Source organism: Sminthopsis crassicaudata, chromosome 4 (genome assembly GCF_048593235.1).
Source record: "Sminthopsis crassicaudata isolate SCR6 chromosome 4, ASM4859323v1, whole genome shotgun sequence".
NCBI classification, from domain to species: Eukaryota; Metazoa; Chordata; class Mammalia; order Dasyuromorphia; family Dasyuridae; genus Sminthopsis; species Sminthopsis crassicaudata.
In genome coordinates, this window is record NC_133620.1 from 413,794,967 (window position 1) to 413,939,145 (window position 144,179).

Below are 144,179 nucleotides of genomic sequence, written 5' to 3' on the forward strand. Positions count from 1 at the left end.
TTCCAGGTGATGGAATAATATAATCCCTGAACAATCAGAATTTCAAGGAGACCAAAAATATAAAATAAAAATGGTGGACAAGTATCAGCAGTAAATAATTGACTACTAATAACTTCAATTGGCTGAAATATAGGTCAATAATGACTTATATATAAGAAATCATATTCAGGCAGGAAATTTTTTTATTAGAAATGGAGGTGGGGAAGTGATAAAACTTAAGTAATACTGGTGGCTGTAGTAGTTCACACCTATAATAACTTCTTTAAAATGTTTTATTTTCCCAATTACATGTAAAAATAGCTTTCAACATTCATTCAAGATTTTAAATTTGAAATTTTCTTTTCTTCCTCTCTCCCTCCCTTCCCTCACTCACAAGACATAAGATGTAGGTTATAAGTGAATGATCATTTTAAACATTTTTCATATTAGTCATGTTGTTAAAAAAAAAAAATCAGAGCAAAAGGGGTAAAACCATGAGAAAGAAAAAGCAAACAAATAAAAAAAGAAATATGGTATGCTTCAATCCTCATTAACTCTCCGTAGTTCTTTCTCTGGATGCAAATGACATTTTCCATCCCAAGTCTGTCTGAATTGTCTTGGATCAATGTATTGCTGTTGAGTTAAGTCCATCATAGTTGATTATCACAAAATATCACTGTTATTGTACTGGTTTTTCTCACTTCATTCAGCATCAGTTCATGTGAGTCTTTCCAGGTTTTTTTTTAAATCAGCCTGCTCATTATTTCTAACAGAACACTAATATTCCATTACATTCACATGCCATAATATATTCAGCCATTCACCAATTGATGAGCATCAATTCAATTTCCAATTCCTTGCCAATAAAAGAACTGCTACAAATATTTTCGCACATATAGATTTGTTCCTATTTTTATAATTTCTTTGGGCTACAGACCTAGTAATGACACTGTTGTATCAAAAGATATGCACAATTTTATAGCCTTTCGGGAATAGTTTCAAAGTGCTCTCCAAAAGCACTAGATCAGTTCACAATTCCACCAACAATGAATTAGTTTTCGTTTTCCCACAATCCTTCCAATGTTCACCATTATCTTTTCCTGTCATTTTAGCTAATCTGATAGATGTAAGGTAGTACCTCAGATTTTTTTAAATTTGCATTTCTCTAACCAATAGTGATTTAAAACATTTTTATGACTATAGATATATGCCTGTAATTTTTTTCTCTGAGGCAATTGGGGTTAAGTGACTTGTCCAGGGTCACACAGCTAGGAAGTGTTAAGTGTCTGAGATCATATTTGAACTCGGGTCATTGTGATTTCAGGGCTGATGCTCTATCCATTGTGCCACCTAACTGCCCCACATGACTATAATACTCTATAAAGAAGGCTGAGACTCATAGATCTTAAGCTCTGAAATTCTGACCTCCTTTATACTAAGTTAAATAGTGCTTGCACCAAAACTGCTACCAATATGAAGTAACAATGTGCTCTCAGAGGTAAGCCCTAAGGGAAAATAAACTGACCCTAGTGAAACACAGAGTAGAAATTGGGCTTATGAGTAGTCTCTACTTCCAGCCTAAGTGAAATAGGAAGATCTGATCTAGAAAAAGAAGAAAAGATGTATCGCCATGAATCCATAGTTACAGAACATTGCATATAATATCAAATTTAATAAAATTAGTTATTAATTTGATTGGATTTTTAAATTTTCTTTTTATTTTTCTTCTGTAGAAATTTTCTTTGTTATAAAAGATGGTTTTCTGGGTGTGAGAGGGGAAAGAGAGGAATGGAGAAGAAAATCTCTGAGATATAATTATCAAATATATCAACAAAATCTATTACTTAAAAAATTAACACAAATCAAGAACATCTAAAAAGTGGCATAAGATATGGAAAGATGTCAGTAATTCCAACTTTCTCTACTTATAAAAATAAATGGCACTAACCTTAATGAAAGTATGTGAATAACCAGTTTAAAAATAATTTTAAAGCTTATTCAAATGACTAGTTTTAAGGGACACAGCTGAGTTTTTACCTCTTTCAAGAAGCTCCCTTTGATTTCCCTAACTAGGCATGAACTCTAAGTCATATTTTTGGTAGCACTTTGTTCCTTTCTAAGTACTTTAGTTATTTACATACATTACATACATTTCTTCTCATACCATCATCACCATCAAACATATTTCTATGTGCTTTAAGGTTTAAAATGTATAAAATGCTTTACAAATATTATCCCACTTGATTCTCACAACAATCCTAGGAGATAGAGGCTATTTTTGTCATTCCCATTTTAAAGATGAAGAAACCAAGGCAAATAATGTATGTGACTTGCCCAGATTCAAAGAATTAGGAAATGTCTGAAGTCGGATTTGGACTCAGATCTTAGTGATTCTATATCCAGTGTGCTAATCCCTATGTCACTTAGCTGCTTTTAATCTGAGGTTCCTAGAGTTTAAAAAAATATATCCTGATAATTGTATCTCAATAACATAATTTCCCTCTATAATCCTATATTTTATTTTGTGCATTTAAAATATCATTGGGAGAAGGGATCCATAGGTTTAACAAGAATGTCAAGGGTTCTCCATTATAGGCCTCTTCAAAAATAAAGATTAGCAATCACTGACCTAGAGTATAAATTACTTTAAAACAGCGATAGTTTCATTGGTTTTCCTATTCAATCCAATCCAAATAATACTTATTTATAAAGGTCTTAACATTTTACTAGACATGGAGAATATGGTAAAATAATCTATGACCCTGAAGGCCTTACAATCTATAAAGCATTAGAGAATATTAAATTTCTTCCACGTTCCAGGCGCTGGAGACATAATGACAAGCGTAAAACTCCCTGCCTTCAAAAAGCTTATATTCTAATGGAGGTAGCAATATGTGCTTATATTGGTAGATACAAAACACATACTAACAAGTTTGAATGATACAAACTTGAAGGAGGATGAATTAATGCTAGGGGGACCAGGAAAGGCCTAGGTAACTAGCTCCTCCGCCTCAAAAGTGCCACTCTTGCCAAATATTTAACTTTTCAGTGACAACTCTCTAAGTCTTATTTGAAGAGCAGTTAATCATCTGTACTGTTAAAGGAGTTTTTAATATTGGGAGTTCCTTAGACCAATGAAATCACAAACTATCTCTTCTCCTCAAAAAATAGACAGAAAGAAGACATAACTAACAATATTCTGATAGCATCTAATAGGGCATTTTCCCTTGGGTTTTCCTCAATGTGAATATTTTTCAATTCAAAGACAGAAAAAATTGCAGTCACCTAGCATTTCAGTTGTCCATAAAGAGTTCATCTTTATCAGAGTCTGTGTCGTTCTTAATAAGATGTCAATTGTATATGTTAAAACAGCTCCAGGTGGATTCAGTTTTCCTATTTAATTTCTTTAAGCTGCTTGTTGCAATTTTCATTAAATCCATGTGCTTGTTTGATCTTTTTGTGTGTCCCAAATTTGCTTTATTTTAGTCTCTACTGTAGCAGCTATTCACTAAATATTCCCCATCAGCATCCTGAATACTGATTTTGTGCAAATGACAGGCAGAAAGTAACAGGTTTACTTTCCCATATGATTCTCCCAACATTTCCTCAGAGGAGTCAAAAGTCTTGCCCTTCATTTAGGATCAGTAATAACAGTTTAGCATCAAAAGAATTGTTTTGCTGATTTGGGGGGCCCAGGGTAGCATGAACACACTACAGATGCTCATTTTTCTTTAATAAGCTTAGAGGAAAGCATGTCATGAAGACATTTTCTGCCACTAGAATTTGCATTTCCTTTGTTTTAAACTATTCCATGAGCATTTTTTAAAGTTCACATTGAAAGAGACATGAAAAGAATTGTAAAGTGTAGAATCTTAATATTAATAGGATTTTCAATACAGCTGTACATTTAGAAAATGGTCATCTTCTCATCTCCCCTGAGTTTTATAAGAATTACCACCATAATACTTATCAGTTTGGCCAAGATGTAGCTAGATAATTTCAATCTTGCCTGAATATATTCTGAAAAGCAGGGCTTTGAATCCATAGAATGAAAAAAAGAATAAGATGCAAAAAATGAAATCGAATTCATAATATTCTGGTTTTATTTTCTTGCTTTCATCTCTATAAATATTGAGACACTGTGATATAGGACAGAGGGCTGGATATGGAATGGGGAAGGCCTTGATTCTAATCCCACCTTTAGCCCCTCATAGCAGTACAGCCATAGATAAGTTATTAACTTTTCTGAACCTTGGACAACTCTCCAAAACTTTAAGTGGCAGATATTTTGTGATGTATGCAGTGGACAAGAAAATATCCACACTGATGAGAAAATCAATGGTCACTGACATATTGACTTAACCCAGTGAATGGACAAGTTTCACTTTCAGACTGAGGAATTTGCAAGGCCATATATGGTTTCTATAATAAGCTGACTTTAAGATAGGGAATTAGAGCTGTTGTTTTTTTTTTCATTTAAAGCTGCAAAACTGTGCCCTCTGTCTGATTAAATCAAGAGGTATGACCTGTATTGGCAACATCAGATAGACTTTGCAAAGTATGGTTAAGGATGTTCTTACCAAATAAGAGGAGTAGACTCAGGTGTTCTTAGGGAGCAGATTAAAGTGATGTTGCTGTAAAAATGACATTTTCTGCAAATAGGATGGTTTTGATTGAGGCTATTTTGCTAATGAATAAGGGTAAAAGACCAAGTGTCATAATATGAGCCTAGTTTTAATGAAATATTAGATTGAACCTTGTGTTTAGGTAAGGGCAGAAACTGTGGTAAAGCTAGCAATCTTAGATTTGATTTATTCGTAATGTTTTGAAATTATAGTTTGAGTTTCAAAAAGTTCTGTGCAGGACTATTAGACCTTTGGTTTCCTAGTGTAAAGCAAACAAATTGAAGGCAAGGAATTGGCCATTTCTGTCTATAACAAAGTAGGTGCTTAATAAAGACAGCTAGATAGTACTATGGAAAGAGTGCAAGACTTGAGAAGATTTAAATGCTAGATTTGGAAGAGAACATTTGTACTGGAACCCTGCCTCAGACAATTGTATGACTGGGCAAGTCTATTAACCTCCATTTTATTCATTTTCCTCATCTGTAAAGTGAGGACAATAATAACATATCCCTCCCAGGATTATTGTGAGGATAACATGAAATATTTTAAAAGTTCTTTGTAAAAATTATACCTTAAATAAATGTTAATATTTATGGAATAAAATTTAATCAAGAAGCAATACAATTAGGTATTTCCTAAGTGCCTTTGTATATAAAACCATTTGAGAAAATAAGGGTTAATTCATCCAGAAAGGTAAGTAACAACTATTTGTTTTAGATATTACTTTATTATTTAATGAAATTAGTCAACTATTCTGTTTTGAAGTGTTTTCTTTTTTCTTTTAAAATTTTATTGTTGCCTTTTGTTTTTACATCACTCATTTTTATTTGATATTGCTCTTCCCCAGAAATTCAGAATAAGCCATAAATAGTTAAATAAAATTATTTAAGTAGAGCTGACATAGCAAACTCTACGATGTACATTCCACAATTTCTACCTCAATTCCAGGTTTTCTTTTTCTTTTCTCCTTTTCTCCCTATTTTATCTGTTTTCCATCTTTGAATGAATATTCCAGGGGGTAAAAAAAAAAAAACAGAAATGTGTGTAGAGTATGAATGATACAGGGAGAAGAAGCTATTAAATATGAAAGAAATTGTGTAAGTTTACACTTACCCAAGTGACACTGGTAGGCTTGTGTTGATTGGAGCCTCGAAATGGAGAAAAGAATAAATTAGGAGTCACAAAGAAGGAGAGAGAAATCTTTGAGTGGCCCTATGCAGTTCTTGCCGTGAGCAATGCTTACCAAGCCAGTGACCTTTATGAGATTATTGTTTATGATCACTCGGCGTGTGCCAGAAGTAAGAGAAAAGAATATTCCAATTTATTTCAAAGGTTACATATCAAAACTGAATATGCAGCACAATTACATTATCATTCTGTATCACTTTTACATGAGGAGCTGGATTTGGATCACTAACACTGCTGCTCTTCAAGTCTGTGTTTTGATTTCTGTTCTGCAAAGACACATCCCTTCTGATTCCCCAAATGGGATCCAGGACAGGATTGCAAATCAAAATCTGCCTGTTTGTTAGACTAGAAAACTGGGGAGGGGGGTCTATGGGAAAGATCTGCTGAATTATTTTCTTCTGCCCATTAGAAGTCCATCCCATCTGAAAGAATAATGAAATTTAATTACAACTGTTCCTTATTTTTTTCCCTTGCCAAGTTATCATTATCATTTAGAATGGTGTATTTAAGAGTCTTGAGCTAATAATCCAATTGAGGCTCATCAGCTGTAGCAACAGAGAATTCTGCTCCTAAGAGCAAATGGAAACAGATCCATTAGACACACCTCCCCCTTGCTTCCCATAAGTGGCCCTAATTCTCTGCTCCAGAGTATAGAAACTAGGGAAGAGGGTACAATGTATTTTTGCTTCTCTTGTACAAAGAAAGGTAACAGTTGGCATTAATAGGGTCTCTAATGACATACTATGATGCTTCATCTTTTTCCATAAAGAAAAAAGCAGAAACTAGGTGAGGCTATTTTCACATTTACTCTTTTTTCCTCAATAGTGAAACAAGGTTCTTAGAAACCTGTTTCTTTCCAATGCCCTGTAGAGAGAAATAAGGCATTGTTTCTTTTCTTTAATCAGATAATTCAAAAAATCAAAACCATAGCTTCAAAATGAGGGCTAGACCACTTAAGTGGCATAGTTAAAATAGTGCTGGACCTAGATTCAGGAAGACCTGAGTTCAAATTCAGTCTCAGACACTTACTAGATTAGGCAAATCACTTGATTACCCTTTGACTCAGTTTTCTCATCTGTAAAATATAAATAAGACAGAGACAGTGAGAAAGAAAGAGAAAAACAAAGAGAGATAAAGAGATAGGAATGGAGAGACAGAGAATTCTAGCTATTGTTATTAGGACCATAGTGGTTATTCTTTCCCTTCATTCACTCTTTTGACAAATGAATGCTGAGGAACTTGTTTTAAAAGCTGTGGAGGCAAAGAACAAAGGAACAGTAAATTTTGGTCTTTACCTTGAAAGAGTTTACAGTTGTTTAGGGAGACATAGACATGCACATGAAGAACAATTATACAAGATATATTATGAATGTACAATAAGGGAGTTAGGTATAAAATAAACTACTCTTGTCATTCAGAACAGGAGTAGAGGGGTGGAGAGAAGGCAATATATTGGATAGATAGTGAAGAAGTAGAAATGATGCAACTTGGACACTCATGCATGAAAACAGAATGGCACTTGATGTCTCTTGAGTGGCATAAGGAAGGAAAAACATTTATTTTATGTGAATTTACAGAGATTCTAGATTAGTTCTTTTCAATTTTAACCCTCCCTTCATATCCAATTCCAGTCTCTGAAAAAAATTTAAAGAGAGAGCTCAGTTTCTTGACATTAGAAATTCTTTAGAGAAAAAAGTGAAGATGGATATAGAAGCTTTTGCAATTTCCTTTTGTCTCCATCTTCTCTTGTTACATGAACTCATGTGTATTTCTGGGGATTCTTATAGTGCCCAGACATCTAGATGTCTAGTATTTCAAAATCTGATTTTGGTGGGAGGGATTTAAATTTTAAGAAAAGATAATAATGAAACATCCATATTTTCCAGAAACTGAATTCTGCATTAAATAAGCCTGAGAGACAAAACTTCAGCTCTGAAAAAGAAGGGGATGCCTATAAAGGTCACCTTTGTAGGAAGATGTTTGTCCCCTCTTCTGTGATCTAAGTAGTTGTGTCACTCATGCTACCCAAGCAGATACTGATCTCATAAATGACAATTGAGATGATGTGCTTCTATGTCTAGAGCTGAACAGCAGCATATAAGGATAAGCCACATTTCTCCTCTCTTCAAAGCTGAGCATAGCAGTTTTGTCCTTTCTCCTCAAAATGTTCCTGTTGGTGGTGATCACTCTCTATGTAGGCAGATGTCAACTAAAAGACAGATAACAAATTGCCAATCCCTTCAACCTTGCATGGACACAAAATTCATTTTCTGATTTGCAGTTGTAGTGATTATTTGCAAAGGTTCCTCTAAAGCACTGGATCATGCCTTTTTATCTTATCTTTACGAGAAAGACAGAGAAATATGGGCCAGACAATAATAAGTTAAGTTAAGTACTTTCAGAACTGGTTGAATGACAAAATGCAAAGAGTAGTCATTAATTTTGATGAATGCTAACCTGGAGAGAGTTGCTTGGAATGAAGTACACTAGGGACCGATTTTTGATCCTGTGATGTTCAACATTTTATCAGTAACTTGTATGTAAGTATAGCAGGTTTGGCATATTGCAACACAAAAATCTTGAAATGATAGTTACCTTCTAAACAAATGACATAATATTTGTAAAGTGCTTCCCATAATGTTTGGCATATAGTGGGAGCTCAATATCAGAGACTTGATCCAAAATGATTTTCAAAGGCTAGAGAAATAGACAAAAACAATTTAATTGGGACAAATGTAAAGTTCTACATTTGGGTACAAACAATAATTTTTTTGAAAATAGAATAAGAGAAAGAGCTAAATAATAGCGCCTATAAAATGGATATAACTGTAAGATTTGAATATTTACATATACATCTTGAATTTAACATGCAGAAAACAGAACTTATATTTATCTTAGCCTCTATTCACTTCCAAACTTCCTTTTTTCTGATGATGTCATCACTATTTCCATTCTCCAAGATTCATGGCCACCTGGTTAAAGGACTTTTTTTTTTTTTTTTTTAGTTTTGAATCAGAAGGATAATCATTTTAACTTATCATTATCTTTCAAATGCTTATTCCTCTCCTCCCCCAAAGTCCTCATCTGTAGTATTAAGCTGAGTTTTGGGAACCACAGTTAATTCAGGTGCCTTGGGGATCAAAGATCTTTGATAAGTTTTAGATAGTTTAGAGCAAATCTTCTTAAACTGTTGGTTGTGACCCAATGTGGGGTTATATAACTGAATGTACAGATTACAAAGTTAGGATTTATTATCAGTAAATGTCTGATTTGTATACCCATTTTATACACTTATATGTCCAGAGTTGCATAACATTTTCTTTTTTGTGGTAAGTTTATTTTTAATATACATAAAATTTTCTCTGGTAAAAGGTGTCACAAATAGAAAAAGTTTAAGAAGCCCTGGTTTAAAGAAAAGTAGCTATCAAGAATGATAAAGGGCCTTGAGATCATGCCATATAAAATTAGAAGAAGAAAAGGGGGTTTTAATCTGATGAATTTAATGATGAAGAATAGAATAGATGTCTTCAAGTATTTGAAAAGCTGCCACATGCAAGGAGGATTAAACATGTTCTATATAACTCCAGCTGGAAGAATAAGATATTATGGTAGAAAGTTATAAGAGGTTCAAGGGCCAGATAGATTTACAAGTGAATTCTACCAAACATTTAAAGAACAATTAATTCCAATGCTATGTAAATTATTTGGAAAAATAAGGGAAGAAATTTTAACAAATTCCTTTTATGACACAGATATGATGCTGATACTGGTTTAATCATCATGGGTCGAAAAGAGAGAAAGAAAATTAAAGACCAATTTTCCTAATGAATGCAAAGTCTTAAATAAAATTTAGCAAAGAAATTATAGCAATTTATTACCAGGAGTAGAATTTATACCAGGAATGCAGGGCTGGTTCAATGCCAAGAAAATATCACCATGAGTGATCATATCAATAACCAAACTAATAGAAATCATATCATTATCTCAATAGATGAATAAAAAGCATTTGAGAAAATGCAACATCAGTTCCTATTAAAAACACTAGAGAGCATAGGAATAAATGGAGTTTTCCTTAAAATGATAAGTAGCATCTAATCCAAAACCATCAGCAAGCATTATATACAATGAGAATAAGCTAGAAGCATTCTCAATGTGAGGAAGGGTGAAATAAGGTTATCCATTATCATGATTATTATTCAGCATTGTGCTGAAAATATTCTCTTTAGCAATGAGAAGAAAAAGGAAATGGAAGGAATTAGAATTGGAAATGAGGAAACAAAATTATTATGTTAAATGATATAATTGTATACAAACCCAGGAAGCATATGAATACAATTGCAAAACACTTTTCACACAAATAAAGTTAGATCCAAATACTTGGAAGAATATCAAGTGGTCATTGGTAGGCTGAGCTAATATAATAAAAATGAAAATTTAATCTAAATTAATCTAATTAATCACTACTATATCAATCAAACTTCTAAGAAATTATTTTATGGAACTAGAAAAATAGTAAGAAAATTCATCTGAAAGCACAAAAGGTCAAGAATTTCAAGGTAATTAATGAAAAAAGAAATGCAAAGGAAGGTGGCCTAACTACCAGACTTAAAATTACAATATAAAATGGTGGTCATCAAAACCATTTAATACTATCTAAAAAAAAAAAAGAGTAGTGACTCAATAGAATAGATTAAGTTCACAAGACATAATAGTCAATGACTAAAGTCTAGTGTTTGATAAACTTAAAGACTCCACTTTCTGGGATTAGAACTCACTAACAAAAATTTTGAGAAAACTAGAAAACAGTATGGCAGAAATTAAGCATTCACCAACATCTAACATCCTATACCAAGAGAAGGTCAAAATGGTTCCATGATTTAGACATAAAAAGTCATACTATAAGTAAATTAGGAGAACAAGAAATAGTCTACCTCTCAGATCTTTGGAGAAGGGAGGGATTCATGGTCAAGAAAGAAGTAGAGAACATTATGAAATGCAAAATGGACAACTTTGATTACATTAAATTAAAAAGGGGTACACAAACAAAACCAATGCAACCAAGATTAGAAGGAAAGCAGAAATTTGAGAAATTTATATAACCAGTGTTTCTGATAAAGGTCTCATTTCTAAAATCTATAGGGAAATCAATCAAATTTATAAGAATACAAGTCATTCTCCAATTGATAAATGGTCAAAGGATGTGAGTAGACAATTTTTAAATCAAGAAATTAAAACTATCTATAGTCATACGAATAAATGCTCTAAATCATTATTGATTTAGACATGCAAATTAATACAACTTTGAGATACCAGCTCACAACTCCCTTATTGGCTAGGATGATAGAAAAAGATAATGATAAATGTTGGAGGGGATGTGAGGAAACTGAAATACTAATGCATTGTTGGTGGAGTTATAAAATGACCTAACCCTTCTGGAGAGCAACTTGGAATTATGCCCAAAGAACTGTCAAACTGTGTATAACATTTGATCCACAATGTCTCCACTGGGTCTGTATCCCACAGCATAAAAGAGAGAAAAAGGAGCTTCATGTATCAAAAAAAAAATGTTTGTAGCAGTCCTTTTTGTAATGGCAAGAAACTGGAAAATGAGTGATTGCCCATCAGTTAGAGAATGGCTGAATAAGTTATGGTATGTGAATTTAATGGAATATTATTATTCCATAAGAAATGAAAAACAGGCTGATTTCAGAAAAGCCTGGAAAGACTTAATAAACTGATGCTGAGTGAAGTGAGCAGGACCAAGGGAACATTGTACATAGTAACAAGATTATGTGACAACTGTGATGATATCTCCTTTTAACAATGAGATGGTTCAAGACAATTCCAATAGACTTGTGATGGAACATGCCAGTTACATCCAGAGACAGAACTATGGAGACCAAATGTGGATCCTAACATAGTATTTTAACCTTTTTGTTGTTTGTTTCTTTGTTTAATTTTTTTCTTTCATGTTTTTCCCCTTTCATCTGATTTTTCCTGTTTTGCATGACAAATATGGAAATATATTTAGAAGAAATGCAATATTTAACCTATATTGGATTGCTTGTCTATGGGAAAGGGTTGGGGAAAGGAAGAAAGAAAAATTTGGAACACAAGATTTTGTAAAAGAGAATGATGAAAATGTCATGTATTGCAAGTGGGCCAATTCATATTTGGTATAAATACAGTACCCATGACAATTAGTTATTGAAAAATAGAAAGGTTATTGTATTATAAAAAAAAGAGAACTGATCATGGTGAATCCTGTCTCTGACATTTCCGATCCTTTTAATACCCAAGTTGATCTTGTTTGTCAGATCCCAGATGACTGTGTCTAATCACATTCTTTTCTATCATCTTCCATTGTTGAAATCTGTATGTAGCATATTTCTGCCCCTAGTGTTTTAATTTAATCCACTCAAACTTCCCTTTCAAATGTGACCAATATCCACTCACTTTATACTAGTCCTCCTTTTAACTGCTTCTCCTGCATGTTTGGTAACTAATAACCCAGCTGTTTATTTTTCCATTTGACTTTAATGGTACAGTTTTTGTTCTAGCAAAGGAGTAAATTGGAACTGACACAATCCACTTAAGGTTTTAGGTATTTGTCTCTGGACTATGTCAGAGCACTGTCTGTTGAGTATTGGAGCCTGAAATACAATAGATTGTATTTTGTTCTTATCTAGTGTCTTTCCTCAAAGAAGCTTTCAGGATTATCCTAGGTATCATTCATTAATTTTCCCACCATCCTTGTGGTGAGTTTGGTAGACAGATACTAGCTACTTACAATCTTATTTTCTTTTTTAAAATTTAACTCAGGCAGGAAAAGGCTAAATGACTTGCCCAAAATCATATAGTGAATCAGTCACTGAAGAATCAATAGTTTTTCCTGTGTATCTCCAAGAGGGTCCTGTGTTTGGGTTCTAGGGGAATTAAAAGTGACCCAGAATCCAGAGTTGGGAATTGATTTTTTTTCCATTTTTTCCTTTACTCCATGTCCAGTAAATCATACTGCTTTTCCTCAGAGACTAATGGATGAGACTTGCTCACAATCAACTCTCCAGGAATGTCATTTATAACCATCAGAAACAACAGATGATATAACGAATGATTCCAGGATAATTTGCATAATAAAGAAATAATTTCTCACTGTGTGAAGTGGAGTCTGTTGCACTTGTGAAAATCAATTTATTCTGATGCTGCATTTTTGTCCTCAAGACCTGACCATCAAGAGTACATGGGAATTTTATTCAAAACAATCATAAATTCTAACATTTAGCACTTGATTTAAGAATAAGCCTCTTCCATTTCAGCTTTATATTCAGCTAAATGCAGAGACTAGGTTGCTTAGTGGTTAGAATGCTGAACTTGGAGAGGCAACTCTCCAAGCTAGTACATTATAGAGGGGATGCCATCTGTGTCAGTGGAGGACATTCCCATACTGACAAAATTGCAAGTCCTTCGTGTATTGGTGTTAAACTAATGGCTGTATCAGCCAGAAAGTTCCACTGAATATTGAACATATGACCTATAGATGTACAAATGGCCTCCCACAGGAGCAATCAGAATTCCTGTTTATGTTACCCTTTTCTTCAGGTCTTGCTAGATGTTTAATTCAATCCCTGTTTCAAAGGCATATCTGGCTCAGTTCCATTGCTCTGGCCACTACAGATGAGCATTAGAGAGTCCCCTAGGCACACATAGTAAGGTTTCCAGTTTCCTGTCTAAATAACAAGCAGCCAGTTGGAAGAACCTTTAAATACTAGTAAGGTAGCAATTTTCTTTCTGTGTGATAGCCAGCCTTATCTGTTGTTTGGGTGCAGAGTGATCAATCTTTCAGCCACCAAAACTCCTGAGGTGTGTCTAATAAAGTCACAGGAAGTTGTGGGCTGTATCAAGAAAGGAAGGTGGATTGCAGAGGGGCATAGAATCCAAACGATCAAAATCACAGATTCTTGAAAAATTGAAGTAAAAGGGAAATGAATCAGAGGGAGGGTTATCCATTTAGCAAAGGAAAAGAGGTATAATAATAGAGTGTGCACTTTTAGCCCATTCCCTACTATCTTCCAAAGATAAATGTGAACATCAACTATTGCTATTGCCCATAAAATATAGACCTAAATCAATAAAAAAAATTCCTAATGCTGTAGTAGTAATGGTCAAAATGATCATAGTAATTGTATTTGGAGATCTTTTTAGTCTACTTAAGATACTCTCTATATTTTCCTAGAGAATCTTAGTTTTGACCTTTGAAGTCATTCATTCGTCCAACAAAATTTTGTTAAATGGTCCCTTCCTTATGGAAAATTGTATTCAACAGAGTTCAAATATTCAACACTGCTGATTATTCCTCCACTTAGGAATCCTCAATATTATGTTATTGACAGATAATATAATAATAATATTAACATTTATTCAGTATCTAATATGGGCTAGGCATTATGCTAAGCATATTATAATTATCATTTCATTTGATCCTCACAACCCTTGGAGGTAGTGGCTATTATTACCCCAATTTTACAGATGAATAAAAAGGGGGTTAAGTGATTTGCCTAGTGTTACATTCTAAGCATCTTAGGGTGGATTTGAGCTCAGGTCTTACCTGCCACCAAACCAAATGCTCTATTCCCTGCGCCACCTATAGGGCCTTCTAACTTTAATCTAATTGCTTTATTGTTAGATAGTTATCTATTTGACAGAAAGTCCAAAAACAGTCTCAGCTCCATTTTTGAAAAGCACCATTTCAGGATAGCAATATGCTAAAGAAAATCTGTGAAAGGTATGATAATCTATGAATTGTGACTTCCTTCACAATCCCTGTGCCCTCATACTCAATCACTTCAACCCACAGCAAATCCCTTTTACTAAGATTCTATTGTTCTGTGTCCTGTTGCAGTCTCATCCTATTATTAACAAATTGGCCTTCATATTAAAAATATATTCTCCCTCTGAAAATTATTTTTATATGAATATAACATGTATGTGTGTATAATTTATATTAGTGAATATTCTGTGTGTTGTTTCTCTTCTTCCTTGTAGAATGTAAATACTATTTCATTTTTATTTTTGTAACTTCAGCACAGTAGCTGCACATAACAGGTGCTTAATAAAAGTTCTTCAATTGAATTATATCAAACCAATGATCACAATGGACACTCATAAAGTGCTCTCCAATTTTCAAAGTGCATTATCTCAATCTAAGATCAAAACAATCCTTTGACCCAAGTGCCATAGGTATTATTTTTTCCCATTTCAACCATGAGAAAATTGAGGCTCAAATAAGTCAAATGACTTATCCTTCACCATGTATCTAGTAAATTTTGAAGGTAGGATTTATGCCCCTTTCTTACCAATTCTAAATCCAGCACTCTATCTACAATGTCACACTTTCTCTAAAGAATTCAATTGGCCTATGACAATTGGGAAAGATTTAATTTGAAATTAATCTTCTGCATATAAAGCTAGCATCTATTACTAATCACACATATATCTAAGAGTAAAGCAGAAGCCTGGGATTTGACTAAATCTCATCCTTTCCCTTCCACACACAGATATAAGAAAAATGACCTAGAAAATAACTAATATATAGCCTGTGAGTAGTTTTAGCCACTGTTCATTGGTGGGAATTTTTCATGGCCTTGCCGCCTTCCTTCACAATTTGTGTATTACTTTTTTTCTTGAAATGAGTCAGTTCTTTTCTTCTTCTCATCTACCAGTATCTACCAGTATCACTTTTTTGCAGCTGTGGTTTCATTGCAGTCTAGAACCATGCCTCAGGGCTTCGAGTCATGCTCCAGCAGATGTCTGTAAGTCAAATGCAGGGGAGATAGGAAAAGCCCATACATATTTTATACTGTTCATGCTGCTAAATCTGGTCCCCTTGGTCTTTTAGAGAACTGGTTACTACAAGTCTGCTGTTGAGGATCAGCCTACTCTGAGTGAGGTTGACTAAGAATAAAAGAGATGTTTGTGAAATCAATTTATAGTCCCACATGTCTTATTCAGTCAGTATCATAGAGAATTGGCTAAGCGTTTCTTTCATAAGAACAAAATGATCCTATTACCAGAGAAAAGCAATATGTATGTGTCTATGTATACATGATTGCAAGTGCATGTATGTAAAAAGCTTTGGGCTTTTTTTATTCTAAAGAGTGAATTATAGTTATTAAAAAAAATCCATGTATCCTATACATTGAGATAAATACATTGAGATGTCCATCTCACTACCTTTAGATAAGATTTTTAAAATCTTATTCTTTAAAATGTAAGAAATGAAATTCTATCCCCTCCCTCAGTAATAACTATTTCTGGAACTTCATATCCATAGCTGTCTAACATAAATTTCCTTCTATAGCTAAAGCCATTTATGTATATAGAAGGATCTCAATAAATCAGTTAATCAAAAATCAATTATTAAGTACTTAATATGTTCTAGGAGCTACTGGTATGCAGTCAGAAATTAAACAAACTCTATCTCAAGAAACTTACATTCAGTTGAGGCAGGTAATATGCACAAATATAAGCACATATAAATTATATAAAGAACAAATATAAACTTATTTTGACAAGTTGGCAGTAGTAGGTGACAAAGTAGGTAGTGGGATAAGGAAAACCTTATGTAGAAGTAAAGAAAAAAAGAAGGAAGAAATGAAAGAAGGAAGGAAGGAAGGAAAGAAGGAAGGGGAGGGAGGGAAGGAAGGAAGGAAGGAAAAAGGGAAGGAAGGAAGGAAGGAAAGAAGGAAGGGGAGGGAGGGAAGGAAGGAAGGAAGGAAAAATGGAAGGAAGGAAGGAATGAGGGAAGGAAGGAAGGAAGGAGGGAGGGAGGAATTATGTGCTTGGCACTGGGCTAAATGCTCAATAATTATTACCTTATTTGATCCTCCCAACAATCCTGGGAGATATGCTATTAGCCCCATTTTACAGATCAGGAAACTGAAGCAGAGACAGGTCACACAATGAGCAAATGTCTATGATCATTTTTGATCTCACATCTTCAGCTCTCTCTAGTCCAGGCATTCTATCTGTAGTGCAACCTAGCTGCCTCGCTAAGAAAAAAAAAAATCATCAATCATCAAGTTTACTACCCAGGCTCAAGGAGCAAAGAAAAAAAAAAAAAGAGTGAACCCCCAAAGGAAGAAGGCTTGGAGAATTTTTCATTATCTATATGTGTATATGTTTGTAATGGCAACTAATGAAAATGTGAATTAGCTGAAAGAAGAAAAAGAATGAATGAATTCTATCTGTGCAAAGAATGATAGAACAGGTATGTCCGTGGCATTGAAGGACACTCTTCTCTGTAAACTGGAAAGAAGTTGGGCCAGATAAGATCCATGGTTATTGGATCAAACACTTCACAGCACTGAATGCAATAGCTGCAAAGCATTTTACCAGTTTTCTCTCAGCCTCAAGCCCGATCTCATCTTTCTTAGCAGAAATAATTCCATATCAAGTACCAAAAGATAAGAACACCAGAATCCATCCACATATAGGACAAATCTATGTTTATTTATTTTACATGAAGCAATCAAAACTTGTATCACTAAAAAGTGGGGAGTGTAAAAGTGTAAGAAAATGATACATCTGTTATGTAAGAGCATTCAAAGCAATTTATTATCAATTAAGTAATTATTGAAGGAGTTAACTAAAAGTTCTGTGGATTTATTGTGCCTTTATTGATTATCATACAAACTTTGACTAAGTTTCTCACTTATGGTTAATTGTATATAAATAAAGTAGACCAAAGTATATTGAGAATTCTAGATCTAATGTGTACAAATAAAACTATTATCTGTTTAAAACATGCCACCAACATAATAATTTCAAAAACAATTGACATAAAGCATACCATTTGCAAGGAGATTTTTCAAACCCATTCTGGCTCTGTCTAGTCTCAAATCCATTAAATCTCTTCTAAATGGAATTAAATATGGCTTTCAGATTAAAGGGGGAGTCGAACCAAAACATAACATTAATCATTTGATGTTCATGAATGATATTGAGCTATGTGGCTCCACCAAAAATAATGTAGGAAATGACTACTTCATCTTGTGAAATTCTTTTTTTTTCTTTTTATACAATGGTAGTAATAAAATTTTATAAACAGATAATATATAAACATATAAAAATTTATTAACATAAATATTTCCCTACACAAAAAAACATGAAAATGAGAATTGTATATAAAACTCTGATCTCTATTAAAAATAACTTGTTTTTTTTAAAGTACTGATTAAATTTAACATATTAGTACCAACCCTTCTCTCCTTGTCTGTTTTTATGTCTAGATTTTCTTCTGAATTAAAAAAAACTTTTTTAATGTTTTGTTTATATTAAAAATATTTTCAGATTACTTTTACTTTGTATCTCTCTTGTAAGAATGTAGAAGTTAAATAAAAATAACACAGTGACCTCATATGAGAGTGCATACAACATTTTGTATCTATAGCACCTCTCACCACTTTTTAAAATGAACAGAAATCTATATTCTCCCACCCCATTAGAAAAAAATTTTTTTGAAAAAAATGCATAAAAAACAATTTCCTTGATGGTTGTACACACACACACACACACACACACACACACACACACACACACACTCACACATCATTCTGTATCCTGAATCTATCACCTCTCCATAATGGACATCAAATTTTAGCATCTATCCTTTGGATCATGAGTGATCATTGTATTGATTATGGTTCTTATAGCTTTTAAAGTATTTTAAAATATTCTATTAAAACTCATTTTTTTCTTACTTTATTTTTTGGGAGGTCACCATCTCTCTTCCTAAACCCAATCCCCACTAAATTAAACCCCAACTTTATAGGATCTTCCCCAACAATATAAAAAATCAAAACTATGTAAGTGTAAAATCATAACATATGCTTAAGGAAAAAGAGTGTGTAGAGACTTTGAACTTGAATCCTGACCAATGGGAAGACCATACTTACATAGATCTAGAATCCCTTCAATGAAAGTTTCAAAAAGTGTCAGAAAATATCAAGGAATTTTTTAACCAAATATTTCAAGAAAGTTAAGCTATATAATATACTGAAATCAAAACTATATAATAAAGATAGATTTAAAGTAAATGACACCTAGGTAATCTTAGTCATTTTAAAGCATACATTTAAAATTGTATAGTTTAAGAATTGTAGTTTCAGAGGTGTAAAATAGACCATAAAATATTGCAAGTATCCTCACAAAAACCCATTCATTACTAATGAATCACAGAATATATCAGAATAAGGAAGATTTAGAAAGCTTAATTCTCCCTGGATAATAAAGAGGAAGTGTATTGATAGACGTACTCAGAGCACATGATAAACAGGTCATCAACTGATACAAATAATTTTGGAATAAGAAGCCCATATCATCAAACAATAATAAAGTCTGATAGCAGGTAAACATCATTGGATTTGTTAAATGTACCTGAAAGTAGTTTAGCTCCAGATGGAAAGAAATGGCAAAGTTCCAAGAGTGGAATCAAAAGGCCCTCCACAGGCAAAATCCACATGAACTCAGCCAAGAATCTGCTGACAACTAAGAGTTGAACAAATGGTTGTCATGCTAATTTGCTTGTGAAATCAGGGTTTATAATAACAATTCAGGGCCAGATTATCATTATCAGAAATTAGAGAAGGGTTTATTTAAGGGACCTTAACAATGCTAAGTGCAGTTTATTCAAGGGAATGATAGAAATTTCACCAAGTCTCTCCAAGTAGGAAGAATTTAGTACTACCAAGTACCTAACAAGATATGTCACAATAGTTAGAATTATATATATATCACAATCTTGTTATCTTTCATAGACAGTCAAACAATAAACCCCCAACAACAAATACAGACTTCAAAATATCCCAGAAAGTTCAATATACAAACTATGTTGGAAAGTTATCATAGAATGACATCTATGTAAAGTAATATTTTTCCATTAAAACAACATTTTTTTGTAGATTTTTGCCTTACCACACATTCATAGTTTCCAAGCAGAATGGGACAAAAATATAGAAACTTGCAGAAGAAATCAAAATAATTTGAAGATATAATGGTACACATATCACTCTGCTGTTCTTTCTGTTATTAGAATTATGACAAGTTCACTTTTAGTGAGGATAAAAATGAAAATATTTCACACCATACTTTTGTACAGTAATAAAAAACAGTTGTGTAATTGTCCCCCAAAACATCAAATATAAAAATAATAGTAGCTTTGTCACAGAACTATTTTGTCTATGTGAACTTCCTCAGACAAGAAAAGATCTGATCTGGGAATAATAATAATTATATTAATAAATAATAACAATATCAATGACAATAATAATAAAATACAGAGAAGGTAAGGTAAGGTGAGATGAGGTAAGCTGACCATGGAGTCCATATTTACAGAACTACCTCTGACATTCGCTGGCTAATATATCATCCTCCAGCAATTATAAGATTGCAAGAGATAGAAGTATAAGATTGCAAGAGGTAGAAGTATTGCAGATCTTCATTGAGAGAGGGAATTCCTTTATGAGGAGTTATCTGCATTGATAGAAGTCTAGGTTAATAATAACAAATATTACCACTAATGATAACTTCCTTTTGCAAATCTGGTTACTATAGATTCTAACCTTAATAAAAATCTCAGTGATTTAATGCACAACCTGTTTCATTTGGGGAACTATATGATACAGTATGTGACTGTTTCTTAACCAAGTGAAAGGAATGTTAAAGACAAAAAACAAAAACAACCAAAAAACTGCCTCCCTTACTAAGGCTCTTCTGGCGTGGAGGGGAGAAAAAAAGCACTGTGACATGTCTGTCACTTCCCTGTGAGACATGTCACATGCCACTGAACACTTCCATCGTCTCTCCCAATTTATCAGAGTAATTTCAATGTAAAACTCGTCCCTCCTCCTAGATGGCCAGGTAAATAGGAGTCATAAATGAACCAGGCATTAGTTAACCAAGTCACATCAACCTCCAAATTGTGACCACAAGGAAAAGGCTAAATAGGACTGGGATATGAAGCTTTAATAGACAAATGGATGTGTGGGAGAGGACCTAGTTTTCTATATACCCTTACAAATCTATGCAATATCCCCAAATGCTGGATTTTACATTTCAATTTCTTCATGTGGAAAATATATACAATTTCAGGGAGTCTGATTTTCCTCAATTGGTTCCCTCAGTACAGGTGCAAAAAAAAAAAAAATATATATATATATATATATATTTGTCCAACCTCTTATGCTTTTAGAAGACTGAAGTTTCTTAGTTAAATAAGAATCTTGCGTAGAAGCTGTTAGCCTCTTAAACAAATTGATTATTCTTTTTTTGTTTTCTTTTTTTCCTTCTTTGGTACTACATTTTTGTGGCTCTTAGAAAAAATCAAGGATGATAGAAAAGAAACACAGAGGGATGGAAGGAGGTAAGAAGAGAGAAAACAGCTATTTTTGGACAAAAGTAGCATAATAAAAATGATTCTGGAAAACAAATATTACCAGTATGATCACCATTATTTCAATTTAAAGTATAATCTAAAATTCACAATCAGATCCATTTTGTTCTGTGAAATGTGCACAGTTTAAAAACAATATCTATTATAAAAATAATAAAATATAAGTATAATGAAACAGATATAAATACCCCCCCATATTTTTAACCCTAGGAAAGTAGCTTTACCTTAAACTATAGGATGTTGAGCTTACTAGATATGTCCAATTAGAAATGCTAAGCTTGTTTCATCTAAAAAGGGAGACATTGACAACATCTAATTATATACATATATACGCTTCTAAGATAAATTAGTTATTGTCAGAGGCAGGGCCCATAAGACTGTCCTTATACAACACTGGCATCTAGTGGACACTGGTCAGACTGGTTGGCAGCCCAGACTCGGGAGGTTCTCAGCTGCAAAGATGAGGGAGGGAAGAATGAAAATTTGCTTTGTCTTCTGTAATTTTATGAAACTAAAGCAATTTAAATAATCACTTCTAATACAGTCCATCATTTTAATTTCAATGGTTTATCAGAAAAAGTAAGGAATTGGGGAATTACCAGAAAAAAAAATGAGCTTGTGGAAAGAAGCAAAAATAATTTTAACTCCTCAGGGTTTTGATATAGAAAGGTAGTTAAGGGGAAAGAAAAGAAAGGCTAAATGTCTAATATGATGCCGAAGGCAGAACTGGTGCTATTAGAAGGAAGAAGGTGGAGCTAAAGGCGTGTTAAGCAGGAGAATATTTTAGCCTTGATTACTAAAGGAATAGGGAAAATAGCATCACCAATAGCAACAAAGAAAAGCCAAAAATGTGCCTGGGTCATAGTGGCTTCTCAGACAGAAAAAAAGGCAGTCCCATTTTCCCAAGGATCATTGCTCCAGATTTTTTTTTTCTGCATCAATTCTAAATGCAAAAATGCTAAGTGCATCTCTGCTGAAAAATGCACATTTACACCTTTGGAAACACATTTTTGCAGCTCAGAGCCGTTAGAATATTATATTTCCTTTAAATAAAGCAGTACTAGAGACACTGAGACAATGACAGGTGAACTCACCATCTCGTTAATTTCCTGGCTTTTAGCAGGACAATGTGGAAGTGCTTGCTACATTTGCCCTACTGGATTAAAAAGTTAGTTTTTGCAGCATCCTGGGAAATTCAAATCTGGCTATTGTTAGTGTGAGGGTCTCATAATAACATCATCAGAACTGGGGGCATTAAAATTGATACTGTTACTCATTGTTGACCTTCCTATTTGAAACTCTTCAAAGACAGAATACTGTTTTAAGACTTCTAAGTGTAGCTTGCTAAAAAAGAATTTCAAAGTGCAGGTTTCTATTTCCAAAGAATCCAGCTCTCATTTCATATTCTGGGTCCCCCAAATAAGTATTTGTGCTGATTTACTATACCAGCTGTATTAAATTTTCTGGTTTGGAAATATGTTAAATTGATGCTTGTAAAACAGATAATTTATCATTGATCATGCTTAGATTTCACACGTAGAATTTTTTTCTCATGTTTAAAATGCTTCAGAGAATACTAGAACTGAATAACTATCATGATACTATTGAGCATGCTACATAATTCCGACAGGAGGATTCCATATTAAAATCTTTCTCCTCAAGTGACCGTCACCTGTTAATTAGCTAATAAATAGGAATCTGCAGACCTGAACTTAAAAGCAATTGTCTTTGAAATTAGCAAGTAATTGTTCCCCTAAATAGAAATGCCTAGCCCTATAGAAAGTATATGTGATTTTACTTCTATCTTTGAGTACTATGGGAGAATTAGATTCAATAAAAACTCCAACTATCTTCTGGATGTAATTTTTTTTAAATCTAGCTCATAATTAGGGTCTGTCCATGTTTCAAGAGAAAAATTTTTATTTATTGGTTTATAATTCATATATAAACTTTCACTAATTCACTACAGGTTTGACAAAAGCTATGGAATAGATCTATTTTCCTGTGTTTAAAAAAGTCTACTTACGGTTGTGCTCATCTAATTTATTACTCTTTTTTACTGTAGCATTTATCAACTTTTAGAAGAAAAGTTTGCTAACTGCTCTAGTTAAAAGAGAAACTGGGATTTCTGATCTCACAAAGAGAAGACAATAACTTAGCAAAGAGTTCTATTTTGTCAAGGAAATAATTACTTTCTTATCATCCACATTGACATCGGCAAACTGCAAAAGAGGGCAACAAGTAAAGGTGAAAGGCAAAACACCAACATTCCCTGCTGAATGTTATTAAAGTACCTATTATGTTTAGAGTATTGAATGAGGCATCTGGGAAGCACAATGGATAAGACCTTGTGAATCATAAAGACCTTGCAATAGAGTTGGGAAAAAATACATTCACATTTGCACATTTAGCAATATAAAAATTTAATAATAATTAGAAATAGAGAGGGTATATGAATAGTACATAATTGTTAAAGTGAACAGTCCATATGTATAATGTATATACATATATGCAGCATTTATGTATGTATTTATGCATATAGGTGTCCATAAGTGGCATGTGTTTATATGTGTGTAGTTATATACACCCATTCATATATATTTCTATCTTTATCATCTTTGTTATTTTTATTATTTATTATTTTATTTATTATTATTACTACTTAATTACCTAGCAATTGATCCATTAGAATTAATAGATGGAGAAGTCTAGGATCCAAGTAAAATCTCTAGAGTGAAAATATACATGATGATACCTATCAATCAGATTTTCATATATCAATTTCTTTTGTATGACTGCTTCAAAAGGGAAAAAATAATAAAGATCATCATTTTATAGTAGTTTATAATTTGAAAGTTCACATACTTTCTCTCCATGGAAGATATCCTGCGAGATAGTTAATACAGATATCATTATCTCCCTTTTACAGATATGCAAGTTGAGGTTCCAAAAATGTTTTGATCAGACTTTTACATCTAGCATCACAAATAGGACTTAAATCCAATATATGCATACATTTATATATATATATATATTTATTTGCATGTTGTCTCCCCCCCCATTAGATTGTAAACTCTTTGAAGTCAGGGACTCTCATTAGCCTTTTTTGTATCCCTAGTGCTTAGATCAGGACCTAGCATAGTAGACATAGTAGATGATTAGTAAATTTAATTATAATAAATTCTATGTATTACTGTTGTTAATATAATTTAATCACAAGGTAGCTTAATTCTGGTAGATTTTTAATTGTTAGAATGTTCTTCACTTTTTTTGGAAAATACATTCTGTGTAATATTTGTGTAGCTAATTGGCACAAAATGCTAGATCTGGAGTTAAAGACTTGAGTCCAAATCTGGCTTCAAACACTTACTAGCTATATGACCTTGGGCAAGTCATATAACCTCTGCTTCATTCTCTTCAATTATAAAATGGTAACGATAATAATAGCATCTACTTCCTAAAGCTGTTGTTAGGATCAAAAGATATAATATTTGTAAAATACTTAATATAATCCTTGACATGTTGTTGAAGTAATCTTGGTCACTCCTTCTGTTCTTTACCTAGGAAGAGGGATCAAATCAATACAATCAAAACTAATTTAAGAAGTGAATGAAAACTGACTGCTCTGTGGATTCATTAAAAGTTGATGTTCCTTGATAAACTACCATTCCCTTTGCAAATCACAACTTTTTGTAGCTGAAATCCTCATTAGAATGTAAATGTATAAGCTCCTTAAGTATAGGGATCATCTTATTTTTATGTTATACATAATAAAGCTTAGATAGATAGATAGATAGATAGATAGATAGATAGATAGAGAGACAAACTTAATTTGTTCAGACATTATCAATGTCTCTTCTAAAGCGTGCTGACTAGAAATGAACATGTTATTATCTAAGGGCTGGTCTAATTAGTAAAGAGTTATTATAGCCATCCTTACCTTTCTTTATCTGGACATTATATTCTTATTAATTCAGCTAAGATGTGATTGGAAACTATATGAACAGCTCTTATTGATCTTGCAGCTCTTAAAATCATCAGCTCTTTTTTCACATAAATGACCCTTCTGCATTTGTCCCTTCCTTCTGCATTTGTTTCTTCTGTCATTTAAATGAAGAACTTTATAAGAATAGATTACCCAACATGTCAGAGAGAGAGAAAGCAGAACAGCCCAGTTCCCTCATCAACTACTTCAACAATGATCTAAGAAGAATGTCAAATGTAGAAGTGAGCAAGACATTAAAACAGTAGCCAGAATGAGTTATCTTTCAAGTTGAAGATCACACATTTCATCTACAGATAAATGATCAAGGCAGAAATAACATTGAGAGTGAGAAGTTAGAATGAGATAAGAAGCATAAAAATACCCAGACTCAGTGCCATTCTCCTTTTCCCATGGCACCCCTCTAATCCCAGTAACTCAGAACCTGGATGAAGGACTAAATACCCTATTTCTTCCCACAGAAAATCTCACACCAGGTCACTGCCCAGAAAAGCAATATAAGATGGTGAGGTGTCCCAGGAAATCTCCCAGATAGATTAGCTATGTCAAGTTTCTATAATTTATCATTAAATTATGTCATTGGAAAAATAATAAATAAAAATAAAACCAGGGACTAAAACATGAATCCAGAAAATAATTACTTCAAAATATCTATAAGCACTCAGAGAAAATCATAGCTTATTCACAAGATTAATTTGAATTCCTGGAAGGAAATGCTATAAACTATAAAAAAGTTTTTAAATGTTATGCTAAAAAATAAAATGAGAGTGACAGAAGAAAGAATTGAAAGAGAAATGGGAGCTGTTAAGGAGAAGCTTTAAATGAGAATTAATGTATTGACACAAAAAGGTACAAAATCTTACTTGCAACTCCCTAAACATTAGCATGGAACAAACATTGGTGGTTATTATTGTTCAATTATTTTTGAGTCATGCCTGACTCTTCATGAACCCATTTGGGATTTTCTTGGTAAAGATACTGGAGCTTTTTTTTTCTAGCTTATTTTACAGATGCTATTATTTTTAGTGCCTGAGGACAGATTTGAACTCAGGCAAATGAGTTGCTAACAGAGGTTACAAACTCCAAAAGATAAGAAAAAGTATTAAAAGTCAAAAAGGTTTTTAATGAGAGAAAATAGAAGGTATTTCATATTTTTTAAAAATAGCCTGGAAAAACAGATTAATAAGAAATATTTGAAGGGTTATAGGACTACTTGAAAATCAAGATTGAAAAAAAAATTTTAGATATCTAATTTAAATAAATCAGAAAGGAGAAATACTAAGCTTGTTTAGAACCAGAGGCCATAGTACAGTAAAAATAAATCTAAAAATTATTTTCTGAAAGAAAGATCAAAAATGAAAATTCCCAGGAAAATCAGTCAAAATCCAAGCTTCTAAGTTAAAAATAAATTACTGCAACTATCAGAAAGAATAAGTTTAGTACTAAGAAACAAGATTTAGTAGCTACTACTATAAAGGCAAAGAAAGAATGTGATGTGTCATTCCAAAACGCAAAAGATACTAAAAACCAAAAACAATTTATTCACCAAAGCTGATTATATTCCTTTAAATGAAAAACATGAATTCTTAATAAATAGAGGACTTTTAAGTATTTTTGATGAAGAGACTGCAATAATAGAAATGTTTAAATGAAAATATGGTACTAAAACAGAAACATAGAAAGAAAACAAGAAAAAAATCAGAAAATACTTTATAAATTTTAAGTGATTTTATTCTTTTGGAAGGGGATGATACAAGCATTTTTAGACACATCTCAGTAGGTGCCATAAGGAAATTGAATAAGATGGAGGAATTGAGAGTGATTTGGTATTAATTTTTAGTTATCTTTTAAAAAAAAAAAAGGAAAAGCAAAGGAGAAAGAGAAAATGTTATAACTGGAAAGGAAATGAAATAAATGGAAAGTTTATTATCATTTAATTTAACTAAAGGGCAAAATTAAAAGCCTATATAAATAAGATGCAGTGGAGGATGGGTTTTATTTAAACCCCACTTTTAACTGATGAAAAATGTTGAAAAACTTAAGAACTGTGATCAGTGTAATGATCACAGTTATAAAAGGTGATTTAAAATGCTATCCATCTCTTAATATAAAAGTTATCACCAAAACTCACAGAGTAAAATATACATTTTTGGATATAGTTAATGAATTTGAACAATATTTTTAGGTTTACTATGTTTTTTCCCAGTGGGAAGGAAGAGTAGGACGAAATAGAAAATGCTTCCTCGGGGCAGCTAGGTGGTGTAGCGGATAGCTCACCAGCCCTGAATTCAGGAGGACCAGAGTTCAAATCTGGTCTCAGACACTTAACACTTCCTAGCTGTGTGACCCTGGGCAAGTCAGTTAACCCCAGCCTCCAAAAAAAAAATGCTTCCTATATGAAAAATCTTATTTTTAAAAAAAAGGAAAAGAAGAATATACCAAAAAATATCATATCATAAATTTAGAACTAGAAGGGATCTTGAAAATTATCTGATCCAACACTGTCATTTTACTAATGAGGGAACTATATGTGGTTAAGCTATTTAACCAAGGATACACAGGTAGTAAAATGGCAAAAATGAATCTTAATTGGGATTCTCAGTCTCTTTATCTCATAACTCTTTCCATTATAATTTTAACTTAGCATATTCAGAGAATACCAGATCAGAACATGAACTTTCCGTCTCAGGGTTTTGATATATGGCTTTCAAGCTTTCTTGATCTGGCTTGGGTTTCTAAATGTCCCAGTGCATTTCTTCAGGGCCTTCTGCCATTCCTCTTCCTAATTATTCCCATCTGGAATGACAATAACTATCTCATACAAAATACATATGGTCTGGGATTTGCTGAGGCCCTAGTTCCCTAACTTTAAAATCCTGTCAGATTTATTAACAATGTCATATTATAGTCAATCAATAAGAGACAATTTTGAGTCAAGGAGCAGGGGGAAAAAAAAAGTTACTAGATTTGGAACTGTTTCTCAGAAGACCTGAGATAGAAAAGCTCATGACATTTATATTTGAATACATTCTGACCTGAATAGTACCAAGGTTATGCAAATTACCTTGGAGCTTCAATTTGCAAAATCGGAAATATTTGGTAGATATTAATAAACATGCTCCTGCTTTCCTGTATCTACCCTTAGATCACTGAGCTCCGTGCACAAATGTCTGGACTAATTGAGAAAATCACAACTTAGGTCCCTGTGATCTTTTGGCCTGATTCTGCTCTGGCACCACTTCTAATGATAACTGAATCATCAAGTAATATATCTTTCTTTCCCAAAGCTGGGATGCATCACAGAACATGTGAGTGTCATTGAAAGGCTAGCCAACTGGCAATAAAAAACCTTACCATAACAAAGACAATACATTTTTGATATTTTTGCAAACTGTAGTGCTCAAATCACCATATCTCAATGAAAGTTAAATAACTGATTTTTATCTAAAGTAGTGGATTGGAGAGAATGTTGGGTTTGCAGTCAAATCCAAAGCCAAATTTGAGTTCAAATTCTTTCACAGACACACATTGGCAACATGATCCTAGGTAAGTCATTTAATGTCTCCTTACTACTTCAGTTTGCTCATCTATAAAATGAGGATAATAATAATACCTAATTCACAGTCTTATTGTAAGCATCAGAGCAGATGGCACGTAAAGTGCTTTGCAAATATGAAAGTATGCAATTTGAGTTATTAATTCTATTATTAATTTAGGGAGGAGTTTTGATTTAGTTATCACCTTCATGCCCTCTTTTGGAGTTCTTATGGGTCACATTAAGCTACTGATCTACTCCATTTTCCAACCCCCCAAAATTTTGGAAAGTTGATTTATTAATGAAAATTAAAGTATGAACTCTTAAGTATTACTCCTTGCCATTGAACCAATTCATTGCATCTTGGCCTCTAATAAAGATTTTTATATAGTTTTAAATATGCACCTGGTATTTTTCATTCCAAATTATTCTTATTGTATTTTCTATACAAAAGTCTGTTGTGAATATCTCTTTTATCATCAGTGAAACTTTGTATCATTGCTTTGCTGGTCCTTAATTTAAGGCTAGACTTTGAGACTAAATGCAATAGCAGGTTTTGTTTTTTTGTTATACACTTTTCATCTAGAGTTATATCTGATTCCAAAAGACAGACTAATTTAATTTCATAGATGAAGTTTATCAGATCTAATTTCTAACTTCCACTCTTTTTTAATTTAATAATTCAATATTCCATATCTAACATTAAGAAATGATTCTATGCTTCATGGAACCATTATTATTATCCGATTCAAACTTATTATACTCAAGAAAACTTAATTCAATACATTTCAGGGAATTCCCTTTCTCTAACTTCTAGAAAAAGGTATAGTAATCTTTCATCCATTCAAAGTAGGTGATGCAAATGTCCAACTGCAAGTCAATAGTAATCAAGCTTTCCATGAGTCAACTAATATAGTAGAAATGTATTATTGAAGAAATCTAGGTTGGAATCCTGATGGGTATGATCTTAGGCAGAGATTGGACTAAATGGCCACAAAACCGCCTGCATATATGGAATTCTATGTCTTAGACAATATGGAAAGGTTTTCTTTGAGGTGCTATTGGAAGACTTACAGGGTTAGAAAGAATATTGTTCTCTTCTTCAGTGTCAAGGTGTTTTGAAGATACTTATCCTAGCCTTCCTATGATATGTTTAATTTCCATTTGAAAGCTTGTATCTGCCCACTGGTTGTTACTCCCTAATCTTGCCAGAATTTTTGCCTCTTTTATTGCTACATGTACATTCACTATTGCTACTGTAAATCTTTGAATTTCCCAAGGCTCAACTAGGAAACCCATTTATTTTAATATCACACCTCATGTCAGTTTTGGTCCTGGAAAAGTTTCCTGCTAATTGTTCCTCACTTTTCCCCAGTGCATTGATCCTTTTCTTCCTCTGACATGTTAGGCTATCAACACCATGAAATAACTTTGTTGATTATCTTACTCTTCTTACCTTCTTTATAGATTCAAAAAGGGTCATTTTGTCTCTGTGCTTTTTGAGTGATACAGGTCTATAATGCTGTATCATAAGCAGCTAAGTGCCATAGAGTTGGAGTCAGAAAAAAACTGAGTTCAAATCCAGCCTCAGATTTTAATGTGGTGTGTGACCTTAAAAGAAGTCAGTTTTCCTATCTATAAAATGGAGAAAAATAGATCCTACCTCTCAAGGTTTATTGTAAGGATAAAAATGAGGCAATATTTTTAGAATGTTTTGCAAGGCTTAAAGTACTTTATAAATTTGACTATTATCACAAGGTTAAGACATAGTAAGCCAATTACCTTGGATAAATCAGAAGGGATGTTTAGAGCACAAAGTATATATTTTCTAATTGGAGTGAGATGAATCTGAGGTCACAACTCAAGGGGAAAAAACCTCCAGTAGACCTGACTGAAGGAAGTCCCTATTAGCTATTGCTACATTCTAGAAAGAAATTCACTGCTCTTGGGTAGGTATCCACTAGGATAGGATGTTGTGATAAAAGAGAAGAAAATTGGATATTGTCTATTATGTACCCTAGATTGTAAGGGGAAATTTTTCAAAGTGTTAAAAGGGAAGGAAAGTAGAATCTTTGAAGTAATATTTTATAGTAGGACTAAATCAAGAAAGGACAAGAAATTCCTAAGAACAAAATTATAAAGACAATGGAAAATAAATCTAATAAGGAAAAAAATGGATTATCAGAGTTATTCTATATTAGTCACCATGTAGAGACATGATTTTAAAGACATATATATATATATATATACATGTATTTGAGGGAAAATAATTTTTAAAACATATACAAAAGATGTGTGTGTAGATGAATTAATTACATCTCCATTTGTGGTGGATTTCTCTGACATGGGGAAGCTACCTTTACTAATTCATATCAATATCTTCTCTGTATCTCCTCTCTCATTTAATTTTTGAGTTGCCTAGGAAATTGAGAGAATAAATGACTTGCCAATGGTGACAAAGTCAATAGGGTCAAAGTCAGGATTTGCATAACAGTCTTCCTTATTTGGAAGCTGGTTTTCTATCTAATGCCTATCTATTCAGCTAATCGAAAGTGCATGTAGAAATGTTACATAATCTTGTAAGAATGGTATCAGCAGTGTTAAAATTAATCTAACCTGATGAGGAAAGTTTAGGAAACTTGTCCTAAGTTCTGATGGGGGGGAAAGAAGAATCACCTTTTTAGCTCTGATGGAGAAAAGAGAAACATCAAAGAAAGGATTGAATTTCCATATAGGATGGATGGGATATTATTAACTGACTAGAGAGAGAAGGCAGAATGCATTGTTTTTTTTCTTCTGTTTTTTTTTCTATTATCAAAGATGAGTTTTGAACTATAAAGAACTATAGAAATACTAACAGAAATTGATGGCCAAAACAAATAAGGAGATAATAAGAGTACTTAGCTGCTCTTGGGGAATTCAAGTCATCATACATAAATGTATTACATCCTCAAGTTTCAAAAGATCTGGGGGATCTGACTGTACAAACAACCATTAAAAATCTGAAAGGCTGTAAGTGTTAGGAATGATCTCAGCTTCCCCAATATCAGGAAGCATATCTGATAAATTTAATATTAACAATAAAAAACTTCTTGAAAATCAGAATTCCCCAAAAGTAAAATGGCCTACTTTGTGAAATAATATGTTCAGTTAAACATATCAGATTGCTTGCTGTCTTGGAGAGGAGAATGGGAGGAAAACAGGGAGAAAATTTTGGAACACAAAGTTTTGCAAAAGTGAATATTGAAAACTATCTTTTCAAGTATTTGGAAAAATAAAATGCTATTAAAAAAAAGATAATATGTTCATCATACTCATCTCCAAACAAAGATTTGTTGTACACACCATAGAGGTTATTATTTTCAGCTTTCAGTTGAACTAGATAACCTACTGGTATACTTTCCAAATTTAAAATATTATGTTTCCAGGATCATTGGATTTAGAGCCAGAAAAAAACAAAAAATAATCTAACTTCCCCTTTCATTTAGTTGACAACAAAACTGAGAATCAGAAAGGAATATTTGAACAATTAAATGACAAAGCTGGAACTAGAACATGGGTCTTAATTGAGATAAGAATGTGCTCTCCTTGAGAGCAAGGATTATCTTACATATTTATTTGTATCCAAAGTTCTAAAGGAGCAATTTCCATATAGAAAGAATTTAATATGTTTTTCATTGATTATTTCATTCATTCATCCAGCTGTGTTTCCATTACATATCACTGTCTCATAGTGGGCTCAGTCTGCCTGGAAATTAACTAATAAGGATGTCTTAGTAATCTTGTGAGTCAGTAGTCTAATTGCTGAAAAGATTTTTTTACATATATTTGCCTTTTGATCACATATAATTTACTTCTGTTATTTCTGCCTCTCTAAATAAATGATTTTTCTAGAAAAACACCATTATAGCCTACAACATATGGTAATGAAGAGAAACAGAAATTGAATGCCAAAGAGGGATCAATGACTCCTTTGGGATGATCAGGGTTACTATCACAGTAGGTGAGAAAGAATTCTAACATTTGTAGGGATCACCTGTTTCATGCCAGAGATAGGGATTTCCACATGGATATTCATATCAAATAAGAAGGAAACACTATTGTGGAAGTTCTTTTCGTAATGGCTAGAAACTGGAAGTTGAATGGATGTCCATCAATTGGAGAATGGTTGGGTAAATTATGGTATATGAAGGTTATGGAATATTATTGCTCTGTAAGAAATGACCAGCAGGATGAATACAGAGAGGCTTGGAGAGACTTACATCAACTGATGCTGAGTGAAATGAGCAGAACCAGAAGATCACTATACACTTCAACAACAATGCTGTATGAAGATGTATTCTGATGGAAGTGGATATCTTCAACATAAAGAAGATCCAACTCACTTCCAGTTGATCAATGGTGGACAGAAACAACTACACCCAGAGAAGGAACACTGGGAATTGAATGTAAAATATTAGCACTACTGTCTATCTAACCAGGTTACTTATACCTTCAGAATCCAATTCTTAACGTGCAACAAGAAAATTGGATTTATACACATATATTGTGTCTAGGTTATATTGTAACACATGTAAAATGTATGGGATTGCCTGTCATCTAGGGGAGGGATTAGAGGAAGGGAGAGAAAAATTGGAAAAACGAATACAAGGGATAATGTTATAAAAAAAATTACTTATGCATATGTACTGTCAAAAAATTTTATAATTATAAAATTAATTTTAAAAAAAAGAAGGAAACACTAGAATAAAAATTCTGAGCTCTTGGTGTCAATTCAGGGGATGCATTAATATTCAAGAAACTAAGGTTCAAAGAGCTAAGTATATCATCTTCAGTCCTTTACTAGCCTGACCCTGTAATAGAAACCCTATTTTTCAAAGTAGCCTATAATACTAGCAATAATCAAAATCATAATTGCACACTGATAAAAATAATACTTTCTAGTGTACAAAAAATCTTAAATGTTAATTAATTTTATTCTTTATATTCTGTTAAAAATTTGTTATTATTTGATCTACTATCTTACCATCTTGATTAACTCCTGCCATCCATGCTTCAATTACTATGTACCTTTCAACCTCCCAACTCTTGTTCCTTTTCTGGATAAATTTATACCCTATTTGAATGGCAGGGTCATAATGGAATTGGTATTCAAATCTTAAAATGCCACTCAAATTATGCTTGACATCTTTCCTACTGTGTCACCTGAGCTTGACCTAATATAGGAAATCTCAAGAATCTAAGCATTTCCCTATAAATGAAGAAAGAAAATCTTCAGAAGCTCTCCTAGATTCAATTCCAGCTATTTTTTGAAAAGAAATTCAATGCTAATATGAAGATATTTATATTCACTCTATTACCTGGTAGGGGAAAAAAAACTTTACATTTCTACAAAAGCAAGTCTCCTTGGGGAACTCTATTATGAATCTCAAATTTTCTTCCCTTAAGCTTTCCCTCACCAACCTAGACAAATGCAATTTACCCTTCTCACACTTTGGAACAAATGGTGATTGTATTTTCCAAACAAATGATGGTTGTATTTTCTTTCTTTTGCAAAGGCTAATTAAAGGTATGCTTTCACTATTTAACTATTTAACTATTGAAACTATGTAATACAGGGTCACTATATCCTTTATTGTGTAAAAGAAAGAATTATTGATTACTTAGCATCCTAGATTACACATCTTAGAAGCTCAAACTGGTAGATCTCTGAGACTTAGTTCAGTGGGTTAAGTTAGATATCTGAGATAATAAGACATAGGTCTTAAAAATAAATTAGCAATTTGAAGTCAGAATCAGAGCTGTCATTTAATACATCTTTGACCTTGGGTAGGTGTCACTATATTCACCTATGAAATTAAGAAGTTGAGTTAGCATGTTTTCCTAATCCCTTCAAACACTGAAGTTCTGTGATTTTACTTAAAGGATTTATGAGCATTTTTCACACATGGCCTTATAGTATAGTTATTAGTATATATATTTTATACACCATAACATTAAGTCAAAGTGAAATTCTCTCTATTCCCTTCATGTGTCATACTCCATTGCTTTTCTCTGTGACTTTGCATTGGCCCTCTCCTGTGCCTGAAATTCTCTAAGCACTCATATCCAGCTCAAAAAAACCCCACTATTTCCTTCAAGACTCAAATAAAACCCCACCTTCTAAATGAAGCCATTCCTGATCCCTCCAAATTATTAACGTTCTCCCACTCCCGAAAACCTTTTACTTGTATTATTGAACAAATTGTATAGACTTAGATGATGTTTTGTTGTCAGTCCATTTTCAAAGTAGGTCAATGACATCATGAGGTGACATTTTGATTTGACCATGAATTGTATTTAAATGAGACAGAATTGAACAAAGTCAACTTCACTCTCTCTTCAAGAGTCATCAAAGCTCAGTAGCAAGACAAAAATTAATGACCTAGGAATCAGTGGATGACTTTGGTGAATTCAATGTTTGATGAAGCTCCTAGCATCCCACAGGGCCTGATTAAGACATCTTCATGGCCATTGGAAGAAATTTTTCTTATCTACCCATTCTGCCAGGGAGAGTCTTTATATGCTTGGGATAGACATTACCCTAATTCATCAACAGGTTTGAAACCTGTCAGTCACTCTCAAATTGGTTTAGTGCATGTGCCAAGATAATATGGCTGGTGTGGCTACGTAGCATGCTACTGCTTCTCCCCTTGATTGTGAACTCCTTGAATTGAGCCTCTTAATTTTTGTCTCCCTATCTCTAATGTTTAATAAAATGCCTGGCATATGAAGAAAAACCCTCATAATTGCTGATTTGTTGGTTTTAAAAAGACTGATCTTTGAATCAGAAAAAACAAACAAACAAAACAAAACAAAACAAAAAATTCCTTTGATACACAGTAGCTGTTTGACCATGGACAACTTAATTTCTTAAGCTCTAAATTACAACAGAGCTACTGATATGCATCAGTGAAGAGAGTTTCAATACTGGAAGTGCCCTATATAGAAATCATTGTTACATATTTTCAAAGTCCACTCTACATATAAATGTGTGTTTTGATATGTAGATGTATGTATGTATGTGTATGTATATATACTCATGGATATAGATATAGATAGTGTATTTTAAACTTCTGAGTAATGGATATTGGGTCACAGAGCTTAGCAGAATCTTTTGGTCATGGTAAATACTCCATAATATAGAATGAATGAAAGAATGAAAATGATAGGAACCAGACAGAGAAAGCAGGCAAAACATTTCCATCCATCCGTCTAATGAAAAAGATTCCAAAGCATTTGCTATCTCATCAATGTGGATACTCACCTTACTGTTACCAGTTGATAATCATTTTTTCAAAAGAGTCTTTTCAATGTTTTTCATTTGAGGGCAAAAATGCTTATACATGTAACTAGCAATAAAGATTACTCCTCCATGTAAATGTTTATCAGTTAAATTTTGTCAGATTGTATTTTTCTTTTCCTTTGTAATTCTCCTTGACCTGAAATACCGCTTTTCACAAAGGCAGTGTTCAGCAAATTGTTGGTAAAAAAAAACATTGTGATGTGTTAATTTCTTGTATCTTATTTTTGTCCAGAAATACGATTTTAATTAGCATATGGAACTTTCACTATTATAGAAATGCATTCTGATTATACTAAAAGGCAATTTATATGTAGTTGTAAAGTATTACCTGGGTGATTACAAGTATAAATGCCTTGCCTATGGTCATACATCAGACAGGAGTCAAATCAGCAATATTTGAACTCAGATTTTCCTAACTTCAAATCAGACTTCTATCCATTCTACCATCTTGTACCTATCTTGAACTTAGCAAGGACTTAATATCTGTTCAGTCACTGGAAATAATTTAGAATCTTGGAAACTAAAATTGCCTGAGCAATGCAGAAATCACAGGAAATAAATCTATAACTGCATGACCAAAAGCTTTCTTCTTTTACCAAGGTATTAAACTAATGTCCTTGAATTTCTACTACCTTATTTTAAGTAGATTCTATTTGATTATATAAGAATATATTATTAAAGGACCTCATAAAAAAAATTTTGTTCCTGAGAATTGAGCCTCTCCCCTTTGCTCAAAGATTTAAAGAAAAGGAAATTTCTAGTTCTCTTCTGTCCGCCTATAAACTTGATTGACATATTTCTAGTAGGAGTATATTTGATTCTGCTGGTTTGTACATATGCCACCATAAAATCTTATAAGACTGCTTTTATCCCAGTGGAATGTGCATCCCAAACCTAGAATTAGTTCAGTATCACAGGGAGAGTACTTGACCTAGAGTCAGGAATACTTAAATGAAAACCCCACCTTAGAAATTCAATTGTTCTGCCACTCTGGACAAATAACCAAAAGGAAAATCAGTTTCTTTCTCTATAAAATGGTATAATAATGACAACTACATCCCAGGGTTGTTATGCATATCAATAAGATAATCTAATAAAATCTTAAAATATATTTAAAATATAAGCTGTCATTATGTTACTTATTATCATAATCGCTGAATTAAAAAGATGTTGCTTTAAGAATTAGTTGTAACTGCTCCTAATTATATTTTACATTTTAGTATTGATCATTGCTCTCTTCTGTAACTATTCTGCCTACTGATTTAGGCATATCTTATATTTCTTTTTTAATGATCATCTTTCTATGATTATTTAGTTGTATTTATGTGAAGAGCGAGTTAGACAAGAGATATTTATGCTATAGGATTTTCAGGTTGCAAGGCACTTCCTAGAATCATCTAATCTAACCCATATCTGAGATGTAAATGCCAGCTATAAAAACTACAGGTGACCAATAAGAAATATTAAAAGGATGATTTAGAACAGGAATTCTTATATTGGGGTCCATGAATTTCTATTTTACTAATATATTGATACTGTAATAAATATGGGTTTCCTTTATATTCTTATATATTTTATTTGATATATTTGGAGCCTCCTTCTGAGAAGGGATCCCTATGTTCAAGGTGTCCATGACATTAAAAAGGTAAAAATGTTTGGTTTAGAGTAACAATAAAATGATTGAGGAGTACTCTCCTTGGAGGAGTTTCTTAACTATTATTCTGGGATAGATAAAAGATAGAGAGGTAGATATGTATATAGAGATGTGAGAATGTATTTATGGGGATTTTTATATGTATATATATATATGTGTGTGTGTGTGTGTGTCTGTGTGTGTATTTATAAATTGTGTTTGTAGATATATTTTATAGATACATATATGTATTGCCTATGTGTATGCATCTCTATATGCATGCATGTGGATATATATGTATTTATGTGTATGAATACACATAAATTTCCTTTTTTTGGTACCAGCATTTAAAAGATATTTTATTATCTAATCCCCAATTGTTAGCATTTGGAACCTAGGAACCTTGCAGCTTATTTTAGCCTGAATTCTCCAGCGGCCATGCAGGCAGTTACAAACAGGTATTGAAAAAGAAAGAAAGATATGCAAAGATTTCAGTCACTTCTTGGAATGGTACCTTACCTGACAACTCCTGCCTCCATTAGTGATGAATTAAAACTTAACAATATGTAACTTTCTTTGTGGAAAGAAAGATGAGGAGCCTTCTTTCTCCTTTACTGCCTGCATGTCTTTGCCACCACCATATCTTTTCAAATAATTCTTTTTTTAAAATGTAGTGTCAGAAAGAAGAGATACAGAGACAGACAGACAGACACAGAGGGACAGATAAAGACAAAAAGAGAGAGACAAAGACAGAGAGAAAGATAGACAGAGAGAGAGAGAGAGAGAGAGAGAGAGAGAGAGAGAGAGAGAGAGAGAGAGAGAGAGAGAGAAAGAGAGGAGAGGAGGAGTCCCAACAAATGGAATTGCCATAGCAACACCCTACATTTCTCTCATGTAAAGTTTGGTCCTGTATGGATCATCCCATTAGAGCTGGGGTTTCCGTTGGGTGAGAGCCACGGCCCTAATCTCCAGTGTGAAAATCTCTGCAGCCCATCCACAGAGTAAAAATAGAACAGAATAATTTAAATTATTTCATGAACACAAAAAAGTCTGCAATTGTAGCTCTTTCAAAAAGAAATTTAACTCTTTCAACACCAGTATATGGGGCCACTTGAATTCCCCCCCTACCAGTTTAAATTAGATTTGGTACTTATCATTATGATTTACTATTTCTTGAGAGCTAACTGAGGCTCAACTCTGAACAAGACAAAGAGTACAGTACAAATCTTCTCCACAGGAGAGAAGAGAGGAAGGCATAGAGTTAAACTAGAATTTGGGCATATGGATTTTTAAATAGTGATTTTTTTCAAAGCTGAAAAATGTCTGGCTAATAAATACAACATTTTAAGAATTTTGCATTTGAAAATTTCATTTAGGATAAATGAAAGATCCTTTATCCTCCAAAATGATCATTTTATAATTATAAAAAGGTTCCATTTTTTAAAGTGAGTGGGTACTTACAGATGGGGAATAGTAATGTGTATGATTTTTTAGAGATTATTATTCACATTAATTTTCCTGCATCTAACTTTGAAACATTGATTGTGCAAATGTAAGATACATCTTTGAATATCATGTTAGAGAATCATAGATTAACATTACAGGAGACCTTAGATAACAATCCTGTCATTTTAGAGATGAAGAAGTGAGAGACACACGCACACAGAGTGATTTGCCTGTAATCACAAAGATAGGAAGTGATGGAGACAGCATTCAAATCTGGGTCCTTTGACTGAATCCAGTATTCTTTCTACTAAGCCATCCAAAGCCAAATAAATAGTTGATTGCATGTTGCAAAAAGATCTGAAATTAGCTATATTGGAATCCTCCTTCCAACAAAACCTGTAACAGACCTGTAAAGTTGAGTATTATACAGGCAGAAAGAAATGTGGCTCCTGATTGTCTGAGAGACTGCTGTGCTCCTGATATGCATACCTCCTTAAGTTGAGAAGAGTCATGTTCATATTCAAGAATCATCCAGGGGAAGCAGAGAGGAAGTCTTCAGTTTCTTAAACAAGGAGTCACTTCTTCTTCCTATGCAGCAGACAACATTACAGAGTTATTCTTCAGGAAAATCATCTCAGGCTTGGGTGAGAATGAGATTATGATAAAAGTTTACTGTCATGATAATATTTCATAATCAACCCCCTGTCCTTATATCCATTGCCCCAATATTATAAGTCCCATTTTCAATTATGGACACACAACATATGGACATTTTGACTAGCATGTATCCTCATAACAAGAAATGGTATAAGGCTTTTATCCCAATTACAAAAACCATGAACTATAGCTGTCCAACTATCTTATTAAAACACAACAGCAGCAATTTAAAGCCATAAAGCTCTTCCATATACCTTATAGATGGCACAAAAAATGAGTTAGTTAAACCTTAGGAAATTACAGACACATTACATAGAGCAAAGTTTATGTTTGTAACAAGTGGTTATAAAGACAGAAAAATTAGTCATCAACCTTTTGCTGTTAAGTAAACAATCATCCCACAAGGCCAGGTGATGAAATCCAAACTTGTTTTTCTATTAGAGCACTTCAGTGAAAGTAGTTTCATTATGAAGACTACATTTGGTCTAATATAAGATATATTAAAATTTTTATATTTCCTTTTTTTGCCCCAATAACTAACAGGCATGAAATTGGCATGTTTTTACAGCCTATGGTGATGATACATGCAATTTTAATCACGGATATTAATTATCTTATTTAAGCCATTGAATCATTCATTTAATTCCTCAATTGACACTGATGTTTATTTCACTTCCATAATGATGGAAATGGAAATTTAACCAGAGACATTAATTATTGGGCTACTTTTGCCCCATTATGTAAAATCTTAACATGTATATTGTTAGAGGGTAAAAGTTTCATCATTGTAAGCACTGGAGTATAATAATGTTATCTCCACTCTACTGCTGATTAAATATTATGAGAGGCTGACATGAAGTTATCAGCCACCAAGGTAGAGCTGAAGTAGCCAGAGACATGAGAGACAGCTTTGCAACTCTGACAGCTGTGAAATATAACCCATGATCTTTAGAAAAAGTCAGCATGTTCAACTGTAACCCTAACTATCACTTTTGAAAAGTGAAGTTTCACAATGAAAATACCAGGAATTCAATTGTTTTCAAATGACACCTTGGGTGACAATATTTTTGTCAGCAATTACTTGGCACAAAATCTTTTTCCCCTTCCTTCTTGTGTTAGTGTTATGGACTCAAGACTTTCCCAAAATAACCTTTAATTACAGTTTTTGATCTTGACACTCTTGGAAAATACCTTACCTGTTAGCTTAGTGTGGATACCATCTGTAAGGTTTGATCTTAAAGTAACTGGTTCTAGAATGTGCCTGGTTAAAAAAAAAGTGTTATGAATCTTTTTTTGAAAAAGTCAAACATATTCAGTTCTTACAATCTTGGAACTTAAAATCATTTCCTTACAGCTTTTGGGGGTAGGTGGAGGGAAATCTTTTCTGGCATGAGATTTTGTGTTAAATTTTTCAAATAAAAATAGATGGGCAGAGTGAGAGGATGGGAGGAGATACTTACAATGGAAATTTTGACTATATTAGAAACTGCATTTGTCAAGAAAGTAGGAAAGCAATTTGCAACTATATTGTCATAGGTCTAATTACTTTCACCGAAAATACTATGTAGTGATACTTATGTAGCAAAAAAAATGATAGGAGAAAATATAGAGAAGATATATTAAAACAGTAAATTCTGAAGGAAGATTTTCTGGTGCCTTTGAACCCATTAACTCTTCAGTAGCAGTAAAAGACAAATTGGCCTAAGAGGAAAACCAAAGGAATTAAAATATAACCCTACAATAGTGGCTCTATCACATTAAGACCAATCAAAGATTCCTTGCTTGCTCATCATTATTGGTCTACAAATGTAAGAAATGAGAATGTGACACAAAAGACTTTATAGAGAGAGAGATGAAATTCTATCATTTCACTGGAAAATCCCAAGAGACTAAATATAAATTACATTTTGATAAAAGTACTTCTTGGGAAGAGTTGATGGTCTTTATCAAAAGAGTCATTTGTGAGAAAATTGCTATTGGTATCATCTGGCTAAAATTATTTTTATAGCTTCCTCTATTAGTTGTATGTTCCCTGAATTATGAAATCCTAGATACTGAGTATTACTTATATGGAAAGCCTTCATTTTCTTGCTGATGACAAACAAAAGCAGGTCCCCAAAGAACTCCTGGGTTTTATCCAGGGTGAAACTAGCACAGAGAGTGATTGGGCATTTGCACTTTGTGTAATTTTCCACTGGGTCAGAAGGAAAGACACAATAATGACTACTTCCAATGACACAGTATGATGAGGATTTGAGAGTGAGTTCAGCCCTGCTTTTACAAATGACCCCATTTTATTTTAATAACAACTATCAAATAAGGTTATTTCATGCACCCAAAAAGTTTCACTGAATGTTAAAGTTGGAAGAGACCTCAGATAACATCTAGCTGAATGTATATTACAGATAAAAACCAGAATGGGGAATAGACTCAAAAATCTCACACAATTAGTAAGGTTTTCAGGAAAGAGGTAACATTAGCAAAGAAAAAAGTTAAGACCCTTTCTTCTAAATCCAATACCTTATCTTTTTTTAATATTTTGCACACTGGTGCAAAATCCCATCATTCACAGTATGTACAATTAGAAAAGATATTGGGCTAGTCATGTAGTGAGTGAGGAATAACAGGCAGACAAGCTGAGTGTTTTACTAATATCAACAAAATTTGAAAGACCTCCAGTGTTCTGGAAAGATCCTTTACAGAAAAATTATAGAAGTATATAATCAAGAATTCTACCAAATGAGAAGAGATTAATGTATTGCAAACTTTACTAACAGAAGTGTAAACACACCAAGGCAATAATAGATTCATTAATGCACTGAAAGATAAATAAAATAAATTCATTTAAAAGACACAGTTTTATTTACATTTTGATAGGGTAATATGAAATATCCACTAATTGTTGAAACACATAATGTAACATTGGCAAAATGTTATGTGATTACTCAGAAGGAAATCATTTCTGACTAGGGGAATCTAGTAAGCCCTCATGGAAGAGTGTCATGTGAACTATATTTTGAAAGATGAATATGATTACAACAGCAGACCCATAGAGCCCTTGAAAAAGGCATGAGGAAAGACACAGAGGTGAAAGCAAAAACTCAAAGTCCAATTTAGCAAGTGTTAGAGCATAGGTCTAGATGATGAAGCCCCAAAAGTAGTTGGACCTTTTCAAAGAAATTTGGAATTTATTCAGCAGGCAATAGGGAAGAGTCTTCTGAGCATGAACAAATTTATCTGAGGTATTTGTTAATCAAATTCTGCTACAATTGTTTGACTTGAAAATACATGTCTTAGAATTGAAGAGCAGTGTGGAAATCATAGGATTCTTCATAACTACTTATTTTTGGCTCTATATCTTTATTCTCCCCCCCACCCCCCGCCTCCCTATTTCCCTATCCTTGAAACTTTGTTTTGTCTGGGGGTAGGGAGAGGGAAGCAGTGACAGGAAATGAAAGAGAAACAAACATGGTAGAAAGAAAACAAGCTCAAGTTCAACAATGGAAAGAAAGGGATATAATAATTACAATGATTGGTAACTAAGTCTTCTTGCCTTACTCTGTAATTGTCTAGCTGAGGCTATTGGGATTTATCAGCCCCTCAAATGGCTATAAAACTGTGCATAGCCTTTGATCCAGCAGGGTCATTCCTGAGTCTGTACCCCAAAGAGATCATAAAAAGGGAAAAGGAACCACTTATGGAAAAATGTTTGCAGCAGCTCTATTGTACTTATAAGGAACTGGAAATCGAGTGGATGCCCATTAGTTGGAAATGGTTGAATAAAGTACGATATATGAATGTAATGGAATATTATTATTCTATAAGAAATGATGAGCATGCTGATTTCAGAAAAACCTTGAAATATCTACATGAATTGATTCTGAGTGAAGTGAGCAGAACCAGGAGAACAGTGCACACAAAAATTATATGATGATCAACTATAATGGATTTAGCTGTTCTCAGCATTATGGCGATTCAAGATAATTCCAATATACTTGGGATAAAAAATGCCATCTGCATTCAGAGAGAATTCCCCCAAGATCCTCCAGTTCTTAGCCTGTTCTCCAATGTTCTAATCTTCTGACCCTCTTTTCTATAGACCCTCAGTTCCTAGCCTATTTTTCAGTATCCCCAAATTTCTGTCCCTCTCTCTCAAGGTCCCTGAGTCCCTAGCCTATCCTCCAAAGAAACGTAATAAGAAAAAGAAAAACAGAAAAGGAATACAAAACAAAAGAGAACATTGTCATGCGTCCAGCAGAATATCAGGGAAAATTCAAAATATATAACAAATACCAGTTCAAGAAAGTGTATGTGTGTGTGTGTGTGTGTGTATATATATATATACACACACACACATACACCATCTTTTCTTTACTTCCTTGTAAATTGTTCTTTTGTTCTCTGCTGCAAACTTTTTTTTACTTTATTCTTTTTTCCCTCTTTCATCTCCCCACCACTGCCAAGAAGACTATAGTTAAGAAAGGATATATTTATATGTACATATGCATATATATATATATATATATATACACATACACTCACATATACCCACTCACATCTTCCCTATCCCTGCTGACCCTTTGCTTTAATTATCCTCCTAACTTGCCTTGCTACTGCTTAACCTCCTCCCACTCATTGATCCCCCCTTTGTCTTCTTCCCTCACCCTTTGATTCTCACCACCCATTCTTCACCCCCCCATTTCTTTATAAATTTTGGAGAGTATAGGTTTTCTCATACCTTTCATTGTATATATGTGGTATTGCCTTTTTAACCTATTTCCAGATTTTTAGAATTACAAGCACTCCTCCCTGCCCTGTCTGTGTCTATTCTTCCTCTGCATCTCATTTGTATGATAAACTTAATATTTTTTTACCTTAACTCTGCCTCGATCTTTGTTTTGAGCTGTTGTATTGTTTATATCAATTTTAAATTAAACATAACCTACAAATTTCCCATTAAAAATATAAACAATTTGTCTATGTTGAGTTCCTTGAAATTGTTATTTGATATTGAGTTTTATATATTAAATTTTCTATTAAGTTTGGGTTTGATTGATAGAAAGTCCTGAAAATCTAGTTCATTGAATGTTCATTTTTTCTTGTTCAACTTCATAGATAATTTTTCAGGATATGACATATTTGACCACAGTTCTAGTTTTGATTGTTGGTAAATATGATTCCAGGACCTTCAGATTTTTTATTCTGGCTGCTGACAAGTCCTATATAATTCTAAATGCAGCTCCAGTGCATTTGAATCTTTTCCTTGTTTCTTGAAAAATGTTCTCTTTGATCTAGGGAAATTTTGAAATTTGACAATAAAGTTCCTATGTGTTTTCCACAATGGATCTTGGTGAGGTGGTGATCAGTGGATGTTTTCTTTTTCTACTTTCCCCTCATGTTCTATCACTCCAAAATGATTTTCTGGGATTATTTCTTGCATCCTTGTATTAAGATACCGTTTTTGGTCACAGCTTTCAGGCAGTCCAATTATTCTTATATTCTCTCTTCTCAATTTGTCCTCAAATCTGTTTTTCTTATAAGATATTTCACATTCTATTATATTTTTTTCATTCTTTATTATATGTTTTGTTATTTCTTGGTTTCTCATAGCTACCCTTGACTTCCCTTTGCCTAATTCTAATTTTCAAAGGGTTATTTTCATCCTCGAGACTCTATATCTCGTTTTCTAATTGTTTTTCTTGTATTTTTTTTAGTTTTTCCTCAATGCCTCTCATTTGATTTTTAAATTCTTTCTTTATTTTTGAGTTCTATAAATTACTTCTGGGTAGGGACATATTTTACATTACTCTTTGGGGTAGAAGCTTTTTTTACTTCAGTGTCCTTCTCTGAAGATGAATCCCAGTCTTCCCTGTTCTCATAGTATGTTTCTATGGTGGGATTCTTTCTTCTTTGCTTGTTTGTATTTGTTTAAATAATTTAACTTATTTAAAATTTAATAATTATTATAATATTTTAATAATTATTATTGCACTTCTAGTTGTGGGTAGAGGGAATAGTGTCTCTGGCTTCTCCTCATCTCTTCCCTCTAACTAGGTTCCCCAAACCAAGAGCTCTACCCTCTAGCAAGTGCCCACAACCAGCAACATCTCTGCCCTTCTGCTCCAGGTGCTGACTCCAAGCTGGCAGCACAGCTGGGCCTGGCATTCCTAATCAGCCGAAGTTCCCTCAGTTTCCCTTCTTAGGGTTCCTCAGATCCCCATATTCCACATACAGTCCAGGAGATGAAAGTTTCTGTTTGTCCCGGGACTCTCTTTTTAGTGTTTGTGGAGAGCTAGTTTGGAGATGTCTGCCCCTTCTCGGGGTTAATCCAGGTCAGGTCTTTTTTCAGATCTTCTCAGGTTGTATCAGGAGGACCCCTCTTCTACCCCAAGTCATCTTGATTTTTCACCAGTCTATGTTTACCCAGAGGTGCCTATTTGTTCTATTAGTGGAGGAAATTGGAAGAATTTGAAATTTACCAAACTACAGCACCACTTTCCCAGTATTGTTCATATACTTTTGTATGCTCAACAGAGAGCAGGGCTGTGGAGAATTGAACAAATTCAAACAATGCATGGCCCATGACTCCTGAATCAAAATCAGTTCTTTGTTTGAGGTAAATTTCTTGCTTTAAAAGAATATTAGATTCAGAGCCATTTGGTAGATGTTTGATTATTAATTTTGTTCATATTATTATGTGATTAGTTCTGTAGCTATTGATTCTACGTTGAATAGTGACCAAAATCCAAACACATTTGTCTGCTTCTGTGGAAAGCAAATTCTACTATGCCAAGGTCATGTGGCTAATACTCACTGAAGTTAGTTCAAAACGGAGAACTGGTTCACCAGGGATTGGTGGTCAGAGTTAATTAGTAATTGAGCAAACAAACAAATCCACACAATCCTTTACATCAAGGTCGACTTTGTATAGATGAGGAAAGTCAATGATTCTTTGAGAAACACATACTCAGCATATCAAGCAATACACATATTTTCAGGATGAATAGGAGCCGCTCATTTAATTATTAAATGCTTAAATCACTTAATTATTAAATATATATGTACAAACTACTTATATGTACCAGTGAACAATTTTTGCATTGAAGCTTGTTTTGAAATTTTTGTACCACTAATTTGTGGTTAAAGGCATATTAAGTTGTTTCCTCATAAATTGTGATTCATGCCAGGTAGATTGTCTTCCATGGGGTAGAGAGACATATACGTAGAAATAACTAGAGTTACTGATAGATCCAAGAAGGCAGTATGCCCACCTGCTACTATTTTTAAAGATGTGAGTTTTATATTTTTCCTCCAGAACCCAGCATGGTGCCTTTCATGTAATAAATAATTAATAAACAATTGGATAACTGGATTAGACTGCACTGTGCTGGATTTATGCATTTGAAAAGGCCCCAGATATCATGACTTTTTAGAGTAGTAAAAGAGGAATATGCTAATTCTAACCCCTGCTCTTTCTTAAATTTAATTTGGATTCTAGATAAGATAACTTGGATTCCAGATTTAATTTGAATTTCCTGAACCTAGTGTATGTGCTGTTTTTATTCCAAGGAACTAGAGTAGGAAGAGAAAATGGAAGGTTGGACTCACACAATTGGCACATATATCCTTGATTGCTTTTTTGTGTATGCCATTCATGGTTGCTATATAACTTTAAAGATTCTTTATGGAGTTATATTTATGTAGTATATAGCTATAATTCTATTCCTTGAGATCTAGAACTTGACAAATTTAGTTTCCATATCTCTGAGCCAGATAAATTGATAAGCTTCTGGGAACATTTTATTATTAAGTCTCAATGCAGGAAATCTTTCCATGATGGGAGGTGGAAGAACAGAGGTAGCATGAAAAACAACCTCACATTTGTAAGAGAAATGGACTCAACTTCTAGTTACAAACCTAGTTCCTATCAAAGCCACAATGTCTAGTTTAAGGAAAGAAAAAAAAAATTCACCATTTTCATAGTTTAATCTCTGTTTAGATTTAGAATGGAGATGAGAAAGATATCTCTCCTGACACAGCTGGCAATTGTCTAAGGAATAATAAATATGACTCCAGAGTGTCTAGACCAGAGTGGAAAGGTTAGGAAGACAAAGAAACATGCATCTAAATAAGGCTATCTCTTTCTTGTTCCTAAAATCCACTACATTTGGAAAAGAAACTGGAAATAAACCCCTACATTTACCACAATTAGTGCTGGTTGAATTCAGTTTAGAGAGAGTGGGAAAAGAAGCAGGAAATTAGAAATCTCCTATGTCTTGAAAATGGTGTGGGTATACCAGGTACAATTGCTGAAATTTGATTAAAATAAGGCAATAAAAAGAACAACCATTCCCAGTTTTAAAATTATAGATATTTTAATAAAGTAAACCAAATGATGGTCCCACAGCATCAGGAAACCTCATAGAGGTAGGAACACTAGAAATGGTCATTATAAATTGAATTGTTAATTATGAAACCAAAGATATATGTTTTTTTAAGTATATTTAAGTTGGGTTTGCAATTTATGCTAATTTTGCAACAATGTTCTCAATGGCTATTGCAAAGTTTATAACAAAATAGGAATAAATAATAATGCTAGTAAATATGAAGAGCAACAAAAGATTAATAAATATTTCATATAATATAAATAATGAAATCAAATATGCCTTCACTGGATTGAATATTAATGAGTATATTAAAAGTTCTTGTTCATCAGAAAAAGCTAACAGACAATACTGGATACAGTGTCTATCCACTTTATATATGTAACAAAGAGGTAACTGAGAATAAAAAGTCTATATTAACACTATAAGCAACATCCCTTGTTTTGGGAAGTACAGAAATGTTCAATCCTTCAATTCAATTTAATTTGAAAATATTTATAAATTATGCATTTTGCTAGACACTAGTGTTAAATAAGAGTCTTTGTTCTCAACAAACTTACATTCCCCTGCAGTGAGAGTAGGGCTTGAAGGGCATATGTTTACACAGAAAAGTAAATGGGGGGGAGAGAGAGAGAGAGGGAAAGACAAAGGCAGAGAGAAACAGAGAGAGAGAGAGAGAGAGAGAGAGAGAGAGAGAGAGAGAGAGAGAGAGAGAGAGAGAGAGAGACAGAGAGACAGAGAGAGACAGAGAGAGACAAAGACAGAGACAGAGAGAGAGAGAGACAGAGAGAGACAGAGAGAGACAGAGAGAGACAGAGAGAGACAGAGAGACAGAGACAGAGACAAAGATGGACAGAGATAGAGAGAGACAGAGAGGGAAAGGGAGAGGGAGAAGGAAGGAAGGAAGGAAGGAAGGAAGGAAGGAAGGAAGGAAGGAAGGAAGGAAGGAAGGAAGGAAGGAAGGAAGGAAGGAAGGAAGGAAGGAAGGGAAGTAGAAAACTAATAAGGAGGGGGCTGGGGAAATTTTCCATATAGGAGGTAGCACCTAATTTGAGACTTAGAAGAAGTTCTTCTTCAAGATGGAGATGAGCAGAATTATACTGCCAGAAATTGGGTAGGGAAAGGGGATGGCATATAAAAACCTGGGAGAGTTGAAATGAAATCCTAAATTCAAGGATGAAAAGGGAATGAGAATTAGCATTTATTAGTCACCTACTATGTGTCAAGCACATAGTAAGTACTTTACAAATATCTTGCTTGAACTTTACAATAACTCTGTGAAGTCGGTATTATTTTAATTCCCATTTTACAGTTGAGGAAATTAAGGCAAATAGGAGTTAAATGACTAGCTGCCAATGGAATAGCTAGTTTGGCTAGAATATAGACAGTTTGAAGTAGAAGACATGAAATAAATCTGTCAAGGTAAATAAAAATCAGTTTCTGATATATATGCCACAAAGAATGTAACAAGAGGTATTGTAGGGGTAACTAAATAGAAGCAAGAACAGGCATCTCTAAAATCTCCTACTCATACCCTTTACCAGAAGAAATTTAAATTCTGACCAGGGCAAGGGGAGAAGAGGGAATATTAGAGATATTAGGGTAAAATTATATCTTTCTGTTCCCTCAAATAATATTAGTCTAAAAAGCATAACTTTAAGAATCAAGCTAAATTCTTATCAATATTATTTAATAGGGAAAGGAGAAGTCCAAGAGTTATAGCAGAGACTTAACTCCCTTCCCACAAAATAACAATTTTATGATGAAATTCATAGCAAATAGCAAATAACCATTTATCCAAGTCAACAGCAAAACAAAATCAGAAAATGTATAGATGAGAATACATACCAGACAATACAGATGGAAGAGCTCTTCTATTGGGAGCAAGTTACCAAGAGAACATATCATTATGTATACAGTATGTGGAATATAGTACTAGGCTTATTTCAGGAGACCTATAAATCAATAAATACCTCAACCAAGAGAAAAATGGAGAATCCCAAATTTTACCCAAATATCGCTAGTGTAGTAAGCTGGGAATAAGAAGTTCTACATGTCAGTTTCTTCCCAGAGTTTTTTTTTGCTTAATCTACCTGAACGAATAAAGTATGGTTGCTATCACATATATTTTCTGTATTAATGTTAGAAGTTAGCTGACCTTGAAAAGCTTTCTCTTCTTTATCACTCTTTCCAATTCTGCCTTGTCCCTCACATAGGTCAAAAGCATTAATCTACTGAGGAGAGATTCCTACACTAGTGGGTTTTAGGGTTTGGGTCACAAGAATAATTTGTATTTTATTCCGGAAGGCATAAAAGAACCAAAAAAAATCAATAAGACCTGGCAATTGATTTGATAGAGGATGAAGAAGACATAAAGTTAAAAATTATTCTAAATTTTCAAATCTAGGGAAAAAAAGGATAATAATAATAAAAATAACTTTTATTGAACATTGTAACATTTGTAAAGCCTCTACATATATTATCTCAATATATTCTTACAACAGGAGTTAATGTAGTCTTTAAGTATATGATCAGTCACATCTTCCTGCCTCCCCCCTCAGGTGCAGTACTCTATAACACCTATTTGTAAGAAGTAAGAATATAATAACAATGATCAGGAGTAGAACTTATTAGAAGAAAAAGCAGGACAAGTAATCAATGATCTCAGACAAAGTTAAAGCTAAAAACATTTAAACAAAAGAAAAATGGGGAAATCATACTATCTGCTAGTCATATTAATCAATATCATTTTAGATTATTTAAAATAACTAGACTGTATATTGTTGGAATATTACCATGCAATAGGAAATGATAAGTTGGTGGCTTTAGAAAAATTAAAAGAACTTAAACTTATTAAACATAGTATTATCTATCTTCAAAGAAACAGAGGACAAATAATCATAGTGTGGCCTTATGGAAATGAAAATAAATGCACATGTGTTATGTACATATGTATATGATTATAGATATCTATATAAATGAATGTATATATATATATGTGTGTGTGTGTATATAGATAAATATATCTGCACTTAATTATAGTCCTCTTGAGGGAGGAGAGGAGTGAAAAAAAAAAAGAATAAAATTAGAAGTACACAGCAGAGAACAAAAGAAAACTTACAAGGAAACAAAGAAAAGATGGACAGCTCCAAACACAATGTGTGATATTTATTATATAGTCTTTCTTGAAATGGAAATCTATTGTAAATAAATTAAAGAGGAAAAAGTAGAAACATTTGGAGGAAGTGATCACAAATATTATGGGATCTGCTTTAGCTATGTTGAGATTGAAAAGGCAGTAAGACAGCAATAATCATATCTATCCAGTAAGTAATTGAAGATGTGAACCTATATTTCAAAAGAATTTTTATAAACTAGCTATATAGATTAGGGAGTTATTTGCTTTAAAATGATCACTGAGATCATGATACTTTAAGGATCACCAAAAGATAGACTGTAGGAAAAAAATGAGGGCTAGGGAAGAATGTTGAAAAGTCCCTATGCCTAGGAAGTAGGAGGTAAATAATTTTAGGAAAGGAAAATTGGAAGAAATGTTGTGACACAAATGATGGCATTTCTAGGTTCATTAACTATAGAAACCTATATATATAGTATAGAATACTATATTACAGTAGCAAAGGTAGCAGAAGTAGGATTAACAGGAATGGATTTTGTCTCATCCTAGTTTTCTTTTATACATAATAGTTGTTAAAACATATTATTAATAATAACAACAATTTTTAGCATACTCAAGTGCAATGTTATTTTCAACTACATCTATTAATCAGTCAACAAGCATTTATTTGTGTTCCTCCTTTGGGGTTAAAAAGTTTGTTTGTTATTCTTTTTCTTTTAAAAAGAATACCACAGTTTTACAAATGATAAGCTAATATTCAGAAAAATGAAGTAATTTCCCCAAAGATACAGAGATAGTATGTAGTAACGCCAGGGTCCTTCCCAATACAGATAGGAGAAAAGCTATATGAATCCATAAATTTTGTGGGAAAATGGAGGAAGTGACTACTCATATGTCACAGTGTTTACATTATTTAAAATTGATTTTGCTGTGAGAGCTTGATTCTATATGTAGACTTAAGTGGTAATTATCAAATTTTCTCCAATAGGCTTATAGAATAACGTAGAATTGCTGGCTACTTGAGGATCATTTTCTCAACCACAGATAAAGTTATAAGACAAGAAATTGTGTGTCTAATAGGTGAATCTGATTATCATATACACAATATGGTATATATAATACTAGACTTAAGTCAGGAGACAGGCAAATCAATAAACATTTATTAAGCACTCACTGTGGGTCAGGCACTATATCAAGTGTTAAGGATATAACACAGTCTCTGTGTTCAATAAGATACAAGTTTTGGAGTTAATTTTATCTAGAGATGATGAAGTCCAGAAAAGCAATCAGTGGAAAATTATCAGGAGAATTCACTGGGTGTTTCTTTTAAATTCTGGAGATAACGGTCAGCCAGGTGGCACAGTGGATAAAGCACCAGCCCTGAAGTGAGGAGGATCTGAGTTCAAATGTGGTCTCAGAAACTTAACACTTCCTAGCTGTGTGATCCTGGGCAAGTAAGTCACTTAATCCCAATTGCCTCAGCCAAAAAAAAAAACAAACTGGAGATAAGGGAAAAAGATAGGGAAGCTGAAGATCAGTGGAATAGTCAATACATATATAACATTTATCAATTAAGTTCACTGTCTTATATGGACTTGTTTCATGGTACTCCAAAACAATAACAATAATAACATCCGAGATAACAGATCATGGATCACCATAATATATAATAATGAAAAAGTTTGAAATAATACAAGAATTACATTATATTAAATATGATATATATACATGATATGATGTGACCAAATGGGAAAATATTGGGAAAATGATGCCTATAGACTTACTTAACACAGAGTTGCCAGAAACCTTCAATTTGTAAATAAAATAAAATAAATTCAATATCTGGGAAGTACAATAAAGCAAAGCACAATAAACCTAGGTCTGCCTGTATTTATAGGAGCAATGCCTCACTCCCTTAACACCCCAAACTAGAGTTAACAAGGTATTCTATTCCCTGTTGCTCTTATAAGATGAGAAGGCCTCCTATATTATGTTACATAATCAATCAATACAAAGTGTAAACTAAGTGTGAAAAAATCATTGACACCACTCTTGAATCACTAAAAGCTATAAACTGGGTTCAAACAAGTTTTAATCAATATGGGAAGAAAGCAATATGACAGAAAACACTCTTAGATCCTTGCTTCGTGAAGAGATGCTTCTTAAAATGACATCTATGGTGTCCAGTTTTGAAAATCTACAGGTGGTCTGGGAATTAGGGAGCTGTAATTCGCATGAATTTAGTACTTACATGCCTGTCAGTTGTAAAGCATGAAGAATTAGTATAGTTGGTGGTAGGGAAGATGAATCAGTAATCATTCCAGACAATGAGGGCAGTGGTATTTGAACTAAAAGCAGGATAGGAGTGGGTATATTCTAATGCCAAGGCTCTTTGACTCAAGGTCCTGAGATAATTCTTTTAGATGCCGAAGGATAGTGAAAGTGGAGGTAATGATGTAGTCTGCCTGTCTTGTCACATGCCATCTCCTATGTCTCCCTCATATTGTATTACTGTTTTAGCCATGCAGGCTTGTCTGGCAGGGATGTGAAAGTTAGCAGGTAGTAAAAAAAAAAAAACCTCACTCCTCCAATAATGGTGGATGGCTATAGGTACTAGCCTAAAGAAGGTGGATCCTTAACACCAGCAGGTAGAAGACAGCAAAAGTGGAGGTGATGAGAATAAGTTCTCTACTCCTTGCCCTTGGTAAGAGGATAATCTTGTGTGTTCAGAAAGGTCAGAAAATTTAGACTTGCCATTGATTGCTAGTTTTGTTGTTGTTGTTGTTGTTGTTGTGTATTAGGATCTGAGAGAAGATTCTTTGGAAAGATAGTATCAGGATAATACATGGGTATCAACCTTCAGAATCCAGCAAAAAAGATAGGAACTTCAAGAGAGAAGGCCACAAAGAGAGAAAAGAACTTCCATCCAACCAACAGCTATGATTCAATGTTTTGCCAATCTAAGAGGTGCAATAATATACCTCCTCATAATGTGATGTCTTCTCCTACTCTTTAGAATTATCTGCCTTCAAAGCTCTGGTTCTCCTTGACTCTTTTCCTCATATGTCTAGTGAGTACCCTAGCCTCCTCAAATTAATTTGCATTGATTTATAAGTTTGTAGTTTGTGTGCTAAAAGTAGAATATGAGATCTTTAAGGACAAGCACTATTTTTTATTATGGACTTTGAAATTTCTATACTTTGTACAAATAGGTGCTCAACAAATATTTATTGATTTGGATCATAGGCAAATTACTTAAACTCTCAAAACTGTAGTTTCCCCTTAAATGAAATGTAGAAAAAGGAGTGTGTGTGTGTGTGTGTGTGTGTGTGTGTGTGTGTGTGTGTGTGTGTATACTGCCTACTCTGTGCCAGGTACCGTGCCAAATGCTTCTTACAAATATCATATCATTTGATTCTTATAGAAACATTTAGAGGTAGGTTCTATTATCATCCTCATTATATAGTTGATGAAACTTAGATTAAGTAACTTGACTATTATAACATAGTTAGTGCCCAAGGCCATATTTGAAATCAGATCTTCTTGTCTCTAAACCCAGTGTTCTATCCATTGTCCCACCAGCTACTTTCAAAATAAGGATAATTTAATTTACACTACCTCCTCATAAGGTTGCTGTGAGGAATCTGCCTTGTAAAACATAAAACTTTGTTGAAATGTGACATTATTATTATGTAGAAAAGTCTAGCAAGGAATTTGGATGGGGGGGAGTTATTGTAGCCGTAGGGATTTAGCTAAATAAAAAATTTACATGACAAAAGCTTGGAACCTATATTGGCTTAGGACTGCCAAGAAAAGTATGAGTTGAAAATGTTTTAGATAGAAATAAATATATTTAGAAATATTCTAAAATTTGCCTGACATAAAATATTGGGAAAATTTTGAGCTTCTGCAGTAGAAAATATTTTAAAAGATTTCAGACTAGAGTTTAACTTGAATAATATCCATAAAAACATATAACCTAATGCCTCCTATCCTAAGTTTTAATCCTTTTAAGTCATATCCATTCTTTCCATTTAGTCTGTGGTCTCTAGATTTCTATGGGTCTCTCCCAGGGTTAAAAACTAGGAGTAGATCTGCCACGAGCTTTTACAAGAATTCCCCACAGTAATTGGTGAGAAAATGAGGGAGCAAAGCTAATAAGACTGGGAAAGGTGGGATGGAAAAACACATAATAATTTAGAAAAATTAATGAGAATCCAAATACAAGACTCGAAATGTCATATGCAGCAAGAGGTCAGTTACCAGATTAGTGATAGCAAAATAAAAAGCAAAACATAAAAAGCACATGAGAAAATTACATAGAAAGGACAATGATAGGAAGAGAACAAACTACATTTTTAAGAACGCATTTACCCAAAGTAGTTTAGGGCTTAACAAAGAATTCACGGAAAAGTTGTGAAGCTCTTCATGGAGAAAATAACTATATCCATGAAAACTTTCATATGTCATGCATATATGTCCTTTCTGTTTCTCAAAGCTATTTTTGGCTGTGAACAATTTCCCAGCTTCTACCAGGATTTCCTACATAATATCCCTCATGTCTGAACATCAGTAGATACTTTGAGACTTGATCTTAAAGGTAATTTGGGCTAGAAATATATAAATTTGTATGTTCTGAGGGAGGTGCTGACTTTTGAAGGAAGTCAAGAAAGTTCAGTGACAGAAATGAAGAGGAAGAAAATTATAGTCATTGTGGACAGAAAATGCAAAGGTGGGGTCAACAGTTGAAGTGTCCTATAGGAAGAACTCTGAACCATAAAATATATAAACAAATAAAATTTAAGAAAACTATAAAAAGTAGTAAAAGACCACATTGAAAGAGGATCTAAATATTAGAGGATTTTATCTTTAATCTTGTAAGTAATAGGGAGCAATTGAAGTTTATTGAATTAAAGGTGTGATATAGACAGAGTTGTGCTGTAGGAAAGCATCATTGGCAGCTGACTGGAGGATGGATTAGAAGGGGAGAAAATTGAAACAGGGAGAACAAGCAGAAAGCAATTATAAAATATAGAGAAGAGATAATGAGAATAAGGACAATGGCTATAAAAATGAAGAGGAAAATACATTAGAGATGTTGTAAAGGTAGAAATGGTAAGATTTTATAATATATATGTGGGATAAGAACAAATGAGAGCCTGGGTGACTGAATGATGGTGCTACTAATGGCGTGTGTGTGTGTGTGTGTGTGTGTGTGTTGTGTGTGTGTGTGTGTTATTTGAGATGGACAGAGAATATTCAGAAATTAGAGGTCTCAAATAAGCATTTAAAATGACAAAAATAGTTCACTGAATTTAGGGTATATCATGTAGAATCTCATCAAAGAAACAGAGGCTCTGAATAAAAATAAAGTGAAATATTTGGAACTCAAACTTGTAAACATGAAAGAAAAGTTGGAAGAAGGGAGTAAAAGATACCCAATTAAAAAATATGCATGGGGGCAGCTAGGTGGTGCAGTGGATAGAGCACCAGCCTTGAATTCAGGAGGACCAGAGTTCAAATTTGATCTCAGATACTTAACACTTCCTAGCTGTGTGACCCTGGGCAAGTCACTTAACCCCAGCCTCAAAATAAATAAATAAATAAACAAACAAATAAATAAATAAATAAATAAATAGATAAATATATAAATAGATAGATAGATAGATAGATAGATAGATAGATAGATAGATAGATAATAAAAAATATGCATGAAGGGAGGAGTAAAGGTAAGGAAGGAGTGCATATAGAAGCAGAAATAGGATTATTTGGCTTTAAGAATAGTGAGTGACTAGGGGCAGCTAGTTGATGGGGTGGATAGGACACCAACCCTGAAGTCAGAAGGACCTGAGTTCAAATCTGACCTCAGACACTTAACACTTTGGGCATGTTACTTAACCCCAATTGCCTCAAAAATGAAAAAGAATAGTGAGTAACCATGGTAAGGTTAAAGAAACATTTTAGCTTCATGATTGAAATATATAATGACTATCATTAAACCACACTGCTTCCATTCAACATTACTTTTTAATGAGTTGCTATTTCTATGAGTGAAGCATTATAGAAAATAGTCCCACCAAAACCAAAAGAAATAAAATAAAAGATATTAATAAGTAACTAGAGAAAAGAAAGATGTAGTGAGAGGTACAAATATACTAAGAAAGAAATTGTATAGAGGAGGGAACTCAAATATAGAAATCCAGAAGCTCTACCTTCAATATAGAGATACAATAAAGGCCATAGGGTCATAGCCCAGGAGTGAGGGACTACAATTTAAATATTAGATGGGAAGAGAAATAAGAATATATACATATATATATATATCATATTAATAAAAAGTCAGGGAAAATTATACTTAAAAATAGGACATTTTAGCTATACTGATGTCTGGATGACTGGGAAAAGAATACATTAGAGTTCAATCTTAAAAGAAACCAGGAGGGAGGGCATTCTAGCTGTGGGAAATAACCAATACAAAGGAATGGACCTGGGAGCTAGAGTGTTATATATAAAGAAAACTAAGTAAGGCAGTATATTGGATCATTCAGTATGAGCTAATCAGCTGTATAGTAGAAATGGAGAAGCAAGAGTCTTTAGACTGAGAGACAAATTGGAACACTTTCAATCTTCCAGAGGAGAGATTATGAGGGACTGAACTAGGATAATCCCTGTATGCAGAGAGAAGATATATAGATGATTTGGAAACTGCCTGAGCAATTGAACTGAACAAGAAATAACAGTGATGTATGCCATTAACACTGAAAATCTGGGTGACTAGAAGGTGATTATATGTTTAATTATTATTAATATAATATAAATAAAAATGCATAATATAATACATAATAATTATTAAGATATTCAATTATTAAACTGGGGAGGGAGGAGGACTTGGATGAGAATATAAGGAGTTCTGTTTTGGATATTTTCAGTTTGAGATGCTTATGAGACATCCAGTTTGAAAGATTCAATAGGTCATTGATGGTAGAGCTTAGGAGACAGGCTAGGACTAGACAAATAAATTTAGGAATAATACCTATGGAGATGATGCTTTAACCTATGAGAGTAGGAAAAAATCCCAAAAATAAGGTAATCTAAAAATCTAAAAAGAGAGAAGAGATAATAAAGCCTTGGGGAATACCACTGTAAGTGGTTATGACATAGATAAAGATGTAGCAAAAGAGAATGAGAAGGTAAAGTAGAAAAAAGTAGGTTATAGTCATGACATCACATACAGAAGAGATGTGTGTGTCTCTGTGTGTGTGTGTGTGTGTGTGTATGTGTGTGTGTGTGAGAGAGAGAGAGAGAGAGAGAGAGAGAGAGAGAGAGAGAGAGAGAGAGAGAGAGCTCATCTCTCCAGGATCATGTCCTTATCACAAAATATTTATACATATATATATGGAGGTGGGAGGGATATGAGGGGTGGTTATTGGGTCAAATACTGCAGAGAGTTCATAGATGAATATTGAGAAAAGGCTATTTGATTTAGCAATTTAGAATAATTTGTTACTTTGGAAAGAGCAATTTCAATTCAATGGTAAGACTAGAAGGCATATTGCAGAAGGTTTATAAGAAAGTGAAAATATAAAAAAATAAAATCAATAAACAGAAAGACAGAAAAGTTGAAATAATATTAAATAGCTATTTAACTAAACTACAGGAACTTAATTATACTAATGCATTCACTATCTTTGAAGGCATATTCAAAATTCCATACTTCTGTCCTCCCATCTCTTCAACATTAGGAAAAGATGTATATTTTTCCAGATATTTAGGCCCAAGCTTTGTTATTATTGCTATATAATGCTTACTAACTATTTAATTGCTATATGAGGTTACAGGCTTTAGTTATTTCAAACACCACTGAGGAAGGTTTGGTGTGGGTGATTATGCATAAGCATTTGAAGGATTGTTATGTTGAGAAGGGATTGACTTGGACTATAGACAATAGGATATATCCAGACTGAGAAGAACTTAATTTTCTCCATTCCTCCATTATTTATTCACATTTCATTGTTTTATAAAGTTTTAAATAAAAAAAAACCTCTACTTTTGTGTCTCTATATCTAATCCAGGAAAATATTGTTGTTTGTTGTTGTTTGTTGTTGTTGTTGTTGTTGTTGTTGTTGTTGTTGTTGTTGTTGTTGTTGTTGTTAATATAAACTTGGAAACAGAGAATGTGGGATCAAATTCTGGTTGTGCATTATCCAAGTCACATTCCTTTCTTGGCTCAGTTTCCTTGTCTATAAAATGAAAGGATTAGAATAAATGATCTGAATATTATGACGATTATGGATCCCCAAATCTTTGAGACAAAAAGTAAAAAGAAAAGGGTAAAAAAAAATTCCAAGATCATTGGACAAAGAGAAACATGCAGAAAAACACACAGAAACAAGATACATAGAGTCAGAGACAGAGACTAATAGGGCAAAAGAGAGAACAAGGTAGAGAGAAGAAAGATCAGGTGTTTTACCCAAAACTTTTTAACTGTGGTTGTGATCCCATATGTGATCAAAATAACTGAATGTGGGAGTCATGAAATTATGATTTATTATCAATTAATGTTTGATTTGCATACATATTTTATATTACCCACGCATGTGGTTGTGTAAAATTTGCTCAGGCAAAGAGATGTCATGAATGGAAGCCCTGCTTTATGTCATATAAGGAATTGTTACTATTTTGTGTTTTAGATAATTGCTAATGAATAATATCTTAACAGATTTAGTCCTTTGTACTTAATTTAGCAAATTCTAAAGTACTTTCTCCATGGAGGGAAAAAAAAGTAACATCTAATTTATTTATTTAAAAAATACATTAAAGCCTACCTTCTTGAAAGGAAAAACAATTAGTAATTTGATCATTTAATTTAGCCTTCAAAGCATCTTCACAATAATTGAACCAAAACAAAAGGGCCCCTCAATTTTTGAAGAAATAAACTTTTCCCCCTAAAATCCATTACTAGCTCCAGTTTGTACATTGGACTCCAGAGCTACTGTAATGCATTCTTAAACCATTAAGCTAAAAGTACTAATATGTGTGTAGAGACAATGATGGTTGTTCACCTGATTCACTTTACCATTATTTCTGCTTTCACTGATGCTATCAAATCATATTCTAAAGTCTTTAGAACATTCTTGATTTAAAACCAAGGAATAGTTGATGAGCTTCAGACAAATACAAAAACAAATCACACCAAACTATTCTTTTCTCTAGTGGTGGGCTTTTATTTTTTGGTCACTGAGGGAAATGTAATAATACTGCAGATAATAAAAGTCTTAGCCACAGTGAGGAGCCCTACCATCACTAGACATAAGGGACTAGCTTTAATATTGCCACTATATATAATTTTAGACCTTTAAGTGCCTGTTTCTGGGCCAAATTCTGCCTGACACTTCTTAATTGGGCACAATCCTATGTTGACCCAGGGGGAATAGAATGTTCTTGGAGTAAACTATTTACCTGTTAATTTTTTTTCAGGACAATGAGGTATCACTTAGTGCCCTTAAAGAGGTAATTTACCATCTGGTTCTTTGAAAGAGTTACTGACTGAGCAGTTTACTGCTGGAAGGTATTTAACACCCCAGTTTCCCTTTACCCTAGAAATAGTTTTCTGTTATAATCAAGATGATTATCTTCCTTTTACTCCCTTTTCTATCTGAATTTCCTTGTCACAGCCAGGGGTCTCATTTATAGGCAACCTGTGTGGAAAGATGGCCATGATGCTCACAGTATGAGTGCACAGGAGCACCATTTATCCTCAAGTGTATTATTGTTTTATTATTATTTTATGTGGTGCATTTTCTCCAGGGAGTTAAAGGGACATCATAAGCTTTAAATGCCCAACGAATAGAATTATGCAACAACAAAAAAAACTAAAAGATGAAAAAAATTCTTATTAATCAGAAACCTGCAGGCTGAATTTGACACTGTTGCTATAAATTTAACATCAGGGGGGTTTGGATGAGGAAGGATATTTCACTAATTATAGAGAAAGCTAAGATAATATATGTATATCTCCCATCATTTCTCCTTTCCCTTACTGAAATTAAGCCCACTGTGTTCAAGTCATCTAGTGCAGTGGTCTCTAAAATGTTGTCAACTGACCACTGAAAGTATGTTTTAATTTAAATTCCATCAAATATGCATGAGGAAAAGCATACGCCTGAATGCCTTATGCTTAAGTCTAAATGCAAAGAATTCTGGCCTTGACTCTCAAGAGATTTTACTACAAGCAGCAGATCTGATACCAAAACAATACTGATTGTAATATTTGGATAGAATAGTCAGATACTGCTAGGAAGAAACTTGATAGAGTGTGACTAGAAGGGGCCGGCAGCATAGATTCTTCCTTCCACCTTTTGATCCCTGTTATTAACATCTTTCTTCATGTAAGAATGTCACAGATGGAGGCTGAAAAGCAAAATTTTTGTGAGTGCTATTTTTGGCTCTAATTCTCCTGAAGAAATCTTAAATTATATTGACTTTATGTGCTTCTTTTAATTGGTGATTTTCCATAGAACTTGACAGAGAATTGGCACTTCAGAATATTGATATCCTTTGCCATTGATTGATTCACTTTGTGAACTTGAGTTTAAAAAATTCCAAGTTCAAATTTTCATTTCTGTTTTTCTCTATGAGAAGTCAGGAGCCATAAAGAGAAAAGATAAGCTGAAAAACAAAAGAATTAGAAATTATAGTGACTGCCATTAATTAGCCACATAGACTGTACAAGTTTCAGTCTCTGTGGATTTGGTTTCTTGACCTAATTCAAAAAAAGGGTCAAAAATAGGTCTGTTCTTATTTTCATTCAAGAAGTGAGAAGGAGGAAGAGAAGGAGAAATCTTTACTAAAAATCAAAAGGTATTATTAAACACTCAAAAAATTAGCTGTCTTGGCCAGCTTGACATGAGATATCATTTCTCAATCCATACCTTTGCACTGGCTGTCCTAAATGCTTGAAATAACTACCTCTTCATGTCTATCTCTTAGAATCCATAGCATACCAACTTATGCAGGAATATTTCCCTAGTCTCCCCAACAGCTAGTATCTCCCCCCTTTATAACTATATTGTATGTATTTTATAGAGGTCTATGTACAGATTGTGATCTACATTTGGATCTAAGCTTCCTGAGGTCGGAAACTGCTTTTTTGTTTTTTCTTTGTACCTCTATTAATTAACTTTGTGTATGTCCTCTGATAAGTGAATGCTTCTGGACTGATTAATTATGTGTCAAGCACTGTACTAGGCACTGATGAAATAAAGATTAAATGAAATAAATCTCCCTCTGTGGAAGAGCATTAGCAACTAAAGGGTAGGGGGGAAAAAAAGGTTTTCTGTAGAAAACAGCACATGAAATGAATTTTCTCACCATTAAACATATCCATTTTTAAGCCTGACATTTTCTTAAATGCTGGTTCATATATTCATATAACACTTAGAAGGAAAAGGGAAGTTGCTTAGGTTAATAAAAAGTCCATAGATTAAAAGTCAGGAAACCTAGGATTTAAGCTGGATTCTGCTACTCTCAAGTAAGATCAAGATCTTAAGTCAATTACTAGTTTTCTTAATTTCCGCTTCCTTTTTGTCAATCACAACTAAAAATCTATAATAGGGTTTTTTAATATCATATTATTATTCCATTTTTCTCTAAGCATTGGCTTGGCTTAGACTCCACAAAGCACCGTTTCCTCCCAAGGATATGTTGAATACCAGAAATCTCACCACTATGAAGAATGATTCGTGTTTAGGAAACTCTATACCTTATCAATTCACTCTTAGTTTGCCTTTCAGCTAAAAAGTGGAGAACTGAACCACCCAAAGCCTTCCCTTATAGGAAGCTCACAAACTTCCTGGTAACTTCATTTTCCATCCCCAGCTCCATGGAACAACATCCCTTAGGGGATGTAAAAACTTTTCTAAATAGTTGACCTGGAATTTGTCAGAGAACTAAATAAATGTATAGAGAATTGACTAAAATTTATAAAAAGGCAAGTCATTCTCCAATTGATAAATGGACAAAGGATGAGAACAGACAATTTTCAGATGAAGAAATTAAAATCATTTCTAGTCATATAAAAATGCTCTAAATCACTGTTGTTCAGATAAATACAAATTAATAGAATTCTGAAGTACCACTACACACCTCTTAAATTGGCTAAAATTACATAAAACAATAATGATAAATTTTGAAGGGAATGTGGGAAAACTGGGACACGAATACATTATTGGTGGAATTGTGAACAAATCCAACCATTCTGGATAGCAACGTGAAACTATGCCCAAAGGGCTATCAAACTTTGCATACCCTTTTGATCCAGCAGTGTCTCTTCCAGATCTGTATCCCAAAGAAACAATAAAAAAAGAAAGGAACTCACATGTGCAAAAATGTTTGTAGCAGCCCTTTTCATAATAGCAAGAAACTAGAAATTGAGTGAATGCCCATAAGTAGGGTAATGGCTGAATAATTTATGGTATATGAATGTTATGTAATATTATTGTTCCATATGAAATAATCAGCAGGATGATTTCAGAAATGCTTAGAGAGATTTACATGAACTGATGCTAAGTGAAATGAGTAGAACCAAGAGAACATTGTACATAGCAACAATAAGATTATTTGATGATTAACTATGATGGACTTGGTTCTTTTCAACAATGAGGTGATTCAGGCCAATTCTAATAGACTTATGATGGAAAGACTTCTGCTCCCAGAAAGAAAACTATCAGGGCTGAATGTGGATCACAACAAAGGTTTTTGACCTTTGTTGTTATTTGCTTGCTTTTTGTTTACTTTCTCATTTTTTTTCCTTTTTGATCTGATTTTTCTTGTGCAGAGTGATGTGTGGAAATATATGTAGAAGAATTGCATATTTAACATATTACTTAACAGATTACTTAACCAACTAGGGGAGGAAATGGAGGGAAGGGAAGAGATTTTAAAAAATTGGACCATAAGTTTTTGCCAGGGTTAATGTTGAAAACTATCTTTGCATATATTTTGAAAATAAAAGCTATTATCCAAAAAAAGAAAAATATCTAATGACATGCATTCAGTATTTAATTGACTATTGTGTTGCCTTTGTGTTTACTATGAAGAATGCTACAGAATTGTGTTTACTATGAAGAATGTTACAGAATTTTCTTTTTATCCTTACATTGCTTACTTTAAAGAAACACTATATTTGCTTGTAAAGGCATTTAAAAATCATCTGTTAGACAAGAAGTTATATATGTTCTGCTTTCACATATAACTTCTCCACAAGTAAATGTTGAATGGATAGCCTTTGTTATGCTCAGATGCTTTGACATATTACTTTCAATATACAAAGGGAGAGAGATGAAATCATTCTTCACCAAAAGATAAATAATGATTCTAAATAAAAAATAGTATTCTTTAGGGAGCACAAACTCAAGGAATTTGGGAAATAAACAGGTTGAAATGGAAGACTTTCATCAACAGGAAATAATGAACTAGTAAGAAAACCTGAAATACAAAAAAAAGATGTTTTTTTTTTTTCATAAAGGAAGTTCAAAATAGATAAGACATTGACATTTTTAATATTACAAAAGTTTTATTATTTTCTTAGTGAGAATAAATATTTTATCCATTGTTGTAGTTTATATCTCTTTTATAATTCAGTAGAGGGATTTCATAATTATGTGTCCATTATTCTGATGATATTGAGTTTCACATAGCAAGGGTAAGGGGAGGAATTAGGCACTTATTAAGTACCTTCTATGTTCCAGGAACTATGCAAAGTGCTTTTAAAATATCTCGTGTGTTCCTCATGATAACTCTGTGAGGCAGACACTATTAATTTTCACATTTTAGAGTTGAGGAAACTGAATACAGAGGTTAAATAACTTACCCAGTGTCATATAGCTAGGAAGTATTTGAAGAAAGACCACAGATCCAGTGCTCTATCCACTTTGTCACTCAACTCCCTCAATGATGATTCTTCAATATGCCCATTCCAAAGTGACAATACTTTAGTCTTTTAGAATCTAAGACTGCATTCTGGTAATGATGACATCAAATAGGATTTTAGTAGAGACTGTGGAAAATTGAACAAAATGAGAAGGAGGACAAAGACAGAGGAATAGAGAGAATACATATGCAAAAAATGTTAATGGCTACCATATTAGGTACTTTAAATAGTTCAATTAGTTTGAATATCTTTTTTTTAAAACAGGGTTGGGAAAAAATTAAGTGAAAGAAGAAGAGGCTGTAATATGAAGATTATTAACATTTCACAGTACTAAGAATGATTCTTGGAAGTATCTAAAATAATCAAGTGCCTGCTAAGTCAAGGAATACTTCTATCTTAAAGAGTTGCTACAGTGAGAAGAATCCTGGATTTGGAGTCAAATGACCTAGGATTAAGTTCAAGCTATTATGGTCAAGTTACCTAATTAATATAGATCTCATTTTCCTCCCCTAATAAGGAAATTTAAATGGATGATTTCTAGTGTCTTATCCAATTCTAAAACCTACTCAAATTGTTGTCTTTGGTTTGTCAATACAGATAAGCTGAACACAGTAATATACAGTTTCTCTCTTTCTAAGTAGGTGACTATTTTGTATGGATAATACATAAAGTATATATGTATATGTGTGTATATATATATACATGCATATATACATATACATATCAAAATGTAGATAACCACATGTCAGGATTTTCATAGAAAACTTTATTATATCTATATGTCTATAGTTATATAGACATATGCCATAAATACTTATATATTTATGTGATATGATTTATACACAACAAAATGTATATATATGTTATAGACATATATGTGAATATGTGTGTATATTTTTTTCTCTTTGAACACATCCAGTTAAACAGAAAACTGAATAAATCATATGGAAGTCCTTTAGACTGAATAGTCATTCATTAGGGCATTCTGATGTATATTGAGCCAAAGTTTTTTCCTTGTATTTTTGATATATTTGTTCTGATTCTACCTGCTCTATTTGATGAGTTAAGCTTGTGTGTTAAAACTCTGACCATTTGAGGAACAGATATTCTGATGCCAGTTTCCCAATTCTAACCTTGCCAAACATTTAGCTCTTGAAGAATGAAAATCCACTTGTACCTTCCATGTTGTTTAATCAGCAAAGTATGGTAAGCAAGGAGACAGAAAGGTTATGTTGACTTACCTAGGGGGTGAATAATGAAAGAATATCAGGTTCATTGTTATGTATTGGATGGATATACCTGTCCAATGGTTGCTTCATTCCATCATAGAAGTGATTCTTCAACATTAGCAAAGCATTTCTGAAGCCATAATCATGATTTAAATGCAGCTAAGAAGTTGTTTTCTGCTAGCCCCAATAGGAATATGACACAACTCAAAAATGTCACCTGGCTCCATGGCCATTTGTCTCCTTCTCCTTCCCTTTTGCTTCCTTGGTTGAGGGAGGTTTAACACATTCTATTTATCTCTTAAAGCCTCAATGTACCCTTTTGATCAATTGTCCTATAATATACCACTCCAATGAGAAATCCAGTTTGTGCTACTTAAATGATGCAAGCATCACATCAAGTCACAAAACATCAAATATACCAGATGCATCCATTGGTGGAAGGAATATATTATATCATGTATTGAACATAATGGAAATGAAATATTATTTAGAAGAAGAAAAGTACAAAAAAAATTTTCTAATTCATATAAAAAAATAGAAGATTACCCATTTTATGAGTTCTTGAAACCAGGGACTAAACATATATTTCTCCTTATTTTTCATAGCAAATAACACAATAATACATGCATATTTAGTTTTATCCAATGCAGACTATATAGACATAATCCTGATCAGATACTATATGAATCAAGAATTATATTAAAAGTAATTATTAAAATGATAAATTCCTATTCAAAAAACAGTATTGATTTCATTGAATTGTGAAAACAGAATTGAGTATTATAAATAATGAAAATTTCTTATGTTTTAGCTGACATTCATTTTCTTTTTTTAATTTCTTTGTTTCTTTTTCTTTTTTTATTAATTTTTATAATTATAACATTTTTTGACAGTACATATGCATAGGTAATTTTTTTTACAACATTATCCCTTGTACTCCCTTCTTTTCCAAATTTTTCCCCTCCTTCCCTCCACCCCCTCCCCTAGATGGCAGGCATTCCATACATATTAAATATCTTATAGTATATCCTAGGTACAATATATATGTGCAGAACCGAATTTTGTTGTTGTTGCAAAGGAAGAATTGGATTCAGAAGGTAATAATAATCTGGGAAGAAAAAAAAATGCTCACAGTTTACACTCATTTCCCAGTGTTTCTTTTCTGGATGTAGCTGATTCTGTCCATCATTGATCAATTGGAATTGGATTAGCTCTTCTCTATGTTGAAGATATCCACTTCCATCAGCATACATCCTCGTACAGTATCATTGTTGAAGTGCATAATGATCTTCTGGTTCTGTTCGTTTCACTCAGCATCAGTTGATGTAAGTCTCTCCAAGCCTCTCTGTATTCATCCTGTTGGTCATTTCTTACAGAACAATAATATTCCATAACATTCATATACCACAATTTATCCAACCATTCTCCAATTGATGGATATCCATTCATCTTCCAGCTTCTAGCCACTACAAAAAGAGCTGCCACAAACATTTTGGCACACACAGGTCCCTTTCCCTTCTTTAGTATTTCCTTGGGATATAAGCCCAGTAGTAGCACTGCTGGATCAAAGGGTATGCACATTTTGATAACTTTTGGGGCATGATTCCAGATTGCTCTCCAGAATGGTTGGATTCTTTCACAACTCCACCAACAATGCATCAGTGTCCCAGTTTTCCCATATCCCCTCCAACATTCATCGTTATTTGTTCCTGTCATCTTAGCCAATCTGACAGGTGTGTAATGATATCTCAGAGTTGACTGACATTCATTTTCAAAGCAAAAGTTAAACATTTTCATTCTAAGAGTTAAGAAAAAAATTTGTTAAGTCATCAGAAAAGTTGAAGTATTGTGACTGAAATAAAGGATTTAGAATTTGTAATGCGTTCCCAGATGAAGTTTATGAAGACAAAAAGAAAGATAAATAAATGTCTATCTTGAAGTCATACTTTTTTATTCATAGCTTGATGATTCTTAGATGATTTTGATGCTATTTAAAACATATTGGTCCTAATTTTCTGCATGGGTGTAATGGTAAAACTTGTGTCACAATACGCCTTCAGGATTGTGTTTTGATTTCTATAAATATAACTACCTTTGTTAATATAATTTAAGGCAGGGAGAGTTTGAGTCATTCTCACTGTAAACTATATCCTTTGGTTTATAGTGATAACTTTAAGGCACCCATTGCTATGGTTTTCTATGTTATTTTTAAAGGCATCATTGAAAAAGTACAAGATTTTATGCAGCTATTGGTTGATGTGCAAGGTACTGTATATACAATAAATATAATATTGATCAGCTGCTATGATTCTTTCCTTAATTAGGAAGAAAATGGAGGATAATAGAAAGCAATTCCTCTTCCTTCCACCAGCACAAAGAGTAGAAAACAGATTTGATCTGGTGAGCAGAGCCAGTCAAAATAGGAAAAACACATCATAAATTATAAAAAGAGGTAGCCCTCACTTCTCCTTGTAACAGTGTTCTCACTACTCATTTTTCCCCAGTTTTCAACCAGATCTATAAGTTCACAGGCAAGAATAGAGTGGTCCAGGGTGTTAATATTGCTAATAAAACTAATATTAGTATAGCTATAATTGCACCATATTGACTTAAATAGATTTTAAAATTAGAGAATGCAGTAGCTAAGAAAAAGTTATAACCATTGTTTAAAAAATAGCAATATGTTAGCTTCAGGGTGATAGATTTGTTGTTGGCCAATACAACTCTCAAATACATCTCTTGGAATTCATTCTAACAAATCCAAAAATGCTTAAAATGTTAAAATTTGCTCTGTATCCAATTCTGATCATAACCATGCAGAAGTCAAAGAATTTTTGCACAGAAGTTTGGGCTAGATAACCTCTAAATTTCCATCAACTTTAAATTCTTTAATACTGATCTGTTATAAGAGCAGGACAATGACTTTTCTTCTTTATTTGATTTCTACATTTTAAATTTGCTAAAACATAATCCACACTATGCTCAAAGGGTTTTAAACTGTGCATCACCTTTGATCCAGAAGTCTCTCTACTGGGTCTGTATCCCAAAGAGATCATAAAAAAGAGTAAAGAACCTACATGTGTAAATATATTTGTAGCAACCCTTTTTGTAGTGGCAAGGAACTGGAAATTGAGTGGATTTTGGGAAATGGCTGAACAAGTTATGGTATATGGATGCAATGGAATATTATTATTCTATAAGAAGTGAAGAGCAGGCTGATTTCAGAAAAAAGCCTGAAAAATTTTACATGAACTGATTCTAAGTGAAGTGAGTAGAACCAAAAGAATATTGTACACAGGAGCAACAAGATTATGTAATAATAAACTATGGTGGACTTGGTCCTTTTTCAATATTGAGGTGATTGCAAGGTAATTCCAATAGACATTCAGAGATAGAACTATGGAGATCTAATGTGAATCAAAGCACAGTGTTTTCACCTTTATTATTATTGTTTGTTCTCTTGGATTTTTTTTTCTTTCTCATGTTTTTGCCCCTTTTGATCTGATTTTTCTTGTGCATCATAACAAATTTGGAAATATGTCAGAAGAATTGTACATGTTTAACCTCTATTAGATTACTTGGTTCTAGGAGAAGGAGGAAGAGGAGAGGGAGGAAGGTTTGGAACACAAGATTTTGCAAGGATAAATGTTGAAAACTATCTTTGCATGTATTTTGAAAAATAAAAAACTATTAGTATAAAAAGATACAATCCACTTAAACATTATTTACTGTTAAACTTTTTTACTATAATAGCAATAGAATCAGATATGGTTTAATATTGTTCATACTAATATTAGAAACAAAATGGACCTTTGAGATCATGTAAGCCAAGTCTTCCATTTTAAAGATGAAGAAAATAAATTGCTTAAGAAAGTCAAATTGTTAGTAAATAGCAGAAAAAAAGGCATAGAATCCATCATTTCTTACTTCTAGAACAATATCACTTTTGATGTTCATTAATTTCTGTCATGTATAACTCTTAATATTCCCATTTGGGGTCTTTCTTGGCAAAGGTATTGAAGTGGTTTCCCATTCCAACTCATTTTACAGAGAAGGAAACTGAGGCAAGCAAGTGTAAAGGCCTTCCGCAGGGTCACACAGCTAATCAGTTTCTGAGGTGATAGTTGAACTTGGGCAGATGAGTCTTCCTGACTTCCAACCCAGTGCTCTATAGACTACACCATTTAGTTCTCTCAATGTCTCTATACCATTTTTAAAAGCCTCCAAAATTTGTCATACTAAAATTCCTTAGTATTAAAATAAAAATTTAATATCAAATTTAACCGAAAGCCAACTTAGTTCATCACAGTACCTTTGTTAAAGATTGTTAGATTCTGTTTTCTAAGGTTCAAAGTGTTTTATTTTACTTTTGTGGGAGAGAACAGGTCACAGCTTCTAAAAGTAATATATCTTCTTTGTAGAAAACTTCATAGTACATTTTCCAAACATGTTTTCACAAATATTTTACCAGTGGAAGTTAAATGTGGCATTTATATCCTATACCCTAGCATTTCAAAGTAGCAGTCTTTATTTCAGAGGAATATATATCTATATTAAAAATATTCAACTTAATATATCCATAACAATCTGTAATAAGAGTGCAATGTATTTGAAATATCAGCTCTTCTGAAATGAAAATAATCACAGTTTAAATTAAACCAACCATTTTCGAGCAATAAATTTTGATTTTCCAAAGGCTATATAAACATTATGTTCCCTAAATGCTAAATTTATGTGCCTTAAATATCAAATAAAAACAAAATCATTCATTTAAAAAATCACAGAGAAAAGAATTAAATGTAGGGAAAAGAAACATTTAAAATAGTGATAGTGAATAAAATGTTAAATAACTTAGCAACTAAACATAGTTCAATATGCCTACAGATTAAAAAGCTTGTCATTTATTTCCCCCAATAACCTGGAGTCATGATTGAAGTTTTCATTTCCATTATATTGTGGGCAGTATTCTATTTCTTCAAGCAGGAAAATGAGCCCATACATCAGAGAGCAAATTAAAATTTAAGGAAAAAATGGCCCCCATAGTATACTCTGGTGAAAGCTAAGGAAGGGGAAAAAATATTAGGAAACGTAAATCAGCATGCCTTGTTAGTCAGATCTCAACTACTGCTAAAAGATGCTACCTGAGGGAAATGAGCCCTTTGTGCACTTAGTTATGGTCCCTTCCTATTGTTTTCCAGCACATTATTTACAGGGAAAGAAAAAAACTCAATGTTCTCCAACTCTAAACTGGGTCCCCAATCCCAGACTTGTACTAATTTTTTAATAAACATCTATTCAATTAACCAAACTTGTTTCCATACTGTTAAAGGCCTCTCTAAGACAGATTTCTTGAATTTTTTTGTTATTAAATAGTAAAGTATTTTCCCAGGTTAATAAATAGGATGCTATACCATATGGGGTTGCTTTTAATGTCACATGGCATCACAGAATGTCATTCTCAGCTAAATTTCAGATTTATAGGATTTGATTTTTGCTAGATAAAAGTATTTATAGAGGAAAATGCTGAAGAAAGTGATCTCAAATAAAAATAATTATATCTAGCTCCTAGTATAATGCTCATATTCATATAAGAGCTGCTGAAGTTCATTTTTCACTTGACTGTAAGGATATGACATTCTTCCTAAGTGTAAAATTATTTTAGGTTGGATTTCAAGGAAAACAAGGACATTAGATCAAGCTGGGCCTAAACTTGTGTGTCTGTGCCTGCATTATCATTGTATGTTACAGTGAAACAGAATTTTTCTTCAGTAATCTATGGACTGCATAAAAAGCTTGTACAAAGAGGTCATATACCTCACTGTGGCTCTGAATAAAAAATTCATATCTACATGCTTTTTTCTGTAGCAGCAAATATGCAGTCATATTCAGATCTTAAACAGTGTCTTTTTATCTTGTTCTCTGTGTTTTCTTATCTTTATCTTCCTTTATCAACAAGAAAATTCTAACATACTGGAATGGATCTAATGCAGTCATATTTCAATATAATACATCAAATAGTTTAAGGTGTCAAAGAAGAAGTTATATTTGCTATAAAGTATGCAGAAGAATTATGAGAATTTAGTTTAAATATTGGTGATATAAATTTTGTTACCAAAACTTTAGCCCTTGTTGAAGGACAACATAAGATGGCTGAAAAATATGAAAATGTCAAATGCTTCAATAAGAACATCCATAATTTTCTAATATTCTCTAACATAAGTAAATAATAAATTATCATTTTGTTCACTTTGTAGAAATTAAGTATATGGGAAAGTATATACACTCCAATATTCTAGAGAATTTGTGATTTTCCTGATTCAGATATTCTCTTCAATGATACATATTGCAATATAACAGCATACCTACTTAACCTATGTAATGCTTACCTGTGTCCTTCTATAATCTTGCCACATGGGTCCACTCAGTAAATGAAAAGCCTTCCTCAAATTATCTTACCATGGTGAGGACAGGGTTATCATAAGATCTTTGGATCATAGTTCTAGAGTTAGAAAGAATCTTGATGGCCATTTTGTCCAACTTGCTAATCTTACAGCTGATTAAACTAAGACCAGAGATGTTAAATGTCTTCCCCAAGATTACATGCTCTCTGACTCTAGAGATAATGTTCTTTCCCTTATACTATGTTGCCTCTAAATATAAATAAATAATTCATAATTATTTAATATCCATAGGAATGTGACATTAATAATAATAAATATATAGTATCAATTATATTTCTAATTCCTATTGTTTTTTCTTGGAATTTGTCCACAAAGAAAATTTATTTCCTTTAATAAGTGCTTTGATTCTATTATAATATCAACTTTTTGAAGACAGGTTTACCAACTGCCCTTTTTTTTCCTTTTTTTAAGAATGATCAGGAGAAGAAAGTCCCTTTATGCACTAAATTATTTATAGCAATACTTTTTTAATATCTAAGAAATGGAAATGGCATAGATGTCCATCAATCAGGGATGATTGAATAAATTTTGATTCCTGAATATGAATATAATGTATTATTACTATGTTATAATAAATGATATGTGAGGAAAACAGAGAAGCTTAGAAGGCCAACATGAACTGATGAAAATTAAATAAGGAAAACCAAGAAAATAACATAATGATAATAACAATGTGAGTGGAAAAAACAACCATACAAAAAAATCAAGAATGTATGTAGAATGATGATAAAAATAATTAACTTGATTGAAATTATATGGGAGAACATTCTCATGTATTGGGCTTGAGAAAACTTAGAAACATTGCATATTTCACATATTTTTGGAAGATTTCAGTGTAATTTATTGGTTATGATTTTCTCTTCTTTTTTTTTTTTATTTTGTGTTACAAGGAATGCCTTTCTGGGAGGGGGCCTGGGAAGGATACAGGTGTAAATAATGATGATGTAAAAAAACAAAAGATATCAATAGAAACATAAAAAGCACAATCTGGGTTCATTTATTCATTCATTGAATTCATTCAGCTGCACTTGTTAACCAACTACTATATATCAGAAATATATCAAGCACTGGAGATATCAAGACAAAAATAAAGTTTTCCCTGTCCTCAAATGGCTTTCATTCAATTAGAATATACCATACTCAGAAACTAGTAATATAGGAAATAGATACAATAAATACAAAGTGATTCCAGGTTGAATCAGGAAATGTCTATTGAAAGAAGTAGCAAAATTTGAATGAGTCTTGAAGAGAAGAAAAGATAAGCAAAGAAAGAGGTGAAAAAGAAGAGCATTCTGGGTATGAGGAACAAACCAGACAATGGTCAGCTTGGAGAGATGGAGTGTCATGTATAAAGTATAACAAATAGATCAGTTTAGCTTGAGTATTAAGTTATAATGGGGAATAATGTATAATCTTTTAAAATTCAATTTTAATTTGTTTTCATATCTATATTTTCTCTCTCTCATCTTTTCTTACACAATCATAATGATAAATTAAGAAAATCCAAACCCATTATAAACATGCATAGTCAAGCAAAATACTTTTTCACACAATGGCCGCGTCAAAAAAAGCCTCACTCTTCACTTTGGGTGATCACCTCTATATCTGGAGGCTTTATCATGAATCCTCTGGAATTATGATTAGACATTGTGTTGCTCAGAATATCTAAATCTTCTAAAGCTGTTTGTCTTTATAATATTATTGTTATATAAATTGTTATCCCAGCTTTGCTCATTACATTCTGTATCAGTTCATACAAGTTTTCCCAGGTTTCTCTGAAACTATTGTGTTCCTCATTTCTACGTTCATATGCGATTGCTTATTAAACCATTAGCCAATTGATGGACACCCCACCCCTAGTTAATATTCTTTTTCACCACAAAAAAAAAAGCTCTAATAAATACTTTTATACATGTGGGTCATTTACCTTTATTTTATCATTGTGAGCTATAAATCCAGTTGCAGTTTTGCTGGGTCAAAGAGTATACAAAGTTTTATAGCTTTGGGGGAATATTTCCAAACTGCTTTTCAGAATGACTGAACTAGTTCACAGTTATACCAACAGTTAATTAATATTCCTTTTCCTGCATTGCAATCTGATATTTGTCAGTTTTCTTTTTATCATCTTTGTCAATATAATGAACATGAGTGATATGTCAGAGGTTTGGATTTTTAAATTTACATTTCTCTATTAGTGATTTAGAATATTTTTTTCCATTGGATTATTGATAGCTTGGATTTCTTTCTCTGAAAATATCTATATCACTTGATTATTTATCAGTTGAGCAGTGACTCTTAATTGTGATGGGTTTAAATGTCAAGTAGTGGGATTTGTGTTTCATTATAGAGATGATAGGGAACCCTTGGAGTTTAGTGAGTAAGTTATGACATGGTCTGTTTTATTAGTCCAAGTAAGTTGATATGCAGACTTAAATTAAGGTGTTTGTAGTGTGAGTAGAGAAAGGAGAATAGTTGCATGAGATCTGAGGAGGCAGAATTGGCAAGATTTCTAAGTTTTTTATAATTGGTGATTGAGAGTGAAGAATTGAAGAAAACTAATAGGTTGTGAAAATACTTGTTTGGAAGAATGGCAGTGATTTTGAAAGAAATAGGACATTTAAGTGGAGAAAATTGGGGATTTCATGGGAAATAGAATGAGTTTTGGTTTGGGTGTGTAGATTTTAAGAATCTATGGAAAAATCACTATAAAATATTCAACAGGCAGTTGCTAATGTGGGACTGATTCTCAACAATCATAGGTCTGAATATAGGACTTGGAATTCATCTGCAAAGAGAAATTGTTCACACTATATATTTGAAGAATTAGATAAAGATTGAAATGAAAATAATGTTAGAATAGAATAAAAGGAATGGGATGATGAATAGACTAGAAAATGTGATAGAAGTATTACCTAATAATTAACAAATACTATAGGACACCACATCAGAAATACTCCATTACTCACTTTTTTATCACTATCATAACCTGGGAAATTCAGGGTCAAGTTAAAGTTATCAAGAGTAAGTTCTCCCTGACTTGTCCTTCCTGCATATAAGAGTGCCAATTCCTCTTAGCATGATTTAGGGCACTCCCTTATTTTTTTTCTTAAATATCTAGGGCTTTCCCCCATGAATGTTATTCCTTTTCTCAAACCACTTTCTCAGATTCACAAGTATCCACAACAACTACATGAATTATGTCTGGATCCTGGAAAACACTCAAGTGGTTCTTGGGCTTTTACAAGTGTGTCCATTCAGAAAAATTCAGAATAGATCAAGAAAATGATGTTCTTCAGACAATTCTCAGATGATGAAATTGAAACTATATCCACTCATATGAAAGAGTGTTCCAAATCACTACTGATCAGAGAAATGCAAATTAAGACAACTCTGAGATATCACTACACACCTGTCAGATTGGCTAAAATGACAGGAACAAATAACGATGAATGTTGGAGGGGATGTGGGAAAACTGGGACATTGATACATTGTTGGTGGAGTTGTGAAAGAATCCAACCATTCTGGAGAGCAATCTGGAATTATGCCCAAAATATTATCAAACTGTGCATACCCTTTGATCCAGCAGTGCTACTCCTGGGCTTATATTCCAAAGAAATACTAAAGAAGGGAAAGGGACCTGTATGTGCCAAAATGTTTGTGGCAGCTCTTTTTGTTGTAGCTAGAAACTGGAAGATGAATGGATGTCCATCAGTTGGAGAATGGTTGGGTAAATTATGGTATATGAAGGTTATGGAATATTATTGCTCTGTAAGAAATGACCAGCAGGACGAATATAGAAGTTTGGAGAGACTTACATGAACTGATGCTGAATGAAATGAGAAAAACCAGAAGATCTCTGTACACTTCAATGTTGTATGAAGATGTATTCTGATGGAAGTGGATATCTTCAACATAAAGAAGATCCAACTCACTTCCAGTTGATCAGTGATGGACAGAAACAACTACACCCAGAGAAGGAACACTGGGAAGTGAATGTAAATTGTTAGCCCTACTGTCTATCTACCCAGGTTACTTACAGCTTCAGAATCTAATACTTAATGTGCAACAAGAAAATGGTATTTACACACATATATTGTATCTAGGTTATACTGTAGCACATGTAAAATATATGGGATTATTTGTCATCTAGGGGAGGGAGTAGAGGGAGAGAGGGGAAAATTTGGAAAAATGAATACAAGGGATAATGTTATAAAAAATATTCATGCATATATATTGTCAAAAAAATTTATAATTATAAAATTAAAAAAAAGAACATGATGTTCTTGAGGATTAAAGAAAGACTTTCATCACATGATAATCAAACTCCCAAAGGCAGAGATAGATTTTGGAAGTGAACACCTGGTAAAGGACAGATTGCTTCTATCAATGGCAATAAGATACTGTTTACCATGTAAATCTAATTTTTAAAAGTACTTTCTATTTTAAAGGAAAAAGTCAACTATATTATAAATTCATGAATTTGATACCACAAACTCTACATTCTTCTCTAATCAATTCAAATCTGAATTATTGTGTTCTATTCTGAGTACCATATTTTAGGAAGAAGATATGACAGTGAATAGTGACCCTTTATTAAAGCCAGGAATACCTGATTCAAGTTCTGTTTCTGATATATACTGGCTTTGACCCTAGGTAAATCAATTAATCACCCAGGTAACTTTCCAAAATTAATAAACTGAAAAGAAGCTGCTGACCTGTATTAATATAGAGACTTTTCAATCTAAATTCCCTATACTAATGAAATCACAGGTTGAGACCTTATCTTATCCATAAGAGGTTAAGCAATTGAGATGGTTAGCTTAGAAACCAGAAAATTTAGAAAGAAACATAAAGGCTCTTTTCAAGTATTTGAAGAGCTGTCATGGAGAAGAAGGATTACATTTATTCTACTTGACTCTGTAGGGCGTAATTAATAGAAGTTACAAAAGAGCAAATTTCCTAAGCATTAGAGTCATCCAAGAGAAAAATGATCTAATCTTGGGGACTTAGATTAATGCTTACTTGAGGTTTGCAAACAGATATTGGATACAAAATTTCAAGTATGTTCTATATAACAGATTTTTGTGCAGCTATAGATTGGACCAGATGACCTTTGAGATCACATTTAACCCTGAGGCTCTCTAATGACAGGCAGTGATGTCAGAATATGACCTTGCCATGCCAAAATATCAAAAAAGAAAAATAATCAGTTGGTCATGCAAACATCTTCTCTTACAAAAGAATTCTTCTGAAAACACATTTAGATATGCACGTTCACTATGAAAGAAGTCTATTCACATAAACTTGCAGCAAAAGGTGCCGAATGTGCCCTAAGAAGAACAAGTCATATATATCTTACTAATGAAGTTTTTACTATATTACTAAATCTGTGGTCAAAGTCATCATGTCAAAATTATGTTCTCAGGAAGGCTCCAACTTACAAAAAGGGCATAATTTGGTCCTTGTGAATTTGGATCACATTTCTATCAATAAAGGAAATATAATTTCCATCAATTTTCCACAGTAGATGATAGATTCAAAATCCAGCACATACAGACCTATTTAACCAATAGGTTAAATTCTGCTAGTTTTAAATTTAATTACATTAAAATCTGCTAGTATTATTTTTTTTCAATTCTGCTAGTATTTTCATAGTAATTAACTTTTTCTAATATTGTTTTGTATTAAAAATGTATTTCAAGTTATTATTTGGGAGCCTAAGAGCACATGCATGCCCTTGAGAAGATGGTGACAGCTTCTTCCATTATTATATTGAAGGCAGTATAATGGGATTTGGCTTCCTTATGAAAAGGAACCATAAATTTCTAATTGGCATAGTAAATTCTCTGCATAGATCATAGAGAAGACCAGATCCCTGTTCATTTGGTGAATATATAATATTGCCAAAGTGGATGCTTTTTTCCATCTTTGCAAAAAGTTTTCAAAAACCATTCTCACCCCTTCCTACCTATTCTCTTAAATTGCCCACTTGGTTCCTAAAATGTATATTAGCCAATCCCCCGTTGAGCCATGTCACTCATTCCTGTCCTTTCTTTTACTACTACTTTACATGAATGAGCGAATTAAAATGAATGTATGAACTAAATTGTCAGTAGGCAGCTTGCAAATATAACTCTTCTGATGTGAGAAAAATCCAATTAACAATCCCCTGAGCCACCCATCTATGTGATTACAACTTCCTTTCAGCTGACATAATACTGATTCAACATATATGCTGTTGAACAGATCTTCCTGCCTCTCTCTTCCTTCTCCCTTCTTCTTAGTTAGTGTTTAAGTATCTACCATCAGCAAATATACTCAGAACTGCTCTATATTTCCCTAATACTGAGTCAAAGAAAATTGGAGAATGGAGATAGCAAAATATATTTAATTTTTCATGAAGTCCACTATCTAGTTTCCTTTATACTCATTCTGGTTTCTGCATTTTTTTAGGATGTGGGCTTAGCATATTGTCATGGTTGCCTGAATTTGCTTATTAATGGAAAGTAAAATTCAATTCAATTAAAAAGATAATGTTTTCCTAAGCAATCAGCTTTCATTTGTAACATAAAATGGAAGACTCTTTATTATTACAGTCATTTGTAGGATGTTAAATGATAATAGTACTAAGATTTAACTGGACACTTTACAGAATTTTTTTTAAAAAGAAACCCTTTACTCAGTGAATTTAGGAAAAGAATATTATATAGTGGAATAAAGAATATTCAAAGACATTGGTAGAAAGGGCATTAAAAAGTCCAAGAAAACAGAGTAAATATTGAAGATGTGGAGTCAGAATACCTGGATTTTTATCCAGGACAAAAATATTTCTGATACACAAGTAACCTGTATCATGGTCATTCTAGTCATTTCATTTTTCTTAATGAAGAAGTTTTTATAGTATTTATACACATAATTCTTAGAACAAATAAAATCTGGGTTTAAGTCCTGTACTGAGGCTGATTAGCTCTGTGACTCTAGTCAAAGTCTTTCACTTCCCTTAGATTAAGATCTTATCTTTCATATACCTCATAAAAAGGGAATAATGAAAGTACATTCTATAAAAGGTTTTCCTAAAGACTGAATTAGAAAAAAAAAGTATTCAGAGTGCCTTACAAACCTCATAGCACTATATGTCAGCGCATATTTTAAAACTACACCCTACAGTCAAACTGATTAAGTTGAGCATTTATTGCAATAGTCTTAGAACCAAGTAAGTCATGGAAGTTTGCTTATTTCACATTTACAGCCCCAGTCTCATTGTGTGATGAGGACCAAAAGACAATGTCTAAATATTTTAATTTGTCTCATCGTTTATTGAGAATAATAATGATAGCAAAAATTTATGTGGTGCATAATTTAATTCTAGGCACTGTGCTAAGTGCTTAATAAATATTATTTCATATAATTCCCACAACAACCCTAGACAGTAAGTAATATTATGATCTTCTTTTTACAGATAAAGAAACTGAAGTGAAGTGATTTCAACATGGTCACATAGCCAGAAACTATATGACTGGATTTAAGTATTCTGACTCCAGTCTCAGAAACTTATTCACTAAACCACCAACTTCTCCCATGTGAATACTAACTAGTAGTTATGAGCTAACTTACATCAATTGCTCAATAAGGAAATAGGTTTTTTAATTTGGATTCTGTTTTTGCTTTTTTACATATGGTAGCTTTTATTATCAAGAATACTATGTTAGGATATGAGATCTGAATTCACACCTTGATGCTGCCATTACTCTTATTACCTTGAGTAAATCATTCTAATTCATCATTTTTTTTCTTCTGTAAAAAAAAAATGGGTTGTATATGATAATTTCTAAGTTCCATCTCTAACTTTCTATGAATCTATGATTCTAAATGTTATAAGCAATTATCATTTTAAATAGAGTAGATTAAAATCAAAATGTATTCATTTCTATAGTTTCTGCTCTGGATAAAATTTCACTGAAGACCAAAAATGCAGACTTACCCTTCAAAAAGTTGGAGTAGCTGCCACACTGTGTGTGATATATGTTCACATATATCATGATACCCATTAGTAATGTTTTAAATTTAATCAAAATAAGTAAGCTCCTTTGAGTACTATCATAAAGAAGTAGGCAGGCAAAGAAATTGGAAATATCCAACATTTCATTTTTTAATAAACATTTATAAAGTGTCAAGACACTACCACCTACATAATTCTCTGTAATGTGGCAAGGAAAAGTGAGAAGATAAATAAAAAGCTCTTTAGAGGAAAACTGCTTAAGACATTCAAATAGCTATTGAATGAAGGAAGTGAGACCTTTATTTCACTTTTTAATATTGTTCTATTTTTTCCATAATTATTTTAAATATTGACTGATTTTTGCCTTAAGCTGACATGGGACTCAAAATTCCCTGGGTTTTCCTTAATAGGATATCTCTATATATAGGAAAAAGTACAGGTTATTGGTACTTTCTTGTAGCAGAAAAATTAATCCAGAAATATTAACTCAATGGAAAACCAACTATATTCCACTTTGCTTTAGCAGTGTGGTTCTTAAATTATAGACTTTGCATTGAATTGCTTAATTCAAGGACATTTCTGACTCCCTGGTTCTCTTTTCATAATCTGCTCTCTTCTGCACCCCAATATTCCACATTAGTCACTATCACAGGACAAAGATACCCCAAAATAACATTGAAATTGTTTTGCAAAGCCCACATCTCAACATTATGGAATTCAAGGTGAATGTGAATAATTCCTGAAGCTCTAATCTCATTGTGATATCAATCTTACATGCATTCACATTTTCTGCTGTTCATTAAATTATTAGTGTAAGTGAGTATTATTCTGTTAAATCAATGGAAAAACAATTAAAAGGTATCGTGGTACTTCTGAATTTTGACTTTGGGGCTAATCTGTTAGATTAAAACAAAAATGTCAATAAATTTTATAAATTTCTGCATTGAAATCTCATGGAATTAAATGATTGAAATTTACATGCCACAGAATCACTGGATATTGGGATACAACAAATTAATATTCTATTGGCAAATGAATGAGTTATTTGTTCATGGGCAATAACTGCAGTTGTTTCAGAAAATTAATGTGTTTAATTCTTTATTGGATCACTCAGTCCTGAAGTCAAATTCAAAAAAGACAATATTTTGTAATAATAGTTCTTGAAGTAAAATTTCTGTTCTTTGGGACAGATAATATTTCTATTTAAAAAATTTGTGTTGTAAACTCATTTCAGCACTTACAAGGTATGTATATATAGTATGTATATAAAGATGTTTCTTATACCAGGAAGAAAAGTTAGATTGAAAACAAACAAAAAATGAATAGACTATAAGCTCCAGAGAAGCAAGGAAATTGTTTTATCTAAACTATGTATCTTTCCTGATACATAGCATAATGCTCTGCACATGGTAGACTTTAATGTATGTATAACAGAATTGAAAATAAATAACTATTTTGGTTCTCAGATTCATTATCTCCCTTTTGAAAAATTACCTTGAAATTGATATCAGCCTTTAATAACAAGCTGTCTAATGATGCATTCTTCCAATTCAGGGAAACTATACCAAGTGTGAGAGGCAAAAAAAATAGTTTTCATGTCTTTTATTTTGTCCCTTTTCTTTTATACTTCTTTTTTGGTTTTGTATTTGTTTCATTTTTGTTTATTTGAAAAAAACACCATTCTATTGTGATAGATTGACAATTCAGGCCTCATGCTGTATTGGAATCCTTGTAATATCAACAGAACTAAATATTGTCAGCGCAATGGGTTGGCCCCTAAGGAGGATTTCTAGTAAAACGCTGAGAAAAGTTGCCAAAACAAAATAATATTTATCACTTTATCACTTATAGACACAATGAATCAGTGGTGAATAAATCACACCATCCTTAAAGTATTAAAAATCTTATTTTTATTCATTCTATAATTAAAAATAAACCTAAATGTATTGCTATTAAAGCATGATATTACTCCTGGGAGTAATAATGTTTAAATCAATGTATAGGCAAAGCTTTTATTTATAAGCCTAAAGATTTCTAAGACATTGTATTATATTACAAGATTATTTTTAAATATCAGGTCTATTTTAATTTTATTCAACGTTTAAGTGCCATACTACTTGCACATTTCCAAAACCTATATGTTCATATGAGTATTCCATATAATCTGAAAGCCAAAATTCATCCATCGATCCATCCGTTTATCCTAGAAGAAATATTTATTAAGACATACCTACTGCCATCCTTACAATTCAAGAGTTAATACATATTTTTTAAATTATAGAACAAAATGTTTCTCTCGAACTTCTTCTAAGTCATATATAAATCCTCCAAACTTATGGCATTTTTATAAACATTTTTGGAATGGGCAGGTTTTTTATTCTTTTTATTAAACTACATGTTTTGACAAATATCTGAACTTTAAGGAGCGTGTAAAATAATTCTTTCAGATTAAAAAAAAGAGGCACAACTTAGGTCTTTGTAAGATAAAAATTTCTTCATCATGTCAGCACATTACAATATTGCCTTTTGTGACAATCTCTTTATTTCAGCATATCTCCTATTTATCATTATATATGATATATCCTAGAATTCATTTGATAATCCCTAAAATGGCTGCAAGACTATATTGACCAAAAATAAATCATGTGTGATTAGTAGAATTTGTTGGTGCAGTCTGGCCTAAGGAGTATGCCATCAGGCACAGATCAGTGAGAAATGCATTTGTTGTGTGATGCATTTCTTTTTTGTATTGTTGATTAATTCACAGACTAGGAAAGGGAATATAGACCAAGGTGAACACTAATATGGTTCAGGGGAGAAAAATTGAAAATTCATGTTTATACTTTCTAGAACAGTGCTATCTGAGGAAATGAAAATTCAAAGAGATTAACACAGACAAGATGATTTATGAGCTCTTTTTAATTAAAGTGACAGGAACAAAGGAAATTTAATAATTTTCCTTATTTTCTTTAATAGATGACATTTATATAAGGTTTACAAAGTATTTCATGCATGTATAAATGTATTCGAAACTATATTCAGGGGAAGTTAGGCGGTGCCTAACAGAGCACCAGCTCTGAAGTCCAGAGGAATGGAGTTCAAATTTGGACTAAGACACTTGACACTTCCTAGCTGTGTGACACTGGACAAATCACTTAACCCCAATTGTCTCAGCAAAAAAAAAAAAGAAAAGAAAAAGAAAAGAAAGACACTGTGTACATATGTATATATCTATCCAAATAATGAAAGATATCTAAATAGGTAATTTTGCAAATATGTATGTATCTGTGCACATAAGTGTATATATATATATATATATATATATATATATATATATATATATAATCTATACCTCTTTTTGTCTTTATAAATATATATATGTGTGTGTATGTATAATATCATATATATATATATATATATATATATATATATAAAATGTTCTGTGTGTGTATTCATTTCATTCTCATAAACACCTGCTGAGATAGACGCTATTAAAAAATCCATTTCAAAACTGAGAAAACCTGAGAAATTTAATGACATGCTGACATTTGATTCATTGTTGTCCTTTGTATTCAAAGACCAAAGTGGCATTCCTATGTTGATGTCAAGGTAGAGTGTGCCTGATGCAGCTGATTAGACCAGTGAGAGCTAGGAAACCTCTATCACAGGTCAGACACAAATAGTCCATATAAATATTGGGAGAGATGCCTCTAAATTTGCACATCTCACATTTCTTTTGAGTTATTATAGTTCTACTTTGCTCATAGAGCACAGTACCTTCTTTGATGTGCATATGCCATTCCAAGCAGTCCTTTGCCAGCATCCCCTATATTTCACAATCAATGCCAAAGTTTTTCAGAATTTGAGAATGCCCTTTTATCAATTACATAGCTACTAAATGTCAGAGGCAGAATTTGGACCAAAGTCTTTTCGGATTCCAATCAAATACTCTTACCTTTCTTACATGGTAAAATACCTTCAGAGGATAATAACCAAATATAGGTTTTATTGTTTATTACATGTATCATATTATAGGAAGACTTAAAAACATCTGTCCTCAAATGCTAAAATGAATTTATTTCATTAATTTTGATGTTCCTTCCAGCAATGCAGATACCAATTTATTGATTTTTGCCTATGCATCTCTGCTCCATGTTCTCCCCTATAATTACTCAATGGAATCATCTATTCTACAGCTTTCATCACTTACCATATAATCCACTCTCCAGCTTTTATGTTTATGTATTTTTGACAAGATGGTCTCCAAGATCCCTTCGAAACATAAAACTGTCCTAAGTTTAAGTAAAGAATTCTCTAAGTTCCTCATGACATTCTCTTCTTGTTTCCTTTGAAACTTTTTTTTGTTAAATGTCTTTGCCTGCTCATACTCAGCATGTATTTCTTCATTGCATTTTATGTTTACATTTGAACTCTTTCAAGACAATTATCATCCATATGTCATAGCTATATAGTAACACCAAAGAGAATATTGGTATTGAAAAGACTGCCGTTTTCATTTAAAAGAATACTGAGGTCAGTAAAAAAAAAGTTTTTCAACCTCCTGAAGGTTATCTATATTGTTCTCCTACTGCATTAACCTGAGCCTATTTATGGTCCATGAAGAATGTCCTGTCCCAGAACTATATGCTAATATGCAAGCTTAATAAGTTATGTAGCCATCTACCTTCCATAACCTGAGCAACAGATATTCTTCCTCTTCTTGTTCATTTGGTTTTTTCCCCCTGTGTGAACATTTATATCAAACTCTTTTGAGCAGTTATGAAATTTCCAGTAGGCTTTCCAATGTTTCAAAGCTTGATGAATCAATCATGATGTCAATCACAAATAGAAGCTTCTGAAGGATTTCACCATGCATAAGGATTATGTCTTCAATTCGATTTGTTCACAGTGGTGAACACAGTAAACATGTTTTATAATTCTCATCTTAAATCAGGTCATTGAACAATATCGTTGTGTTTCTCTCTTTGAAGTAGTTGATTTATGAATAGGAGATACCTTTTTAATTAGCTTTTTAAAATTTCATTGTTTACATTATCAACCATTTTTCTCTCCTTCCTCTTCTTTATCCATATTTAAAAAAAACTAGCAACAGATATTCAAAGTCAAACAAAACAAATTCTCACATTGGCAAGCTCTAGAAATGTGTGCCTCATTTTACACATTTAGTCCATTATTTCTCTGCCAAAGTATGGATAGAATTCTTTATCCACAGTGTTCTGAAAATTTGATTCTTTATTACATTTCTCAGACTTCTAAAGTCTTCCAAAGTTGTTCATTTCTCTGATGTTGCTGTTATAGTATAACTTATTCACTGGTATTGCTTCTTCACTCACCTTCAGCTCATCCCTAATTTCTCTGAAATCATTCCCTTTATATCTTATGACAAAATAGAATTCCATTACATGCACAAGCCATAATTTGTTTAGGCATTTCTGAATTAATGGACATCCCCTTAGTTTCCAAGTTTTTTTCTAATACAAAATATGGGCCTTTTAATGTTTTTCATACATGAACATTTTTCCTCTTTTATCGATCTTTTCAAAATGTAAGCCAAATAGTATTGCGGAAATTATCTTTTAATGCTATAGTATTCTCTATTGAATCAAATGCTATTTTTATAAGAAAAAAAGCACAGTGGTAGCTTTTATTATCTAAATCTTTTAAGCAATTATGTAATGATAAAAAATTTGACATACAATGAAGTATTAATTTTGAAGTTATACCTATTCTCTACTAAGATATCATTGATTATGCTCTTGATATATATATAATATTCATTAAAATTGAAATAAATAGCAAAGTTGATATATGTATGTGTCAGTTAGTAACATTGTCCTGATCACATTTTTTTAATTTCATAAAGACTGAAAATTTTTCAATATCTTTCATATATTGTTTGTTCACTACTTTTTTTCTCTATTCCCACTCTCCCTCCTCCCAAATATCCAATCCATTGTTAAGTCCTACCATTGCTACCTTAAAACAAAACAAAACAAATCCTTCACAACTAGAAGTAGCAAGGTGCAGTGAATAGAATGCTGGACCTTGAGTGGACTAGAGTTAAAAACTAGCCCCAGATATTTATTAATTGGGTTACCCTGGGCAAGTTATTTAATTAATGTCTGTATCAGTGTCCTCAATTGTAAAATGGAGTCAATAATAATACCTGTTTTACGGTGTTGTTGTAAAGATAAAGTAAGATAATATTTCCAATATGCTAAACACAAGCCCTGGTATACAGTAAGAACATAATAAATGCTGCTTCTTTCTTTCCTTCTCATATTTGATTGCTCTTTACTTATGTAACAACCACTTTGCTTTAAGGCTCTCCTAATTTCTCTTCTAGACTACTATGGTGGCCTTCTATTTGCTTTCTCTGCCTTGATTATATTCATGCTAATACCTACTCCACAAATTTGTCAAAGTAATTTTCTTCAAATTCAAATCTATCATTTCCTTCCTCAATTTAAATTTCAATAGCAGCCTTTTGTCTCTAAGAAAAAATCCTCTATTTATCTTTTAAAGCACCATCTTGGCAGTCAAGTCTAGTGTTTCCTGACTTTTTTAATCTTGTCATTTATATCAGTTAATCTTTATAAAATTGTTTTAATCAGTATTAATAGTCTTTCTTCCATTGATTATTTGCACTGTTATCAATAAGTTCTTTTATATTTCTGAACTGACTTGTTTCAGTTATACACTGAATTTTTTCCCATGTTTATTCTTTTTTCTAGCAAATTTTTATCTTTGCTCTAACAAATTGATAGTGGGATTCTACAGCCAGATGATTCTGAAATGTCTCCCATATCAGTAACAAATCATTTTCTGCCTGTTAAAATATAACCAATTTCATTTTTGCTATGCTATTTGGTGCTTACTATCCCACTGCATGCTGGCTATTTTATCAAAGAAAGTAATCATTCATTATAATGGGAAATGTATATCTGCACATGTATAGTTATAAATTTTTTGACCTCTTCATTCCTTATTTCCTTCCAATGTTTTCTAATATTTTTCACTATCTTCATATTTGTTATGTAGTCACTGAGCATCATAATACATGTAGCTTTAATTTGTAAGACATTAGCAGATCTTTCATAGAATTTGTCAACCTTTTCATAATATGTACTTGATATTGGTTCATAAGCTACAATTAATTTTATGGAGGACCTTCTGCAAACACTTCAATATTAAATGAACAAATGTCCCATGAAATGATAATTCTTTTTTGGCATTTTAGCATCTTATAAAACTAACTGTCCTATTTCTTCCTGCTAGTGTCTAGGAGCCATTTTCCAGGCAAATCCAACTTCAGATGCTAACTAGCAATGTAAATCTGAATTCTGCAGCTTCCTTCTTTCTTCTGTTTTTATTTTTAGTGAGAATATCAATATTTATATGATTCAGTTCCTGCAGATAGATGTCCATTTGTCATGTATCTCATTTTTAGAGTACCAAAAGAACTTAACATTTTAAATGGTTTAAGTCTGTGGTCCTTAAACTTTTTGTATCATGGACCTCTTTAATAAGTTGATGAAGTGTATGTATTTCTTCTCAGAATGATTTTAAGTATATTAAAAGACATGATTATAAAGAAATGAATTATATTGAATGGTTTCTCCATTCCACCATCATTGCTACTATTAAAACATATGAGTTAATAGTGATCAACTTCTCTATACATAGGTTAATCCTTAGAAGGCAGCTCAATTTATTGCTTAGATTTAATGCAAAACCTTTCCAGTATAGCAGAACCTGATAAAACATATTCTACTTACAAAGCTTACATTCTACTGACATAATATAGAGTAACTTCCTTTTCATCGTGAATCATTTTGGTAATATTTTGTGAATTTCCATTGTGATTTCTATAATACCATATAAATTCCCCTTATTGAATAAGGTAGGATAAGGATCACTGTGTTAAAAACATATTTTTGATTGCTTAAGTTGATATTCTTAATTACAAATTGATATTTCAACACATTATAACTAATTAAAACTGAGTGAATAAAAACTGGCTCCTCCTCAATTTACTTCAACTCACAAAAATGGTGGACAAAGCAATAGCAATAAGCAGTATTCCTCTCTCTCTCTCTCTCTCTCTCTCTCTGTGTGTGTGTGTGTGTGTGTGTGTGTGTGTGTGTGTGTGTGATTTCTCTCTTTGTCTCTCTCTCTCTCTCTCTCTCTCTCTCTCTCTCTCTCTCTCTCTCTCTCTCTCTCTCTCTGTGTGTGTGTGTGTGTGTGTCTATCTCTTTCTCTCTCTGTCCCTCCCTATTCCCCACCTCTCTCTCTTTCCTCTCCCTCCTTCTCTTTCTCCTTCTTCATCTCTCTTCTCCAGTCCTTCCATCCCTCCCACAATTTCTCTACCTTTCTGTTTATTTGGAGCTCCAAAGCCTGCACATCTAAACTGCAATAATGCTGTTCAGTACTCTACTCATATTTACTCCATGAATACACAGTGAAAGAAAACAATGTTTGGCATCTTATACTGCAAAACACCTTGATGGCCATTCATAAAGTCTTCCATTCAATTATGCCATCTCATGATTTTGCATGGCCAATAGAGACTTTTAAAAAGGTTGCTTTTCTTTTGAGAATAACTTTATTTTTGTTTTTGTTTCTCTTTTGCACTCTAATGACATCTGTGCACTGTGATTGAATATTTATTGAAACTGAGCAATATTTGATCACCTCCCACTTTTATAATTTCTGTATTAGTGAAATTATGTTTTTAACAAATGCAAATAGAAGGAAATTCCACTCCAAAGAGTACTTTGTTTTCATGTTTCCCTTATATATTTGTCAAGAATTTATATTTTACTCTTTTTTATGCCAGGCAAATTTGAGCTGTATGCCAAACTATTGATAAACCTCGTATCTCACTCTGGGCTCCTTATGAAAAAATATATTTTCAGGATGATTTCTTCCAGAGGGAAAAGTTAAACTTTTAAAATTCAGAGCTGTAAGAATTCATGTTAGTCCCTTTAGACAAAATTATATAAATCTATTTTTGACACAAATGTTCCTCTTGCTGGTTCACCTATTAATTTATGGATGCTCTAAGGCATTAATTAGAAATTATGTTATCACATTTACTGCTAATTAAAGACAATGTCAAAGAAACAGATCCCATAGCAATAAAAAATGTTGCACTCAGAAAATCATTCTGTTAAATTGAAATAAGAAAGATTACCCAATGTTTTACCATAGTCAATTCAATTCAGTAAGCCTTTATTGAATGACTATTATAAGTCCATCATCTTATTGGGTTCTGAAGACACTTCTTCATCAGTAAAATAAGTAAGCTAAACTATATGACTTCTCATATCACATCTAGTTCTGTTATCTTATTTAATTAATTAGTTTATTATCATCATCATTAAATTATTTATTTAATATTTAATTTACTTATTAGTTACTTAATAACTAATTTAATAATTAACTTATTTAAAAACTGCACATACATGCACACATGTATATGGGTATCAGCATGTATACAATTATTGATAACTGTCTAATGACCACTTTTCTTCTTAGTCTTTACTCTTTTATGTCTAACATGCCAACTTGTTTCATTATTCTACTTTTGTTGCTAAAATGGGATTTTTGATTCATGATTTAATCATGCATTTAATAAATTATTTTATTGTATTAGACAAAGACAAAAGCAGAACAGACCCTTATGTAAAGAAACAAATGTTTTAACAGGAGAGGTAAAATGTACATATATAGGTCTCTTTAGAATATGTTTTAAAAAAAAGATACAAGAACTCTTTATCAGTATAGACATTGATAATTAAAAGACAGTGGCAGAACATAGTGTCCTGTTTGATGAACAGTGAGAAGGTACGTTTAACTAAATCACAAAGTATGTGAAGGTGAATTGTATAAAGTAAGGCTAGAAAAGTAATTTCATGTCAGGGTATGGAAAGCTTTAAATATAAAATAGATGAGTTTATGTTTTATCCTAGAAGAGAGAAAGAGTCTTTGCTGTTTATCGAATAGGGTAAAAACATGGTCTTTTGGACCAAGTTGGACCATGACTTTGCCATTTGGAAAATGACTTTGGCAATTGTGTGAAAGATAGATTGGAGAACCTGAGCTAAATTGATAACTATGCAAGTAGTAAAAATGAATCAGATATTAGAGATATGGGAATAGCAGAGTTTAGAGACTGATAAGAATGTTGAGTATAAGAAAATGAGGAATCAAGTATAAGGCAATGGTTACAAGCCTAGAGACTAGAATGATGGAAGTATCCTTGAAAAAAATAAAGAAACTCAGAAGAAGGAGGTTTGAGGCAGAAAAGATCATAAGTTTTGAATATATACATATATATATGTATTTCATTTTGATACATCTATAGATACTTTACAATGATATATACATAAACATAGTTATATAAATTTATTATCATCCCCAGAAATCATCCTATATATTTCTCCATTTCTCACATTTCTCCAAAATTAAACTATACTTCCAGTTTTCATAGTTGAATCCAATGAAGAAATACATGGGAGATTACATGTCAGAGGAAAGTCTTATGTTTAAATGATAAAAACCTTTATCTTCTAGAACTAAGTCCTTATATGGTTCTGTTCATAGAATACAAAGCATAAAGGATGATAATGATAATTTTAAAAATAATTATTCTTCTTTTTAAAATGTTATGTCAGACTATTTGTGACTTTCCCATTATTAATTAGGGATGAAATTTCCTTGATATAACTTAAAATGTAACTGATTTATGAAAGCCTGATTAGCTTTGAACTCTAAATATAAGAACCATACTCATATAAAGTCATATTTGCACAACTCACTTTCAAGAACCATGTCTAATGTTTCTTAATTTCATGACTTCACTGAAAATAAGCTGAATCATATTTAAAAGGGCCAGTAGAGGTATTGGAAAATGAAGAACTCATTCACTTTTCAGAATTAACTTTTATCCCTCCTGTCCTTCATAGAGGGGGGAAAAAATATGATCTCAAGATGAGTTTCTGGATTCATGAAAACCATAAAGAAAGATGCTTTTAAACTGTTCATTTAGTTACTTTAAGTAGCTAAGAAAAGCAGCTTCAGGTTTTAAAAGAACACCATCCCTGAAGATAAAAGAATACAGAATTTAATGACATTTTATTTTAATGATTCATTATTGTTATTTTTAATTTAATAAAGATTTTAATTATTTTTCCTCCCACACTCTTCCCATCACCATCATCATCCCCATTGAGCAAATTTTTCAAATTAAAATAAAGGCCTCATTAAATATCTTAGCAAAGCAAATTTCATATATTAAACATGTTTTTTAAATGCATTTTAATTGCATTTCAAGTTCTCTTCTCTATTAGGATATGAATGGCAGGTTTCATTTTCCTTCTTTTGGTCTTGTGATTTACCATCACATTAATCAGCATTATAACTTTTTTAGATTTTTTTTCTATAATGTTATTATTATACAAATTGTCCTCTTAATTCTTCTCAGCTTATTGTACTTAAATTAAAAGAGGTCTTCCTAGTTTCCTCAGAAAATGATCCAATTATAATTTTGTGGCACAATTATATTATGCAACATTCATATGCCATAATTTGTTTAGCCATTACCCAATATGAAGATATGTCTTTAATTTCAAATTTGGGGGAACAATGAAAATAACTGTAATAAATATTTTAGCACATACAGACTCTTTTGTTCTCTTTTATTCCTTTGTAATATGGACCTAGAAATGGTATAGTTGGGTCAAGAGATATAAACAATTTAGCAATTTTCTGGGAATAATTCCAAATTTCTTTCCAAATGGTTGGATAAATTCATTCCTCCACAAACAGTGCCTATTTTTCTAAAGTGCCTCCCACATTTGTCATTTTCCTTTCTCTAAAAGATTTGGTGAATTGTTTTATGATTTTTTGAAAGCTTGGATTTCTTTGAAAACTGCCTGTGACTGAGGACTTCCGGCTAAGATGGCGGCGTGGAGGCAGACAGCTGCTTGAGCTCCTCGCTTTCTCTCAGAACTTACTTCATGACAAGCCTCTGACTTAATGCTTGACCCAGAAAGAAATCCACAAATTATCACCAAGAGAAGACATCCTTGAAAGTCACCAGAAAAGGTCTGTGTTTGTTCGGGGGAGGGTCAATCAGACTGGGCGCAGACTGAGGGCAGACAGCCAGAGCAAGACAGGCAGCTCACACAGCTCAGACCGGAGGGGGAGGGGTGTGATCTCTGCAGTTTCTGCGAAAGGGCTTTTGCCCCAGTGTGGATGCTCCGTCTTGGCAGCAAGCCAGGAGCAGCAGAGAGGGTGTAAACACCGGAGGTGAAGATTAAAACCCCAGAAAGCCAGTGTCTCTCAGAGCCCGGCCACCCCCAACCCCCACCTGGACTGACTCGGTGCGTTCTCGGAGCCTCAGAGCGCAGACTCGGTACAGTCATTGCTGTTCTGTTAGTGGCTCTCTGCTGCCCTATCCCCAGTCTGTAGAGGAAGCCCATTAATAACATCCAGCCCTATCCCCCGCAAAACAGACCAATTGCTTCTCTTGTCAGTTTGTTTTCTTTGATTCTGACAAAATGAATAAAAAATTCAAAAGGGCTCTAACCATTGACAGCTTTTGTGTGGAGAGGGAGCAGACTTCAAATGCTGAGGAGACTAGGAACAGAATGTCCCCAGATGTATCCCCTGGGAGGGATATAAGCTGCTCCTCAATACAAAAGAACCTCATAGAGGAAATAAAAAAGGCTCTCACAAGAGAGCTGGAAGAGAAATGGGAAAAGGAAAGGGAAGCTTGGCAAGAGAGCCTAGAGAAGTCATCCCATGCATTCAAAGACAGAATGGATAAAGAAATCAAATCATTGAGAAACAAGATTAGTGAGCTGGAAAAGGTAAACAACTCCAAGGAAAACAGGATTAGTGAGCTGGAAAAAGAAATCAGCTCTCTAAAAAATAAAATGGATAAAATGGAAAAAAATTCCATAGAAGATAAAAACTCAATTGGACAATTACAAAGAGATATAAAAAAAGTGAGTGAAGAAAATACATCATTGAAAATTAGACTGGAACAAGTAGAAATGAATGACTCAAGGAGAAACCAAGAGGGAGTCAAGCAAAACCAGAGAAATGAGACAATTGAAAAGACTGTCAAGTACCTTACCAGAAAGACAACAGACCTGGAAAACAGATCCAGGAGAGACAATTTGAGAATAATCGGACTCCCTGAAAAATGGGAGGAAAAAAAGAGCTTGGACACCATTTTCAAGGAAATTATCAAAGAGAACTGCCCAGACGTTTTGGAAACAGAGGGTAAAATAGACATTGAGAAAATTCATCGATCACCTACTGAAAGGGACCCTAAAATCAAAACGCCAAGAAATATAGTGGCCAAGTTCAAGAACCATCAGACAAAGGAAAAGATATTGGAAGCTGCTAGAAAAAAACAATTCAGATATGGAGGATCCACAATAAGGATAACACAGGATCTAGCAGCGTCCACATTAAAAGAACGCAGGGCCTGGAACATGATATTCCGAAAGGCTAAGGAACTTGGTATGCAGCCAAGAATAACTTACCCAGCAAGAATGAGCATCGTTTTCCAGGGAAGAAGATGGACATTTAACGAAATAAATGAATTCCATCTATTTTTGATGAAAAAACCAGACCTACATAAGAGGTTTGATCTTCAAATACAGAACTCAAGAGACTTCTAAAAAAGGTAAAAAGAAATCTTGAGAACTATACTTCTGTCAAAAAAATATGTAAAGAACATATGTACAATTTGTCTTAGAAAATAGAGGTGGAAAGGAGATCATATCATAAAAAAGTACAAAGTGGTGGTACTACATCTCATGAAGAGGCAAAGGTAACCTATTATATCTGAGAGAAAGAAAGGAGGGAGATGAACATAGCGTGTATCAATAGACATATTCGATTTATGGTGAAACTTCTTCCACTTCATTGAAAAGTGAAAGGGAAGGAGTAAGCTAAGGGGAAGGGAATACAGTAATTTCGAGGAAAAGGGGTAAAATAAGGGGAGGATCTTTAAGGTGGGGGAGGGATCCTAAAAAGGGAGGGCTGTGAAAAGCAAGTGGTGTTTACCAGTTTAATACTGGATAGGAGGGTAAAAGGGAAGGAAAGGGGAAAAGCATAAGCAGGGGTTAATAGGATGGCAAGCAATATAGAATTAGTCCTTCTAACCATAAATGTGAATGGGGCAAACTGCCTCATAAAGAGGAAGCAGTTAGCAGACTGGATTAAAAGTCAGAATCCTACTATATGTTGTTTACAGGAAACACACCTGAAACAGGATGAGACATTCAAACTAAAAGTAAAAGGGTGGAGCAGAATCTATTATGCTTCAGGCAAAACCAAAAAAGCAGGAGTAGCCATCCTCATCTCAGATCAAGCAAAAACAAAAATTGATCTAATTAAAAGAGATAAGGAAGGGCATTATATCCTGCTAAAGGGAAGCATCAATAGTGAAGCAGTATCAATATTAAACATGTATGCACCAAGTGGTGCAGCATCTAAATTCTTAAAAGAGAAATTAAGAGAGCTGCAAGAGGAAATAGATAGCAAAACTATAATAGCGGGAGATCTCAACCTTGCACTCTCAGAATTAGATAAATCAAACCACAAAATAAATAAGAAAGAAGTCAAAGAGGTAAATAGAATACTAGAAAAGTTTGATATGATAGATCTTTGGCGAAAGCTAAATGGAGACAGAAAGGAATATACTTTCTTCTCAGCAGTTCATGGAACCTATACAAAAATTGATCATATACTAGGGCATAAAAACCTCAAAATCAAATGCAGTAAGGCAGAAATAGTAAATGCATCCTTTTCAGACCATAATGCAATCAAAATAACATTTAATAAAAAGCCAGGGGAAAATAGACCAAAAAATAATTGGAAACTAAATAATCTTATACTAAAGAATGATTGGGTAAAACAGCAAATCATAGACATAATTAATAACTTCACCCAAGAAAATGACAATAATGAGACATCATACCAAAATGTGTGGGATACAGCCAAAGCAGTAATTAGGGGAAGTTTTATATCTCTACAGGCCTACCTGCATAAAATAGAGAAAGAGAGGGCCAACGAATTGGGTTTACAACTAAAATTGCTAGAAAAGGAACAAATTAAAAACCCCCAGACAAACACAAAACTTGAAATTCAAAAAATAAAAGGTGAGATTAATAAAATTGAAAGTAAAAAAACTATTGAATTAATTAATAAAACTAAGAGTTGGTTTTATGAAAAAACCAACAAAATAGACAAACCCTTAGTAAACCTGATTAAAAAAAGGAAAGAGAAAAAGCAAATTGATAGTCTTGAAAATGAAAAGGGTGAACTCACCACTAATGAAGAGGAAATTAGAACAATAGTTAGGAGCTACTTTGCTCAACTTTATGCCGATAAATTCGATAACTTAAATGAAATGGAAGAATACCTTCAAAAATATAGCTTGCCCAGATTAACAGAGGAAGAAGTAAGTAGTTTAAATAGTCCCATCTCAGGAAAAGAAATAGACCAAGCTATTAACCAACTTCCTAAGAAAAAGTCCCCAGGACCAGATGGATTTACAGGTGAATTCTACCAAACATTTAAAGAACAACTAACTCCAATGCTATGTAAACTATTTGAAAAAATAGGGATTGAAGGAGTCCTACCAAATTCCTTCTATGACACAGACATGGTACTGATACCTAAACCAGGTAGATCGAAAACTGAGAAAGAAAACTATAGACCAATTTCCTTAATGAATATTGATGCTAAAATCTTAAATAAGATATTAGCAAATAGACTTCAGAAAATCATCCCCAGGATAATACACTATGACCAAGTGGGATTTATACCAGGAATGCAGGGATGGTTTAATATTAGGAAAACTATTAGTATAATTGACCATATTAATAATCAAATTAATAAAAACCATATGATCATCTCAATAGATGCAGAAAAGGCATTTGATAAAATCCAACATCCATTCCTACTAAAAACGCTTGAGAGTATAGGAATAAATGGACTATTCCTTAAAATAATAAGGAGCATATATTTAAAACCTTCAGTAAACATCATATGTAATGGTGATAAACTAGAACCTTTCCCTGTAAGATCAGGAGTGAAACAAGGTTGCCCACTATCACCATTACTATTCAATATAGTACTAGAAACTCTAGCCTTGGCAATAAGAGCCGAGAAAGAGATCCAAGGAATTAGAGTAAGAAATGAAGAAATCAAATTGTCACTTTTCGCAGATGACATGATGGTATACTTAGAGAACCCCAAAGACTCTGCTAAAAAGCTATTAGAAATAATTCAGAATTTTAGCAAAGTCGCAGGATACAAAATAAATCCACATAAATCCTCAGGATTTTTATACATTACCAACACAATCCAACAGCAAGAGATACAAAGAGAAATTCCATTCAAAATAACAGTCGATAGTATCAAATATTTGGGAATATATCTACCAAAGGAGAGTCAGGAATTATATGAGCAAAATTACAAAACACTTGCCACAAAAATAAAGTCAGATTTAAATAATTGGAAAGACATTCAATGTTCTTGGATAGGCCGAGCGAATATAATAAAGATGACAATACTCCCCAAACTAATCTATTTATTTAGTGCTATACCAATCAGACTCCCAAGAAACTATTTTAATGACCTAGAAAAAATAACAACAAAATTCATATGGAAGAATAAAAGGTCGAGAATTGCAAGGGAACTAATGAAAAAAAAGTCAGAGGAAGGTGGTCTAAGTGTACCTGATTTAAAGCTATATTATAAAGCAACAGTCACCAAAACCATTTGGTATTGGCTAAGAAATAGACTAGTCGATCAGTGGCATAGGTTAGGTTCACAGGGCAAGATAGTGAATAAAAATAGCAATCTAATCTTTGACAAACCCAAAGATCCCAAATTTTGGGATAAGAATTCATTATTTGACAAAAACTGCTGGGAAAACTGGAAATTAGTATGGCAGAAACTAGGCATGGACCCACATTTAACACCACATACTAAGATTAGATCAAAATGGGTCCAAGATTTAGGCATAAAGAACGAAATCATAAATAAATTGGAGGAACATGGGATGGTTTACCTCTCAGACTTGTGGAGGAGGAAGGAGTTTGTGTCCAAGGGAGAACTAGAGACCATTATTGATCACAAAATAGAACATTTTGATTACACCAAATTAAAAAGTTTCTGCACAAACAAAACTAATGCAAACAAGATTAGAAGGGAAGTAACAAATTGGGAAAAAATTTTTACAGTTAAAGGTTCTGATAAAGGCCTCATCTCCAAAATATACAGAGAATTGACTTTAATTTATAAGAAATCAAGCCATTCTCCAATTGATAAATGGTCAAAGGATATGAACAGACAATTTTCAGATGATGAAATTAAAACTATTTCCACTCATATGAAAGAGTGTTCCAAATCACTATTGATCAGAGAAATGCAAATTAAGACAACTCTGAGGTATCATTACACACCTGTCAGATTGGCTAAGATGACAGGAACAAATAACGATGAATGTTGGAGGGGCTGTGGGAAAACTGGGACACTGATGCATTGTTGGTGGAGTTGTGAAAGAATCCAACCATTCTGGAGAGCAATCTGGAATTATGCCCAAAAAGTTATCAAAATGTGCATACCCTTTGACCCAGCCATACTACTACTGGGCTTATACCCCAAGGAAATACTAAAGAAGGGAAAGGGTCCTGTATGTGCCAAAATGTTTGTGGCAGCCCTTTTCATAGTGGCTAGAAGCTGGAAGATGAATGGATGTCCATCAATTGGAGAATGGTTGGGTAAACTATGGTATATGAATGTTATGGAATATTACTGTTCTATAAGAAATGACCAACAGGAGAAATACAGAGAGGCTTGGAGAGACTTACATCAACTGATGCTGAGTGAAACGAGCAGAACCAGAAGATCATTATACACTTCAACAATGATACTGTACGAGGATGTATGCTGATGGAAGTGGATTTCTTCAACATAGAGAAGAGCAAATCCAATTCCAATTGATTAATGATGGACAGAACCAGCTACATCCAGAAAAGGACTGGGAAATGAATGTAAACTGTTATTTCTACCTTCTGAATCCAATTCTTCCTGTGCAACAAAAAATTCGGTTCTACACACATATATTGTATCTAAATTATACTGTAATATATTTAACATATATAAGACTGCTTGCCATCAGGGGGAGGGGGTTGGGGGAGGAAGGGAAAAAATCTGAATAGAAGTAAGTGCAAGGGATAATGTTGTAAAAAATTACCCATGCATATGTACTGTCAAAAAATGTTATAATTATAAAATAAAATAAAAAATTAAAAAAAAAAAAAAAAAAAAAAAAAAAAAGAAAAAAGAAAACTGCCTGTGACTAGCCTTTGTATTTGTATATTGGAGAATGACTTGACTGACATTTTAAATAATTGTTGAATCTGGGTCATGTGTGTGTGTGTTTTACAGAAAACAATTTTCTCAGTTTAACAAATTATTCAAGGAAAGAATTGATGGAAACATTCCAACAATCATTTGAACTGCTTGTTCTATTCTAATAGTCACATTTAAGAAAGGAAATTTGCATTATAAGGCACAACCAAAATGGTGAGGACATTCAAAACCAAGTCATGTTATGGATCTGTTATTGAAATTAAAGATATATAGCCTAAAGAAAATGAATATTAAAAAGAACAGGTGAAATGCAAATTAAAACAACTCTGAGATGCCACCTCACACCTCTAAGATTGGCTAAAATGGCAGGAAGAGATTATGATAAATGAAGGAGGGGATATGGGAAAACTGGGACACTAATGCATTGTTGTTAAGAGTTGAGAAATGAACCAACCATTCTGGAGAGCAATTTGGAACTCTACCCAAAAGGCTAGAAAAGTGTGCATACCCTTTGATCCAGCAGTGTCATGACTGGGTCTGTATCTCAAGGAAATCATAAAGGAGTTGGAAAAGGCCCACATGTGCAAAAATGTTTGTAGCATCTCTTTTTGTGCTAACAAAGAACTGGAACATGAGTAGATGCCCATCAATTGGGGTATGCTGAACAAGTTGTGGTATCTGAAAGTAATGGAATATTATTGTTCTATAAAAAAAATGACAAGCTGATTTGAGAAAGATCTGGAATAATTTACATAAATTGATGCTGAACAAAACAAATAGAACCAGCAATATATTGGACACAATAACAACAAGAATGTGTAATAATCAAGTGCCATTTCTCAGGTGTTTGCAACATTAGTTCCTGAGTTTCCTGACAGCTCACAATAGCACTGCTTCTCAGAGAAGGAAAATAACCACCACTCAAAACACTTAAACTCCCTAATGGACAATTTGTACAAGGGCATTCCAGGCACAATTTGAGGTGGGAGAGAGAAGTAAGAAAAAAGGCAAGGGGGGGGGGGGTTTATATGGTAATGTTATTATGTAAATATATAATAATACAAAAGAAATAGAATGTTGTATACAATAGATTAGCAGTTTCATATACAATCATCTTTTATTTTATCATACTAACTTATGGAAATGCTTATTTTATTCTATTAAATTAAAAAATAACATAAATATAAAAAAAAATTTGGCCCCAAACTCCTAAGCCCATAACTTACCTATACTTGCTAGGGAAGATTTGTTTTCTTTCCAGGGCAGACATTAGATAAGAAAACATCATATCAGACATTATTAAAGGTCCTGACTTTAGAGTTCTAGGGGCACTGCCAAGATAAGTGGCTAAGTGAAGCCATTTAGTGAAGCTAAGAAACTGCTTGAGTTCTCCTAGTTTCCTTCAAAACCACATAAAGCCAAAACTAATGAACAGAATCTGATGAAATGAAATCACTCTCCAGCTCAAGATAGATTGGAAAGACTTCAAGAAAAATCAGTTTTCATCAGGTGAAAGTGACCTCAGCCCCATTCTGACAGAGTCTGGAAAATCCAGTGAGAGAATCTTAATCATCATAGATCAGCAGCTAATACCCTCAATCCTGACTCAGTAGCAGAGCAGACCAGTCTGGCAGCCTCCAGTCCTAGTACAGAAGGCAAATTGCTAGTCTGAGAAACCAGGCTGTTGCCTAGAAAGAACATGTATGAGCAAGCCACCAATCACAATGGGTCCCTATGTTTAAAGGACAAGAAGCCAAGGAAAGCACCCCATGGGCTTCAGAAACAGAGCTCAACCTAAAAAGTCACAAATTAGGGGGGTAAAAGAAAGAGGGAGGAAAAATAAAGAGGTAGGAAGGAAGGAAGGAAGGAAGGAAGGAAGGAAGGAAGGAAGGAAGGAAGGAAGGAAAAAGAGAGAAAGGGGGAGAGTAAGAAGGGGGAGAAAATAGAAGAAAGAAATGGAGAGAGAAAGGGAGAGAGAGAGAAAAAACAGAAACAGAAAATCACCTTAAATCAGAAAAAGCTACTATGTTGACATGGAAGACATAAATACCAACTTAGAAGATGACAAAATGCCCAATGAGAAATCTCAATATGAACTGGTCTCAAGGTCAAAGAGGCATTTTAAAAGGAACCTTGGAGAGGTATGATAAAACCTGAGAAAAGAAAGGAGAAACATGCAACAGAGAGTCAGCAATTTGGAAAAGGAAGGATAAATATTGACTGAAGAAATCAATTCCTTAAAAACACAATTGGCCAAGAATTTCAAAGGAACTAATGAAAAAAAAAAAATCAAATGAAGGTGGCCTAGCTGTACCTGATCTAAAACTATATTACAAAGCAGCAGTCACCAAAACCATTTGGTACTGGCTAAGAAATAGACTAGTTGATCAGTGGAATAGGTTAGATTCACAGGACAAAATAGTCAAAATTATAGCAATCTAGTGTTTGACAAACCCAAAGATCCCAACTTTTGGAATAAGAATAAACTATTTGACAAAAACTGCTGGGAAAACTGGAAATTAGTATGGCAGAAACTAGGCATGGACCCACAATTAACACCATACACCAAAATAAGATCAAAATGGGTTCATGATTTAGGCATAAAGAATGAGATTATAAATAAGTTAGAAGAAAATCAGACTTGTGGAGGAGGAAGGAATTTGTGACCAAAGAAGAACTAGAGATCATTATTGATCACAAAATAGAAAATTTTGATTATATCAAGTTTAAAAGCTTTTGTACAAATACAACTAATGTGGACAGGATTAGAAGGGAAACAATAAACTGGGAAAACATTTACAGTTAAAGGTTCTGATGAAGGCCTCATTTCCAAAATAAATAGAAAATTGACTTTAATTTATAAGAAATCAAGTCATTCTCCAATTGATAAATGGTCAAAGGATATGACAAGACAGTTCTCAGATGATGAAATTGAAACTATTTCTACTCATATTAAAGGATATTTCAAATTAATATTGATCAGATAAATGCAAATTAAGACAATTCTGAGAATACTATACACTTGTCAGATTGGCTAAGATGAAAGGAAAAGATAATGATGAATGTTGGAGGGGATGTGGGAAAACTGGGACACTGATGCATTGTTAATGGAGTTGTGAATGGAAACAACCATTCTGGAGAGCAATTTGGAACTATGCTCAAAAAGTTATCAAAGCACATGTGCTTTGATCCAGCAGTGTTACTACTGGGCTTATATCCCAAAGAGATATTAAAGAAGGGAAAGGGACCTGTATGTGCAAGAATGTTTGTGACAGCCCTTTTTGTAGTGGCTAGAAACTGGAAATTGAATGGCTGTCCATCAATTGGAGAATGGTTGGGTAAATTGTGGCATTGTGGCATATGAATATTATAGAATATTATTGTTCTGTAAGAAATGACCAGCAGGATGAATACAAAAAAGGCTTAAAGATGCTAAGTGAAATGAGCAGAACCAGGAAATCACTATACTATATGAATATATATTCTGATGGAAGTGGATATCTTCAACAATGAGAAGATCCAATTCAGTTCCAATTAATCAATGATGGACAGAACCAGCTACACCCAGAGAAATAACACTGGGAAATGAATGTGAACTACTTGCATTTTTGTTTTTCTTCCCAGGTTATTTTCTTTCTGAATCCAATTTTCTTATACAACAAGCAAACTGTATGGATATGTACATATATATATTGTATTTAAGATCTACTTTAGCATGTTTAACATGTAAAAAGGAAAAAAAACGCAATTGGCCAAATGCAAAAAAAAAAACTCACTGAAGTAAACAATGTTTTGAAAAGTAGAATTAATCAAATGGAAAAAGAGATACAAAAATTAACTGAAGAAAATCATACATTAAAAATCAGAACTAGGCAAATGGAAGCTAATGACTCTATGAGATATCAAAAATCAATCAAACTAAAAAGAAAAAAAATTTAAATGGAAGAAAATATAAAAGACCTCATTGGAAAAAACAAGATGACTTGGAAAATAGATCCAGGAAAGATAATTTTTAAATTATAGGTTTACCTAAAGATTATGACCAAAAAAAGAGCCTGGATAGCATTCTTCAAGAGATCATCAAGGAAAACTTTATTGATATACTAGAACCAGAAGGAAAATTAATCAGTAAAAAAATGAGACCACTGCCTGAGAGTGGTCTTCTCCCATCCTCATCTCAAATCATTTTACTTTATCTTGGCTGTCATCACTATGTCACAAAATAATCTTTGTAATGTGCTTTGCAAAACTTGAAAGTCTTTATAAATGCTAGCTATTTGTTGGTCATGTTTTGTTCTTGAATAGAACCAATGACAAGAGGAGGATGTCTTGTCTTGCAGGTAAATTGGATTTAAATGAGGCAGAGTAGTGAAAAACTTCACTCTTTCTTCTGGAATCATCTGAGTCCAGTGGTCTAGTTTAGGACAATTGGACATGGGCCCAGAAGCAGTGGACCTCTGACCTTTTAAGCTAAAGTCTTTCCCATGTCTCAGGCAACACCCATTCAGTGACTCTGTGATTTAAGAATAGGTAAGAAAATGATGCAAAAAATGGTCTAGTTTTCCTACTCAAAAAAAAACATAATGATAATAATAATAATAATAATAATATGTAAGGGCCCTTTAAATGGGCAGCGTCACAGCACAACAGGAGATTTGAGTGGCCCACAAGTATTCTCTGTGGATATAGGACTGCCCTGTGGGTGGGATCCTGTCCATATTGAGATAGCTTCATAATGGGTGACGACTCTCTCGCTGATTGGCTGTGTGTGTGACCTCACAGACCCTTTATAAGTCCATTGCAGACAGCAGTATCTCTCTTTAACCTGGCTTCCTAGCCTGGGGTAGCCAAGCCAAGCCAAGCTGATGGATAGCTGAGAAGTAAGGAGTTTGGTAGTGAACACGTGGGTCTTTAGACCAGGTGTTCACTAGGGAGCTGACAAGTCAGGGCATTATGTGAGTAGGTATAATAAAGGCTTTTAAGATTACACATGGTTGTTCTTGAGTGCACTACTGGTTATTAAACTATAGATTCAAGAAATCGTGGCCAGAGACCTTTGAAGGCCTCAGAGGAGGCGAGCCGGGTAGAGTTGATAGTGCAAAGGTCAGTGGTCAAAGGTATTGGGCCTAGGACAGATTAGTAATTGTAACTACCAGGAGGGCATGTTACAATAATAATAATAATAATAATCTGGGAAGGGAACAGAAAAAATTTCAATTTACACTTTCAGTCATCAAAACCCAAACAATGACCAAATGAAACATGGAATGGCACCTATTATTGGCCAATCAGTAACAGCCAATAAATATGGTTTAAGACATAATTAACTAGCTTCATATAACTTCCAATAAGTTTCATATAACTTCCAATGAGTTTTATCAAAGTCTAGTTTCCAAGCACTCCAAACAATCATAAATGAAACCATAGTTTCAAAAGTTAGTTATTATTATGTTTAAAACCTCCTATGTGAAGAATAAGTAGTATGTAAAATAAGAAACAAAAATCTAGGTATTCATATAAAAGTATGAAACAAAAGTATTGCAACAAAAGTTACACTAGCTTAGTGATATTTCCATTGGATTGACAGACAGCCAACATTTTATTTCCTCAATAAAATAAACACATTCATCAATGCAGCATTAATCAGAGCAAAGAGAAGAATGATAATTGCTTGGAAATTAAAAAAAAAAAAAAAAAAAACAACCTCCTTCAACAATGTTGGATTTAGATGATGTATTCCATTTGAGAAAAGTGTACCCATTAAGGAAATCAATACTTTCAGCTCTAGAGGTCTTAGCAAATGTTTTTGAGATTTTGCATGTGTATAAGTGCACACACACACACACACACACACACACACACATACATGCACGCACAATGGAGAACTTAATAAAAATTTGCCTGGCATGCATTTATGTCTAAGATCTGGCAGAACTGCACAACTTAAGAGGAAGGAAAACCTCTAAGTATTGATTGACAAAGAATTTAAAAAGTTAAAATATTTTTAAATGGTAACTATGGAAACAAGAAGCAGAGTTGTCTCTGGAAGAATTTCCTTAGCTGATAAGGAAAAAACATATATTTTGCTAATATTCTCTCTGTGTTCTGTAAAAAATAAATTAACCACTTTTTTCCTGCTAATTTAATTGAATTAGTTCCTAACAGAGTAACACTCATTTTGGATTTCCTGAGAGTTTTTTAAGTCTTTCTCACTTTTAAGATTAAGAGAATTCCTAAGGATATTCAGTATCCCACTGACATATTTGATAATTTAGTTCAGAATTGATGCCAACCCACTATTCTCCATGGTGTTTCAATGTTTCTGTTTGATATTTAAAGAAAGGTGAGATGAGAAAAAAGAGAAAATTCTATTTTAAAGCACATTTGAGATGGCTCTGTGATAAACTAAAGAATGAAATATCTAGCTCTTCTTGGATTTAATTTTAAAATAACTTGGTTCAGAATGAGAATGGTTTACTTTTCTTTAAATAGCCAACAAAAGTACTCTATTCTAAATTGTGGGAAATGTGTTCCTATTTTCTTAGTATCCCAAACATCAGCACATTTTCTAATGCAAGGTATTAAGTTCCATAATCAAGCAAAAGGTAGCTATATGAGTTGCTACCAACTATTTACTTTAGTTTTGTAGCTGTTAAAAATAGAACAGGATTTAATCGAATACATCTATGTCTAAGTACTGAAAACCTAAGTCATAGTAGCAAGATAGTATGAGGTAATCACATGTAGCTGGCTAGTTCAAAAGGTCCTGAGGAATAATTCATTCAGTTTCTCTGTCTGCATGTTCTATTTGTCCAAGAACTTTAAATTAACTTACTAGATAATATAAAAAGATCATTCTTGGATGTTCAATGAAATTTATAACTGAAAGCAACAGTGATAGCAGCAACAGTGATAGCAGTAGCAACAGCAGCAGCAGCAGTAACTATCACTGTTATTGGTGGGTGGGGGAAGGAATAAAGAAAAAAATTAAAAAAGAAGTTTCCATTGTTTAAAAAATGCAGTCAGTAGGGATTACTTCTTATGATGAAGTTACTGATAATTGTATTCATATAGTTCTGGGGTTTGGCAGGTAGAACCCCAAGTAATTTATTTTTGTCTACAGGAATTTTAAATAGAATTTCTCTTTCTATCTCTTATTGATGGGTTTTGTCAGTAATATATAGAAATGCTGATGATTTGTAGGGGTTTGTTTTATATCCTGCAACTCTGCCAAACCTGTAGGTTTTTGGATGTTTTACTAGGATTCTCTAAGTATATTATATCATCATATCATCTACAAAGAGTGAAACTTTTTTTCCCCTTCATTACCTGTTCTAATTCCTTTAATTTATTTTTCTTTTCTTATTGCTAAAGTCAACATTACCAGTGATGTTGAATATAATGGTGATAATGGGAACCATTGTTTCACCCCTAATCTTATTGGGAATGCATCCAGCTTCTCTCCATTGAAAATAATGCTTGCTGTATGTTTTAGATAGATACTGTTATTATTTTAAGGAAAGCTCCCTTTATCCCTATGCTTTCTAGTGTTTTTAATAGGAACAGGTGCTGTATTTTATCAAAAGCTTTTCCTACATGTATTGATATTATCCTATGATTTCTGTGGGTTTTGTTATTAATATGATCGATTATGGTAATATGATTATAATATGGTAATATTATTATTATAATTATGATAATAAACTATAGTAATATGTTTTTAATATTGAATCAGTCCTACATCTCTGGTATAAATCCCATTTGGTCACAGTACATAATCCTGCTGATAAATTGCTGTAATCTCTTTGCTAATATTTTATTTAAAATTTTCATTATTCCTTAGGTTGATCTGTAATTTTCTTTCTCTGTTTTGGTTGTTCCTGGTTTAGGTATCACTGCCATATTTGTGTCATAAAAGGAATTTGTCAGTAAACCTTCTTTACCTATTTTTGCAATAGTTTACATAGTATTGGAATTAATTGTTCTTCAAATATTTGGTAGAATTTATTTGTGAACCCAACCGGCCTTGGAGATTTTTTTTTTTAGGAAATTCAATGATGACTTGTTCAGTTTCTTTTTTTTAATGGGACTATTTAAGCATTTTATTTCCTCTTCTGTTAACCTGGGCAATTTATATTTTTGTAAATATTCATTCATTTCTGTTAGATTGTCAGAATTGCTGCCATACAATTGGGCAAAATAGCTCCTAATTATTGCTTTAATTTGTTTTTCATTGGTGATAAATTAATCCTTTTCATTTTTGAACCTGGTGATTTTTTTTTCCTTTCCTTTTTCTGATCAAATTAACCAAAGGTTTATTTTGTTAGTTTTTTTTTTCATAAAACCAACTCTTAGTTTTGTTTATTAGTTTTCTGGTCTCTTTTATTAATCTTTCCTGTGAGTTTCAAAATTTCAAATTTGGTATTGAATTTGGGAAGGTTAATTTGTTAGTTTTTTTAGCATTTTTAATTGCATGCCTAATTCATTCATCTCCTCTTTCTCTATTTTATGTTGTAGCTATTTAGAGATATAAAACTTCACCTAAGAACTGCTTTGGCTGCATCTCATAAGTTTTAGTATGTTTTCTCATTATTATCATTTTCTAGCATGAAATTAAGGATTGTTTCTGTGATTTGTTGTTTGATCCATTCATTCTTTAGAATTACATTATTTAATTTTCAATTGGTTTTTAATCTAACTTTCTCTGGATCTTTATTGAATATAATCATTATTGCATTGTGGTCTGAAAAGAAAGCATTTACAATTTCTGCCTTTTTACATTTGATTGTGAGGTTTTGATGCCCTGATACATGGTCAATTTTTGTATAGATGCCAAAAAAAAAAGTGTATTCCTTTCTCTCCCTATTCAATTTTCTCCAGAGGTCTATCCTATCTAGGTTTCCTAGGATCCTATTAACCTCCCTAGGTTTTTTCTTGTTTATTTTGTGGTTAAATTTATCTGATTCTGAGAGGGGAAGTTCTAGTGGAGGAAAGACCCCTACTCGAATTGTTTTCTGTCTATTTCTTCCTGTAACTGGCTTAACATCTTCTCTAAGAACAATATGATCATTTCAATAGATGCAGTATCTTTACTATTTCATTGTTTACAGTACCTTTATAAAGATGTACTTTCCTTCCTTATCCCTCTTAATTAGATCTATTTTTACTTTTGCCTTAACTGACACCAGAATTTCTAATCCTGATTTTTTTTTATTTCAGCTAAAGTATAATAAATTCTATTCCAGCCTTTTATCTTTATTCTGTATGTATCTCTCTGAGTCAATTTCTTGTATTTGGTAAATGAGTGGATGCACATCAATTGAGGAATGGTTGAACTAATGTGGTATATGAATATATTAATATTATTGTTCTATAAAGAATTGTGAACAAGCTGATTATAGAAAGGCCTGGGAAGATTTATATGAACTGACACTAAGTGAAAGAAGCAGAACCAGGAATACATTATCCACAATAACAGCAAGAATATGTGATGATCAACTATGAAAATCTTGGTTGGTTCTTTCAGTGGTTCAGTTATTTGAAATAATCCCAAAAGACTTTGGACAGAAAATGCCATCTGCTTCCAGAAAAAAAAATCTAAAGAAACTGAATGTAAATCAACACTCCCTATGCCCACTTCTTTTTTATCTGTTTTTTTCTCTCTCTCCCATGGTTTCTCCTTTTTCCTTTTTACTCTGATTTTTCTCTCCTTGTATGATTCATAAAGCAATGTGTATTAAAAATAAATAAACTTACTACAATAAAAAATATGTTTCTTGGAAACAACTTATTTTAGGATTCTGTTTTTTAATCCACTCTGCTATTCACTTCCATTTTATTTGAGAGTTTCTCCCATTCATATTTACAGATATGATTACCAGCTCTGTACTTCCCTCCATTTTATTTTCTCCCCTGTCTGTATATACTTTTATTCTCTTTCAATCCTTAGTAATATTTTTTACACCCATAATCTTTTTTTAGCTTAGAATGAAGAAAATGGTACTTTTATTTTTTATTATACCTTTTTATATACAAAACATATGCATGAGTAATTTTTCAACATTGACTCTTGCAAAAACTTCTATTTCAACTTTCCCCTTCCTTTCCTCCACCCCCTCCTCTAGAGTCAATTCTATATATATATATATTTTGGATCTCAATACATGTTAAATATGGTCAAGTATATGTTAAATACAATATATGTATACATATTTATACAGTTATCTTATTGCACAAGAAAGATCAAATAAAAATAGCCTGAGACAAAAAAAAATGCAAGCAAACAATAACAGAAAGAGTGGAAATGTTATATATGGTCCATATTCATTTCCCAGTGTTCTTTCTCTGGGTGTATCTGGTTCTTCATTACAGATCAATTGGAACCGATTTGGACCCTCTCATTGTTGAAGAGAGCCACATCCATCAGAACTGATCATCATGTAGTATTGTTGAAGTGTAAAATGATCTCTTGGTTCTGCTCATTTCACTTAGCATCAGTTCATGTATGTTTCTCCAAAACTCTCTGTATTTATACTGCTGGTCATTTCTTACAGAACAATAATATTCCATAACATTCATATACCACAATTTATTCAGCCATTCTCCAATTGGTGGGCATTCATTCAATTTCCAGTTTCTAACCACTACAAAAAGGTTGCCACAAATATTTTGGCACATACAAGTCCCTTTCCCTTCTTTAATATCTCTTTGGGATATAAGCCCAGAAGTAACACTGCTAGATCAAAGGGTATGCACAGTTTGAAAACTTTTTGAGTATAATTCCAAATTGCTCTCCTGAATGGTTGGATCCATTCACAACTCCCCCAACAATGCATCAGTGTCCCAGTTTTCCCATATCTCCTCCAACATTCATCATTATCTTTTCTTGTCATCTTAGCCAATCTGACAGGTCTATAGTGGTATCTCAGAGTTGTCTTAATTTGCATTTCTCTGATCAATAATGATTTGGGACACCTCTTTATATGACTATAAATATTTCAATTTCTTCATTCGAAAATTGTCTGTTCATATCTTTGACTATTTATCAATTGGCTAATGGCTTAATTTCTTATAGAGTCAATTTTCTATATATTTTAGAAATGAGGCATTTATCAGAACCTTTAATTGTAAAAATGTTTTCCCAGTTTATTGCTTCCCTTCTAATCCTATCCACAATAGTTGTATTTGTACAAAAGCTTTTTAACTTAATATAATCAAAATTTTCTATTTTGTGATCAATAATGACCTCTAGTTCTTCTTTGGTCACAAATTCCTTCCTCCTCCACAGGTCTGAGAAGTAAATGATCCTATGTTCTTCTAATTTATTTATAATCTCATTCTTTATGCCGACATCAAGAATCCTTTTTAATCTTATCTTGGCGTACAGTGTTAAGTATGGTAAATGCCAAATGGCTTTGGTGACCACTGCTTTATAATATAGTTTTAGATCAGGTACAGCTAGGCCACCTTCATTTGATTTTTTTTTTAATTCTCTTGAAATTTTTGACCTTTTGTTCTTCCAGATGAATTTTGTTATTTTTTTCTAGGCCATTAAAATAGTTTTTTTGGGGAATCTGATTGATATAGCACTAAATAAATAGATTAGTTTAGGTATTATTGTCATCTTTATTATATTTGCTCAACCTATCCAGGAGCACTTAATATTTTTCCAATTGTTTAGATCTGACTTTATTTGTGTGGAAAGTGTTTTGTAGTTTTTCTCATATAGTTCCTGATTTTCCCTTGGCAGGTAAATTCCCAAATATTTTATACTATTGACAGTTATTTTAAATGGAATTTCTCTCAGTATCTCTTGCTATTGGATTTTGTTAGCAATGTATAAAAATGCTGATGATTTATGTGGATTTATTTTGTATTCTACAACTTTGCTAAAGTTATGGATTATTTCTAATAGCTTTTTAGTAGAATCTCTGGAGTTTTCTAAATATACCATCATATCATCTATAAAGAGTGACAATTTGGTTTCCTCATTACCTACTCTAATTCCTTTAATTTCTTTTTCATCTCTTATTGCCAAAGCTAGAATTTCTAAATCAATATTGAATAGTGATGGTGATAGTGGGCAACCTTGTTTCACTCTTGATTTTATCGGGAATGATTCCAGTTTATCACAATTACATATGATGCTTACTGGTGGTTTTAAATGGATGCTATTGACAATTTTAAGGAAAAATCCATTTATTCCTACACTCTCTAGTATTTTCATTTATTCTAGTGTATTCATTTATTCTAGTGTTTTTAGTAGGAATGGGTGTTGAATTTTATCAAATGCTTTTTCTACATCTATTGAAATGATCATATTGTTTTTGCTAATTTGATTATTGATATAGTCAATTATGCTAATGGTTTTCCTAATATTTAACCAGCCCCACATTCCTGATATAAATCCTACTTGGTCATGGTGTACTGTCCTGGAGATAATTTTCTGTAATCTTTTTGCTAAGATTTTATTTAAGATTTTTGCATCAATGTTCATTAGGGAGATTGGTCTATAATTTTATTTCTCTGTTTTCATCCTACCTGGTTTAGGTATCAGTAGCATATCTGTGTCATAAAAGAAATTTGGTAGGACTCCTTCATTCCCTATTTTTTCAAATAGTTTATATAGCATTAGAGTTAATTGTTCTTTAAATGTTTGGTAGAATTCACATGTAAATCCATCTGGTCCTGGGGATTTTTTTTAGGGAGTTGATTAAGACCTTGTTCTAATTCTTCTCCTAAAATGGGACTATTTAATCAAATTACTTCTTCCTCTGTTCATCTGGGCAGCCTATATTTTTGAAGGTATTCATCCATTTCATTTTATCAAATTTATTGGCATAAAGCTGGGTAAAGCAACTCCTAATTATTGCTCTAATTTCCTCTTCATTAGTGGAAATTTCTCCCTTTTCATTTTTAAGACTAACAATTTGATTTTCCTCTTTCCTTTTTCTAATCAAATTTACCAACATTTTATCTATTTTGTTGGGTTTTTTTTTAATAAAATCAACTGTCTTATTTATTAATTCAATAGTTTTTTTTTTTTTTACTTTCAATTTTATTGATCTCTCCTTGTATTTTTAGAATTTCAAGTTTGGTGTTTGATTGAGGGTTTTTAATTTGCTCCTTTTCTAGCTTTTTTAGGTGTAAGCCTACTTCATTGATTTTCTCTTTATTTTATGCAAGTAAGCCTCTAGAGATATAAAATTTTCCCTTATTACCTCCATGGCTGCATCCCACACATTTTGGTATGACATATCATTATTATCATTTTCTTGGGTGAAATTATTTTGTCTATGATTTGCTGTTTCACCCAATCATTCTTTGGGATGAGATTATTTAGTTTGGTCTATTTTCCCCTGGCTTTTTATTGAATGTATTTTTATTGCATTGTGATCTGAAGAGGATACATTTACTTTTTCTGCCTTTCTGCATTTTAATTTGAGGTCTTTATGTCTTAATATATGGTCAATTTTTGTATAGGTTCCATGAACTGCCAAAAATAAAATGTACTCCTTTCTGTCTCTATTTTCTCCAAAGATCTATCATAACTAACTTTTCTAGTGTTCTATTTACCTCTTTAAGCTCTTTCTTATTTATTTTGTGGTTTGATTTATCTAATTCTGAGAGTGCAAGGTTGAGATCTCCCACTATTATAGTTTTGCTATGTATTTCTTCTTCCGGCTCTCTTAACTTCTCCTTTAGGAATTTAGATGCTATACCACTTGTTGCATATATGTTTAGTATTGATTTTGCTTCATTATCTATGTTACCCTTTAGTAAGATATAGTGCCCTTCTTTATCTCTTTTAATTAGATCAATTTTTTGCTTTTGCTTGATCTGAGATCAGAATGTGTACCCTTGCTTTTTTGACTTCACCTGAAGTATTCTGCTCCAAACTTTTACCTATACTCTGTATGTATTGCCCTGCTTCAAGTGTGTTTCCTGTAAACAACATATAGTAGGATTCTGGCTTTTAATCCAGTCTGCTATCCACCTCCACTTTAGGAAGGAGTTATTCCATTCACATTTATGGTTAAAATTACTAATTCTGTATTTCCTGCCATCTTGTTAACCACAGATTATGCTTTTCTCTTTCCTTTCTCCTTTACCCCCCTCCTCAGTATTAGACTTATGAGCACCACTTGCCTCACATAGCCCTCCCTATTTAGAATCCCTCTCTCCCTCTTGAAGTCCCTCCCTTTTTCTTAAACCTTTCCTTACTATTTCTGTATTCTCTTCTATTTATCCTACTCCTTCCCTTTTTACTTTTCTCCTCCCACTTTTCAATGAGGTGGGAGAAGTTTCTATGTAAACCAAATATGTCTAATATTTTCTCTTTGAGCCAAATCTGATGAAAGTAAGATTCACACTATGTTCATTCCCTCAGATATATAGCTTTCCTTTGCCTCTTCATAAGATGTAGTTTCCCTCTTTTTACCTCCATTTTCCCCTTTTTCTGGTACAATTTCCTTTCCACCTCTAGTTCCTTTCTTATATTATAACAGTAAAACATGTACTCTTTATGTATATCCAAAGCAGAAATACAGTTCTCAAGAGTTCTTTTTACCTTTTTATGCTTCTCTAGAGTCCTATATTTGGAGGTCAAACTTTTTGTTTAGCTCTGGTTTTTTCATCAAAAATAAATGGAATTCATTCATTGAATATCCATCTTCTTCCCTGGAAGAAAATGCTCAGTTTGGCTGGGTAAATTATTGCTGCATACGAAGTTCTTTTACTTTTTGGAATATCAGATTCCAAGTCCTTCAATCCTTTAATGTGGATGCTACTAGATCCTGAGTGATCCTACTTGTGGTTCCTTGGTATTTTAATTGTTTTTGGGTTTTTTTCTGGCTGTTTGTAGTTTTTTTTTTTTTTCCTTGCTCTTATAGTTCTGGAATTTAGCCACAATATTTATTGGAGTTTTAGTTTTGATCTCTTTCAGTAGGTGATCAATGAATTCTTTCAATATCTATTTTACCTTCTGTTTCTATACCATCTGGGAAGTTCTCTTTGATGATTTCCTGAAAAATCATGTCCAGGCTCTTTTTTTCATCATGATTTTCAGAAAGTCCAATAATCCTTAGATTAGCTCTCCTAGATCTATTTTTCAGATTTGTTGTTTTTGCAAGTAGGTATTTAACAATTTTTTCTATTTTTTCATTTTTTTTTTTTTGGTTTTGCTTGACTGATTCTTGGTGTCTCAAGTCATTCATTTCCATTTGTTCAAGTCTGATTTTTAATGAATTATTTTCTTCATTTGTTTTATTTCTTTTTGTATTTGCCCAATTGAGTTTTTAAATGAGTTGTTTTGTTCTATAGAATTTTTTTTTCCATTTTGCCAATTTTTTTAAGAATTATTTTCTTTTTCCAATTCACAAATTCTGTTTTCCTTGGAATTGTTTACCTTTTCCAATTTACAAATTCTTTTTTTCCTGGGAGTTGTTTATCTTTTCCAATTCACAAATTCTGTTTTTCAGGGAGTTGATTTTTTTATCCACTCTATCTTTTAGTGAGTAGGATGACTTATCCAGACCCTCTTGCAAAGCTTTTCTTTCCTTTCCCCATTTTTCTTCTAGCTCTCTTTTAAGATCCTTTTTTAATTTCTCCCATGAGAGCCCTTTGTGATGGGGATCAGATCATATTCACCTTTGGATCTAGAGACAAACTGTTTTTAGTCTCCTCAGGGTTTGAAGTCTGCTCTCTTTCTGTATAGAAGCTATCAATAGTTAGAGTGTGCTTTGCCTTTCTGCTCATTTTGAAAAAAAAAAAAAAACCAACAAAAAACTATAGTCTACTTATGGGGGGCAGTGGGGTATTTTCAAGCTGCCTCTACAGACAACAAGAAGTGGCAGTGAAGGTGCAGTGGGACAGCCACCGGCTGTGCTGAGATTAGAAGTTGTGCTGAAATCAGCAGAAGCACAAAGGCAGCTACTAGGGCTATGCTGCAATGGGACCAAGAGCTGCCACTGCTCTTGGATCATGCTGAGTCACTCTGGATGTTGGGTGAGTATGGCCAGCTCTCTAGAGACTCTAGCATTTTTAGGGTTATGATCTTTATCCCCTGTGTTTACAACTTCTCTGCTGATCTACTGGCTTGCTGCCAGGGCAAAGTAGCTCTCACTATGGTAAAGTTCTCCTTGCAGATTTTCCACTAGCAGAGACCACACCCATCCCCCTCCCCCCCTCCCGGTCCAGTCTGCTCAGTTTGAACTGTTTCCCATGCTCTCACTGCCTTCCTGAGGTCTGACCCTGGCCTAACCCTGGTCTGACCCCACATATGAACAAAACAGACCTTTTCTGGAGAATTTTGAGATTATCTTCAATTGGTAATATGTTGTACTCCCAATGTTCATGGGTTCTGACAGTCAAGCACTAATTCTGAGGCTGAATTTTGTTAAAATAGATTGAGGTAAAAAGAGAGTTTAGGAAGATGCATGGCTCCACCCCCTACACCCACAATCTTATCTCCTATCATCCCTCCCACCCCACCCACTACCTTATCTTCTATTACTCTTTCCCCCCTTTTCTTTTCTTTTTTTTTTTTTTTTTTTTTTTTTTTGAGGCTGGGGTTAAGTGACTTGCCCAGAGTCATACAGCTAGGAAGCCTTAAGTGTCTAAGACCAGATTTGAACTCCGGTCCTCCTGAATTCAAGGCTGGTGCTCTATCCACTGCACCACCTAGCTGCCCCTCCCCCCTTTTCTTACCTTTCTTCCTAGTATTTCTGCCCTCCCTTCTATCTACTTCTCCCTTTTCTTTCCTCTTTCCCCTCACACTTCTTTATAGGATTAGATAAAGTCCTATACCCAACTGAATGATCTAGCTTCAGACAATGATTATCCCCCTCCATTTTTTCCCTCAATTGCAATAGGTCTTTTCCACCTTTTCATGTTTACTCTTTTTCCAGTACAGACCTTTGCCCACTCCTTAATGTTTTGTTTTTTTTAATGTCATCACATCAGGAACCATCCACGTTCATTCTCAATCTATGTGATGTCTCCTTTTACCCCAGTGACAGATACAGTTATCAAGAGTTATAGATATTGTTTTCCTATCTAAGGATGAAAACAGTTTAACCTTTAAATATATACTTTCCCCTATTGACCTTTTTTATGATTCTTTTGCATCCTGTATTTGTAGATTAAATTTCCTGTTCTGTTTTTTTTTTCAGTAGAAATTATTGAAAATCTTTTACTTCATTGAAGCTCCATCTCCTCCTCTGAAAGATGATGCTGAGTGTTGCTGGGTATTTACTTCTTGATTGTAACCTCAGGTCCTCTGCCTTCTGTAACATGATATTCCAGATCTTCAGATCCTTTATTGTAGAAGCTGCCAGATCCTGAGTAATTATGGCTGTTGCTTTTTGATATTTGGATTGTATTGTTTTTGTCTGGCAGCTTGCTGTATGTTTCAACTTGAGACTATAGTTTGGGAGTTTTGCAACAATGTTTCTTGGAATTTTGCTTGTGGGATCTCTTTCCAGAGGTGATGGATGGATTTTTTCAATGACCATTTCCCCCTCTATTTTCTAGAATATTGGGGTGGTTTTCCTTAATTACCTCCTATAGAATGCTATCCAGGCTCTTTTTTAGTCATGGTCCTCAGGTAGGCCAATAATTTAAAATTATCTGCTCTGGATCTATTTTCCATGTTGGGCTGTTTTCTCAATGAGGTATTTTACGTCTTCTTCCATTTTTTCATTCTTTTTAGTTTGTTTGACTGATTCTTGATGTTTCACAAAGTCGTTAGTTTCCATTTGCCCTGTTTGAATGTGTGATTTTCTTCAGTTATCTCTTTTATCTCTTTTTCCATTTGATTTATTTTATTAAATAGTTGTTTTCTTCAGACAATTTTTTTCCTTTCTTTTCCAAGCTGTTGACTCTCTCATACATACCCTTTCATTTTTTTCTCTTTTTTTTCTTCTATCTCTCTTATTTGCCTTTAGAAGTCTTTTATAAGAATTTCCAAGACACCTCTTTGAGCCTGAGATCATTTTATCTCCCTATTGGAGATTTCTTCTATGGACGTTGTATTCTTTGAAGTTGTGTTTTGGTTTGCCCTGTCACCATAGTAATTTTCTAATGTCAAGGTTCTTTTCTGTTTCTTGCTCATCTTCTTTTCTTTTCTTGTGGTATTTCTTTTTCTTTTTCTTTTTTTTTTTTTTTTAAGATTTTAAGGTGGATCTCTGCACCTGGGGTAAAAGTAGTGCTGTCCCAAACTTCCTGTGTGGCTCTGAGCCTTGGTTTTGAGCCCAGGAGCCCCTTGTGTTTGTAGGGGTACCTTTGCCTGTTCTATTCAGGAAATAGCCTGGTTTCCCAGAGTTTGCCTTCTAAGATGCAATTGGAAGCTGCCTCACTGATTTGCTCCTCTACTAAGACAGTGCTTAGGGTCATAGGTTCCTGATTTGTTGTGATTAAGACCTTCTCCTAGAATCTATCTGACCTGGGTTGAATAGCCCAGTGAAAATGACCTTTCTTACAATTTTTTTTTCAGTTTATCTTGAGCTGTAGAATGGTTTCATTCTGTTAGACTCTGTTCAGAGACTTGGTTTCATGTGCTTTTCAAGGGAAACTGGGGGAGCTAAAGCAGCTTCCTGACTTTCCTCCACCATCTTGACACCATTGCTCTAACTCATGAAGTCACTTAAAAGAATTGGAAATTTTCAAACCAAATTTTTTCAATATTTTATCTTTCCAAATATATGTAAAGATAATTTTCAATACTCATATTTTGTTATGATTTTGCATTGCTGATGGACTTATGAAATGATCCAATCATTTTGAAGAACAATTTAGAACTAGTCCCAAAGGACTGTAAAACTGTATACCCTTTGATCCACCAGTATCTCTACTGAGACACTATATCCGAAAGAGATCATAAAAGAGGGAAAAGTACTCATATGTGCAAAAATGTTTTTTTTTGCCTTTTATGTGGTGTCAAGGAACTGGAAATAGAATGGATGCCCATCAGTTGGAGAATGGCTAATAAGTTATAGTATATGAATATAATGGAATATTATTGTTCTATAAGAAATGATGAGCAGGCTGATTTTAGAAAAGCCTGGAAAGATTTATGTGAACTGATGCTGAGTGAAGTGAATGGAACCAAGAGAACATTATACACACTAATAACAACATTAGGTGATGATCAACTGTGATGAACTTGGCTCTCATCAATAGTGTGGTGATTCAAAGCAGTTCCAACAGATTTTGGGATATCATGTCCCTTTAAATAGGATTTGGCAATATGCTACTGATTTAAGAGGTCCCATATTCTCTTATCTCATATTGCTTTAAAAGATCCATGTGATCTGCATCCAGAAGAAAAACTATGGAGATTGAATGTAAATCAACAAATGCTATGTTCACTTCTTTTTTTGTTTTTTTTTTTCCTCATGGTTTTCCCCTTTTGTTCTGATTTTTCTTCCTCCTCTCATGACTCATAAAGCAAGGTGTATTAAAAATAAATTCGTTAATTAGAAAAAACCTCCTGGGAGAACAAAATCAAAATGAAATTTGAAATATTTAAGAAAATAAAAATTTTAAGTATACAAAAATGTACAAAAAAATTGAAAAGTATGTTGTAGAGGGTCACAGATATTGGGGAACCTGGGGTGAGGTATAAGACCCTTTAGTTCAATAAAAGGAACCCTGATGACAGTATCTGGTTTGACTCCCCTTCCCCAAAAGACTCTCAGCCTTCCTGAGAAGTCAGGGGACAGGACAACCTATGTTGTACTTGAAGCAGAATCATGCTAACATGGCAAGGAAACATCTGCACACAATAGCAAGTTGTTTATGTGGGCTCACATGCACAATATCCTATAGTTAGTGCATGCAAAGTATCCTATAGTTATGCAAGTTATAAAAGCATAGGTTATATAAGGCTGAGGAAATTTTGAATAAACAGACTCATGTTTGACCATCCTTATGAGTTCTGCCTCATTCCACCTCACCCATGATCAAGATTTGGGCTGGTATCGAAATCCTCCCATGAGCAGATCTGAAGAATATACTTCAATGACTGTGAGAGAGATTGCAATGGTTGATGATGTCAGGAAGTCAAATACTTCGAGGATCATTCAGGCCAATAGTAAAATAGGATTAATGCCAATGAAATGTTAAGGAAATTTGTGGTCAAAAATGATTGCAAAGCCAATATAGCAAACAACTTTTGCTACAAACAGCTTAATCGTTTAAGAAAAAAAAATCAGAGTGAATTGGAATTTTAAGCTATTTTTCATATAGAACAATAGCATTTACTGTGAAGAAAAAAATGTTATTCATGGACAAGACAATACAAAGACTAGAGTAATTAAGACTGTAGCAAGATATCTTTGATGCATGAAACTCTCTGTTATATTTAAGGTTAATTTTGAAGTATAAATCAAAACCATTGAATGCAAAAATGTGCAGATGAGACTTTGCAATCATGGAATTTTCTCAATACTCAAATAAATATGACTTTTGATCTACTTGGGAGTCTGATCCAAAGATCATAACACATTCATGCCTTTCAAATCCTGGATGACAGATTACTGACCTCAATAAATTTTACCTTAGAAATCCAACCAACAGTCTGGAGGCCTTATTAATTTTCTCCCAATATTGCCATGGAATATCCCTGCTCTCACTTTTCATCTCTTACTCTTAATATTTCACCAGCCCATCATCTTCTCTTTATGTCATATACTTACTTGATTACATCCTTTATTCATGTTCCTATACATATTGGTATATACACAAAAAAGAGTATATAAAAATGTATTTTGTCATATAGAGTTATTAAGTTTTTTTTAATTTGGAGGAGGGGTAGCCATTGTTGTTCTGGGTTTATCTTTCTCTTTCGGTAGTAATAACACCATTTATTTCTCTTTCTATTTGTCATGGTACTTTTTAAAAACCAATTATCTTAAAAAATAAATCTTAACATTCTGAAAAAAAAAGATCCATGTGTTTCTCTATAAGTTGACACAGCCTGCCTTTTGAGGACAAGAACCCTTCCATACTGCAGCCAGATGCTGATTCAATTATATACTGTAACTATAACACATCATTATAACAAATATCACAATCAGATACAGAATCATATTGGAACCCATTTCTCCTAACTTTCAAACATCAATGCTACCTTTGCAGGTATTCTACTAGATCTAACTTTTTAGGTAAGCACTTGGATCCAGTTTATGCTTTTACCATGAAAGACAATCATTCAAGATATACTATCACTAAGTGGGGAAATAATGTTGACTATAAAATTAGAAGGCTTCTGTATAGTTCTTTACTCCATACCTCATGACTGTGATAAAGAGAATGTCACATAACCTCTCAAATCCTCAGTTTGTGTCCATGTTCAGGAAGAATTTGGCTCAGGTATTACTTGAGAACTGCTGTCTAGAAAGGTGAACAAAGAAGATTTCTTTGATTTGGTCTATATGATATGGCTCAGGTTGCTGCCTTTAATGTAATCTGGATTTTTTTCTATAGTATTCTGGATACTGGTCTTCATTGACTGATTTTTTCAACTTCTTGGTTATAATTAGAGATTTGATGAGAAATCCAAAAACCTCAGCTAATAAGAAAATTCCATCTCTTCTCCTGTACTGGACACCATTTTCATTGCCAAATTATAGAATATTTTATCATCAACTTCTTCTAGTGGTTCTAAAACTTTGGGGGCATTCTTTTCTATCATTTCAGACAGATGGGCACAGCTTGCACAGAACTTATATTTGTTATCCTCTCTAGACTGGATTGTAGGAGGAGACTCAAATCTTGCTTAATCTGGATCATACCACAACTGGTAAAAATAGGCTCTGCCATCATCTTTAATTATTTTGAATTCTATATCACCTTCCATGGACCAGTTTTTTTGAGGGTGCTTTATAAATAACATTCACTTTGCTATGGATGTAGGAGAGCAGCATATCTTCACATTCATCTACCAAGAGGAACTCCAAAGGGACCAAAGAGGTCCAAAGGGTCATTGGCTGACCATCTCCGTAATAACGATTGAAAGACATACTGAGATAAATTTAGGATACTCTTGATGGATAATGCATGTGACAGGAACAAGGGCATCACAATTATGCTATGTATGACTTTGTTTTGGCAAATACTTTGTTGATAATTTCTGCTACTTACAATTCTGTTTTGACAAACACTTTGGTATTAACAGTTACTGTTATTTATGACCTTCTTATGATAGATATATTGTTATTGCTAGTTAGGGTGGAAGTAAAATGTCAAAGTATGGTCTATGCATTAATCCTGGAATGTATATAGCATCATCTGGAGGTAACTGATGTTAATATAATACTACCTTAATGAGTACATAAACCCTGGCTTTCAGATTAATAAACAAAGATTGCAAAGATTATCTTCCACAAAGAATTGAATATTCAATTCAGATTCACACTCTCGATATTCATTGGAGCTGGACTCCAACAAGTTTGCTCATTGGTAAAATGAAAATAATACTGAAATTGAAGGCACATTTACCCTATAGTCAGAGGATTTGGGTTCCAATTCTAAAGGGATTGTTTATTATCTGTATGATCAAATAAATATATGTCATTTAACTTCATTGAACATCAGTGAAATTAAAAATTAAGTGTTTGGACAAAATGATCTCTGACATCCATTCTAATTCAAAATATAAACCTTAAATTATTTTCTAAATATGAGCCATTCTTTTAAACTAAGACATTCTTGTGTAATCAAAACCACTAGGGTTCAGTTTTAATTGTGAACTTATTTTAATTTCTTGGAGAATCCCAACATATACAACTTATACAACACAATTTCATAGAATCATAGATTCATCACAATGCAATACACAAACACAAGGTAATGTTCTGGGCAATGGACATAGAAAAACATAACAAAAAAGTGTTATCTCAAGGAGCAAAGGGTAATGTAGTACATAGCAAGATAAATATGTATAGAATACAGATTGTGTAAATGATCTATACTAAAGATCACAGATTTAGGGTTAGAAGAGATGTTAGTGGTCATCTATTCAAATTCCTTTACTTTACAGATGGGAAAAGTGTGGTCCAAAGGAGCAAAGTAACATCCAAGAGGTAGCAAGTGGTAAAGCCAGGAGTCACCCATGTCACTTTCCAAATCCATAATTCTTTTCATTATCATATACTATCTCCAGAAGTTTAGTCTAAAATTAGGAAACATATTACATATTCCTGTCTTTGGTGAATACAGCTTAGTCTAAACAAGAAATCAAATTGTGAGTTTTCTATTTGTTCTTCTCTGCTTCAAACATAACTTATCTTCTCTTCTTTACTATGACATAATTATCTTACTTATTTGAGACTTAAAATGATGTACATTTTTAAAATCAAATATAACTCATGTCAAATGCTACTTTTAAACATAAGGGTCTGTTCCCACCTCCTGCTTTATCACTTGGTTATTACTCAGTTAATCTGTCCAATTCCCCTATGAACATATAATTTTCTCCTAGAGACCTGAATAGTTTCAATTCCTTATTCTACTAGTACTCTTACTAGAATTAAAAAACGGGGTGCCCAAAGTTGTTAATTCATGGCATTATCCCCTTGCACAGATCTTATAGCTATATTTGTATTATTGCTATTATTTGATTAAATACTTCATATGTTTCTACACAGTTCCCATTAAATGGAACTTGTTGTTATTTCCCATTACATGTTTTGTTTTATTTTTTCCCTTCATCCTTCATTGCATAGCCTATAGTCCACATGTCCTGCAGTTCTCTTCAGCTCCCAGAAGATGGCATAAATTCATTTTCCCATGGGACCAGCAGGCCTCCTTAATCCCTAACTGCTTCCATTGAAGTTCAGAAAATATAGATTTATTTGTGCAGTTTTTTGTTTGTTGAGCCATATTCCTTTGACCTTAGATCACATGCAGAAGAAAAATATGTTTACCTAAGTCCATATTGGCTCAGATTGAAATTCTCACACTTTGCTGTCCTTTCCTAATAACCACAAAGTTTGACCTTCCTACAATATTAGCACCTCTTACCTATTGAACAGATCTGAAAGACAACCATTTCAATCTATGTCTGATTGTCTCTCAGTACACCTAAATTCCTCTGGAAGAACTACCTAAGTTATATAGGGTGTCTATGGCTTCTTCCCAAAAAGAGTTGGGGGAAAAGGAGGGAGCTTTTATGAATGGAATTCTGAAGACAAAAGAAATAGTCCCAATCAGAAGATAAAGATTCTGGAAGTACCAGAAGAGATTAATATGGATAAACTGAGAACTCAGGGACAAAAAGAAGCATGCAAAAGTAAGCAAAAGCAATGAAATGAAAATGAAGATGATGATAATGAGGATGAAGATAATAATAAATAACACTAATATATAAGAATATTGTCAGAAATGCTAAAGCTCAGAATGGATTGAGGTTTAGATGAGTGCCAAAAACTAAAAGCATAGATTTGTTAAAACTATACTAGAAGTAAAAGGATGATCAGACTTACCTAGGATGGCAATATGCATTTGATATTATGAGAATAGATAACAGCAAGAAGGCTAAATTATCTAATTTTTATTTTTCTACCATTTTCTCTTCCAAGAAAAAATATTTTTAGATAGAAAATTTTAAAATAATAATTTAGCAAGCGTGGAAACCCAAGATAACTGAAATGAAGAATAGCATACAACTAAAGAGTATAAATTTGAATCAACAGTCCTAGATAAATGACATTCTAAAATACTTTTTTAAAAAGTTTCATGTGGCTTTTGAGCTTTTCAATGGCATTTCTTGAAGAAAAGAAAGATACTATAGGACTAGAGAAAAGCAAATATCCTAATTTTCAAAAAAAAAAAAAAAAGTGGGAGGGAAAGCTGTTAAGTCAATTAACTTCTATTTTGGAAAAAATTTAGCATTATAAAAGATATAACTTTTCAGCATTTAAAAATGGAAGCTATAAAACTAGCATGGCTTTATCAAGCAGAGATCATACCAACCTTACTTCATTCTTAGTATTTTATTTTCCCCAATTACATGTCAAGACAATTTTTACCATTCATTAGTACAAAATTTTGAGTTACAAATTTTCCTCCCTCCTTCCTTTTCCCTCTTCCAAAATATAGAAGGTAATATATAGGGTGATAGATTATGTATGTGCTATCATGTAAAACATATTTCCATAATAGTCACAGATCTGAAAGAAGAAACATATCAAAAGGGGGGACTATGAAAAAGAATGCAATAAATGAAAAAAATGCTTCAACCTGCTCTGAATTCATCCTTTCTTTATCTGAATATGGATAGCATTTTACTTTGTGGGCTCTTTGTACTTGTTTTGGTTCATGTGTTACTGAGAAAAATCAAGTCATTTATAGTTGATCATCACACAAATGCTGATACCGTGCAGTGTTTTCCTCATTCCACTCATTTCACTTTGCATCAGTTTATATATCTTTCCAGATTTTTTTTTAAATCATCTGAGTTCAAATGTGACTTCAGACACTTAACACTTCCTACCTGTGTGACCCTGGACAAGTCACTTAACCCCAATTGCCTCAGCAAAAAAAGAAAAAGAAAAGAAATGAAAAATTATCTATCTCTGATAAACAGACACTTGATACAAAGATTGTTTTCTAGTTTCCTGTTTTTCTAATCTTGTTTGCAGTAGTTCTTTGTGTATAAAAGCCTTTTAATGTAATATAATTATAATTATTTTACTATCTATGCTCTCTATCTCTTCTTTGGTCATGAATTCTTCCCCTTCCCATAGATCTAACAGGTAGACTTGTCCTTGTTCTAACTTATTTATGATTGTCACCCTTTATGTCTAAATCATGAATCCAGTTTGATCTTATTTTGTTATACAATGTGAGATGTTGGTCTATGGTTAATTTTTATCTTCTTGTTTTCCAGTTTTCATAGAGGTTTTTTTTTTTTTTTCAAGTAGGAAGTTCTTATTCCCAAAACTGGTATCTTTGAGTTTTTCAAATATTAGGTTTCTACAGATATTGACTACTGTCTTGTGTACCTACTCTATTCCACTGATTCACCACTCTATTTCTTAACCAATTCCAAATAGCTTTGAAGATTACTGCTTTAAAATATTGTTTGAGATCTGGGCACTGCTAGGCCACTTTCCTTTATATTTTTTTCCATTAATTCCATTGATAGTCTTAACTTTTTTTTTTTTCTTCCAGAGAATGTTGTTATTTTTTTCTAAATCTATCATCATGTAATTTTTGGTAGTTTGATTTGTGTGGCATTAAATAAATAAATTGCTTTAGACAGAATTGTCATTTTTATTATATTGACTCAGCCTATGCATGACCAATTAACATTTTTCTAGTTGTTTAGGTCTAACTTTGTATGAAAAATGGAGGGTTGAGGGCATTATTTTGTTTATGTTTCCTGAATTTGTCATCACAGATAAGATTCCCAAGTATTTTATATTTTTACAGGTATTTTAAATGTAATTTCTCTTTTTATCTCTTGCTCCTAGGCTTTGTGGAGAAGAATGCTGACAATTTATGGTTTATCTTATATCCTGAAACTTTGATAATGGTATTAATTATTTCAATAGTTATTTAGTTGATTTTCTAGGGTTCCCTAAGGATATCATCATATCATCTGCATGAAATGGTAGTTTTGTTTCCTCATTGCCTATTCTAATTTCAATCTCTTTTTCTTCTCTTATTGTGATAGCTAACATTTATAGTATAATATTAAATAATACAAATAATAATGGACATCCTTGCTTCATCTCTAACCTTATTGGGAATGTTTCTAGCTTATCCCCATTACAGATATTGGTTTTTGATGGTTTTAAATACTGTTTATAAGTTTAATAAATACTTATTCATTCTCTAAGAGAACCTAAATGACATCACTATGTTATAACCGACGTACAGTGTGTCTGACTATAGCTGATAAAACCAATATGGGCTTGGAATGCTCTGCTACAAATCAGACAGGAATAATCCCTATGAACATTTGGGATGACTTCTCTAATTTTGTGCATGTCACATTTCATCTGAGCTAATTCAATTATGCTTTGATCATAGAGCACAGTACTTACTCTGATGAGGGAACATTATACTGAGTAGTCTAGTGTCGTCTCTCATGTCATACAATTGATTCTAAAGTTCTTAACAGATACCTTGAGAGTTTCCTTGTATCACTTTTTCTGATCAGTTTATGAGCACTTGCCTATGTGAGTTCTCAATAAAATAAAATTTTTGGCAACCATACATTTGGTATTTGAACAATGTGGCCAGATCCATGGAGTTGTGTTCTCTGCAGTAGAGTTGGAATGTTTGACAGTTTAGTTTGGAAAAGAACCTCAGTGTCTAGCATTTTATCCTGCTTTAGAATCTTCTAAGACAATTAAAATGAAAGCATTTCAATTTCCTGGCATAGGTTTCATAGCCAACATAATGACTCTGTAGACTTTTAGTTTGGTAGTCAGACTAATACCCATACTTTTTTTTTCAGAGCTTTCCAAACACTGAGTTAGCTTTGGCAATCTCATTATTAACATGGACATCCCTGGAAAGTATATTGCCAAAATAAGAGAACTTATCTACAGCACTGAAAATTTCACAATTTGTGGTAACTGATGGCTCCATATATACATGGTGTGAGGCTGACTAATATAAGATCTGTATTTTCCTAGTGTTGTAAGGCCAAAATTAGCACAAGCAACAAAGAATTGATCCATACTTTGTTGTATCTTGCCTTTGGAGGCTGCATTGAGCACACAATCATCTGCAAACAAAAAATCATGTATCAACATTCCCTCCACGTTCATTTTGGCTTTTTAAGTTGAAGAATTTACTATCAGTACTTGACTTTGATTCCATGTTTGTCTTCACTGAAAGCATTTGACAACATGGCTGAAAACATCGTGCTAAAAAGCATGGGAGAAAAGAGAATATAAAAAGAGTAAAAGGACCATATAAACAAAAATGCTCATAGTAGCCCTTTTGATGGTGGCAAGGAACTGGAAAATGAGTGAATGCCCAACAGTTGGAGAATGGCTGAATAAGTTATAGTATGAATGTAATGAAATATTATTGTTCCATAAAAAATTATCTGTAGGATGATTTCAGAGAGGCCTGGAGGGATGAAGTGATGCTAAGTAGATTGAGTAGAATTGAGTATTGAGTAGAATTGAGTAGAACTAATAGGACATTGTGTAAAGCAACAACAAGATTATGTGTTGATCAACTGTGATGGACTTGGCTCTTTTCAACAATGAGATGATTCAGGCCAATTCCAATAGATTTGTGATGGAGAGAGCCATCTGCATCCAGAAAGAGGATCATGGAGACTGAATGTGGATCACAACATAGTATTTTCCCTTTTGTTGTTGTTGCTTGTTTGCTCACTTTTTTTTCTCTTTTTTTTCCTTTTTGATCTGGTTTTTTTCTTGTGCAGCATAATAAAGGTGGAAATATATTTAGAAGAACTGCACAAGTTTAACCTACAATGGATTACTTGTCTAGGGGAAGAAGTGGGAGGAAGGGGAGAAGAAAAGTTTGGAATGCATAGTTTTGCAAGTGTGAATGTTGAAAATTATTTTTAGGTATATTTTGGGATTTTAAAAGCATGGGATCAAGCACATAGTCTTATTTCACTCCATTAGTAACTGGGAGAGATCAAGAGCATTGTCCACTGTCCAGAACATGGACAAGCATGTCATCATGAAATTGATGTACTATACTGACGAAATTCTCCAAGTTGCCAAGTGTTGACATAATTTTCCATAAGCCATCCAATGGGCTGCCAATTGTAGCTGTTCAACTGCCAATTATACACTTGTCACAAAGATTATTTTATGGAAAATGGTAAGTGTTCACAAAATGGTCAAAAAAAGTGATACAAGGACACTTTCAAGGTCTCTCTTAAGAATTTTAGAACTGATTGTATGATATAGGAGACACTGTCACAAGACTATCTTGTATGGCATGCCCACATCAGAGTAGGTGCTGTGCTATATGAGAAATGCAAAATTAAAGTAGCTCAGAAGAAATGCACGATGCACAAAGTTAGAAAAATCATCTCAAACATTCATTGAGACTATTTGTGTCTGCCCTATAGAAGAGCATTCCAAGCTCATATCGGTCTGATCAACCCCAGGTGGACACTTCTACTCTGTGATGTAATTTTGGTCCTCTTCAAGAACAAAGAATAACAACTATTTTAAAAAATGTTTGCATCTATGTTCATTAGGGAAATTGGTCTGTAATTTTCTTTCTCTGTTTTAGCTCTTTCTGGTTTAGGCATCAGCGCCATATTTGAATCACAAATTTGAGTTTGAAAGGACTTTTTCTTTGCCTATTTTTAAAAATATTTTATATGCAGTGGAATTGGTTGTTCTTTAAAATTTGTTACAGTTTACTTATGAATCCATCTGGCCTTTGGGATTTTTTTACCCTAGCAGCTTCTTCAATTATTTTTTCTAAGACAGATTTATTTAGGCATTCTATTTTCTGATCTGTTAATCTAGGTATTTTCTGGTAAATATTCATAAATTTTGCTCAGATTGTCAGATTTTTTTCTCATGTAATTAGTCAAAATAATTTCTAATGATTGCTTTAATTTATTCTTTATTAGTGAAGATTTCACTATTTTCACTTTTGATACTAGATATTTGGTTTTCTTCTTTTTAAAAAAAAAAATCAAAATAAGCAATAGCTTATTTATTTTATTGTGGTTTGATTTCTCCCCCTCCCCCACAAAACCCTAGGTTTATTTATTAGCTTAATAGCTATTGCTGTTGTTTCCTCTTTCAATCTTTTCAATCTAAACTTTGATTTTCAGGATTTCCAATTGATTTTTAATGTTTTCCTAGTTTCTTTAGTTGCATGTCCAATTTATAGATTTGTTCTTTTCCCATCTTGTTGATATAAGAACTTGTAGTACTAATTTCTTTGCCTTCTGGAATATCATGCTCCATGACCTGTAATTTTCTATTGTTGCAATTGTTAAGTCATGTATAATCCTGACTGTAGTTCTGTGAGATTTGATTTTTTTTATTTTTTCTTTGACCTGATATTTCTGTAATTTTTCTATAATGTCCCTTGGAGTTTTTCCAGGATTTCTTTCCTAAGAGTGATTGCTAGCTTCCTTTAATGCCTATTTTACCATTTGCTTCCAAAACATCAGGGAAGTTTTCCTTGAAAATTTCTTTTAAGAATGATGCCCAAATCTTCCTTTTGATTATGGTTTTCAGGTAGCCCAGTGATTCTGATATTGTCTTTTCTTGGATGCATTTTCCTGATCAGTTATTTTTCCAATAAGTTATTTTATAACTTATAATTATAATTATAATTATTTTATAACTTATAATTTCATTTTTATCTTCTTTTGTATTTGTTTGATTAATTCTTCTTGTTTTATGGAGCCATTAGCTTCCATTGGTCCAATTCTAACTTTTATGATATTGTTATCCTCAATTAGCTTTTGTACTTTCTTTTCCATTTTAAGGAGTTATTGTCTTCAATGGGTTTTTGTGTCTCCTTTTCCATTTGCCCAGTTCTACCTTTTAAACAGTGTTTTCTAGTTGATTTACCTCTCCCCAAGCTGCTAATTCTTTTTTTAATATTTTTTACATATTTTCATTTCTTTTCCCAATTTTTCTTCTACCTCTCTTATATGATTTTTAATTTCCTTTTTGAGATCTTTAATGAGTTCTTTGTGGGCTTGAGAGCATTTCCCATTTTTCTTTGGGGTTTTGCCTATAGGAGTTTTGACATTATTGTCCCTTTCTGAATATGCATCTTTATCTTCCCTGTCACCATTATCTACTGTGGAAGTAACTCAGTGCTATATGTTTTTACATTAATTGGGACTGAGTGGAAATCCCTACCCATAAATCTAAAAGTAAAATCTTCTGCCTCTATAGGTAATGGTCCCTATCCCTCCCTAAATGTTAAGAAAATCCATCCCAGCATCATATTATCCATATATTAAATAAATATATCCTCTATGTTCATCAAAGTCACTGGTAGAAAATATTGCCTAACAAAGGTATTGAAAGAGATTCCTGAAGTACATTTTTAGAGATTTACTTTCATGTTGACTGATTAAAAATCTTTTTTTTTTTAATCTGGTTAGTAAACCAGTTCTTAAACCACTAAACTGTATTATTATCACCATCTTGTCAGTAAGAATATCATGGAGCAGATACTTTGCTGATATTTCAGTATCATATATCAACAAATTTCCCAATCTACCAAACTAATAATCTAGTTGATAAATGCACTGTAGTGAGCTCACTAGCTTTTCTTAAGGGTTGCTTCCTTTTCTAAGTATTCACAAAGTATCTCTTTGGTAGTAAATTCTAGAGCTTTTTCTCAGATACTAATTGAAAATCAGAAAAATATTTGCCAAACTAGAATTCTATGACCTCCTCCCCCACTATATTTTTTTCTAAAATAATCAACAGCTGATCATATAAACAATTGAATGTCAATTCCTTTTTTATTAAAAAAAATTTATTTGTTTAAAACTTATAAACAAAATATTGTCACATGCATGGCATAACATAAGGGAGGATTCAGAATATTAAACAATAAATTTCCATTTCAAGAGAGCCTATATAATAAATACTACACATTGCATTTAGAACAGTACATCTTTTCTTTGATTTCATGTTAGTTTTCTTTTGTTTTCTTCTGATCAAGTTTTAATTTATTCTTTTTTCCCCATTCCTCGCTCCCACCCAGAAATTTACAATTAGGTATGAAAACATTTATATATACATATATACAGGTATACACATATATGTACATGCATATATATACATATAAAATATCTACAATCAACCATTTATACACATGTAAATTCATGTACATATATATATGACAGTACTCTGCTTGTCTTCTATTTTTATGAAGGTGGAGAACATCTTCCTTATTAAGTTCAAATCTTTCTATAATTTTCTCATTTGACATACTCATAATTTCCTATATCAGAACAATATTCTAAGCTTTTCCTTCTGGCTATATATATATCAGTTCTTTAAGCATCCAAGGATCTAAACATCCATACATAATAACTAGATCTAACTGAAGTCAACTTGCTTATTTTGACTTTCAATTTCTTTCCTTTAATTTTTTTATTCAACAATCTTCATTTTGAAGATCATTCTCCTAGGTTAAGAAAAAAAGTAAAATTAAATTTAAAGACTGTCTTTGTTTTTTAATCTGAATCCCTAGAATTCAGTATTATTTCATAAATCCTCATTAACTTGTCCAATCACTCTACAAAGCATAAGACAAATGCTTTATGACTCCCAGATTGACTAACACCTTGAATTCTATGTCCTGCTCCAGATAACAAAAACTCTCTATCACTCAGTTTTTCCATGTAAAAAGCTAGAGAAAATAATGAGTTTGAACTTTTTTGCTGCATATGTAGGCCTATATTCTAATCTATATTTGTGTGTCACACTTTCCATTCTTTTTTATCTCAAATAAAATTCAAATTCAATATAGCACTTTGTATGGCTGCCTATTTAACAATCCTTGGCAGTATCTTCATAACAACAAATAACAAATTAACTCCTTGCAGGGGAAAGATTTTCTATAACCCATTTCTCTTTCATTTCACTCAAGCTAGTAGAATAGGTTTTAGGAAGAACTAATCACCATCAAGTCACAACTATTATTTGCCACATAATGTAGCTAAAAGTGTTCTAATTATTTTCTCATTTGATCCTGTGGGTTGATGCTATTATTATCCCCATTTTCCAACTAAGGGAAGGGAGGCAAACATATGTCAAGTAACTTGCCCAAAGTCATAAAGCTATAAAGTGGTTGAAGCTGGATTTGACCTTATCTTTTCCTGACTCCAGACCCAGCTCTCTATCTTCTCTTTCTCCTATTTTGCCACATTAAGGGCAAAATTATATCTCTGAACTCCTGGCCCTAGAATTTCTTTTCCCTCTTTGTGCTCTTATGAAGTTTCCCTTAAGCTGGGCTCTCTGCCAGAGAGATCACTCTATGGGCAACCTAGGATATGCACTAGCCTTGAGTCCATAGTGATACCTTATGCTAGAAAGAGTCCCATTCACTGAAGCTGCCATCTTCATCAAAAGATTGCCTTTCCATATATCTGCAGCTTCTTCCCCTTCTATCAGCTCCTCCTTCTTTGGGTGAATGGAACTAGTAGCTCTAGTGACTGCAGTTCTTAAGATTGCCATTAAGTTTTTACCAAGAAGTTTTATCTGGAGGCTTTTTGCATTTGCAAGATTTCATGGTAAAAATGGACAGCTGGATCTTTCAAATGGAAAAGGCTTCTAGGAACCAAAATCAGGAAAGAATGAATTAAAAAAAAAAAAAAAAAAAAAAAAAAAGACAAAGATGACATTTACAATTGCCATGGTCGGCTGGGAGACTGAGTAACTACACTTCCCTTCACTTGAACTCTTACTTATTTTGGGCCATAAAAGAAAAATCAAGGAAGGAAGGTAATTAATCACCCATTTTGTAAATGCACTGGGTTCTGACTCTTTGTCATCAGGTCTTCCAGCTATACAATTAATTGAAAAGTCTTTGTTATCACACAATACAAATTCCTGGGTCTTCATAGTCAGAAGTAGGTTAATAGTTGCTTAGATTGCGTGTAATATTTATGTCTGTAGACCTTCAACCCAATTATGCTTAAAAAGAATCTTTTGATTTGGCAAAGTAAAAAGATACAATCAAGAAAGAATATGATTGTAAGCTCCTCTTCTTCCCTGCTAGCAGATATAAACAAAAAATGGATTTTCTTTCTTTCTTTTTCTCTTGTTTCTTCTTCTTCTAGAGTTAGAAGTCTATGTAAGCTCATGTTGAAGCAGACCCAACTGTGTTCAGGAGAGGTTAATTTGTTTACTTCCTTCTTTCAGAAATAATTATGTAACATGCTTTTAGAATCATTGTCAAGTTTTTTATTCTGTTTATGGAATAATTTTTATTAGATTTGTATGTTTTTCTTGAGCTAGAAATTTTCTCTGATTGTATATGTGTTTAGATTTATCAGACAAATATGTACTAATTTGTATGCTTATCAAGGGAATAAAAATTTCAAATGAAGTCCATGTGCTTGATAATTTAATTAAATACTTTTCTTTCTTGATCAAAATGTCTTTATTTTACAGCTATATTTCAAGTCATTTTAATGGCCAGTGAACAAATGTTAATAAAAAAATTGACTCAACAAAATTGAAGTATCTTATGTTTGACAACAAACAAAAAAAGGATAATGGGCACATAGTTGGTGCTATGGATGATGCACTGAGCCTGGAGTTGGTAAGACCTAAGTTCAAATCCAGTCTCACACACTGTCAAGCTATATTATTCTGGGCAAGCCACTTAATGCCATTTGCTTCAGTTTCTTCATTTGTAAAATGAGCTGTAGAAGGAAATGGCAAACTCTCCATTATTTTTGCCAATAAAACCCCAAATGGAGCCACAAAAAGCCACACTTGACTGAAACAATCAAACAACAAATAATAAAAGGATAATAAATGTCTTGTGGCAATAGCATAGCATTCAGAGGTCAAATTTAGATTTTCTTTTTTTGAATTTCATTACTTTCAAATACATTTTAAAATATGATATCATAATGTTATTAAACTCAATGTACCCTCTCAATATTCATGTATATATTCAATATCCAGTTCTTTGGTTCATTCATTCAGGAGGCATTTAAGAAATAGTAATGAGAGAACTGGCTAACACCTGATATAATTTAAACTCTCAGGTAACTAACACTATTTTTGTCAACCAGCTTCTCATAAAAAAAAAAAAAAAAACTAGTGTCCTATTATTCCCCTACTGTAACATTCCCTCATAAATCTGAGGGTCCTTTTTATGCTTGAAATCCCAAGCACTAAGGCTTTTCAAGAATTCATGCCAAGATTGACACTTCACAAAGAAATATCATGTTGTAATCCTCCATAATGCATTTTACATTGTGGAGAAAATTCTAAAAGAACAGTATTAAATAAAAATCTTCAAAAATAATATAAAATTTGATAAATTAGTCAGGAAAAGATGTATAAGTTAGGAGAAAAAAATTCAGGAAAAGATGTATGTTAGGAGAGGAAAATTCAATCATATTCAAGTACCCCTTGAGTTTTAACTTGGACTCCAATAAAACATGGCAACAATAAGATCAGTAAAACAGAAAATTGAGAAATAATGATATAATCTTAGTACTTGATAATATATCATTCTTATTTTCTTGCTACTTGACTATTTTAAAGTTTATTAGGCAGTTTGACGGCTAATATTTAAAGTAGAACTGATATACTCTTACACTCCAATTTTTATTGCTATCCAATAAGAGAGCATCTACCTATACAAAAAGTAACAATTATAATAGTACCTGCCTCCTCAGAACTTAAAAACTGAATAAAAACAAATATTTGGCACCCAAAATATCCCCAGAAATTGAAAAGTAAGTTGTTCTGTATTCTAAGGAACAGAATTTCGTTCAATTTACCATTGGAAATTGACAGGGAAAGAAGTTGGGAAGTTCTCTAGGGCTGAGAAGGTTTAGAGCAGGAGGGAATTTTGGAGATTATTTGTCCAATCTCTTCATTCACTGAACTTGTAACAAATACTGCAAGTTGCATATGCTTGCATAAATCTCTAGTTTCTCAAATGACTGAGATAGAATCTAATTTCACTTTTAGTCTATGTGGCTATCATTATTGGTTTCTTATCTTTGAATCTCAATAAGATCATTGATCTTTAGTTTTTTTAGAGCATATAGCTATTTGATTTCATGTTTGATTACTAAACAACTAAGAAGAAATACACTCTATGTAAAAAAAAAAAAAAAAAAAAAAGCATTCAGGTGGCACAATGGATAGAATGCATAACCTGGAATGAGGAACACCTGAGTTCAAATGTAACTTCAGACACTTAATAGCTATGTGACTTTGGACAAGTCACTTAAACCTATTTGCCTCAATTTCCTCATCTGAAAAAAAAGCTAATGAATAAAATGGCAAACTACTCCCTAATCTTTGCCAAGAAAATCTTAGTTGGAGTCATGAAGAATCAAAAATGACTGAAACAATCACACCTTGTGTTAATGTCAGTGAGCAAAAAGTCATCAGAATCCCCCAGAACTGTGTGAACACTCCACCTGATCATTACTTTCTTGTCTTTTTAAAAATAATTTAAATAACACAGGAGAGAAAAATATGCAAAATGACCAGTTTTAGACTCAATAAAAGGAAATAATCTGTTAACCTCCTGAGAAGATATATATGGGGAACACTATTGAACAACACTTACATAGGAATAGAAAAATTATTCCCCTACTGTGAATGCAGAAGAAATGAAAAAAAAACTGTCCAATCACTTCTTTCTCTTCTCAACATATTTCCTAGGGCTTACTGTCTGATTTTTATTTAACTACTTCCTACATTTCTTGTATCTATTGATAATAGATTGATAATAACCATATGTTGTCATATTTCTTTGTTTCCCCAATAAGATTTTTATTCCCTTCTCTTTATGTCTTTCTTTAAAAAAGAGAAAGAGGCAAAAATGATAATTATAAAGCATTCCATCAATAAACTTGAGACTACAATATTTCACCATGTAATAATATCCATGAGAGAAAGCTTACACAAATTTAAAGATAGTACTGAGGTAGAAATGTAGGGAACACAGGTGAACCAGGTAACTTTAAACTCTTGGGGATTGTGCTCAGATTATTTACTGAAGGACATAGTATTTGTCTTGCAAAAGTGCCTCAGTTACTAGATTAGTTATTTTGTTGGTTGATATTTCACTGATGCTCCAATGCTGAGCTGAGAAATTATGTATTTGCAGCCATCTCTGTTTTAGATAAGTGTCATGTCTGCGTGAACTACTTTCTTAGTGTTTTTAATATATAAGCTTTGGCTTTGGTTTTCAGTCAGAAAAAATCTGAAATGAGTAACCTTTTCTTAAAGATGAAAAATAATATAGATTCTATTCTCAAGGTAGAATCAGAAACTCAGATAGAATATAAAGAGAAATTAGCATGAATAAATGACAGAAAGCATTTGGCAGAGTACTACTGCTTAAATTTCCAGTTTTTAAGTACAATAAAAAGAGCTACTTTAAATATTTTATATAAAATTATTTTCTTCTTTATTTGAAATATAATTCTAATATTAATATATTTGGATCAAAGGGTATACACAGTTTGGCAATTTTTTGGGTATAATTCAAATTGTTTCACAAGATGGTAGTCTCAATTATGTTTATTCTTCCATAAATTTTGCAGCATTTATCATTTTCTTCTTTGGTCACTTTGCCAGTCTGAAAAGTATGAGGTGGAACCTTGAAGATACTTTAATTTTCATTATTCTATCAGTAACTTAGAGTATTTTTATATTATTTTTGATATCTTGAAATTCTTCCTGTAAAATCTGATTCTTCATAGACTTTGATTAGCTGTTGAAGATTAGCTTTTAGTTTTTATCATTTTGAATCAATTTTTCATATATATTGTAAGTGAAATATTTATCAAAGAAATGTATAACAAATATTTTCTGCCATTTACTTATTTGTCTTCTAAATATTATTATATTAGATTTATAAGGTAAATCAATACCATAAACTTGGGATGGAAAATGCTATACACATCCTAAGAGAGAACTATAAAGACTGAATGTAGATCAAAACAAACTTATGGACTCCTTTCCAGAATAACTATGTTTTATTTTGTTTAAAATATGAACACAATTCTAAATTTCAGTTGGAGATAAGAGGAAAATAAGATACAATTTTTCCTCATCCAAATTTGTAAATCCCTTGAGATCTATATATATGGATTGCTTGAAGATGCATGGACCTAAGGTTAACCACAACCAACTTAGAGGTTATATGACATCTTAAACCCTATTTCTCTATAACTACTTTACAGGGGTTTTTTTTAGAACTTCATGTCAAAAATGAATTCTTCACCAAATACTGGTGTTCTTAAATTTAATAAACAATGTGCTATTATTATTGATTTCTTGTTCCTTGCTTATTTAGTTAATTTCACAAATATCTCTTTAAAAAAAACTGGAATCTAATATTTTTCTTACTTTTGTATATGTAATAGTGTTAATTATTATGAACTGTACCCTCTTTCAATTTTACTTTTTTCATGATTCCCCTAAATAACCTGGATCATTTGTTCCTGTAAATTAATTTTTAATTTATTTTATTTGTTTTCAAGGCAATTGGGGTTAAATGACTTGCTCAGGGTTACACAGCTAGTAAGTTTTAAGTGTCTGAGGCCAGAATTGAACTCAGATCCTCCTGATTTCAGGGTTGGTGCTCTATCCACTGAGAATTCTAGCTCCTCCCCAGTAAATGAATTTTGTTATTAAATTGTTTCGCTCTACAAAGTATTGATAATTTGATTAGCATAACACTGTCTTTAAATTAAATTAGGTAATATCATTTTATCATACTGACACACTCCAACCATCAATAGTAAATTTTTCTCCAAATATTTGTCTCTTTTTATTTGTTTGGAGTGCTTTATACTTGTAATTATGCAAACCTTATACAAGCCCATCACTAGTTGACTTGACCTATGTCTTGCTCCTAGACTTCAAAGACCTTGGAGGAGAGAATAAGGCTGGTGATTTTGCACAACTCTGCCTCACTCAAATTCCAATTCATTTGCAAGTCAAGAAGACATCACCCTCCTGATGTCACTGGTTTTCTTCCAAAAAAAACAGACATATAACAACGGCAACAACATTGTGTGAATCTTGCAAACTCCAGGTATTTCTGTGTCTTATACAGTTATTTTAAATGAAATTTTTATCATCATTTCTTCCAGAATTTTTAAATTACATATAAGTGATGGCAATTTGAGGGATTTGTTGTATATCTGCCTACTTTGCTAACATTGCCTCAGTTTCTTTGCTCACTCTTTGGGGATCTCTAAAGCATCTTTCATCTACTGATATAGAAAACTTTGTCTATCCCTTTACAGTGTTTATGTTTTTAATGTATTTGTTTAAAACTTTTAAAAAATAGAAAAAATAGGAAAAACATATTATTATGTGCACAGCAGAACGTAAGAGTATTTAAAATGTGTGACAATAAATTTCCATATCAAGTAAGTCTATATAGTAAGAAAAGACATTGTATTCAGAACAGTCCATCTTTTCTTTGCTTCCTTGTAGGTTTTCTTTTGTTTTCTGCTGTGCATTTTTTACTTTATTATCCAGCTCCTCATAGCAGGTTATATAGTTAAACACTGATATGTGTGTGTGTGTTTGTATGAGAATGTTTATTTATTTGTATATTCAAATATATATATATATGTATATATATACACATATCTATACACATACACATATATGTACATATGCATATACACATACACATACATGCATATACAGAGATACTTATAATAATACATGACAGGGTTTATAGCTTTAATTTTGTTAACTTCTCCCATTTTTTTCTGTGCAACAATTATTTTTATTTATTTTTCTTCTAGACAGCTAGGTGAGGAAGTAGATAGAATACTAGGACTGAAATTAGGAAGACCTGATTTTAAATCTGATTCAGATACTTATTTGGACAAATCACTTAAATTTTATGTAACTCACACAGGCAAAATTGGGATAACAATAGCACCTAAATTCCAGGGCAGTAATAATAAAATAAGGTTATATATTTAAAGTACTTAACACAGTCCCTGAAACATAGGAAGCTATAGAAGAAAAAAAAACAACTACTGCTTTATTATTGTTGTTGTTATTAGTATAGCTATAGCTAATAAATAACTCTGAACTATCAGATAACAGGGGGGAGAGAGGACATGCTTTGTTCTTCTTTGTTCTAAATATGTTCTACTTTTTTTTTTCCATGGCTAGTAATGGTAATTCTTAATTTTAAATGTATGCTTTTGTTAATATTAGAGAAAGATTCTTCCATGATGATGGTGCTTAATAGTATTTTTAACACAATTAGATACTCTATTTATCAATGGCATGAATTCAACTTAATCGCTATAAATTATTTTCTGAATATATTGTTATAGCTTTCCTACAATGGATTTTATTTAAACTTTGCTTCAATATTTGTTAGCAATATTATTCTATATTTGTCTTCTCTTCTTTGTCTCACTATTCTAATTATCAAGATTATATTTGTTTCACAAAAAGAATTTGACAGGATATTTTTTGTCTTTGGAGATTAATTTTTACAGTACAATTATTACTGCTCTCTAAAAATCTGATAGATTCCACTAACAGATTCACACAGCCTAAGGTTATTGTTTCTTACACAAAAACTTATACATTTCAATTAAATCCTTTCTCTAATATTGGATAGTTAAAGATATCCATTTCTTGGCTTTTTTTTTTTTTTTTTTTAGTTTACATGCTTTATTTTTTGTTTAGATAACTTCCACTGAATTCTCAGTTTGGGTAGCATTTAATTGAGAAGGATAATTTTTCACAATTCTCTTCATTTCCTTTCTACTGTGAATTTACCTAGTTCATGTTTTCATTTGGTAAATTTATCTTTCTCTTCTCTTTTTCTTGATCAGGTCATAAAATAGATTATTTTGTTCATCTTTAAAATAGGTCTTAGCTTTTAATCAGTTCTATAACCTTTTTAATTTTTCATTTTTATTTCTCCTCTAATTTTCAATTTCTAATTCTCAAGATTTCTTTTTTTGTACTTGTTTTAGATTACTAATGTATTTGCTTCATAATATTTTAATTGCAGAATATTAAATTGTAATTTAATTTTAAATGCATCAGAGCATTGATCCTTTTTTATTTTAATAATAAAACTTTTCAGAAACATGAATTTTCCTTTGGTAAAAAATATATACATATAGGATAAAAATAACTATGTCCAGGTTTTTGAAATGTTATTATATGGAAAAGATATTATACTTGATTTAATTGGCCCCAGAGAACATAATTGAGAACAAGATGTAGAAGTTGCTAATAGGAAGTTTAAGTTCACAGTATGGGAAAATTTCCTAACACAGTTGTATAAAATTGGAATGTGCTGCCTCAGGAGGTGGTCAATTACTTCTCACTACATGTTTTCAAGTGAAATTTGGAGACTGTATTCCGGAGATTCTATAGAAAAGAATCAGAATGAGCTATAGGTTGGACTTTATATTTCCTATGATACTTTGCTACTTTGAGAGTCTGTGATTCTTTGATTCTATTTGTTTGGTCTTCTCCTTCCCCTCTTACTCTTCAATTCACTTTTAGCTTCTCTGTCTTCATCATAAACAGAGGCCTTGTCAACCATGTAAGGATAAATAGAATCTATCAGCAAGGGATCTAGTTAAATATTATTACTCCTTTCTTTTTTCTCCTTTCCCTCTGAGCTCCAGATACATCCTTATACTATCCTAGCACGTTTGCTTTTGATACATCTATTAACATGGTTCCAAAAATCTCCATGCAGATGACACCCAGAAAGAAATCTTTGGACTTGACCTCTAAATTGAGCTCTAGCAATAAATTTTCAATTACATGTTGCATACCTTCATGTACACATCCTACTATCAGCACAAACTTGAATTGTTGAACAGTAGTAATAGGAGACAGTATGATACACTGGATTTGAAGTTAAATAAATGTGACTCTGGTTCTTAAAACTTCCTTGACCTTGGAAAATTAACTAATGTTTTTGAGGGCTCATTTTCCTAATCAATAAAATGAGGAATGTGAGTTATATAGTTCCTTCTAGATCCTTTCTAAATAATTAGCCTAAGAATCATCCCAGTTATGTCATTGCACTCTCCCCTAAAACCTCTCTCCTCTAAACTTAACAATTTTAATTTGTGGTTTCATTCTTCAATCAAAAAAGTTTGTCACCTCAGTCATCTCTTTCCCTCAAGAAGCTAGGTAGTAAAATAGACAGCTTACTGGGGAGATGTTAAAATCCAGCCTTGGATGCATACAAGCTGTGTTATGTTAGGTAAGTCATTTAACTTCCATCTTTTGGTTTTCCTAACTATAAAATGGAGAGCATATAGTACCTAGTTTTTACAAATATAAAATAGATGTCATTATAATACATATCTCATAGGATTGTTGTGAGGATCAAGATAATGTTTCTAAAGCACTTAGTACTGTACTTAGCATACTTGATAAGTTCTTGTTCCTTCCTACTTACTCCTTCCTACCTAAAGTGATACAAATATATTCCTTCAATTGCTCACACAATTCCTGTCTGGAATAGATCTTCCTTAATCTCTACTTTCTCTTCATTCAAAGTCAAGTTCAGATGTCATTTTCCCCATAAAGTCCTTTTTAGTTTCCATCCCAACTGAAACCCCAACTAGAAATAATTTCATACTCCCAGAATGCCTTGTGCTCTTCTCTTCAAATTTTTCTTATACAAATAAAGTCCTAAACTGTATTATAACCTTTTGCATACATGCACACCAAATAATTATTTAGTGAGGTTTTTTTCCCCATTTTCTTATCCTCAGTACAGCTAAAGAACATTTGCTGAATTTATTAAAACTACTTAAAGTGACTGCAGACTAATAGACTATCTTTCTTTTCATTAACTAAGAGAGTGTTTAAAGATTATTACTCGAAAGGGGATTTTCCTGGCCCCTGGAAAGATGTTCTTTTTTTTTTCTCCTTTGCCTTCATTTAGTACCTAATTCTTACTCAAGCTGAAATTCTAGGGGTGCAAACATCTGTCCCAGACCCTGTGTCTTATATCTGATCTATGCCTATTCACAATCACATTTACCTCTATTCTCTTTAAGACCAACTGCTGCTCAAACAACTGTTCAATTTCTTTTCTATGTTACTTGGACCATATGCATTTTATAAATTCTTCCCTCCAACAAGGTTGCCAGTTTTTCCATTATCTCAACAAACTTCCCTTGTTGACCAAAAATACTTCTTTTTTTTATTGTTTTAAATATACTTTATTAGAGAGAGGCAGATCTTGCTATAGCAGATAGTCAAAAGGAGGTGAAAAGCAAGCCCTTCCTTTAAAACACAATTGTTGTGTGACCCTGAGCAAGTCAATTAATTAATTAATCCATGTCCCTGACAAAACTATGAGGCTACAAATTTTTTTTTTTATTTTTTTTTATTCATTTTTCCAAATTATCCCCTCCCTCCCTCCACTCCCTCCCCCCGATCGCAGGTAATCCCATACATTTTACATGTGTTACAATATAACCTAGATACAATATATGTGTGTAAATACCATTTTCTTGTTGCACATTAATTATTAGCTTCCGAAGGTATAAGTAACCTGGGTACAAAGACAGTAGTGCTAACAATTTACATTCACTTCCCAGTGTTCCTTCTCTGGGTATAGTTATTTCTGTCCATCATTGATCAACTGGAAGTGAGTTGGATCTTCTTTATGTTGAAGATTTCCACTTCCATCAGAATACATCCTCATACAGTATTGTTGTTGAAGTGTACAGTGATCTTCTGGTTCTGCTCATTTCACTCAGCATCAGTTGATGTAAGTCTCTTCAAGCCTCTCTGTATTCCTCCTGCTGGTCATTTCTTACAGAGCAATAATATTCCATAACCTTCATATACCACAATTTACCCAACCATTCTCCAATTGATGGACATCCATTCAACTTCCAGTTTCTAGCTACAACAAAAAGAGCTGCCACAAACATTTTGGCACAGACAGGTCCCTTTCCACTCTTTAGTATTTCTTTGGGATATAATCCCAATAACAGCAATGCTGGGTCAAAGGGTATGCACAGTTTGACAACTTTTTGGGCATAGTTCCAAATTGCTCTCCAGAATGGCTGGATTCTTTCACAACTCCACCAACAATGTATTAGTGTCCCAGTTTTCCCACAGCCCCTCCAACATTCATCATTATTTGTTCCTGTCATCTTATCCAATCTGACAGGTGTGTAGTGGTATCTCAGAGTTGTCTTAATTTGCATTTCTCTGATCAGTAGTGATTTGGAACACTTTTTCATATGAGTGGAAATAGTTTCAATTTCATCATCTGAGAATTGTCTGTTCATATCCCTTGACCATTTATCAATTGGAGAATGGTTTGGTTTCCTATAAATCAGGGTCAGTTCTCTATATATTTTGGAAATGAGACCTTTGTCAGAACCTTTCCTTTTAAAAATATTTTCCCAATTTGTTACTTCCCTTCTAATCTTGTTTGCATTAGTATTGTTTGTACAGAAACTTTTTAGTTTGATGTAATCAAACTCTTCTATTTTGTGATCAATAATGATCTCTAATTCTCCTCTGGTCATAAATTCCTTTCTCCTCCACAGGTCTGAGAGGTAGACTATCCTCTGTTCCTCTAATCTATTTATTATCTCCCTCTTTATGCCTAAATCATGGACCCATTTTGATCTTATCTTGGTATATGGTGTTAAGTGTGGGTCCATATCTAATTTCTGCCATACTAATTTCCAGTTTTCCCAACAGTTTCTTCCGAATAATGAATTTTTGTCCCTAATGTTGGTATCTTTGGGTTTGTCAAAGATTAGATTGCTATAGATGTACCCTTTTTTGTCCTTTGTATCTAATCTGTTCCACTGATCTACCGTTCTATTTCTTAGCCAAATGGTTTTTCAAAACCAAATGGCATTTCAAAACCAAATGGTTTTGGTGAGTGCTGCTATATAATATAGCTTTAGATCAGGTACACTTAGACCACCTTCCTCTGACTTTTTTTTCATTAGTTCCCTTGCAATTCTCGACCTTTTATTCTTCCATATGAATTTTGTTGTTATTTTTTCTAGGTCATTAAAATAGTTTCT